The sequence below is a fragment of the Oryctolagus cuniculus genome, chromosome 6 (assembly GCF_964237555.1).
Source record: "Oryctolagus cuniculus chromosome 6, mOryCun1.1, whole genome shotgun sequence".
Lineage (NCBI taxonomy): Eukaryota > Metazoa > Chordata > Mammalia > Lagomorpha > Leporidae > Oryctolagus > Oryctolagus cuniculus.
Genome location: NC_091437.1, coordinates 88,696,406 through 88,840,584, shown reverse-complemented (window position 1 = coordinate 88,840,584; position 144,179 = coordinate 88,696,406). Strand labels below are relative to the sequence as shown.

Below are 144,179 nucleotides of genomic sequence, written 5' to 3'. Positions count from 1 at the left end.
TTTTTCTTTATCATCCATGTAATAAACAAACTTCAGGTTAGATGATACAAACCAAAACTTAGATTAGATGATTCAGGTTTTCAGTTTATGGAGAAAATACACAACATAAACAGGATAAGAATTAGTATTCATGCTATTGGTATTATAGAATGTGTCATTATGTCCCAAGAACTAAGTGCTACACAATGTGTACTTTATTTTCAAAAACACATTTTCTTTCACTTGTTAAAAGTCCTATGAATCATTGCAGAGAAAGGACTTCAAGCATCTTGGCTCCGATGCTTCTATAAATATAATATGATGCTTTGTATTTTGGTTCCCTATTATTAAGAGGCTATGAGCCAATGTCCTTAGCCTTGTGTTCAGCATGCTATGTTGGCAAAATGTCCTAATAAATTTTACCTTTTGTTAGATTGATTTTAAGAAATGGCTTGTTTGGAACAAAAGTAAAAATTCTTTCAAGCCCTTAAGCAGGGCATTGAAAAATCTCAAGGAATACATTCTTGTATTCTAGTCAACGTATTCCCATAAGAAGGTAAGCATTTTGCTGATTATCCAAATTCACTGAGAGTGTACAACCATATAGAGCATCCTGGAGACAGGGGATCTTCATGCTCTAGTCATGGCAGTTATCTTCCCAATCCCAACAAGAAGAAGAGAATCTTACTGAGGATCTCAGATGCTGGTCCTTGAAATCAGCAAAAACTAAGCTCACTGCACAAGTTATGTAATTTCATTTTTTGAATCTAAAAATAAAGAGGAAGGTAAAAAAATACAGTCTGAGTTTTTTTAAAAAAAAAAACTTCATAATGGCAGAAACATTTGAATTTCTTAACTGGCACACAGAGAGAAGAGGAAAGTAAGATGGGTAGAGATTTAAATTCAATTCCTTTCTTCTATTGTGTAAGACTACAGCATCAACAACTGGCAATTCAGAGAAGAGATACATCATTATACTTATTTATAGCATTAACTACTTCACATTCATCCATATAAGTGAAACTGTAAAAAAATAATAAAGGGAGTGTGTGGTTCTTTCATTAGCTTGTCTGTAACACTGGATTGGTCCATAAATTAATGTGTATAAGAGGATGGGGGGAAAAAAGAATTCAATGCTCTGCCATTGTAATTACAGCTCTTTAGATATCAAAAGACACAAAGAAAGATTCCTTTTGAAAAGCCTACCAACTCTCTTGGCAAGATACTATTAATTACTTGCATAAATCTGCAGTTTGTACACCCAGAGCTACGGGTAACATTATTGCATTATCTGAGCTTTTAACAGTCCCCAATGGTCTCAGCGTGTGTTTCTTTAAATTCTTGTTTACCAAGTGATCTCTGTGTAAACCTCAGCTTCCCACTCAGAGGGAATGAACAGAGCTGTGGGATAACAGGTAGCTTTGAACCCCTCACGTTGCCTAAGACTTGTACAATTCATTTAGAGAAACTATAGTGTGTGAATTATTAAATTAAGATGGAGATCGCCATGAGCAGTAATAATATTGCAATCTTATTTAAAAATAAGACATATAGCTTCCATAAACAAACTGTTTATAAACAAACCACAGGGGCAAATGGAAATTATAAAGTAGGCCTCTAATGTAAATTAATAGGTAAAACCCAAGAGAAAATACATCTAGAGAAGTAGTTATAGCTTAGGAAGCATTTGCTTCTAAATTTCTAGCTTTATACATACGCTTCATCAACATTTCTCCTTTGCATCTCCATTGCATGGGAAAGTTAATAGAATTAAAATTTGGCCCATAGCTCTGTATTTTCATAATAAACACAGACTCTAGGGAACATCCTCCAATCTGCTTAAGAGGAGAGAAGGGGAGTGTGTTGCTTGATAAAATGAAAACCTAAATTCAAAGCAGCAAATGTGTCTCCTGCTGTGTCCAAGTGCCAATTTTCAGTGTTATCCATGCACAAGCATCTTTCACAAAATTTTTAGAAAAGAAAATAGATTTAGGACTAAACTGAATTAGTCCACACTATCCATTTGGGAAGAGAGAAGCAGACAAAGCAGTCAGCAGGTCAAAATCTCACCTGCCCAAGGAACCTCATGTCAAGGACAAGGTGTGAGGTGCTCTTCCTTGGGGTCTACTCAGTGCAAAGCCAAAGCTTAAGCCAACCTCCAGTCTATGAGTGTCAAAGATTCAGGTTTTGATCCTGGAGGTAACTCCACTCTTACAGCCATTAAACCTGATGTGACACCATTTAATAACACAGATTTTTATATTCCTCTTAATTAGCCACAAGCCAATTAATTAAAAGACTTGACCAAAAGCCAATTTCTATTGACATCATGAAGCTTGATCATATAACAAGGTATAACAGCAACTTTATATTCAACAGAAAAAGGAGCAACAGAGAGATTGGCTCCCCAAAATGAAGGGTTTATCTCAGAGTGGCTAGGGATTGCAATTCAAGATATGGATGTCATGGCTGACTATAGGTGTATCCAAGAGGCAAAGGAAGGCAAGGGTTTTTGAAAGCAAAATAAGAAAGATTATAAAATAAGTTGTTTTAATATAATTATTCTCTATTAAAGAATTAATAACAGAGGACAGCATTGCAGTGCAGCAAGTCAAGCCATCACCTGCAATACTGGCATCCCATATTAATGCTAGTTCAAGTACCAGTTGCTCCACTTCTGGTCCAACTCCTTGCTAATGTATGTGAGCAAACAGTGGAAGATGACCCAAGTGCTTGGGCCCCAGCAAATTACATGGGAGAGCCAGAGTGAGTTCCTGGCTCCTGGCTTCAGTTTGATCCTTCCCTGGCCAATGGGGCCATTTGGGTAGTAAACCAGTAGATGGAAAAACTCTCTCTCTCTCTCTCTCTCGCTCTCGCTCTCGCTCTCGCTCTCTCTCATCTCTCTTTCTCTCTCTCCTTCTATGTGTGTGTGTGTGTATCACTTTGCCTTTCAAATAAATATTTTTTAAAATGTTTAAAAAAAGAATTAATAACAAGGGTGGCATCAGGCCACTAGTGAAATCAATAGTTGCTAGGCTGCTATCCTTGTAGAGTAATTTTTGTGTAAGGTTTCATGACCTTTGTGCAAGACTTATTTTTTAAGAGTCCTTGTAATTGTTCTTACCATAAGCATCTTTGCACAGGCATGAAAGCTCCTACTTCATGGCCTCTCAAGTACATTTTTTAGGATTTAACATAAGTGGCTCTATTTTGATATTGGTAACTTTCACAGCTTCTCAATCTGTTATGCCTCTAATCACAAAGATGAGTATTTTGAGATTTAGAGGAATGGGAACAATAAAAAGTATTCAAGTGTTCAAAGGTATTTCAAGATGTTAATGGGAAATGCTTATTATGAAAAAACTGCATGAATTTCAAAATTTATTGCTGTTGTGGCCATCTGGGGAGTGAACCAGCAGATGGAAGATTCTCTCTCTCTCTCTTTTTCTCTCTCACTGTCTCTTGCTCTCGTTCTTGCTCTCACTCTTGTGCTCTCCCTCACTCTGTCTTTAAAATAATCTTTTTAAAAAATAATAAAGAAATTATAAATTAATGAATATTTATTTTTCTTGAAGCTCACTTTTTTGCCATGCTAGCCATGAGCTAGCTAGGTAAATATAAAAACAACAGAATAAATAAAAGCCAAATGCAAAAATAAATTTCTTATGTGAAAGATGCTTTAAAAAATGTCAGATAGGAGGCGTAGGAGTGATGAATATGTCACTTTCTTTCTAAAAACATTCCAGAGGCTTCCTTACATTGCCCTCATCATGAAATCCAAACACTGGCATTAAGGTTCTGTCCCAGGCTCTCTCTCCAACCTTCTCGCCCGCCTTTCTCCTCACCACTCATACCTAGATCATCAGACTTCTTTCACTTGGAATAGGTAATTGATTATCATTTCCCTCATTGGAATGTACTTGTCTGTCTAGTTCTCTATTTCACTCGTGGTGACTAGTACAGAGTCAGATGTACAGTTGGTGCTCAATAAACATAGACTGGGGGCCGGCGCTGAGGCATACTGGGTAAAACCGCCACCTGCAGTCCCAGAATCCCATATGGGCGCCAGTTCAAGACCCGTCTGCTCCACTTCCAATTCAGTTCTCTGCTATGGCCTGGGAAAGCAATGGAGGATGGCCCAAGTTCTTCGGCCCCTGCACCTGCATGGGAGACTCCAAGGAAGCTCCTGGCTCCTGGCTTCAGATCGGCACAGCTCCTGCCATTGTAGCCAACTGGGGAGTGAACCAGCAGATGGAAGACCTCTTTCTTACTCTGCCTCTCCTTCTCTCTGTTTGTAACTCTGACTTTCAAATAAATAAATAAATAAATCTTTTAAAAATAAATATAGACTGAATACTCAAAAATGAAAAATTTATAAAAAATTTAGAAATTTCCAAGCATTTAAAATATGATTATGATGTTAGGTGTTTCTTCTCCTTGTTTCTTAATGCCTTTGTAATTTGATTCTTACAGCTTCTAAGAGACAGATTTATGGCATAAAAACACACATGCCATGTCATACAATGACATCTGGATGAACCAGGATAATTAAAAATGCACTACTTTAATCATCTCTCACCTATCTCCTATACTAATCTGTCTCAGTATTTTTTTCTTTTAAGATTTATTTATTTATTTATTAAAAGGCAGAGTGACAGTGAGAGAGGGAGAGACAGAAAGAGAGAGAGAGAGAGAGATCTTCCACCACTAATTCGCTCTCATTATAGCCACAACACTCAAGTCTAGACTAGGTTGAAGCCAGGAGACAAGAATTCTACCTTGGTTTCCCACATAGGTGGTAGGAGCCCAAGTACTGAGCCATTTTCCACTGCCTAATCAGGCATATTAGTAAGAAGTTAGCTGAGAAGCAAAGGAGCTAAGACAAACTGATGCTCAGATATGGGATGCCAGTGTTGCTAGCTGTGGCTTAACCCACTGCACCACAATGCTGGCCCCATCTCAACATTCTTTTTTGTTTGTTTGTTTTGTACTTTCTTTTTCTTTAACTTTTATTTAGCAAATATAAATTTCCAAAGTACAGCTTATGGATTACAATGACTCCCCCCCCCTTAACTTCTCTCCCACTCACACCCCTCCCATCTCCCAATACCTCTCCCATTCCATTCACATCAAGATTCATTTTCAATTCTTTATATACAGAAGATCAGTTTAGTATATATTAAGTAAAGATTTCAACAGTTTGCACCCACGTAGAAACACAAAGTGAAACATACTGTTTGAGTACTAGTTATAGCATTAATTCACATTGAACAACACATTAAGGACAGAGATCCTACATGAGGAGTAAGTGTACAGTGACTCCTGTTGTTGACTTAACAAATTGACACTCTTGTTTATGGCATCAGTAATCTCCCTAGGCTCTTGTCATGAGTTGCCAAGGCTATGGAAGCCTCTTGTGTTTGCCAACTCCGATCTTATTTAGACAAGGTCACAGTCAAAGTGGAAGTTCTCTCCTCCATTCAGAGAAAGGTACCTCCTTCTTTGATGGCCCGTTCTTTCCGCTGGGATCTCACTCACAGAGATCTTTCATTTAGGTTTGTTTTTTTGTTTGTTTGTTTGTTTTACCAGTGTGTCTTGGCTTCCCATGCCTAAAATACTCTCATGGGCTTTTCAGCCAGATCCAAATCCCTTAAGGGCTGATTCTGAGGCCAGAGTGCTGTTTAGGACATCTGCCATTCTATGAGTCTTCTGTGAATCCCGCTTCCCATGTTGAATCGTTCTCTCCTTTATAATTCTATCAGTTAGTATTAGCAGACACTAGTCTTGTTTATGTGATCCCTTTGACTCTTAATCCTATAATTATGATCAATTGTGAACTAAAATTGATCACTTGGACTAGTGAGATTGCATTGGCACATGCCACCTTGATGGGATTGAATTGGAATCCCCTGGCATGTTTCTAACTCTACCATTTGGGGTAAGTCTGATTAAGCATGTCCCAAACTGTACATCTCCTCCCTCTCTTTTTTCCACTCATATTTACCAGGGATCCCTTTTCAGTTAAATTTAAACACCTAAGAATAATTATGTTTCATTAAAGAGTTCAACCAATAGCTTGAAGTAGAACAAAAAATACTAAAAGGGATAAAGTATTAAGTTGTTCATCAACAGTCAGGGCAAGGGCTGATCAACTCACTATTTCTCATAGTGTCCATTTCACTTCAACAAGTTTCCTTTTTGGTGCTTGGTTAGTTGTCACCGGTCAGGGAGAACATATGATATTTGTCCCTTTGGGACTGGCTTATTTCACTCAGCATGATATTTTCCAGATTCCTCCATTTTGTTGCAAATGTTGTACTTTCTTTTTTTTAACTTTTATTTAGTAAATATAATTTTCCAAAGTATAGTTTATGGATTATAATGGCTTTTTCCCCCCATAACTTTCCTCCCACCCGCATCCCTCCCATCTCCTACTCCCTCTCCCATTCCATTCATATCAAGATTCATTTTCAATTATCTTTATATACAGAAGATTGATTTAGTATATATTAAGTAAAGATTTCATCTCAACATTCTTAACTCTTATTAAAGAAAAAGAGAGCTATTTCTTGTCCAGTAAATAAAAACTTCATGAACCATTCAACTCTATGTTAACCTACCCCTTGGCTGCAGGGCAGGGTGTTTTCAAGTCATCCAGTAGGAACAGAGGTGTGTGATGGCAGATATGATGTCACTCATCCCTCTCCAACCATAATTTGAATTTCTGCCAAAGGCTCTTTCCAGGAAGCACAGCAGAGTTCTCCAGGTATTATCAAACAGAAAGCATGGGCCAGCCAAGTCTTGAACTCTGATTCAGGCTTGGTTCTTTCACAGTGGTTCCCACTCATCCCTCACCTTCAGAGGGGGACAAGCAGCCCATTGACAAATCTCCCCAGTGCTTCTCCATTTCAGGATATGATATTATCTCACTTATGTTATGTACATTTATGGGAATGTGGTGCGTGGGGAAAAAGTTTAACTACTTCAGCTCACTGGAGATGCTACATAAAATAAAATATTTTAATGGCCATGTCATGTGATCAAGTATAATATTATTTATAATCCATTTATTTTTAAAAAATAAAAAGAACCAGCCGGCGCCGCGACTCACTAGGCTAATCCTCCACCTTGCGGCGCCGGCACACTGGGTTCTAGTCCCGGTCAGGGCACCAGATTCTGGCCCGGTTGCCCCTCTTCCAGGCAAGCTCTCTGCTGTGGCCAGGGAGTGCAGTGGAGGATGGCCCAAGTGCTTGGGCCCTGCACCCCATGGGAGACCAGGATAAGTACCTGGCTCCTGCCATCGGCTCAGCACGGTGCGCTGGCCGCAGGGCGCCGGCCACGGCGGCCATTGGAGGGTGAACCAACGGCAAAGGAAGACCTTTCTCTCTGTCTCTCTCTCTCACTATCCACTCTGCCTGTAAAAAAAATTTTTTTTAAATAAAAATAAAAAGAACCCTCATATTATCTTAACCTAAGCACTTTATTTATCACCTATTCAGGTCCTGAAAATGGAGTGCAGTGTGTGTGTGTGTGTGTGTGTGTGTATGTCTGTGTGAGTGTGTGTGTGTGTCAAAGTCTCTACACTAAGGAAATTTACATCCCAACTTGGGGATACAAACAATAAGTAAATAAGTAAGTATTTCCCAAAAAACGGTAAGTGCTAAAGAGATCAGGAAAACAAAATAGATGAGATGAACGAGACTGAGATGAAGGCAGGGGGTAGATCACATGGGGTGGGAGCCCAGGAAGGCCTTTATGTTATGGTGATCCTGAGCTCAATGAGGGAGCATTCTGTGCAAATGGCATTGGAAATGAAACATCTAGACATAAGAACAGGAAGTGCAACTGTGATTACATGGAAGCATGCCAAATTAACTATATTCTCTTATCTTCTCTATTCTTTATATATAGATATAAAGAATATATATAAAATCATATAAAATTATATATTTATATTATATAAAATTATATAAAATATATAATATATATAAATTCTTTATATATATATATATTTGTGGGGTTTTATTTATGTGAAAGGTAGAGAGAAAGAGAGAGAGAGACAGAGAGACCTTCCATCCATTGGTTCACTCTAATGCCTGCAACATCTAAGGCAGGACAAGCCAAGTCAGGAGACAGGTCAATCCAGTTCTCCCACATAGACAGAAGTTACACAAGTACTTGAGCCATCACCACTGCCTCTCAGCATGTGCACTGGCAGGAAGCTGGGTTAGAAGCAGAAGTGAGACTTAACCACAACTCCACAAGTAGCTGCTAAACTTCTTTGATACAACTTTCAGCTCTATTTTCTGTATCTGTGATGCTCTAGCATCTGGAGTTTTGATGATCCTAGTGAAATTGTTCTCCTAGGTTTAGCTAACTGATAGACACAGCAAACAGCTCAGACCAGGAACAAATCTTTCACATGGAAACCAGTCAATAAAAAGTGCATACCCCAGCCACCTCTTTCATTTCATTCTTACACTGAGGGCCCATACTGCCATGTCTTAATCACCCCAGGACCAGGTATCAGACAACTAGAGACAGTTCCTAAACCCTAAAGCCAATGGAAATCATTCAAGGAGCTTATCCCAAGTCTGATTACCCTACTGCCCTTGCTTTTCCCTACAGAAATTACAATAAATGTCTTTTGCCAAGCTTCTCCCTAACCCCTTTTTCCTCTTGAATGACACTGGCACTTCTCTCTGTGGCTCTGCATGTTGTTCTGTACCTCCAAGGAACAGTCAGTAAAAATTTCTTCCTTCAGAACAGTTGTTTTTGTGTCTATGTTGCATACTATACCTGAATAAAACAAGTCCCTGGTAAAATGTAAAGCATGCCTAGTGTGTTCATGGGGAAATATGGGTGGAGCAGAGAGAGAAGGAGATGAAACAAGAGAGGGAAACAAGGGGCTCCTTGCAAGGCCTTAGAGACAATTACAAGGAATAGCTGTCAATCTGAGTGCAATAAAGGACCACTGAAGGAATCAGACCAGAAGAATAACATGACCCAACTTTCATTTCAACAAGAGCAATCTGGCTGTTACGTTGATAATAGACTAAAGGGTGACAATGAAAAAAGCAGAGAAATTACTTGAGTATCTACTACAATAATCTAGGCAAGAAATGGCCTGGACCAGGATGATAGGAGGAAAAGTAGCATGAAATGGTTAAGTTCTGAATATAAGTCTTGTGACAGCAAAGTCAGTATTATTTGCTAATGGACTAATGTGCGGATGTGGAGGAGAAAGAGGGATAAAAAGAGGGGTCATGGATGACTGCAACAGTTTTTGAATGAAACTGTAAAGATGTGGTTACAATTTACTTAGAGGGCAAAAACTGCAGGAGGTGCATACTTGAAGTGGAGACTGGTTTGAAAATCAGGAATTCAGTTTGGAGATGTTAACTTTGAAACACTTATTTGACATCACTAATTTTATGATTATCTGTACTAAACGGGAGTAGGTAGATATGTATCCTGAAGGCTGATGAAGCAACTTCTGTTTTGGAGAGGCTTGTGTGGAAATGAACCAAGGGTGGTGTCTAGCCAACACCAGCTAAGAACTGAAGGCCTTAGTTCCAAAGGAACTTCAACCTGGAAAAAAGAAAAGGAAAGGAAAGGAAAGGAAAGGAAAGGAAAGGAAAGGAAAGGAAAGGAAAGGAAAGGAAAGGAAAGGAAAGGAAAGGAAAGGAAAGGAAAGGAAAGGAAAGGAAAGGAAAGGAAAGGAAAGGAAAACATTTGGGCTTAGATGCACATCCATCCCCAGTCAAGCCTTCACATGAAAACTTAGTTTCTGCTGACTTCTTTATTACAACCTCATGAGAAATCCTTAGAAGGCCCACCTATGTTGTGTCCAGATTCCTGACCCAAAGAAACTAAAAGATAATAAATCTTCATTGCTTTTAAGATGTTCATTTTGGAGATAATTGGTTATGCAGCAAAAAATAGCCAACACAGGTAATTAGCATGAATACAGATAAAAAAACAAGCCAAGCCTTGTTTCACAACACTGTCTGGAAGTCAGAAGATAAAGAGGGACATGCAGAAGAGACTGAGAGAACTTGTTCAGTGAAAGGGGGAGGCAAGAGACTGCAGGACAAAGGGTTGAACAAGGCCAACAAGATAATTAACTGGCCAAATGCTACTGATGGGCCACAGAAGATATCTGAGAATCCATTGTTGGAGTTAGAAATGATGAAGTTTATTAAAACAATAACATGTGACCTGACATATAGCCTAGTGGTTAAGATTCCAGTTAAGGCACCCATGTCCCATATTGGAGTACCTTGATTTCGGTCCACTCTCCAGCTCCTGACTCCAGCTTCCTGCTAAAACAGACCCTGGGATGGAGTTCCTGGCCCCTGACTTCAGACTGGCCCAGCTCCAGCTGCTATGACCATTTAAGGAGTGAACCAGCAGATGGAAGATCTACTTTCCTCTCTGTCTCTCCCTCTCTTTTCTGTCACTCTTCCTTTCAAATAAATAAAATCTTTTTTTTAAAAAAAAGCTTAGTAACGAGATACACAGCAGACTCATAGAATGGCAGATGTCCTAAACAGCACTCTGGCCTCAGAATCAGCCCTTAAGGCATGTGGATCCGGCTGAAAAGCCCATGAGAGTATTTCAGGCATGGAAAGCCAAGACACTCTGGCAAAAAAAAAAAAAAAAAAAAAAAAAAAAATGACCTATATGAAAGATCTCTATGAGTGAGATCCCAGTGGAAAGAACAGGTCATTAAAGAAGGAGGTACCTTTCTCTGAAGGGAGGAGAGAACTTCCACTCTGACTACGACCTTGCCTAAATATGATCAGAGTCGGTGAACTCAAAAGGCTTCCATAGCCTTGGCAGCTCATGACAAGAGCCTAGGGTGATTACTGAGGCCATAAACAAGAGTGTCAATTTGTTAAGTCAACAACAGGAGTCACTGTGCACTTACTTCTCATGTAGGATCTCTGTCCTTAATGTGCTGTACATTGTGATTTAATGCTATAACTAGTACTCAAACAGTATGTTTCACTTTGTGTTTCTACGTGGGTGCAAACTGTTGAAATCTTTACTTAATATATGCTAAACTGATCTCCTGTATATAAAGAGAATTGAAAATGAATCTTGATGTCAATGGAAGGGGAGAGGGAGCGGGAAAGGGGAGGGTTGCGGGTGGGAGGGAAGTTATGGGGGGGGAGCCATTGTAATCCATAAGCTGTACTTTGGAAATTCATATTCATTAAATAAAAGTTGGAAAAAAAGCTTAGTAAATAAAGCCAATAAGAAAATGTTAATTAGAACATATGCCAATTGATCACACTATTTTAAAGAATGTTTACAAGGCTCTTTTGACATACAATCACTTATTTCACAGCATTTCCAGAAATTGCTAATTAACTTACCTACTCATTACTTTTGCTTTCTTCTTTTTTTCCTTCTTTTGCATTTCTTTCAAATATAAACTCCAGGAGGTTAGGGATCTTGCCTGACTTGCTTATGTCTGTATATCTGGGCACATGGTAGTCCCTGGGAACCATTACAGAGCAATATACATTTATTGAACAAATAGATATTTGAACTGAACCTTGAAGAAGGTAAGTGGAGGCAGGAAAAGCAGAGAGAAATTTATGGCCACGGGCCTGGAAGCATACCATACTCATGAGCTTGAGGATGGAGAGAGACAATAAGTCTGGAAAGAGGATGATTGAGAGTCATGGGAAACAAGTGTGCATAGTAGAGAAGCAAGGGTGCACGGTCCTTGAGTGATGGGCAAAGAGCTCTGGCCTCTGCTCTGCAAGCTTAGGGGGACTGTTGGGAACATAATAAACACAACCAGACCTTAAATTTAGAAAGTACTTGGACATGAGCAAGGATGAAAGTTGAGAATGAGACAAGAAGCAGGAAGATTTATTAGAAAGTTTTGATTCATTAAAAAAAATTAAGAGTATGCCACCTGTGTATTTGAGCTACATCAATGATCAAGACATTTGTTCTCAAGGAAATAACAGGCTGGTAGGGAGACAGATACATAAACAGGCCATGGCAGCAGTGTGGTGAGTGTAATAAATGGAATAAATACAGAATAAGGGTGGTGGAAACAGAGAGGTTCTGTGCTTAGTTGTAGCTGCAAGTGACATCTACCCTACCTAATGCCATAGATGAGAACAGCATCAATAATACAGGGGGGTTGTCCCAGGAAGAGGAAGAATTAGTGCCCAGGGACAGCAAGATTGTGGTCCCAGAGGGAAAACAGTACTCAATAGGAACAGAAGGCAAGAAGGCATGGGTGAGCATTTGGCACAAAGATTAAATCACTTCTTGGGATGCTCACATCCTATATCAGAGTTCCTGGTTTGGACCCCAGCTCTGCTAATACAGCTCCCTCCTAATGCCCATCCTGGGAGGCAGCAGGTAATGGCTCAAGTGCCTGGGTCTCTGCCACCCATATGGGAGGCAGTTGTAATGCAGAAAGGGTGCTCCAGGCCTGATCAGGCCTGGGGATACATTTGAATTCTTTGATATTGTGGCTGCTGTCTAACAATCTGTGTACAGATATGGATGCCATCCCCCAAAAAGAGGTATCTCTTGAGAAGCCCCCAAGGCCCAAGAGGTAGCTGGGCAGAAGAAAAGGGTCAAGAAAAGTGACAAAGGTGCTGTGTGAGAACAGGGCTATGGACTAGATAAAGTGACACAGAATGCAGTGTTTCTCCTCTAGGCAACAGTCCAGGTTGGATTCATTTATTTTCCATATTTTTGGTATTGTACATTTTGGAGAGGCACAGTGTGACACTTCAGTACAAATCAGGGTAGCCAGCATTTCCATTTCTTTGAGTTTTTTTAAATTTATTTGTTTGAAATGCTGAGTTACACAGAGGGAAGAGGAGAGAAGGAGAGAGGGAGAGAGGGAGAGAAAGAATCTTCCACTCATTGGTTTATTCCCCAAATGGCAGTGGCAGCTGGGGCTGGACCAGGCCAGAGCCAGGAGCTTGGAACGCCATTCGCTCTCCCACGTGAGTGGCAGGGACCCAAAAACTTGTGTCATCTTCTGCTTCTTTCCCAGGCCCATAGGCAATGAGCTAGATTGGCTCACTGGCCAGTTAAAAAGTCAAGACTTGAACCAGCACCCATATGGGGTGCCGGCGTCACAGGCAGAACTTAACCCACTGCACCACAATGCCAGCCCCTCCTTGAGCTTTTTAAAAATTTGTAGCACATAGTAATTATACACATTTCTGGGGTACAGAGTGATGTTTCAATACATCAAACCAATTTGTCATGATTGAATCAGGGTGATTAACACTGCCATCTCCTTATCACTACTTTATGTTTGGAGTCTTCAAGCTTCCTCTACCAGTTCTTCACATAATACATTGACAAACTATTATGAACTATAGTAACCCCACTGTACCGTAGAACATCAGAACTTATTCCTTCCATTTAACTGTATTTTGGCCATTATCCAACCTCACACTATCCCTCCTCCCCCAACAATCCCAACCTTCAATTCTCTAGTAATAACTATTTCACATTCAGATCAACGCTTTCAACTTCCACATATGAGGAAGAATTTGAGGTATTTTTCCTACTTACTTTACTTAACATAATGTTCCCTAGTTCCATCCATTTTTCTGCAAATGTCCAGATTTAATTACTTTTTGTGGCTGAATAGGTTTTACTGTGTGTGAACATGTTTGTGTGTATGGCATTTTCTTTATCCATTCATCTGTCAGTAGGAATTTACGTTGATTCTGTATCTTGAGTATTGTTAATAGTGCATCAATAAACATGGAAGTATAAGTATCTCTTTTATAATGATGATTTAATTTCTCTTGGATATATATATGCTCAGAAGTAGGAGAGCTGGATAATATAGTAGATTAGTAGATCTAGTTTTAGTTTTTTAAGGACTAAACTTTGCAAACAGTTCATCTGACAAAGGGTTAATATCTAAAATATATAAGGAACTGAAAACTTCAATAAAAACAGTTAATAAGCAAAAGATATGAATAGTTACTTCTCAAAAGAAGAAATTAAATGAGGCAGACATTTGACCTAGAGGTTAAGATGCTGCTTGAGATGCCTACATTCCACATTGAAGTGAGTGAATTTGAAACATGGCTCATCATCCAATTCCATGTCCAGCTAATACATGTACTGGGAGGCAGCAGGTGATGGCTCAAGTGGTTGGACCACTGCCACTCACATGGAAACCTAGCTTGGTTTTCCAGCTTCCAGCTTCAGGTAAGTCAGCCCTGGCCACTTAAGGCATTTAGGGAGTGAACCCACAGATGGGAGCTCCTTGCTCTCTCTTTCTCCCTCTCCCTCTCTTTACTTAAAAAAAAAAAAAAAGAAATTCAAATGGTCAACAAATTTATGAAAAAATAATGCCATTAGTCATCAAGGAAATGTAAACTGAGACACAAGAAATATCATGTCATCCTAGTGAGAATTGCTATTATTAAAGAGACAGATACAGAAAAAAAAGGAAACTTTTTTCCTCATTTTCAGCCTCTGTTCAAAGCACCTCCCAAAAGTGAGAGGTCAGAGCTCCTGTCATTAGAGATTCTATCACAAGGGATCAGAATATGTGGGATTCTCTACTTACTAAGAGGCGACTCTTAGTCCAAACTACAGCATTCACTTTCTGGAGCAGTTTACATAGTTTGAGCAAACTCGTGGTCCTAAAACAAAAACACTTTTGCAGATTTAAAAATTGTTCTTGGGGCTGGCACTGTGGCATAGCAGGTAGAACATCTGCCTGCAGTGCTGGTATCCCATATGGGTGCCGGTTCTAGTCCCAGCTGCTTCACTTCTGATCCAGCTCTCTGTTATGCCCAGGAAAAGCAGTAGAAGATTGCCCAAATCTTTGGGCGCTTGCACCCACATGGGAGACCTGGAAGAACCTCCTGATGCCTGGCTTCAGATCAGCGCAGCTCCGACCATTGCAGCCATTTGAGGAGTGAAACAGCAGATGAAAGACTTTTCTCTCTCTCTCTCTGCCCCTGCCTCTCTGTAACTCTGCCTTTCAAATAAATAAATAAATCTTTAAAAAATTAAAAATTGGTCTTAAAAATGAAAGAAGGAAATATGAGTGTGGTTTGCTTATGTTTTGTTCTCTACAAAAGCAAGAAAATTTTTTGAAAGTCAGAAATACAGAGAAAGAGGAGAGAGAGAGAGAGAGAGAGAGAGAGAGAGAGAGAGAGAACTCTTCCATCTGCTGGTTTACTCCTCAAATGGTTGCAATGGCCAGGACTGGGCCAGGCCAAAGGCAGGAGCCAGGAGCTACTTCCAGATCCCTCACATGGGTGCAGGGGCCCAAGTACATGGGCCATCTTTTGCTGCTTTCCCAGGTGCATTAGCAAGGACTGGATCCAAGGTGGAGCAGCCAGAACTTGAACCAACACGCATATGGGATGCCAACACTACGGGCAGAGGCTTAACCTTCTACGCCATAGCCACGGCCCCCAGGCAAAGAAATTTTTTAAAGTGTAAACATTTTCAAATGTTTAAGATATTAAGCATTTTGTATACCTAATACTACTTTGGCACTCTTTTATGAATATATTTATACAATTACACACTTTGCTTGTATTATTAGCAAACATTAATATTTGCATATAAAACACAAAAAGATGGGTTCAGATCAGATATGAAGTCAAAAATTAAGCAAAAATTAAAAATTCTGGTCAAGAAGAGCAGCAGAGAGATGAAAAAACTTTGGTAATCCTTAATGAAAATTTTGGAGAAAAAAGATTTTGTAATACTAAAGAGACAACCAATAAAAATCTTGTTTCATCCTTCTGAGTAATCTGGGAGCAGCAAAGAATGCCATTCACTTTAACCATCTTTAAAAAATGATCTTAGAATATTGCCATCTGTTGGCTTATGACAGATACAGCACCCAACGATGCAGATAATGAAGCAAAAATAAAGAAAATTAAAGGGACAGATGTTGAAAACTCACACTCATTTGCCTTAGCATTTCACATCTGTTCTCCCCAAAGTCTTCTCAGTCACACAAATCTAATTCTAAAGTTCAGTATCTTGAAATGTTGTGTTACACAGCAAGCAGCGCACCCATGACTCACTCAAGATGTTGTGTGTTTGCTCATCAATATCAAGAGTCTTCTGTCCACGGGGCTGGCATTGTGGCATAGAAGATTAAGCCACTGCCTGTAGCACCTGAATCCCATATGGACACCAGTTTGAGTCCTGGCTACTCCACTTCTGATCCAGCTCCTTGCTAATGCACCTAGGGAAGCAGAGGAAAATGGCCCAAGTCTTTGTGCCCCTGTAACCATGTGAGAGACCCAGAAGAAGCTCCTGGATCCTGGCTTTGGATTAGTGGAGGAGTAAACCAATAGATGGAAGACTTCTCTCTCTGTCTCTGTCTGTCTGTCCCTCTCTCTCTCTCTGTACATTGCCTTTCAAATAAATAAAATAAATTTTAAAAAGTCTTCTACGGCCCAGCACTGTGGCATAGTGGGTAAAGCCACCACCTCCAGTGCCGGCATTCCGCAGGGACACTGGTTCAAATCCCGGCTGCTCCACATCCAATCCAGCTCTATGCTATGGCCTAGGAAAGCAGTAGAAGATGGCCCAAGTCCTTGGGCTCCTGGCTCCTGGCTTTGGAGTGATGCAGTTCCAGCCATTGTGGCCAACTGGAAAGTGAATCAGTGGATGGAAGACCACTCTCTCTCTCTCTCTCTGCCTCTCCTTCTCTCTCTGTGTAACTTTCAAATAAATAAATAAATCTTTTAAAAAAAAAGTCTTCTGTCCAAACCTCAGTTTCTGCTAAAAAAGAATAATACATGAAGGTATACATAGGTGTATACTATACTGAATTTATTTATCCATGCTTTTAAAATATCATCTCACTGACATTTAAGGCAACAGCAATAAAAAACCACAAATAGTCATCTGCTTGTTCTATGCACCATTGTAAGATCATTCATGTTTCTGAGTGGCAGAGGGATGAAAAGTAGTAGTAGGAATATTAATAATTCATACACAGTTTTTTAAAAAATATTTATTTTATTTATTTGGGAGGCAGAGTTACAGAGAAGCAGAGGCATACAGAGAGAGAGAGAGAGAGAAAGAGAGAGAGAATGTCTTCCAACTGTTGGTTCACTTCCCAAGAGGCCACAATAGCCAGAGCTGGGTCAATCCAAAGCCAGGACCCAGGAGCTTTATCCCGGTCTCCCACATGGATGCAGGGACCCAGGGACTTAGGCCTCCTTCTACTGCTTTCCCAGGCCATGGAAGAGAGGTGGATTGAAAGTGAAGCAGCTGGGACTCGAACTGGTGACCATATAGAATGCTGGCACTGCAGGCAGCGACTTTGCTCACTATGCCACAGGACCAACCCCATTCCTACATAGTTTTGAAAACTGTTCATTTTAACTTTGGGCTGCAGAATTCTTTTTTAAATATTTTTTATTTATATAAGGTGAACAAATTTCATGTATTTCATATATACAGATTTAGGAGCATAGTGATACTTCCCACCCTACCCTCCTACAAGCCCACACTCCTAACCTCCATCCTCCTTCCTTTCTTAATTCTTTTAATTTTTACAGTGACTTTTTTTAAATTTTTTAATCATAAGCTTAACCACTAAGTAATGAATTCAACAAGTAGTAAGAAGAAAAAAACAGTTACTCAACAGTAGAGAGAAGGGTTACAAACAACAATCAAGTCTCGAAATGTCAATTTTGCTCATATACATTACATTTTTTGTAGTCTACTAGTTACCACAGATCAGGGAAAACATTTTATTTTTGGCTTTTGGGGACTGACTTATTCCACTAAGTATAGTGATTTTCAGCTGCATCCATTTTATTGCAAAAGACAGGATTTCATTCTTTTTTATGGCTGAGCAGTAGTCCATAGTGTATAGATACCGCATTTTCTTTATCCAGTCACTGGTTGATGGACATCTGAGTTGATTCCATTTCTTAGCTATTAAGAATTGAGCTGCAGTAAACAAGAGGGTACAGATAACTCTTTCTTATGCTAATTTCATTTCATTTGGGTAATTTCCCAGGAGTGGGATCGCTGGGTCACATGGTAGATCTATTTTCATATGTCTGAAGAATCTCCATGCTGTCTTCCACAATGGCTGTACTAGTTTACCTTCCCACCAACAGTGTATTAGTGTATCTTTTGGGAAAACTGAAGATTTTATCCAGAGGAAGCCAAATAAAACCATTGTGCTATATATGCTGTTTTTATTGTTTGTCTTTTTTTGTAATTTATTGGAGTATTAAGCTGAGATGATGCAAGTAAGTGTGTTTGGAATTTGTTCCAATTTCATTGCTTGGATTACCACTTTGATAAAAATCAGCATCAAATATTCTTAATTTTCAAATACTGTGGCCTTTTCCATTGAAGACAACTGAATTTTGCTCATTTTGTAAATCACATTAGATAATATATTGCTCTTTGAATATTGTTTCTTAGTGGCTCATTTCAGCCCTTGTTTTCAGGGGTATTCAGATGGCTGAAGGGCGGTGTGACTTTACCAATTTTTTCCTACTGTTTGCTTCTTGTCAAATTGAACAGCAATATAGAATTCTGTTATTACCATAAATGTAGGTTGTGTTTCATGTAAGGAAACTTAGTGGGAGAGTAACAGAATGCCTGGAGACCCTGTCAATGATCTCCTGAGGTAGTGAGCTATTATGTGATACAATAGTAAATGTGTCATCAACTGTCATCAACTGTACAATGTACTCCCCCTTCTTCCTTTATTGGTTAAAATTGTAGGCCTGTTTCTTTTCCCTACAACCTTCATAACAAATTTTATGATTCCTTTGTACCTAAGGACCTTGTTCTTTAATAAATATTGCTATTTTTGGCCTATTTCTAGAATGACCCAATGCACATGTGTACCAGTATAGTTAATGTGTTATATTACACTTAAAAATTCTGTTGATTGGGGGCCGGTGCTGTGGCGCAGTAGGTAATCCTCTGCCTGCAGCACCGGCATCCCATATGGGCACCAGTTCTAGTCCCAGGTGCTCCTCTTCCAGTCCAGTTCTCTGCTATGGCCTGGGAAAGCAGCAGAAGATGGCCCAAGTCCTTGGGCCCCTGCACCTGCATGGGAGACCTGAAAGAAGCTCCTGGCTCCTGGCTTCAGATCGGTGCAGTTCCAGCCATTGTGGCCATTGGGGAGTGAGCCAGCAGACAGAAGACCTTTCTCTCTGTCTTTCCCTCTCACTGTCTATAACTCTACCTCTCAAATAAATAAATAAAAAATCTTTTTAAAAAAATCTGTTGGATTACTAATAGTTTTATAGAGCCAGTACTATGGCGTGGCGGGTAAAGCCGCCGCCTGCAGTGCTGGTGTCCCATGTGGGCGACAGTTCGGGACCCGGCTGCTCCACTTCTGATCCAGCTCTCTGCTGTGGCCTGGGAGGGCAGTGAAAGATGGCCCAAATCCTTGGGCCCCTACACCCGCATGGTAGACCCGGAGGAGGCTCCTGGCTCCTGGCTTCTGATCGGCTCAGCTCTGGCCATTGCTGACAATTGGGGAGAGAACCAGCAGATGGAAGACCTCTCTCTCTCTCTCTCTCTCTCTCTCTCTCTGCCTCTCCATCTCTCTGTGTTACTCTGACTTTCAAATAAATAAATAAATCTTTAAAAAATAGTTTTATGATTTTATATATTTAAGTGGACCATTTGATTATCATTTGTGACAGAATAATGAGAAGTTAAGTAATTGATGAGCTCTGAATGGAAATAAAATGTTCAGGTATTCAGACACTGAATTTGGAGTGAAGGAGATTTTTGCTTTCATTCATGTATTTTTTCAGAGAAAGCTAGACAAAAGTAGACTGTTGCATAAAAAATCAAAATATTATTAAATATTTCCATCACTATTTTGCAATTTACCTATTTATAGGCTTCAAAAATAAATGTTTTATTAAAATTTTTTAAAAGCATATGAGAAGTATGAGAATAGAATAGAGATCACCTGAGCTTGCAAAGGGGAAGAAGAATGTGGATGGAGAAAGATTGTATAACACATACGAAAAAGTGGTTAGATAGGGGAATTAATTTAGTTCTAATGTTTTTATTTCTTTCTCTCTTTTTACATTTATTTATTTGAAATTCAGGGTTAGAGAGAGAGAGAGAGAAATATTCCAACTGCTGGTTCACTAGCCAGTGGTCACAACAGCCAGGTCTGACCCAGGCAAAAGCCAGGAGCCAGGAGTTTCATCTTTTTCTCCCACATGGGTGCAGGCGCCCAAGCACTTGGGCCATCTTCTGCTGCTTTCCCAGATGCATTAACAGGGAGCTGGATTGGAAGCAGAGTAGCTGAGAATTGAACCGGTGCTCATATGGGATGCCAGCACCACCTGCTAAGCCACAGCACCGGCCCCTAGTTCTAATGTTCCGTATAGCACAGTAAGGTAATTATAATCTACAGCAACTTACTATACATTTCAAAATACCAGAGAAGAATTTAAAGGTTCTCAACCCATAGAAATGATAACATTTGAGGAAGTGGAAACGTTAATTATCCTCATTCAGTCATTATATATTAAACACAGATATCAAATTATAAAACTGCCCTTCCAAATAGGTACACATATTATGTCAATTAAAAACTAAAAAATTTTAAAAGATGCAGCACAGAACTTGGGCCAGAGCACATTTATTCTTCACAATAAGGCTTTAAGGTAGAAGCTACTGAGCCCATTACACAGGTGATGAAACTGAGACTCAGGAATTTTTGATAACAACTGCACAGCCAGGAACTCAGAGAGCTTCAAAAACAAGGCCAAGTCTGGCTAGCTCTGAAGGCTAAAGCTGTGCTCTTTCTGCTAATACTGTTCTGTTCCATAGAAATCAGCCCTCCCCCTCCTCCTCTCCCTCCCCCTCTCCCTCCCCTTCTCCTTCTCGCTCTCTTTCTCTTTGTATGGATGATGCACCTGCCTGACCATTGGCCAGCACCAGCAGCAAGAGTTTCTTCTCCTTTGTTAATAGAAGCTGTGGCTATTGGAGGGAGCACTTGACTATCGTGTTCCAAGCACCGGTGATACTCTTTGCAACAGCAGCTTTGATGTACAAATCAGATGCAGCTATTTGCTAGTGAGATTAAAAACTGTTCTACTCCGTCTCCTCCTCAGCCCCTTAGGATACAGGATGCCACAAGCAGAGAAGCATCAGTGTTTTACCTGGAAGGTCCACAGAAGAGGATTACAACTTGAGGGTCTGTTGTTTCCATTTTTAAAGGTAAAAATATATGATTGAAGATTTGTTTTTTGTTTTCCTGGAGGAAAAATGTGCCCTCAAAAACAATGGACGAAGAGTTGGGTATATAATGACTGTGATAGCTCACATTTCAGACTTTACCCTGTCTTCACCACACAACAGGGAAATAAAATTCTCTAGACTATCAAATGTGACAAGTCTGCACTGACAGTTAATCCTTTTTATTTCTTGTCATTAAATGCGCTGTGCCTCAGTATAATATGTAATAATTGTCCATGAAATGGATGCCTTTAGACTGACTTGCTTGCAGTGAAGGGGAAATAATAGAAATTTGTGATGTGGAGATATTAGTGGTGATGAGGAGGAAGAAGAGAATGGGATAATACTTTTGAAATGACTTCTTTTGAAGAGCTAAAGGCAGACTATAAAGCAACCTTGACCACAATCAGTGAACAAGAAATCTCCATTCATTGTTTAAATAAGCCCCTGAAACATTATAATTTATCCTCATTCTTTAGGATTTCTATTAGCAGCATGAGTCACAACATGGATTAGGAGACTGACATTATAAACATTCCTCCTCGTTCCCATTTGCACATGGAGACAGGCTAGGGTGAGAAGCTCCCTGCAATGTCCCTTTCTCTGATAGCACCATCCTCTCGCCCACAGTGCTGGGCCCAGCCTCTAGAATTTGAGTTACAGCTTTATAACATTTTCAACCAGTATTCATATGAGGCTATAGTATCCCAGGTTCTGGAAAAGGCATGTGAAGGATACAACTGCCAGAGAGCTTACAGTCAAGGAACTGGCCTGTCCGATACAGTACACTATGTACAACAGCAGGCTTATGCATGTGCTTAAGGGATGCCTAACCCAATCACAGATGAACAAAGAAGGATTCGGAAAAGAAATGCTATGTAAAGTGAGACCTGAAGGATGAATAGGTGATATCCAAGCAAAGAGGGAGTCCAAAGAAAGGATATCTCAGGCAGTGGCAACACGTACACATGCATGAAGCTGAGATAGACAGTAGTTGAGTGTATTTTTCCAATGGTGAGTGATTCAGAATGCCTGGAGGGAAGAGCAGGAGGGGATAAGGGAGAGGTAAAGCCTGAGAGCTAATTAGATGGCAAATGAAAAACTAAGGACTTGGAAGCCTTGGTAAGGGGTTTGGTTTTTGGTCTAAGAGTGGTGGGAAGCTATTTAATGGTTTCAGGCATTGGAGTCACATAAGCAGATTAATGGTCAAGAAAATATTCTGCACCTGAGAAGAATAGCGTAGAGGTAAAGACAAGAAGTAATTACAATTAGAAGATACGAGGGTCAGCGTTGTGGCGTGAGTTAATCTTTGTTTGAGATACTGGCATCCTATACTGAGCCCTGCTTTGAGTCCCAGATGTTCTGCTTGCAATCGAGCTCCCTGCTAATGTGCCTGGGAAGGCAGTGGAAGATGGTCCAAGTGCTTAGACCCCTGCCATCCATGTGAGGGGCCTCTATGGAGTTCTTGGCTCTCTTGGATTCATTCTCTTTCTCTCTCTCTCTCTCTCTCCCTCTCTCTCTCTCGTCATTCTGCCTTAAAATAAATAAATAAATAAATAAATAAATAAATCCTTCTTAAAAAGAAGGAAAAAATCTGTGCAAAAAAATAAGGACATTCTAAGACACACAGATCCGAAGTCAGGAGCCAGGAGCTTCTTCTGGGTCTCTCACACAGGTACGGGGGCCCAAGGACTTGGGCCATCTTCTACTGCTTTACCAGGCCATAGCAAAGAGCTGGATGGGAAGAGGAGCAGCTGGGACTAGAACCGGCAGCCATATGGGATGCCAGTGCTGCAGGCGGAGGATTAACCTACTACGCCACAGCGCCGCACCTCCAATATGAATTTGTAACCAGGGAGTGCTGAGTAGTATACTTGTGGGACCAATGGAGCATTTTAGTAGAGAAGTTCAGTTGACAGCTGCCTAGACAAATGGGCTCAAAAGTAGAATTTAGAAACCAATATTATTGTGCAGCAGGTCAAGCCGTTGCTTGGGATGCTGGCATCACAGGTCAGCGAGCTGATTCAAGTTCCAGCTTCTCCACTTCCATTCTAGCTTCCTGCTAATGCAACTGGCAAGACAGTAGAAGTCAGCTCAAGTACTTGGGCCTCTACCACCCATTTGGGAAAGCTGGATGGAATTTTTAGGCCAGTGCCGCGGCTTAATAGGCTAATCCTCTGCCTCGTGGCGCCGGCACCCCAGGTTCTAGTCCCGGTCGGGGTGCCGGATTCTGTCCTGGTTGCCCCTCTTCCAGGCCAGCTCTCTACTGTGGCCCAGGAGTGCAGTGGAAATGGCCCAAGTGCTTGGGCCCTCCACCCCATGGGAGACCAGGAGAAGCACCTGGCTCCTGGCTTTGGATCAGCGTGTGCACCGGCCGCGGTGGCCATTGGAGGGTGAACCAAGGGCAAAAAGGAAGACCTTTCTCTCTGTCTCTCTCTCTCTCACTGTCCACTCTGCCTGTCAAAAAAAAAAAAAAAAAAAAAAAAAAAAAAAAAAAAAAAAAGCTGGATGGAGTACCTTGCTCCTGGCTTCAGCCTGGTCTAGACCTGAATGTTGTAGCCATTTGGGGGACTGAACCAGTAGATGGAAGAGTCTTTCTTTCTCTCTCTTTCTCTCTCTCTCTCTTCTTTCTTCCTTTTAAATAAATTAATCTTTAAAAAAAACTGGAATTTAGGGTGGAAATATGGGGCTAGGAGTCATTAGCCTATAAAAAGTAACAAACCCATGAATGTAAATAAAATCATTCAAATGATGTGGAATGAAAAGATGAGACAGCATAAAATAGAACCTCAGAGAAAAGAAATATTTAATGTAATGTACAAATAAGAAAGATGAGCTGGAAAGGAGATGAAAGATTAGCCAGGAAATGTGAAAAACCAAGTGAGTGCAGTATCAAATGAAGAAATGCTTTTCAAAAGGGTTCATCAACAGTCAGGTATTGGAGAGAAAGTGAAAAAAAACAGGACTCAAAGCTGTCCTTGTGTTTTCAAAGTAAGACCACCTGTTACCTGAGTAAAAGTTATTTCCCAGACATACAAGGATGCTTCTGAAGGACAAGTTTATTTTGGTGCAAAAAATTTTGGACTCCATACATGCAAGCAGTTTTCCAAAAGATTCTGAAAATGTGTATTTTAAAAAATGTTCTGCACCAAAACAAACATCTTTTAATCCCATTTTACACAAACTTTTTGAAGTACTCTTATAATCAATGATTCCATCAAAAGGGTGAGATGAAGAACACGGATGGGGTAGAAAAAAGCATAGTTTTACAGTTATAATTCTGATTTTTGCACTGGTTGTGCAACTTTGGGAAAGTTGGCTAATTTCTCTGGGACACAGTGTCATTATTCATAAAATAATGAAAGATAATTATGATTAAAATAATTATAAGCCAAAGATAAACTTCATCTTTTACAGAGCTCTTGATAAGTATTCATATGGGTTGTTACGAATGGCAAACTCACCGAGTACCTTTCAGGGATTACCAGGAAATGTTTTGAAATCCTTTTCACATAGGTCTCACCAAGTTTCTTTTAAGGGAAAAAAAAGGGAGAGATGACTAGTGGGAGTGGGGAGGGAAGTATTATGGCACAGTGGGTTAAGCCAGAGGCTGGCACTCCATATGAGATGAGTCCCAAATACTCCACTTCTAGCCCAGCTCCCTGCTAATATGCCTGGGAAAGCAGAGGAAGAGGGTTCAAGTTCCAGGGCTCCTGCCACCCACATGGGAGACTTGAATGAAATTCTTGGCTCATTATCTTCAGCCTCGTCCACCTCTGGATATTGTGGCCATTTGCAGAGTGAAGCAGCTAATGGAAGATCTCTTTCTCTTTCAGACTCTCCCTTTCCCTATTACTTTACCTTCCAAATAAATAAAAACAAATATTTAATTTAAAAAAAAGAGATGGGGGTGAAGGTTTGACATAGCAGTTAAGACAAGTGCAACACATATTGGACAGGCTGGTTTGGATAGGTTCAAGTCCTGACTCCACTGATGATTCCAGTTTCCCGCTAATGCTCACTCTGGCAAGCAGCAGGTGAGGCGGGACCTGGGTTAGTTCCCAGTCCGATATTAGCTATTGCTTTTGGGGAATGTACCAGTGGATGGGAGTCTCTCTCTCTCTCTCTCTCTCTCTCTCACACACACACACACACACACACACACATTCACAATTCTCTCTTTGAAATAACTAATGTTTAAAAAGAAGACATGATGACAAAGACTTTGGGATTGTGGAATGTAAATGACCTTGCTTGTAAAATTGCCATGAACCCTTGGGCAGCAGCGAAGGGAAGAGGGAGTAATGGACAGTGTGGTGTGTCAAATGGATGCCCCCTGCAGGACTGAAGTACCCACATTTCAATGCAAAGAACTTTGATGATAGACAGCATTCATTATCCCTCTGTAGAATTGTCTCTGGTCACAGAATCATGTGGTGGTCACTGCATCCAGTGACTGGCCAGGGTGGTTGAAATGTCTCAGGGCCACCCCACTCCAGAACTGCCTCTTAGTTCACCTGTCACTGTCCAGTCCTGTTTCCTTCTCACCATGATAGGTGTCCATCCTACCATCAAGAGGAAACCTCCTGCACCCAAATTTCTATCCCAAGGTCTGTTTCCAAGAAAACCACAAACAAGACACCAACATTTGAAAAGTCAATGCTGGGTGAGAAATAAATATAGACAGACAGGAATGAGGAGTGGGTCAGCTCCAACTCTGTCCCCAATATTCAGCGGCATCCAGAAGGAGAACTTCTGAGAGACATTTTCAACAACTCCCAGGACCACTCCTGGGAGACTTAAAAGCTGAAAAACCCAGCAACCTTTTGGAGAACTTAACATAAAATTTGTAAACTGAAAGAGAGTGTCTTCCCACAGCCTGGCCATTGTTGGAGCCACATATCTGAACAGTCAGAGTGGCACTGGCCATTGTTGGAGCCACACATCTGACAATCACCCAGGGCCAGAAAGGAAAAGTGCAGGAAGAGCAGGTGAGGTCAGGAAATAAGGGGAGCATGGCTGACACCTGTGCCTTCTACCTGGCCCCAATACTAAGTAGTTTTCCTGTTCAACTACACTCATCTATGGCAGATGAGAAAAGAGGCAGTCTACAAAGACTCCTCTACTTATGATGGGATTACATTCAAATTAACCCATCATACATTGAAATACATCTAAGGCACCTAACCCAAGGAAATCTATAGCCTGGTTTGCTTTATACCTGCACAGAACATTTACATTAGCCTACAGTTGGGCAAAATCATCTAACACAAAGCATATTTTATAATAAAATACTGAGTATCTCATGTCATCTGTTGAGTACTGGAAGTAAAAAACACAGTGGGTGCATGGTATGCTTTCTCACCACTCTGAATCAGGGGCCATCTGTAGAGTAATATTTCCATGACATGAACATGAACTCACAGTAAAGACAGCCTGTTTCTACTTGTAGATTCATTTCTTGAAAACCAGTCTATTGTCTTAAAGTGTTGAAAAATAATTTACTTTTCACTTCAGTGAAAAATGATTTTTCAAGTCTTCTTTCCCCTCTCTCATTTTTCTACCCTTCAGCAGCTTGTCTATTCAAATTTTCACCTCTTAAACCCAACTCACTTCTTTGTCTTTCCTATCCCTTCATGCTTGCCATATCATGGTCCTTTTTCCCAACCGGTGACTCACTAACCTCACAAATAAACCTCAGTACACCCTCTCAAGCATCTGCTGCGTGTGGAGGTATCTGTAACACCCCCACAAAAGTCCTAGCTGTTTACCACCCTTGACATGGGTCCCTTCCTCGTGCAGCAGGGACAGCTCCTTGGTTTTCATTGCTTTCCTAGTAAAGATATTTAGAGGCTGACTTTATTTCAGGGCATCGCCCCTGCCTTTAGTGTTTAATATATCCTTTCTTTGATGGAATGAAAGTAAGAGTAAATGATAGTCAGTGGGAGGCAGAGATTTCTGCTTGCTTTTTTTTAAAGATTTTATTTATTTATTTATTTATTTGAGAGGTAGAATTGCAGACAGAGAGAGGAAGAGACAGAGAGGAAAGTCTTCCATCCTCTGGTTCACTCCGCAAATGGCCTGAGCTGGACAAATCTGAAGCCAGGAGTCAGGAGCTTCTTCTAGGTCTCCCATGTGGGTGCAGGCACCCAAGGACTTTAGTCATCTTCTACTGCTTTTTCTGGCCATGAAAGAGAGCTAGATCAGAAGAGGAGCAGCAGGGACACAAACCGGCACCCATACAGGATGCCAGCACCGCAGTCGGAGGCTTAGCCTACTATGCCACCATGCCAGCCCATTTGCCTGCTTTTTAATGTATTTGACCAAGTAAAATGTTTGCAACCCAATGTCAGCTCTCAAAACTTTCCTTAAACTTTACACATTTACCGAGTCCAAAAGCCTAGCGATCACTGTGTTAGGGCAATATACAGAGAAAGAATACAGATCAGGAAGAAGTCCATGCAACACATGGACTGCTATGCTCCTGGAAGAATTTGAGAAGAGATTAGAAAGAAAGGAAAAGAGCAACAGGGTTTAGTCACACAGCAGATGAGGTGCAAGTGCTATTTACATACAAGGATGCATCAGAAAGTATATGGGAAAATGGAATTGAAAGATAAATTTATTTTGGTGTACAAAGCTTTTGAAATCCATGCAGTTTTTTTGTAATATATATTTTCCATGAAGTTTTTGAAATCCTTTACTACACATGGATTTTAAAAATATTTTACTTTGAAATAAATTTATCTTTCACTCCCATTTTCTCCAAGCTTTTTGAAGTCTTCCCAAACATGATCATACAGAGACATTATCATCTCAATGTTACTGATAATAAAACTGAGTTTCATAGAGGCCAAGGTCTACAGCCATACCATTCTGAACACACCCAATCTATTCTGATCTCAGAAGTTAAGTAGGGGGAGGTTTGGTCACAACTTGGGTAGGAGAGAGACTAAGGAAGCTGCTCAAGGCCATTCAGCAGGGAATTGGCATCAATGAAGACAGTGGAATCAGCTCCCCCAGCAGCCTTGACTAGGGGTGGTTTTTAGATACTGAGTAAGGGTTGGGTCCTAGGACACAGTGCAGAGGACTCCCAAACAAGAGGAAAGTCTGCCCCATCCTGTACACATAGACATGCAGAAATTTCTAAGGCAAAAACAGGGGAAAGGCCTCAGAGATAGAGCCAAACAAATAAAGGATCACTATCTTTCACCTCACTTATCACCAGTCATGGCAGGATCATGCACATCTATATGGAGGGTTACATGGACATTTAATTCCCTCTCTACCAAATGTTTCTGCTGTGATCTCAACCACAGAATTTTGCTTCAAGAAACTGGTAGCTTCTTTTTCTCTTTCTTATTAATTGAGCTCACTCTACCCCCACATCCTGACAGCATAATTAACGCTAGCCTGGGAGAAAAATTGCTCGGCACTAAAAAGTAAGTATTATACACAGATACTTTTAGATCTTGTGTGGCTGAGGCTGGATCGGTACACAGAGTGTGAAGTCAAGAGAAGCAAAGAACAAAAGAAAAGGAACACTAATGAATTCTCAAATGTGCTAGAAACCTGTCCTAGACTTGACACTAGATATAGTTAAGTGATTTTTAATTTTTTTACATTGTAATTTTAAAAATGAATATAATCCAAGAATGCTGTCTATCATTTTATGAAACCTCACTAATGGTTACACGTGAGGGATATATTAACTCCCACCAAAGGGATTCCCCTAGGAATCTGTTTTCTTAGAGGCTGGGACAAAGGTGATCTTCCATAAAATTCTACATGAACTTTCCTGCATGTATTTCTTTTTCTTTTTTTTCCTCCCAATTTTTTCAATATATTGTTTGAAAGGCAGAGAGACAGACAGGAAGAGAGCTTCCTTCCTTTACAGTGACTGGGCCTGGGGCCAAAGGGACCTGGGAACTGAATCCAGGAATCCCACGTGAGTGGGAGAAATCCAGCTACCTATGCCATCACTGTTGTGTCCAAGGCTCCACATTAGCATAAAGCTGGAGTCAGGAGCCAAAGCCAGGTATGGAACACATGTACTCCAATTTGGGAATGAGGCAACTTTTTTAAAAATTAATTATTTGAAAGGCTGAGTGAAAGAAAGAAAGAAAGAAAGAGAGAGAGAGAGATGTCTCCCACCTGCTGGTTCACTCCCCAAATGACTGCATCAGCCAGGACTAGGTCAAGCCAAAGCCAGGAGCCTACAACTCCATCCAGGTCTCCTATGTGGGTTGCAGGAGCACAAGTACTTGGGCCATCTTGCACTTCTTTCCCAGGTGGGTTGTTAGGGAACTGGATCAGAACCAGAGCAGCTTAGACTTGAGCCAGCACTCCCATATAGAATAAAAAGAAGTAGCTTAATTCACTGAGCCACAATGCAGGCCTCAAGCATCTTAACCACCAGGATGAAAACCCACCCACTTGCACATATCTGTAACTGTGCTGTTCATATTGTCAAGAGGACCATAATGCACTATCATAAGGCTTTGGAGCTAGAAAAAGACATCATTTAACCCAATAGATTACTTTAAAAGGCAAGAAAAGCAGCATATTACAGTCCAACAACTAGTCAGAGAAAATAGGATGGAAACCCAGCCCTGTGCATATTGAGCCAATCCCTATTCCGTCTCATCACTGGGCACTTGTGGAACTCATGAGACCTCAAGACAGTCATACTACACTATCATCTTTCAGGATGTCTGGTGAGGTTCAATAACAATAAAATGCTTTCCTTCATAAGCCATCAGTTTCATTAAATACAACATTTTCCCCCAAACAATCACCTAGGAAAGTAAGAAAAAGTATTTCCTGAGTTATATTCTGATATCTTTCTGAATTATATGTAAATCAGACTACTAGTATTTAGTTGTAAAAGGGAATAGTGTACATGAAAACACTTTATCAACTATTCAGAACTCACCTATTGTGTTATATTGTTATTAACTTTATTATTACTTCTTTTTTTTTTTTAAGATCCAATTTTTTGAAAGCCAGAGTTGGGCTGGCGCCGCGGCTCACTAGACTAATCCTCCACCTTGCGGCGCTGGCACACTGGGTTCTAGTCCCGGTCGGGGCACCGGATTCTGTCCCAGTTGCCCCTCTTCCAGGCCAGCTCTCTGCTGTGGCCCGGGAGTGCAGTGGAGGATGGCCCAAGTGCTTGGGCCCTGCACCCCATGGGAGACCAGGAGAAGCACCTGGCTCCTGCCATCAGATTAGCGTGGTGCAACAGCCATAGTGCACCGGCCGCGGCGGCCATTGGAGGGTGAACCAACGGCAAAGGAAGACCTTTCTCTCTGTCTCTCTCTCTCTCACTGTCCACTCTGCCTGTCAAAAAAAAAAAGCCAGAGTTACAGAGAGAGAGGCAAAGAGAGAGAAATCTTCCATCAGCTGGTACACTCCCCAAATGGCCAAAACAGCCAGAGCTGGAGCCAGGAGCCAGGAGCTTCTTCCAGGTCTGCCATGTGGGTGCAGGGGCCCAGGGACTTGGGCCATCTTCCACTGCTTTCCCAGGCCATAGAAGAGAGCTGGATCAGAAGTAGAGCAGCCAGGACTCGAACTAGCACCCACATGGGATGTCAGCACTGCGGGCAGCAGTGCTGGCCCCTGCTACTGTATTTGAATTTGGTGTTGAAACACATGGTAAAAGAAACACTAATTGAAAGTAACTGGCAGTGAAGATTCTAAATCAGACACTGTGTTCTTAAAATGTGCTATTATTAAATCTGCATTCTAACTCAATGTTACTAACAGAGTACAACCAAACATGACTTTGGCTTGTCCTACTACAAGATAAGAAACAGTTGTACTTGAAACTATACATTGGCATGCTATGACTAATGGGCTAGATTTCTTAAAAAAGAATTTACCCTGTTAATTACTGTAAACATGTCTATACATTAAAACCTCATTAATCCAAGTTTCCAGTAATTCAGAATTTAAGCTCATTTTCTCTATGTCAAAATGAAATATGCCTCTCCCTCAAAATAATGTAAAGGTGTATTTCAGCAGGGCACCAGCAGAATTAATGACATGTTAAGTATCTGGTCTTTGGAAGCAAAGGCTTTCAAAATCCTACACTGCTGCCATCTGGTGGCCAAATGTGAGTCTCCACTTTTTTTTAAGTTTTAACTATTGATATACAATTGAAGTCTAATAGTTTGTGCACGCTGTTGCAAACTTAAGTACACGGCCAAAAGGAAATTCAAATAGATGATTAATTACTTATAAAATATATCTTTATATTAATAATATGACTAAATCAATTCTTCACTTTAATGTACTCTGCAGCATGTTTATAATTACTGTATAAAACAAAACGCCCACCTAATGAATACAGCCCAAAACAATGAAGAAGAGCCCTTGTTAAGCATCCTTCATTTTATTCTTTTGGCCTAATACAGAGTTCAAGAGTTAAAATGCTTTGGAGTTTCACTGCCATAGGTCTAGACCACATGAGGCACTACTATGTACTAGCTAAATAACTTCCAGAGAACAACCTAATTGTTGTGTACTTCATTCTCTGGTATGAAAAATGGGGTTAATAACACTTACTTCTCAGATTTGTTGTGATGCTTAGCTGTAGATGTGTGTAAAGGATCTGACAGTCAGGAAAGCTACAATTAATGGTATCAGTAACCAGTGTTTCTGTCCTGCAGAATGACACAGATTAGATGCAACAAGAATAGGCAGGCAGTTAATTTCTGCACCTAAGTTTTCAGTTACCTTCTAACCAATGCACAATATCTTCTCATGTAAATGTTTAGGAAGAGTTTCCTTTTTTGTGAATGATTTGTATTTATATAAAAAGAACAGATTTCATGTATTTCATATACATAGTTTTAACCTATAATGATAATTTCCACCTACCCTTCCCCCATCCCTGCCTCCTCCTTCCTTGTTTTCTTTTTCCTTTTAATTTTTGCAATAATGTATTTTCAATTTACTTTATAGTCACAAACTTAATCCTCCACAAAATAAAGGCTTCAATAAATAGAAAGCAAAATGACCACTGTTCCTCAGGAGTATATACAAAGGCTATAAACAATAATCCAATCTCAAGAAGTCAATTTCACTCATATACATTACATTTTTGTACTCTATATTAGCTACCACTAATCAAAGAAAACATACCATATTTGTCTGTTGTGTCTGGCTTATTTCAATAAACATGATGTTCTCCAGTTGCATCCATTTTGTTGCAAAATGGAATTTAATTCTTTTTTATGGCTGAGTAGTACTCCTTAGTGTATATATATCACATTTTCTTTATCCAGTCATCAGCTGAAGGACATCTGGGTTGGTTCCATATCTTAGCTTTTGTGAATTGAGTTGCTATAAACATGGGGGTACAAATAACCCTTTCAAATGCCAATTTCATTTTCTTTGGATAAATTTCCAGGAGTGGGATGGCTGGGTCATATAATAGATCAATTTTCAGATTTTTGAGTAATCTCCATACTGTCATCCATAAGGGTTGTTTACATTCCCATCAACAGTGTCAAGGGGCAAATTTTTTTCTTACTATTTTCTTGATAGCCAAGAACATAAGAAACCCACACTCAAAACATAGAGAGATTGGGAAATATTCACTGAATCCAAACTATACTTTTCAACAACTTCTTTTTTTTAGAGAGAGACATTTATTTTATTTATTTGAAAAGCAGAGTTACAGAGAAAGAGAAGGGGGTGGGAGAGAGAGAGAAAGAGAGACACAGAAAGAGATAGAGAATCTTCCATCCACTGGTCCACACTCCGAATGGCCACAATAGCCAGAGCTGGGCCAGGCTGAAGCCAGGGGCTAGGAGCTTCTTCAGGATCTCCCATGTGGGTGTAGGGATTCAAGCACTTAGGCCATCATCTGCTACTTTCCCAGACACATCAGCAGGGAGCTGGACTGGAAGTGGAGCAACTGGGACTTGAACCAATGTCCACTTGGGATGCTAACATTGCAGGCAGAGCTTAACCAACTTGCCACAACACTAGCCCCTCAACTACTTCAAAAAGCAAAGTTCCATGCCCAGGGATATTCCTTCCATTAACCTAGAAACAGTGACAGAGTTAAGTGGGGAACTGATTCTGACAAGTCCCTACCTGCCAAGCTTTATAAAATAGAGGAGGGTGTCATCTGGACAGACAGTTGCTACCTTCGGTTACACCCTAAAAGATGTAATTTGTTACCCAAGAACTAATGTTGACTCTTCAGTAATTGTTTCATGCACTCTGGTTTTGCAATGTACTTGATTCAGAAGCGGAACTTCAATGGTTACTTCTGTATCAGAGTTTTCAGAGCAGCAAAGCTTCATTGGAAGCTTCGTGTGGGGCAGGTATTTGGCCTAGCAATTCAGATCAGAATGCTTGATTTCAATTCCTGGCTCTAGCTTCCGACTGCAGTTTTTTGATAATGCAGACCCTGGGAGAAAGCAGATGATGGCTGATGTAATTTTGTTCCTATAAATCGCATGGCTTCACTCTAGCCACTGCAAGGATTTGGGGAGTGAACTAGTGGATGGGAGCACCTTTGCACACACTCGCTCTCTCTCTCTCCCCTGCCCCCCTTCCTCCCTTGAAAGAAGGAAATGAAGAGAAATAAGGAGGGAAGGAAGGAAGGAAGGAAGGAAGGAAGGAAGGAAGGAAGGAAAGAAGGAAAGGGGGGAGGGAAGAAGAGAGGGAGGGAGGGGCAGGGAAGGAAGGAAGAAGGAGGAAGGGAGGAGGAGGAAGGGAGGGAGGGAGAGAGGGAGGAAAGAATGAAGGAAGGAAAGAGAGAGGGAAGGTGGGAGACACACACACAAACAGAGGGAGAGAGAGAAAGAGAGGCTTTCATGTTACTGATGCTACACATTCCAAGGTACTGCATAACCCCACCCAGGATGGCCTTCCTGGTCAGATTTAACCTTCCAAATCTGCAGTCAATGACATTTATTATGTACTACATGCATCCTAGTATCAACTACTTGCTAGATGATAAACCTTGGTTAAAAGTAGATAAACAAGTTCATAATTCCTACTTTCAAGGAACACAATGTCTAGCTGGGAGAATCCAACAGCAACAAGAGAAATAATTCAAAATCACACAAGTAAAATGCAGAGAACAGTACATGGTTCTTTGCAATATGGAGAAAGACAAGCTCAGAGTACACTGACATGACTAACCTGTGAGTGCCTGTTACTCACCAGAAACATGATGATCAAGTACTCAGTACACTCTGCCATATAGCCCTTAGTCTACATTTGGCTCTCAAATATGTTTAGTAACTAAGTCACTTCAAGAATTTTTTATTGGCCGGCGCCGCGGCTCACTAAACTAATCCTCCACCTTGCGGCGCCAGCACACCGGGTTCTAGTCCCGGTCGGGGCACCGGATTCTGTCCCGGTTGCCCCTCTTCCAGGCCAGCTCTCTGCTGTGGACAGGGAGTGCAGTGGAGGATGGCCCAAGTGCTTGGGCCCTGCACCCCATGGGAGACCAGGAAAAGCACCTGGCTCCTGCCATCGGATCAGCGCGGTGCACCAGCTGTAGCACACCGGCCGCGGCGGCCATTGGAGGGTGAACCAACGGCAAAGGAAGACCTTTCTCTCTGTCTCTCTCTCTCTCTCACTGTCCACTCTGCCGGTCAAAAAAATAAAAAATAAAAGAATTTTTATTGATCACCAATTACCATGTACGTGGAGCCTCTGCAACAACTCAGTATTATAGTCTTGTACCAGTGGCATACAAACAGAAATGGGTTTATGAAATTGAGTTAATAAGCTTGAAAACAAACCAGACAGGAATTAATACAGAATTCAGGTTTGTAATAATCAAGCCTTAGACATGACAGTCTAGACAGGAAATAATAAATATTAACAATCTGACCAAGATTATGAGGCAGCAAATTATTGGGACAGATATCATTGATTTATTATCATCATCCAAAGAACAGTTCCAGAGCAATAGAAAATAATGTAAATCAAATTCCAGAAAAGACGGAATCAATTGTTAATCACTAAGGTGATCTATATCTTGGTATCTCAAAAATTATTTGAAAATACAACAAAGAAATTAATTTTGTCTATATCAGAAAGAAAGACTTGATACCTGGCTATCAATATACATTCTTAAGAGCCTGTGCCATGTCAGACCACACCATGTCTTTTGACAGAACTGAATAAGTACATGAAAATATCAGAGCAATGATGAGCTATGTAGACATGAACATGATTAAAACCCATACATATTCTGTAGGTGTCCAGATAAAGGAGTCTAAGTTGACATAGCAATTAAATCATTAGTTTCTACTTAGATAAATAACATTCCCATTGTCTATTATGTTTATTCTTGAGCTCTGATGGCAACATGGGGATTTTTTATGTGTCTTAACTTCATAAATTTAAAAACTTTCTCAGAGCCCCTGAGCTCTGACAACAATGAAATGCATTAAAGAAAAGATATAGTGGAGATGTAGAGGTCCACTGAGCAAGGAAACTATGGAAACCTCTAGAGGTAGTACAGAGAATCCAGAAAAGCCACCAAAAAGCAGATTCACTATCTTGGGTGACCATCATTTTGCCATACCCTGCAGAACACCACTAAGTCATATAAACACTTGCAGGTTGTTTCAGCCTGTCCTATCCTTACTTCTACCCACTGAAATCATATTTTCCCCTCTGGTTACTATGAGCATTCTAATGTGAGTTTTACTAGGGGAGGTTTGCATGTTTTGTCAATTGCTATATCCCTAGTGCTGGGAAGAGTGCTCAAGAAATATGTGAGTGAATGATAACTATGATCAATCTACCTTCTTCAATGGTCTACCTGCTGGATACACTGATGAATATTTATAAATCAATAGTTTCCTCTGTGGTAAAGATAAGTACTTGCAACTGGGAAAATATTCCATTCACAAAAGTAATAAAAACTATAAAGGCATGGCAACACAACAATCACAGCACATGCATGAATAACAGTGTAAATCCTATTGGAGGACAGAAAACAAAACTGGAATAAATGTGAGCATGTACCATTGTTGGGAGGAAAGACAATAATAAAAATGTCGGTTCTCCCAAAGGTAATATGTAAGCCAAAGCAATTCTAATTAGTATCCCAAAAGTTCTTTTATTCCAGTACAATTAGCTTGGATTTTATACAGAATAATAAATATCCAGAATAGTCTAAGAAATATTATTAAAACTCTATTGATGGTCAAAGATGGACTATAAAGCCACTACAATAAAATGAATATGGTATTGACATGAAGATAGATTAAAGATGATAAATTAGTGTAATAAAATAAAAAATCCAGAAATGGATCCTAGTGTATGTGTGGCAAAAGAATATATTAATTTAGTGAGAAATAAACTGATGATTTAAAAAAAAAAAGTACTGGCGTAGCACTGCAGAGGGACTCTGCAGTATATACAAAACAAACTCCAAGTGTGTACAAGATTTAATTGTAAAAGTAAATAAAATTAAAATGTTTTAAAATGTGAAACTGCCCGCCGGCGCCGCGGCTCACTAGGCTAATCCTCTGCCTTGCGGCGCCGGCACACCGGGTTCTAGTCCCGGTCGGGGCGCTGGATTCTGTCCCGGTTGCCCCTCTTCCAGGCCAGCTCTCTGCTGTGGCCAGGGAGTGCAGTGGAGGATGGCCCAAGTGCTTGGGCCCTGCACCCCATGGGAGACCAGAATAAGTACCTGGCTCCTGCCATCAGATCAGTGCAGTGCGCCGGCCGTGGCGGCCATTGGAGGGTGAACCAATGGCAAAGGAAGACCTTTCTCTCTGTCTCTCTCTCTCACTGTCCACTCTGCCTGTCAAAAAAAAAAAAAAAAAAAGTGAAACTGCATATACAACTTAAGTAGAAATGAAAATGTACTGGGGGCCAATGTTGTGGCACAGTAGGATAAGCCACAGCCTGTGATGCCAGCATCCCATCTGAACACCAGTTTGAGTCTCAGTTGTTCTGTTTCCAATCCAGCTCCCTGCTAATGCACTTAGGAAAGCAGCAGAAAATGTTTTAAGTACTTGAGCCCTTGCCACCCATGCAGAAGACCCAGATGGACTTTCAGGCTCCTGGATTTGGCCTGGCCCAGCCCTGGCCATTGCAGCCATTAGGGGAGTGAAACAGCAGATGAAAGATAGATCTCTCTCTCTGTCACTCTGCCTTTCAAATAAATAAAACCAATCTTTTTTGTTTTAAAAAAAGGACAATGGATGAACCAAGTGACAAAATCGAAAAACTTGAAGAAACAAATAATTGGGAAGGAGGTATGAAGGAGGAAAATATTAGATTATATAATTTTTTAATTTGAGTGAAAGTATCATAAACAAAAATCAATAGATAAAACAGGTAAACTACCTTCAAGGGGAGATCCTTAGAAGACAATGAAGAGGATATCATCTATCATAAATGAAAAGCTACTACAAAATAATGTCTAATAACAAAGGCAAAGGACATAAATTTGACCAAAAAGCTGGTCAAACCCATGAAAAGACATTCAAATTCACTAGTAGTCAAGTAAATGAAAAAAAGCAACAATGAAATATCATATTTATCACATTTGACAGAAATTAAAGCAAAATAAATAACTAGTACTGGCAAGAATATGGGGGGAAGAGAATTTCCTGCACTACTTGGTGAAATGTCAGTTTCATATTCTTTCTGGAAAACAGCATGCTTTTACAATTTAATCATCACACATTTATCTCCTTTGACCTAGCAATTCTGGTCACATAGGAATATATTATATATTTTTCAGATAAAAATAAAACATCCAAAAATACCTACAAGTAAATCTATTGTAACATTGATAACAATAGTTAATAACTATCCTCACATGAATGCCCATCAATTTGGGGGATAGCTGAATATATTAAGATTAATTTACATGATGAAACAATGAGTTGGAATTTTATCACATACTCGGAAATATTTCCTCGAAATTTTCTTAAGTGAGAAAGAAAAGTAGGAATATAATTCCAGAAACAATTACCTGTATTTCTATATGTGTGCACACATGAGTGTCTACATATAGCTTGCTTCTAATTATAAAGCATGAAGATAAATGGATTCATAAATGTTAAGGCCTGCCTGATATGTAGAAGAGCAAAGGTGAGGGAAAAGAGGAAAAGAGAGTGGCAGGAAAGGGAACCTGGGAGAAAGACATTACAGCCCTAAAGTGATTATGATAAAATTTTATCCAAGCACTTATGTAAAAGTGTTTATTCATAAATGTGCATGTATCCGTATGTGTGCACATACAAAAACATTTTTGAAAGGAAAAAGAGAGGAAAGGAGAAAGTCAAGAAATGGAGGGATACAGAAAGAGACACAGAGAATTTGGCATTGACAATCAGCCTTGTCAAACTTCCATTAACAAATAATGGTTTCATTTGCTAGTGACATAAGAATAAACACTAACAGCTTTCAACATTAAGTGATACTGAAATTCAGTTCAAAATATGAGAGGGATGAGCAATGTGCTGCAGCGGGTTAAACTGCCACATGCAACACCAGCATCCATATCAGAGTTCTGGTTTGAGTTCTGGCTTCTCCACTTTCAGTCTAGCTTCTTGCTAATGCACTTAAAAGGCAGCACATAATGGCTCCTTGAGTCCCTGCTACCCACGTAGGAGAGCAAGGCAGGGTTACTTGCTCCAGGTTTCAGCCTGTCCCAGCCCTGGCTGTTGTGGACATTTTGGGTTTAACCAACAGACGTATGGGTGATCCTGTGTCTGGCTGAGAGAATGCCTGCCTAGCCCATGCAGGAGGTTAGGAGGGCATGGCACACCATGCCTCCTGGGATGGCATGACTGCTGGCAGGCGGCAGGAGCCCCAGGCACATTTCCCCTACCCTTGATCCCTGTTGAAGGGCCTTGCAATTGCCAATCAGGTCAACAGCTCCCGGGTGTGGCTCAGGCCCATTAGGAACACCTGGGAAGCTATCATGGGCTATGTGACCTTCAAGCTTATTGGAGAACCATAGTGGGGCCAATATCAGCTTTATCCTATAGAATTAGTATTGTCCTGAATTAGCTATGCCCTCTCTGCCTGTCCTTTAAAAAGTGTGCTTGATTGTTAATAAATGGACATGTTCACCAAAACTTGTCTCTGGTGCTTCTTGTTGAAGAACACTGTGGCCCCACCATCCCGATAGTGCACGGGCCTCACAGGACAAACCCACACAGATGGAAGGCCTCTCTAGCTCTCCCTATCATTTTGCTTTTCAAATAAATAAGCAAATAAGATATAAGAAATAAGATATAAGAAAACATTTTTAGTTTTTAAAATTTTTCTTTCTTTTATCTTCTCTCCATATCTCATCCAGCTTTTAGAAGCAGAAACCATTCGACAGATAACGATGGTGGATAAGGAATATTGCTAGGGATAAACACAAGAAAAAGAAATGCAGTCTCGGGGGAGAATTGGATAGAAAGCCGCACTGGAAATCCTACAAGAGGAAGAGGAATGCCATAGACCTGTGTGGAGGGTGTGGATATGCAGCACAAACATGAACACAAGCTCAACTGCAGCAGCCGAGAGGCGAAGCAGAAGCTTGGAGATGGAGGAGATACAGCTGGAGAGAGAGCGTGGCATGAGTCAGAACTGGAGCCCTGGGGGCTAGTGGCTGTTGGCAGTGCCTGCGGACCCAGTGGAAGTAAAGGGGGCATGCTTATCTCACCCCAGCTTCCCCAAAACTGTGCCCACTGCCCAGCTGAGAAAGGGTGGGCGCCATTTTGGGTGTGGCAGGAGCTGCGGGAAGCCTTTGTGCACTCGCACGGCTGCTGGCTGGGATAGGATGTTATCTTCTCAGCAGTACTGGTGGCAGTGGCAGGGAGAGAGCACCATTCGGCCTGTGGCTCTTGTGTGCACTGTGATTCAGAGATTGTAGTGCAGGGAACAAGTCACCGTCCTCACTGACTTTAATCCTGGTTGGGAGGTGGTTGAGCAACCACGTAGGACAGTAAGGTGCCTGCAGCCTTTCAGGATCAAGATGCCTAGGAAGGGCTGCCTCAGGGAATTTCTGCCTCTCTGTTGACTGGACAGGCTGGCAGGACAGAATGAAATCTCTGCACCCAGCAACGCTGGGCGCCTTGGGTGCTGAGACTGTGGGAACTCGGTGGTTACATGAGAGTTCAGCTACTGAGAGTTCAGGCTGTAGCTGAGGGTCTGGGCAATCACTAGGTGCAGCTTTACACACTCAGAGCTTCTTGGTTGCCTATGGCAGGTCATTGCAGCAGGAATCACACTCACAATGAAGACTGTACAGATCATTCCTGCTATTCACAAGTGGAGATGAAGAGTGTTGAACACACTGGGAACTAACACTCAGGCATTGATATCTACCAAGCCCAACTTGGGTGTTACCCTGGATATTTGCCCCACTATGGAGCACTGACAAGAGCTCCCTGGCCACACCCACCACACAACTCTTGATATTCACTGAAAGTACAGACATTCCACTAAGCCATAGAGGCATAGTCAATAGATAAAAGCCATCAGAGGAAAAAAAAAAAAATCAGCTCATCAAATGTCTAGAAACAAATGCAGGAATCCAATAAACAGGCCAGCGCCGCAGCTTACATGGCTAATTCTCTGCCTGCAGCGCCGGCACCCCAGGTTCTAGTCCCGGTTGAGGCGCCAGGTTCTGTCCCAGTTGCTCCTCTTCCAGTCCAGCTCTCTGCTGTTGCCCGGGAAGGCAGTGGAGGACAGCCCAAATGCTTGGGCCCTGCACCCGCATGGGAGACCAGGAGGAAGCACCTGGCTCCTGGCTTCAGATAGGTGCAGCGTGCTGGCCATAGTGTCCATTTGGGGGATGAACCAACGGAAAAAAGGAAGACCTTTCTCTCTGTCTCTGTCTCTCTCACTGTCTAACTCTGCCTGTCAAAAAAGAAAAGAAAAAGAAATCCAATAAACGAGAATAAAGAAGACATAATGACAACCCTAAAAGAACTCAACATTTCAATAGTAGAATGTGAAGATGAAAAGATTGAGGAAATGCCAAAAATGAAATTTAAAAATGAATCATAGGATTACTCAAAAAAATCAGAAGCAAAACCACAAACTAAAGAAAACCATACATGACATGAAGGACAAGTTTTCCTATAAAATTGAGATTTTATAGAGAAATCAAAAGGAAGTATTAGAAATGAAGAATTTAATAGATCAAATAAAAAATGCAGTGGAAAGTCTTAAGAGCAGACTAGGTGAAGCAGAAGAAAGAGTATCTGAACCAGGAGACAAATTCTTAGAAACCCTACAGTCAGTCCAAAAATAAAAAAGGAGAAAATAGAAAACCTAAAAAAAGTGTTGGAAATTTATGGGATATTATCAAACAACCCAAAATAAGGGTCTTAGGAGTTCCTGAAGATGTAGAAAGAGAGAATAGACTAGAGGTCCTAGTTAGTAAAATAATTAACAAAAACTTACCCAATATAGAGAAAGAAAGTGATGTCCCAGAACAGGAATCACATAGAACTAATAGACATGACCAGAAAAAATCTTCACCATGACACATTGTAGTCAAGCTTTCCATAGTTAATAAAAAAGAAAATGGGCGGAGCCAAGATGGCGGAATAGTGAGGGCGCGCACCGATAGTCCGGGAAAATTTAGTTTAATAAAAGGGGAGTTACGGTAGCCGCAGAAAATAGAACCAAAAAAAAAAATTGCAGGGGAAACCCTTCTGGATGCAGCAGCCGTGAATCGGAGGACCTACTGGGAGAACAAGGTCGCCCACCGCGCGGAAGCCAAGTCGCGGGACCGAGCCACAGAAGCCCCAGGGTCAGCGCGCCAGTGCTCCAAGGGGAGTGCATGCCACACAGACAACAGCGGGGAGACTTAGGACGCTCAGGGCTCCGAGTCCACACATCGGCGCTGGAAGGGGAGGTGAGCTCAATAACCCGAGACATTGGTGGGGAAACGGGGGTCAGAATCTAGAGGGGGGCCGGAAAGTGCAGCAAACTCACTACCGGAAAGAAGGAAAAAAAAAAAAAAGCTTCGGGGTTTCTCTTCCCCCTAACCTTGCAAAGGTTACAAGGCTGCAAGGCATGAAGAATTCCCAAGAGACAAAGAGCAGGCCTCCTCTCTGGATTTACATATCAATGGGGGAGAGTTAAGGAACTGAGTCACTACAATTCAGTAGCCTAGGCAACCCAGTGGGAGTCCAGAGGAGCCAAAGACTGGAAGCTAAATACCATCAATTCTGCACAGCCCTGCCCTGCAGTGTTACTCACCCCCTGAATAAATAAAATAAATAAATAAATAAAAAGAGAGAGATTTACCACGCATAACCTGAGGGTGTCACCTTTGCACACCCTTAACCAGGAAGAACCAGGCAGAGCTCTCAGGCCGCACCCATCTCAAGCCTCCAAGGCTCCTCCAACAGCAGGCAGTCCACTTAACACGGACACAGTATAAAAAAAAAATAAAAAAAAAAAAAAACGCACAGTGACTCAAGAAGAATTAACTATGCCGAGTAACAAACACAGAAATAGAGGGAGCAAGATCAACGATGACACTATGATGCCTCCAAATAAGCAAAACACCCCAAGCCAAGAGTATGAAGATGATGAGATAGAAGAAATGCAAGATACGGATTTCAAAAAATTTATGATAAGAACATTTAGAAGTTTTCAAAAGCAAATCCTTGAACTACAGAAATCCTTAATGGACAAGATTGAAAATCTCTCTCGTGAAAATGAAATTTTAAGGAAGAGTCAAAATGAAACTCAGAAACTAGTAGAACAGGAAAGTGTAATAGTGAAGAGAAATCAAAATGAAATGAAGGGCTCAATAGATCAAATGACAAACACATTAGAAAGCCTTAAAAACAGAATGGGTGAAGCAGAAGAGAGAATATCGGACTTAGAAGATAGAGCACAGGAAAACATACAGTCAAACCAAAGAAAAGAAGAGGAAATTAGAAACCTAAAAAATATTGTTGGGAATCTACAGGATACTATTAAAAAAACCAACATTTGAGTTCTAGGAGTTCCTGAAGGCATGGAGAGAGAGAAAGGATTGGAAGGCCTTTTTAGTGAGATACTAGCAGAGAACTTTCCAGGTTTGGAGAAGGACAGAGATATCCTAGTACAGGAAGCTCATAGAACCCCCAATAAACATGACCAAAAGAGATCCTCACCACGACACGTGGTAATTAAACTTACCACAGTGAAACATAAAGAAAAGATCCTAAAATGTGCAAGAGAGAAACGTCAGATTACTCTCAGAGGATCTCCAATCAGACTCACAGCTGACTTCTCATCAGAAACCCTACAAGCTAGGAGGGAATGGCGAGACATAGCACAGGTGCTAAGAGAGAAAAATTGCCAGCCCAGAATATTATATCCTGCCAAGCTCTCATTTGTGAATGAAGGTGAAATAAAGACCTTTCATAGCAAACAGAAATTGAAAGACTTTGTGGCCACTCGTCCGGCCCTGCAAAAGATACTTAAAGATGTGCTACACTCAGAAACACAGAAACACGGCCATCAATATGAAAGAAGGGAAAGGAAGAACACCTACCAGTAAAAGAACATGGGAAGCTCAAAGCATATACTAGAAAATATTTCTGGGAAAATGGCAGGGCAAAGTCACTACGTATCAATAGTCACATTGAACATTAATGGTCTGAATTCTTCAGTTAAAAGACACCGTTTGGCTGACTGGCTCACAGAACACAACCCAACTATTTGTTGCCTACAAGAAACACATCTCTCTAACAAAGAGGCATGCAGACTGAAAGTGAAAGGTTGGAAAAAGATATTCCATGCCAACAGAAACCAAAAAAAGCAGGTGTAGCCATATTAATATCAGACAAAATAAACTTTAATACAAAAACTATTAAGAGAGACAAAGAGGGACACTATATAATGATTAAGGGTTCAATTCAACAGGAAGATGTAACTATTATAAATGTATATGCACCTAATTACAGGGCACCGGTCTATTTAAAAGATATGTTAAGGGACTTAAAGGGAGATTTAGATTCCAATACAATAGTACTGGGGGACTTCAATACTCCACTCTCAGAAATAGACAGATCATCCGGACAGAAGATCAACAAGGAAACAGCAGATTTAATTGACACTATTGCCCAAATGGATCTAACAGATATCTACAGAACTTTCAACCCTACATCTACAGACTTCACATTCTTCTCAGCAGCGCATGGAACCTTCTCTAGGATTGATCACATACTAGGCCATAAAGCAAGTCTCAGCAAATTTAAAAGAATTAGAATCATACCATGCAGCTTCTCAGACCACAGCGGGATGAAGCTGGAAATTAGCAACTCAGGAAACCCCAGAAAGTATGCAAACACATGGAGACTGAACAACATGCTCCTGAATGAACACTGGGTCATTCAAGAAATCAAAAGAGAAATCAAAAACTTTCTGGAAGTAAATGAAGACAACAACACAACATATCAAAACTTATGGGATACAGCAAAAGCAGTATTGAGAGGCAAATTTATAGCAATAGGTGCCTATACCAAGAAATTGGAAAGGTACCAAATAAATGAGCTTTCAGCGCACCTCAAGGACCTAGAAAAACTGCAGCAAACCAAACCCAAATCTAGTAGGAGAAGAGAAATAATTAAAACCAGAGAAGAAATTAACAGGATTGAATCCAAAAAAGCATTACAAAAAATCAGCCAAGCGAGAAGCTGGTTTTTTGAAAAAATAAACAAAATTGACACCCCATTGGCCCAACTAACTAAAAAAAGAAGAGAAAAGACCCAAATCAATAAAATCAGAGATGAAAAAGGAAACGTAACAACAGACACCACAGAAATAAAAAGAATCATCAGAAATTACTACAAGGACCTGTATGCCAGCAAACAGGAAAACCTATCAGAAATGGATAGATTCCTGGACACATGCAGTCTACCAAAATTGAACCATGAAGACATCGAAAACCTAAATAGACCCATAACTGAAACAGAAATTGAAACAGTAATGAAGGCCCTCCCAACAAAGAAAAGCCCAGGACCAGATGGATTCACTGCTGAATTCTACCAGACATTTAAAGAAGAACTAATCCCATTTCTTCTCAAACTATTCAGAACAATCGAAGAAGAGGGAATCCTCCCAAATTCTTTCTATGAAGCCAGCATCACCTTAATCCCTAAGCCAGAGAAAGATGCAGCACTGAAAGAAAATTACAGACTAATATCCCTGATGAACATAGATGCAAAAATCCTCAATAAAATTCTGGCCAATAGAATACAACAACACATCAGAAAGATCATCCACCCAGACCAAGTGGGATTCATCCCTGGTATGCAGGGATGGTTCAACATTCGCAAATCAATCAATGTGATTCACCACATTAACAGACTGCAGAAGAAAAACCATATGGTTATCTCAATTGATGCAGAGAAAGCATTTGATAAAATTCAACACCCTTTCATGATGAAAACTCTAAGCAAATTGGGTATAGAAGGAACATTCCTCAATATAATCAAAGCAATTTATAAAAAACCCACAGCCAGCATCCTATTGAATGGGGAAAAGTTGGAAGCATTTCCACTGAAATCTGGCACCAGGCAGGGATGCCCACTCTCACCACTGCTATTTAACATAGTTCTGGAAGTTTTAGCCAGAGCCATCAGACAAGAAAAAGAAATCAAAGGAATACAAATCAAGAAGGAAGAAGTCAAACTATCCCTCTTTGCAGACGATATGATTCTGTACTTAGAGGATCCAAAGAACTCTACTAAGAGACTATTGGAACTCATAGAGGAGTTTGGCAAAGTGGCAGGATATAAAATCAATGCACAAAAATCAACAGCCTTTGTATACACAAGCAATGCCATGACTGAGAAAGAACTGCTAAGATCAATCCCATTCACAATAGCTACAAAAACAATCAAATACCTTGGAATAAACTTAACCAAGGACGTTAAAGATCTCTACGATGAAAATTACAAAACCTTAAAGAAAGAAATAGAAGAGGATACCAAGAAATGGAAAAATCTTCCATGCTCATGGATTGGAAGAATCAACATCATCAAAATGTCCATTCTCCCAAAAGCAATTTATAGATTCAATGCAATCCCAATCAAGATACCAAAGACATTCTTCCCAGATCTAGAAAAAATGATGCTGAAATTCATATGGAGGCACAAGAGACCTCGAATAGCTAAAGCAATCTTGTACAACAAAAACAAAGCCGGAGGCATCACAATACCAGATTTCAGGACATACTACAGGGCAGTTGTAATCAAAACAGCATGGTACTGGTACAGAAACAGATGGATAGACCAATGGAACAGAATTGAAACACCAGAAATCAACCCAAACATCTACAGCCAACTTATATTTGATCAAGGATCTAAAACTAATTCCTGGAGCAAGGACAGTCTATTCAATAAATGGTGCTGGGATAATTGGATTTCCACATGCAGAAGCATGAAGCAAGACCCCTACCTTACACCTTACACAAAAATCCACTCAACGTGGATTAAAGACCTAAATCTACGTCCTGACACCATTAAGTTATTAGAGAACATTGGAGAAACCCTTCAAGATATTGGCACAGGCAAAGAATTTCTGGAAAAGACCCGGGAGGCACAGACAGTCAAAGCCAAAATCAACTATTGGGATTGCATCAAATTGAGAAGTTTCTGTACTGCAAAAGAAACAGTCAGGAGAGTGAAGAGACAACCGACAGAATGGGAAAAAATATTTGCAAACTATGCAACAGATAAAGGGTTAATAACCAGAATCTACAAAGAGATCAAGAAACTCCACAAAAACAAAACCAACAACCCACTTAAGAGATGGGCCAAGGACTTCAATAGACATTTTTCAAAAGAGGAAATCCAAATGGCCAACAGGCACATGAAAAAATGTTCAAGGTCACTAGCAATCAGGGAAATGCAAATCAAAAGCACAATGAGGTTTCACCTCACCCCGGTTAGAATGGCTCACATACAGAAATCTACCAACAACAGATGCTGGCGAGGATGTGGGGGAAAAGGGACACTAACCCACTGTTGGTGGGAATGCAAACTCGTCAAGCCACTATGGAAATCAGTCTGGAGATTCCTCAGAAACCTGAAGATAACCCTACCGTTCGACCCAGCCATCCCACTCCTTGGAATTTACCCAAAGGAGTTTAAATTGATAAACAAAAAAGCGGTCTGCACCCTAATGTTTATTGCAGCACAATTAGCAATAGCCAAGACCTGGAACCAACCTAAATGCCCATCAACGGTAGACTGGATAAAGAAATTATGGGATATGTATTCTTTAGAATACTATACCGCAGTAAGAAACAACGAAATCCAGTCATTTGCAACAAAATGGAGGAATCTGGAACACATCATGCTGAGTGAAGTAAGCCAGTCCCAAAGGGACAAATACCATATGTTCTCCCTGATCGGTGACAACTGACTGAACACCAAAAAGAAAACCTCCTGAAGTGAAATGGACACTATGAGAAATGGTGACTTGATCAGCATAGCCCTGACTGCTAATGGACAACTTAATACATTATCCCTCATAGTATTTTTTTTTTGTCTGTTCTACTTAATATGACTGGTTTAATTCTGTAATTATCACACAGTTATTCTTAAGTGTTGAAAATTAACTGAAATGTGATCCCTGTTAAACATAAGAGTGGGAATAAGAGAGGGAAGAGATGTATAATTTGGGGCATGCTCGGGCTGACTTGCCCCAATTGGTAGAGTTGGAAACATACCAGGGGATTCCAGTTCAATCCCATCAAGGTGGCATGTGCCAATGCCATCTCACTATTCCAAGTGATCAATTTCAGTTCACAATTGATCATAATGAAAGGACTAAGAGTCAAAGGGAGCACATAAACAAGTCTAGTATCTGCTAACACTAACCGATAGAATAAATAAAGGGGAGAGTGATCCAACATGGGAAGTGAGATACTCAGCAGACTCATAGAATGGCGGATGTCCTAAATAGCACTCTGGCCTCAGAATCAGCCCTAAAGGCACTCGGATCTGGCTGAAAAGCCCATGAGAGTATTTCAGGCATGGAAAGCCAAGACACTCTGGCAAAAAGATCTCTGCGAGTGAGATCCCAGTGGAAAGAACAGGTCTTCAAAGAGGGAGGTGCCTTTCTCTGAAGGGAGGAGAGAACCTCCACTTTGACTATGACCGTGTCTAAACAAGATAAGAGTCGGAGAACTCAAGGGGCTTCCATAGCCTTGGAAACTCATGACTGGTGCATAGGGAGATTACTGATGCCATAAACAGGAGTGTCAATTGGTAAAGTCAACAACAGGAGTCACTGTGCACTTACTCCTCATGTAGGATCTCTGTCCTTAATGTGCTGTACACTGAGGCTTAATGCTATAACGAGTACTCAAACAGTATATTTCACTTTGTGTTTCTATGGGGGTGCAAACGATTGAAATCTTTACTTAATGTACACTAAACTGATCTTCTGTGAAAAAAAAAAAAAAAAGAAATTATCAATTCCCAACTTGACTCTCACTGGGATTAAACATGACAAGAGGTCTGATCTGATTTCATCATCATTTAAAAAAAAATCATCTATTATTTTTCACTTTATGTTTCTGTGTGGGAGCAAACTGTTGAAATCCTTACTTAAGGTATACTAAGCTGATCTTCTGTATATTAAGATAATCGAAAATGAATCTTGATGTGAATGGAAGGGGAGAGGGAGTGGGAAAGGGGAGGGTTGTGGGTGGGAGGGACGGTATGGGGGGGGAAGCCATTGTAACCCATGAGTCGTACTTTGGAAATTTATATTCATTAAATAAAAGATAAAAAAAAATAAAATAAAATAAAAAAGAAAAGATTCTAAAATGTGCATGAGAGAAATGCCAGATTACTTTCAGAGCATCTCCAATTAGACTCGCAGCTGACTTCTCATCAGAAACCCTACGAGCTAGAAGCAAATGGCAAGATATATTACAAGTACTAAAGAAAAAAACTATCAACCTAGAACACTGTACCCTGAAAAGCTCTCATTTATTAATGAAAGTGAAATAAAGACCTTCAATAACACACTCAGGAATTTCTAGATCATATTCAAACACATGGAGACTGAACAATATGTTCCTGAATGAAGAGTGGGTCATAGGAGAAATCAAAAAATTCTGGAAACAAATGAAGATGACAGAACATCATATCAAAACTTATGGGATACAGCAAAAGCAGTGTTAAGAGGGAAATTTATACCAATTGGTGCTGAAGAAATTGGAAAGGTAGCAAATAAACGAGCTATCAATGCATCTCAAGGCACTAGAAAAACAACAACATACCAAACACAAACACAAAATTAGTAGAAGGAGAAATAAAGCAGAAATCAAAAGCAATACAAAAGATCAATGAAATGAAGAGCTGGTTTTTAAAAAAATAAACAAAAATGACATAGCATTGGCCCAACTAATCAAAAATAAAAGAGGGAGAAGATGCAAATCAATTAAATCAGAGATGAAAAAGGAACTGTAACAACAGATATCTCAGAAATAAAAAGATTCATCAGGAATTGCTACAAGAGATGTATGCCAACAAATTGGGAAACCTAAAGGAAATGGGTAGATTCCTAGACATATACAATCTACCAAAATTGATACAAGAAGACATAGAAAATCTAAACAGATCCATAACCAAGACAGAAATTGAATCGTAATAAAGACCCTCCCAACAAAAAAAGCCCAGGACAGGACAGCTTCTCAGCTGAATTCTACCAGACATTTAAAGATGAACTAATTCCAATTCTTCTCAAGCTATTCAAAACAATTGAAAGGGAGGATATCCTTCCAAACTCCTTCTATGAAACCAGCATCACCTTGATTCCTAAGCCAGAAAAAGATACAACAGAGAAAGAGAAGTGTAGGCCAATTTCCCTGATGAACATAAATGCAAAAAACCTCAACAATATATTGGCTAATCAAATCCAACAACACATGAGAAAGATCATTCATCTGAACCAAGTGGGATTTCCCTGGTATGCAGGGATAATTCAACATTAACAAATCAATCAATGCAAATATTACATCCCAAACTGAACAACAAAAACAATATTATTATCTCAATAGTTGCAGACAAAGCATTTGATAAAATACAATATCCTTTCATCATGAAAACCTTAAGCAAATTGTGTATAAACGGAACATTTCTCAACACAATCAAGGAAAATTATAACAAACCCATGGCCAACAATCTATTGAATGAGAAAAAGCTGAAAGCATCCCCCTCTAAGATCCAGAACCGGACAAGAATGCCACTCTCACCACAGCTATTTAATATAGTCCTGGACATTTTAGCCAGATCCATTAGGCAAGAAAAAGGAATCAAAGAGATACAAATTGAAAAGGAGGAAATCAAATTATCCTTATTTGCAGATGACACGATTCTTTATATAGAAGATCCAAAATACTCCCCTGAGAGACTGTTGGAACTCATAAAAGAGTTTGGTAACGTGGCATAATATAAATTCAACATAGAAAAATCACTAGCCTTTGTATAGACAATGCCATGGCTGAGAAAGAACTTTGAAGATAAGTCTCATTCACAATAGCTACCAAAAAATTTACCAAGATGTCAAAGATCTCTACAATGAAAATTACAAAACACCAAAGAAAGAAGTAGAAGGCATTAAAAATGGAAAAAGCTTCCATGTTCATGAATTAGAAGAATCAATATTGTCAAAATGTCCATACTACCAAAAGCAATTTATAGATTCAATGAGATCCAAATCAAAATACCAATGACATTCTTCACAGGTCTAGAGAAAACTATGCTGAAATTCATAAGGTAACACAAGAAACCCCAAATAACTAAAGAAATCTTATACAACAAAAACAAAGCCAGAAGAATCACAATACCTGATTTCAAGACATACTACAGAGCAGTTATAATAAAAGCAGCCTAATACTAGCACAAAATCAAATGGATAGACCAATGGAACAGAATGGAACTCCAAAAATCAATCCATGCATCTACAACCAACTTGTCTTTGATGAAGGAGCTAAAATCAATCCCTGTAGCAAGGGCAGTCTCTTTAACCAATGGTGCTGGGGAAACTGTATCTCCACATGCAGAATTACCAAACTGGACTCATACCTTACCATACCTTACACTTACACAAAAATCCACTCAAAATGGATCAAATACCTAAATTTATCACCTGATATCATCAAATTACTAGAGAATACAGGGGAAACTCTGCAAGACATTGGCATAGCCCAAGACTTCTTGGAAAAGATCCCAGAAGCACAGGCAACCAAAGCCAAAATTGACTAATAGGATTACATCAAGCTGAGAAGCTTCTGCTCTACAAAAGAAACACCCAGCAATGTGAAGAGGCCACCAACAGAATGGAAGAAAATATTTGCAAACTACATAACCGATAAAGTCTTAACATCTAAAATCTATGAAGAACTCAAGAAATTCAACATGAACAACAACAACAAAAAAATCCAGTTAAGCAACGGTCAAAGGACTTGAACAGGAATTTTTCAAGAGAGGAAATTCAAATGGCCGACATACACTTGAGTAAATGCTCAGGATCACTAGCCATCAGGGAAATGCAAATCAAAACCATAATGAGTTTCACCTCACTCCAGTTAGAATGGCTCTCATACAGAAATGAACAAATGACAAATGCTGGTGAGCATGTGGGGAAAAAAGTACCCTGCTCCACTATTGGTGGAAATGTAAACTGATGCAGCCACTGTGGAAGACAATATGGAGATGCCTCAGAAATCTGAATATAGACCTACCATATGATCTAGCCATCCCACTCCTGGGAATTTACCTAAACCAAATTAAATCAGTATACAAAAGAGTTATCTGGGCCGGCGCCGTGGCTCACTAGGCTAATCCTCCACCTTGTGGCGCCAGCACACCGGGTTCTAGTCCCGGTCGGGGCACCGGATTCTGTCCCAGTTGCCCCTCTTCCAGGCCAGCTCTCTGCTGTGGCCAGGGAGTGCAGTGGAGGATGGCCCAAGTCCTTGGGCCCTGCACCCCATGGGAGATCAGGATAAGTACCTGGCTCCTGCCATCAGATCAGCGAAGTGCGGTGGCCACATCGCGCTGGCCGTGGCGGCCATTGGAGGGTGAACCAGTGGCCAAGGAAGACTTTTCTCTCTGTCTCTCTTTCTCACTGTCCACTCTGCCTGTCAAAAAATAAAAAAAAAAGAGTTATCTGTACCCTCATGTTCATTGCAGCACAATTCACAATAGCTAAGATATGAAATCAACCCAGATATCCATCAACTGTTGACTGGATAAAGAAATTACAGGATATGTACACTATGGAGTATTACTCAGCTATAAAAAAAATGAAACCTCATCTTTTGCAACAAGATGGACACAACTATAAGCCATTATACTTAGGGAAATAAGCCAGTCCCCAAAAGACAGATATATATTTTTCCCTGATCTGAGGTAACTAATAGAGTACCTGAAATGTAATGTATTGGGGTGAAAAAGACGTTTTGAGGTTGATGATTATTTACTGCCCTTGTCTCTTCCATAGAGGAACAGTATTTTGTTTGTTTGGTTTGGTTTGATCTTCATACTATTTGTTGAACTCTTTTACTAGTGTCAGGTTAACTGTACAATCATTAAGTAAACTGAAAATAGATCTTGGTAAAAATGAAGAGTGGGAATGTGAGAGGGAGGAGGAGGAAGGGTTGAAGCATGGGTGGGAAGTAGGAGGAAGTGTCACTATGTTCCTAAATCTGTATATATGAAATACATGAAATGTGTGTAACTTAAATAATTTTTTAAAAAGCAGAAACAATCTATAATTCATTTTGAATGTCATCTCTATGGCTCTGAATTTTGTATAACTGCATAGAAACTTTTTAAACTATCATATCTACCCACTGGTTTCCCAGGTATTTTGTCTCCTGTGTGAAGTCTAAAATAATCTATTAGGTGAGAAGCTTCTCCTAAAAAGAAAACTGTACAATGCCAGGAAAAGCCGGCCTTTGCAAAACAAAAGCTTTGATAGCTTCTAGATTACAAAAGACTAGAGGCTATGTTTTCAACACAGAAGAAACACATTCTAAAAACATCTTAATAAATCTCAGTAATTGTTAGAACACCATGAAGACAAGCAGAAAACAAAGAAGGATATCAATTTCTCAAAAGATCAAGGTCAATGGGATTGGCTTCAGTAAGCATTCAACAATTTATAATGAAATCAAACTTGTCACCAAATAATCTCAGGAAAGTAATTATAATGGACATACTTTGATGCTTTGGGTTAGCATGAGATGTCATCAGAGAATTAAGAGTGATGATGATGTTATAGGCTTAGAGAACAATGAATGAGGAATACAAACACAGCAGAAAGAGGTTTAATAAAATTGGTACCTCTGTAGAGTAAAATTCATATAAAATTGGAATTCCTCTGAGTATCATTCAAATACTCTACAACCTTTAAAACTGTATATTCAGCCTTCATGTAGTCATGTATTTAGCCTATGTCTTCTCTTCTACCCATTCTACTTTAGAAAGAAAAGAGGACTGACCCTAAAACTCCTAATTACAAACACTCCCAGCTTTGTTTTGTTGAGCCCCTATTCTGTAAGAAGCATCAATAACATCTCACATAAGCTTAACTGCAATCTTATGAAACACATTTATTTGGCCATTTTAAGATGAGGAGAATGAGGCTTGGAGAGGTACAATGCATATGATTAAGGTCAAATAGCTAGAAAGTGGCAGGGCTGGGATGGTCCTCCACAGCTAACTACAAAACCTATGCTTTTTTTCATTTTACTATTATTTATCTCATGGTAAGTCCATCCTGTCCTAGTGGTGACTTAACACTGAGAACACATGATAGCCACAGTCAGCTAGCTCGGAGTCTCTGACTCAGTATTATACATTGAAAGCCATTGTTGTTAATTCATTCAGTGTCCACTGAATGGGTCAGAAGACACAGCTGCCCATATCCACCAGCCTAACCTTCCTTATTTATTTATCTAGTCGGGGGACACCCAGCCCACCTGACCCAACCAGGGCATAGGAGGACACCCAGTCCACCTGCCCCAACCAAGGCATACCCCTCCCTCAGCTTCTGCCATCATCATCCCAGACTTTTAGGATTCCTAAGCAAGTGACCTGAAGAAAGCAGTTATGACTCAACCCCATATCCTCTTCTAGGGAGTAACATACACATGTCAAACTCCTAAACTCAAGAAATCTCACAGGAAGATATTAAAGACTAATGTGTGGTTTAATAAGGCTGCAGAATCATCCCTGAGAACATCACAGATTGAGCACTTAGAGGCTCTGTGGCCTACGGGTCTCTAGTCCAACACTTTCACTTCACAGCTCAGAAGATAGGGTTCAAAGAGGTGCCATTATGCTAGGACCTTCCAGATCCAGCCTCTGCCTTTCTTCTCAGTCCCATGCCCTTCTGTCACTTATCGAGTCTCAATTATATAGCCCTCCAAGTACAGCAGTTAAGTTAAATGGAAAAAATTGTTCAGTACCTAAGACACCTTTTATGAGGTACCACATCACAGTGAGTAGGACTGATGCCCAATCTGTCTGGACCCTGGCTCCAGAATCCTACTCATGCAAACCCTTGGGGACAGTGTTGATTGCCTCTAGTAATTAGGTTCCTGCCACCCTCATCAAAGATATGAATTAAGTTCCCTGATCCCAAATTTTAAGAGACTCAACCTAGGTCACTCTGGGCATTTGGGGAGTGAACCAGTGGGTGGCAGTGCTCCTCTCTCTCTCTCTCTCTCTCTCTCTCTCTTTCTGTGTGTGTGTTTCTGCCTTTTGAGTGAATAAATTTAAAATTTTTTTTTAAGATTTATTACTTATTTGAAAGAGCAACAGAGAATGGGAAAGACACACACACACACACACACACACACACACACAGAGAGAGAGAGAGAGAGAGAGAGAGAATATGAATGAGATAATATGAATGAGAGAGATCTTCCATTTACTGCTTCACTCCCCAAATGGTCCCAACAGCCCATTCTGAGCCAGGCCAAAGCCAGAAGCCAGGAATTCCATCCTGGCCTCCCATGTGGATAGCAATGGCCCAAGCACTTGAGCCATCATCTGCTGCCTTCCCAGGAACATTAAGAAGCTGAACTGGAAGCAAACAGCCAGGACTTGAATGGGTGCTCCAGTACAGACGGCTGACGTCACAAGCAGCAGCTCAACCCACTGCACCTCAGTACCATCCACAATAAAAAAAATTAATGGTGACTTTCGTGGTACATGAGTTTTATCTCAGTTTCTTACAAAAAGAAAAATTGCTTAACGTTTTTTTGCATCTCTGTTTTCCTCATTTTCAATATGGGGACAATTCAACCTTCAATCATTTGACACATTTTCACACACCACCAAGAACCCTCTAACCAATTGTATAGGGTCATTATGAGGATCAAATCATTAGAATTGATTAATGAGGATTAAATTCTAAGTAAAATTCTTAATTTCCTGAGTGATAAATAGTAAATTCCCCATAAAGATATGTGTTCACTGGAATTGTTTCCTTATCATACCTCTACTTCATGGCATCCACTACCCTATTAGCTGGAAACGCCCTTCCCCAAGCTAATTCAGACTTCAGGACTCAAGCTATCAGCCTCTCCCACACAGCTTTTGCCCTCTTTTCCAGGAACAATTGTTGGCTTCATCCTCTTCCCATGGGATATTTTGATATTCATGCAGCTACAGAAACATTCATGTTGTATCATTATACTTCGTTTCATAACCACCTATCCTCTCTTCCTCAGACACTGAGTTCCCTAAAGGCAGATGGGAATGATATACTATCCACAGGAGTCATTCCTACTCTCAGCACAACAGCAAGGTGAAATTGTGGTACAGACTCTGCATATCAGTATCCTGAAGAAATGGATGTCTTGCCTAAGCTTATAATCAGTAGGTCACAGAACCTGAGGTTTGCATTTCCTTAATTCCCTGTTCAAGATACTTTTCTGTTCAATTGCTGCCTCCCTGAGTCATTGGGTAAGGCAGCACGCTACCCTGATGTCAAGATACTACAGAGTAGGCTCTGCTTCTCAAAACCTAGATCAGACTGGGTCCAGTCATGAGATATGTACTACACAACGATTTGAACAGGGAAAGTTTGGTGGACGTTGTGGCACAGAGCATTGAGCTGACACATTCCAGGTCAGAGTTACAGTTTAAGTCCTGGCACCTCTGTTCCCAATCCAACATCCTGCTAACAAATCATAGGTTTTAAATGCTTGGACCCGTGCCACACATATGGGAGACAAGATGGAGTCCCAGGCTCCTGGCTTAGGCTGGTGCAATTTGGCTGTTGTGAGCATTTGGGGAGTGAGCCAGAGGATGGAGATCTCTCTCTGTCTTTCTCTCTCCCTCTCTCTCCCTCTCTCTCCCTCTTTCCCTCTTCCTCTCCCTCTCCCTCTAACTCTGCATTTCAAACAAATACATATTTTAAAATCCAAAGCTCTGATTTAAGTGCAACTTTAATATGTAATTAAACTCTATATGGTATCCTAGAACTAATCAAGAGTCCTCCCAGGAAGGGCAAATATGGAAAGGGGTTCAGGTTCAGGCCTCATCAGAGAAGATGCAGTTACAGTCCACTAGATGGCAGCAAAGTTTGCTGGTCCACAGGGCACATAGGCAGCAACTCTGGTTCAGGCAAGCCTTGCAGACACATGGACATGCAGAGGAATTGGAGGAAGTTGGTGTAGACAAGAGGTCTGCAGCAAGCAGTGTCAGTACTGGAACAGCTTGTGGAGACAAGGCTGGGATGGAGGAAGCCAATGGGCAGAGGGATTTGGGGAGCAGTGCAAGCAGGAAGGGCTAGAGTACACAGTGTCTATGATCATGTCTCCTGGCCTGGGTTGCAAGACCAATGAGGGCCTGTGACTGCTGTAATGTGACACTGAAGTCCTCTCCATTACACTGATGACAGACACTGCAGCCCCACAGCCAACATGAAAAGCCCCTTTCTCCTGCAGTGTCCTTGTGGTGCCCTTAATAAGAAGGTGTAACAATGCTCATTGTCAGGAGGAAATGTGTAAAGGCAGTTTGTTCATTATTGCAGACATAGAAAGATAAATTTGCAGCTGACAGGCAATAAATTTATAACTGGCACAAAGTCCACATGGAAATCTAAGGGTGCAATAACTGCTTATACTGACTCTGTTAAAGTCAGTTAAAATGCCAATCAAAAGAGAACAATAGGAGTAGGCACTTAGCCTAACAGCTAAGACACTGGTTAAGATCTCCATGTCCCAAATTGGAGTACCTGGGTCTGTAACCCAGCTCCAGCTCTTGATTCCAGTTTCTTGCTAAAACAGACCTTAAGAGGCAACAAACTGATTGCTCAAGTAATTGGGTTCCTGCCACCCACCTGGGAGACTTGGATTGAGTTTCTGGCTTCTGGCTTCTGCCTTCAGCCCAGCCCAGCCCTGGCTATTGTGGGCAGTGAACCAAAATGAGAATTCTCTCTTTAGCTCTCATTCTCACTCTCCCCCCTCTTTCCCTCTCAAATAAATAAAAAAGTGAAAAACAAAATTTAACCGAAGAATAATGAGATAATATAGGCAAACATGTAAAACAAAATGGACATTCAATTGATATTTTTACCCAATCAGCTTAGTATTGTTATAAACATTTGTGGTATTAGCTATCAATTTCTATGTAACAAATCATCCCCAAACTTAGTGGGTTAACATAACATGCATTGTAGTTTCTGTGTATCAGGAATCATGGCCCCGTCTCACTAAGTCCTCTGTGTTGAGTCTCTCACAAGGTTTTAATCAAGATGTGGTCCAGGGCCACAATTTCATCTTAAAGCTCAACTAGGGGAGGATTTGTTTCAAAGCTCACAGAGATGATTGCTTACAGGATTGAGTTTATCAAGAGCTATTGGGTTGAGAGCCTCAGTTCCTAGTTGGTGGCTGCCGGGAGGTTACCTCACAACTCCTTGTCACATGAGCCTCTCCAGTTTGTCTTGTCAAAGCAAGAACATGAGAAGAGCCAAAGAAGAGTACAGGCGGATGTCACCAACTTCCAGAATCTAAATCTATTACCTTCGCCACATTCCACTCCATTCACAAGGAAATTGATTTTCCACTCTGTATTTATTTCTGACTAATGTAATTGACTGCAAAGCACCTGTTATCACCATGAAAGAATGTTTATTAAGCATTATGCTCGCCACTATAAACATCTATAAGGACCTTACTTCCTAGCAATTTACATTCTAAAACATTCAACCTTTGAAAAACTATTTACTATTCATTATTCAAAGGCAGAGTTACAGAGAAAGAAAGGGAGAGAGAGAAGGGGGCAGGAGGGAGGGAGAGGAGAGACAGAGAGACGGAGATCTTCTATCCATTGGTTCATTCGCCTAAATAGTCTCATTTTGGTTCCTGGCTAGATGCCAGGAATTCTATCCAGGTCAGGCTGAAGCTAGATGCCAGGAATTCTATCCAGGTCTCCCACATGGGTGGCAGGGGTCCAGGTACTTTTCGCCATGTTCTGTTGCCTACCCAGACTCATTAGCAGGAAACTGGATCAGAAGCAGAGCAGCTGGGACTCCAACCAGTGCTCCAATGTAGGATGCCAGCATCACAGGAGGTGGCTTAACCTGCTGCGCCACAATGCCAACTCCAAGAGTTAAACTCGATGTAGCTAAACACATATATGGCAGCAGGGCAGGAATTATATATTCCACTTTCTTATCTTCCCCCAGCACCCTTCAAGGGTCAATAGGTATTCACAAATGGAAAAGTAAGCAAATGTTAATTCAAAAACTATTTGTTAAATGCTGTTATGGGCCAGAAACTATACTAGGCACTGGAAATACAATAGTATGTAAGACAAGAAACACTCTCCCCTAACAAGACTTGTTGATCACTGGAGAGCAAGACAATTATGTAAACAAATAAATAATTGCAGAGTGTGAGAAACACTACAAAGAAAATCAATGTGGATATTATATATATTTTATTATATTATATATTACAGCCCCTTTGTGAGAGGCTAACCCATCTATGTAGTCAAGAAATATCTTTTAGAGCAGGTGAGAGTTGACATGAGGTCTAAAGAATGAGAATGAAGTAGACTTCTAATGAATCAGAGAAAGAATATTGCAAGTAGCAGAAAAGGCTGTAAAAAGTCCTTTGTGGCAAAGAGTTTGAGTGAGTAAGAAACAGAAAAGGAAGGCCGGCACCGCGGCTCACTAGGCTAATCCTCCGCCTAGCAGCGCCGGCACACCGGGTTCTAGTCCTGGTCGGGGCGCCAGATTCTGTCCCGGTTGCCCCTCTTCCAGGCCAGCTCTCTGCTGTGGCCAGGGAGTGCAGTGGAGGATGGCCCAGGTGCTTGGGCCCTGCACCCCATGGGAGACCAGGAAAAGCACCTGGCTCCTGGCTCCTGCCATCGGATCAGCGCGGTGCGCAGGGCGCAGCGCGCAGGCCGCGCCGGCCGCGGCGGCCATTGGAGGGTGAACCAACGGCAAAGGAAGACCTTTCTCTCTGTCTCTCTCTCTCACTGTCCACCCTGCCGGTAAAAAAAAAAAAAAAAAAAAAAAAAAAAAAAAAAAAAAAAAAAAAAACAGAAAAGGAGATGATATACCTGGTACACTTTGATGAAAGAGGAGAGACGGTGAAATGAATTGGTCAGAGAGGTAGTCACAGGCCCAATCCTGCCGATCCTCATAGGCCATAGAAAGGGCATTGCATTTAAGAATAGAAGTGCAGGGTTGGCCTTGTGGTGCAGCAGGTTAAGCCATCATCTGCAATGCCTAATATGAGCAATGGTTGAGTCCCAGCTGCTCCACTTCCCATGCTCCCTGCTAATACTCCTGGAAAAGTAGTGGAAATGGCCCAAGTGTTTAGGCCCCTGACACTCACGCAGCGGACCCAGATGAAGGCCCAGGCTCTTGGCTCCAGCCTTGCCCAGCCCCATTCATTGCAGCCACTTGGGGAGTGAACCAGCAGATAAAATTCTCTCTGTGTCTCTCCCTTTCTCTTTCTCTCTGTAATTCTGCCTTTCAAGTCAAATAAATAAATCTTTTAAAAAATAGAAGTGATGGAAATTTATTTGTACTTTTAAAACCTCCCTGGCTGCTGTGTGGTGAATGGGTGGATGCATAGGTTCTAAAGGAAGCAGCAGGACCAATGAGGAAGCTCTCCTTGATGGACGGTGGCCAGACGATAGTGCTCAGCCTAGAACAACAGCAGTGGAGTTGGAAAGAAATGAGTGATGTCAAGAGCTGTGTCTGGCCCGGTGCTGTGGCTCACTAGGCTAATCTTCCGCCTGCGGCACCAGCACCCTGGGTTCTAGTCCCAGTTGGGGCGACAGTCCTGTCCCGGTTGCCCCTCTTCCAGTCCAGCTCTCTGCTGTGGCCCGGGAGTGCAGTGGAGGATGGCCCAAGGACCCTGCACCTGCTTGGGAGACCAGGAGGAAGCACCTGGCTGCTGGCTTCGGATCAGCGCAATGCACCGGCCGCAACGCGCTGGCCGTAGTGAACCAATGGAAAAAGGAAGACCTTTCTCTCTGTCCTTCTCTCTCTCTCACTGTCTAACTCTGCCTGTCCAAAAAAAAAAAAAAAAAAAAAAAAAGAGTTATGTCTGAAAGTTTCAGTGAGAGGGGTGAGGACATTGGAAGAATTAAGGCTGAGTTTCTGGTGAGGGCTGAGCATTTACTGAGAACGAGGGGCCATAGCGTAGAGGGATGGGAGCTCTACTTTAGTTATTTTCATTTTCATATGCCCACTGCTCATTCAAATAGAGACATTAGTAGTTGAATGCTCAAGGGACAAACTGGGCTAGAAATAGCAATTCTAATCAGCAAGTAGGTTACATTTCAGACACTAGGGCAGCTGAGATATACCTGGGAAAAAATCACAGAAGAAAAGGGGGTTCAGAGTGAGCTCTGCATGCTGAAACCTGCTGATAATGGCTAAAAAGGCAGAGAAAGAGTAAGATTCAGCAGTGGACATTATGAAGGAAGAAGACTGGGTAGGTGGAAAATCAGGAATGTAGTGTCAGGGAACCAGGAGGGGAGACCATTTTAAGAAAAAGTAAAGGTGTCAAGAGCTAGTGACCTAAACGCCAATAACTGTCCCTCACAAGACAGAAACCATCCGTTCTGCTGGAGGAAGGTTGAATGGATGGCAGAGACAGAAATAGGATCTGAATAGTGTGTGGAGCAAATGGAGGCAGCAGTCGTCAGGTTTTAGCTGTCCTGCTTGCCTGCTGCTGCTTTGTAGAACCTTCAATAACTACCTCTGCTCACTCTGACTGCCCTGGTGAATGTTTTCACCACTTGTGATGCCGGCTTCCATCAGTTGTTTCCTGAGACCATGTCTATGAGAATTGACAAATTTTTGCCTCTTGGGTTGGGTGTTTGACATGGCAGTTAAGACGCTGCTTAGGACCCCCACATCCCATCTGGGAGTGCCTAGCTTGAGTCCCAGAACCTTTGCTACCAATTCCAGCTTCCTTTAATGTGCATACTGGGAGGCAGCACATGATGAATCAAGTACTTGGGTCTCTGTCACCTATGTGAGAGACCAAAATGGAATTCTAGGCTGCTGGCTTCAGCCTGGCCCAGCCCTGGGGTTGCAAGCATTTGGAGAGTAAATTCGTGTATAGATTTCTTTCTATCTCTCTGCCTTTAAAATAAAATGAAAATAGAAGTTAAAGGGAAGGGTAAATCAAGGGTAAGAAAGTAGACACCAGGGGCTGATGTCATGGCACAGTAGGTTAATCCTCCGCCTGCGGTGCCAGCATCCCATGTGGGCACCGGTTCAAGTCCCAGCTTTACCTCTTCCAATCCAGCTCTCTGCTGTGGCCTGGAAAAGCAGTGGAGGATGATCCAAGTGCTTGGGCCCCTGTACGCACATGGGAGACCAGGAAGAAGCTTCTGGCTCCTGTCTCCTGGCTTTGGATCAGTGCAGCTCCAGCCACTGCGGCCATTTGGAGAGTGAATCAACAGAAAGACCTTTCTCTCTGTCTCTCCCTCTCACTGTCTGTAACTCTACCTCTCAAATAAATAAATACAATCTTAAAAAAAAAAAAAGAAAGTAGACACCAGTGAGGACAACAGGTCTAAGAAGGATTGAGAAGTCAAAGGGAGCTTTGCCTTAATAGCATTGCCTTATCTTTATGAATATCACACTCAGCAAGGAATTTGTAAACAGTAAATGGAGGTTGATAAATATTTGTGAAAGAGCTTGTTTATTTATTCAGGGTATATTTATTATGTACCTTAGTGTGTGCAAATCATTGGTGATATTCTAAAAATCAAAAACATGAACAAATACAGGTTCAGCCACCTGACTGCTACCAGTATCTTTGGGACCAACACATCACGACATGTTCTAGAACAGAGGTAGTTTTGTGAACTCAAATGAAGGACAGCTATTCTGCCTGACGAGGTAGGAGGGCAGGTGTCACTGGCAACGATGAGCCTAAATGTGAAAAAATGGTGCTGGCACTGTGGCCTATTGGGCTAAGCCTCCACCTGCAGCTCCAGAATTCCATATGGTGGCCAGTTCAAGTCCCAGCTGCTCCTCTCCTGATCCAGCTCTCTTCTATGGCCTGGGAAAGTAGTGGAAGATGGTCCAAGTGCTTGGGCCCCTGCACCCACATGGCAGACCAGGAAGAAGCTCCTGGCTCCTGGCTCAGCTCCAGCTGTTGCAGCCATCTGGGGAGTGAACCAGTGGATTGACTACCCTTCTCCCCTTCTCTCTGTAATTCTAAATAAATAAAATCTTTTTAAAATTATTTATTTATTTATTTGAAAGTCAGAGTTACACAGAGGAGAGCAAGAGAGAAAGAGAGAGATAGGTCTTCCATCCACTGGTTCACTCCCCCAATTGACTACCATGGCCAGAGCTGTGCCAATTGGAAGCCAGGAGCTAGGAGTTACTTCTGGGTCTCCCACGTGGGTGCCAGAGCCCATCTTCTACTGCTTTCCCAGGTCATAGCAGAGAGCTGAGTTGGAAGTGGAGCAGCCGGGACTTGAACCGGTGCCCATGTGAGATGCCAGCACTGCAGGCGGTGGCTTTACCCGCTTCGCCACAGCGCTGGCCCCAATAAAATTTAAAAAAAAATAATAAAAATTAAAAACGAAGCAATTATAGAGCTCATATTCTATACGAGGCACTACTGAAAACACTGAAGATATGCACTATTTATTCCTGAAAACTGTGCAAAGTAGGTGTTTCTATCATTCTCATTTTACAGATAATGCAACAGAGACACATAAGTTGAAGCTAACTTGACAAGATCACACTTCCATTAGGCAGTGGAACCAGGGCTCAAGGTCAAATGGTTGGAGTCAGGGCTCTTAACCACATTTTGTGGTTCACAAAATGTGACTGTAGACCATCAGCATGAGCAGAATCTGAGAACTTTTTAAAAATTCAGATTTTGGGTCCCACCTTAGGCCTCCAAAGTCAGAAATTGTAGGAAACAGCCAAGCAGATATCTGTTTTATTAACTCTTCCAAGTCATTATGATGCACACGAAGGTTTGAGAAACCCTGCATTCCACTAAACTGCCTCTGAAAGATAAGCAAGTGGGCAGATAAACACAAGTGGGTACATGTTCAGGAAGAAGAGCACCATGTGCGAAGACAGAGGCATGAAAGAACATGATGGCACTATGGATTGGCAGGTGGTTCTGTGAACTAAACGCCCCTCTCACATCATTGCACACCTTCAGTGTACAACTCTTACTCCAGCCACTGCTGTAGGACTAATTCCTTGTAGGCACTGACGTGCTTGGAACAGTAAAATATTACAGCCCGTTCTTCCCAAGCCTCTCACTTTCGGCACTTGCGGCTTCTTAGACACCTTATGGTGGGAGGGTCATGGGAGCCAGCTGGAGACTCACATGCTCCACTTGGCCACGGAGGAGATGTTAACAACACTGGGACCGCCTCTCAGCAGTAGAGTGGGCATGTTGAAGGGTGAGGAATAAATGCTTCTTCCTTTTCATTCTATACACAGATAGGTCTGAGCCATATGTCAAAAGAGAGGCCCAGCGAGAAGAGAACACCAACCATAGCTCCAAGGGAAGTCATCATTTAAGGGATACGCCGAAAAAAGAAAGCAACAAAGGCACCTGAGAAAACAGCACCAGAGTGGGATGAGCACACCCAGAAGTCATCATCCTGTGAGCCCAGGGAGACAACATTTCTGACAAGATGTAACCTACAATATCACGGTGGAGTGACTGTAAGCTTAATAAGATCTGAAAAGTATAGGTTGTGATTTAGTAATGCAATAACGCTAACTGGTCACTTGATTGAAAGCAGTGTCAGTTGACCAGGACAGGTGGAACTACACTGCAGGAGACTGAGTATTGAGTAGGGATGGAGGAGGGGGACAAGTTTCAACAGAACATGAACCAGAAGGTGTGAACTGGGGATCTGGGACAGAGGCTGAATAAACTGAGAAGGAAAAAGAACAGAATGGAATACCTGGACATGCACATCCCAGTTGAATTTTCCATTTTAGGCAAATATATCTCATTGTTTTCATGTCAAGTTAGTTTAATAGGGACTTACACAATCCTAAGCACAGGGAAATACTAATGCCCCAGCTGCTTATAACAAATCCTCCCTTGATTCTCCAACTGAGGCCCAAGTGGAGCAGCCTCCATGTCCTTTCCCTACCAGTGCCTTCCTGGTGCAAGCTGGAGCTAGGAGAAGGATGTAGCAAAAGCGGCATTACGAGCTGTGTCAGCCACATTCTGATAAAAAAAAAATTCTGAGAAATTCAAGAATTTTAAGTAAGCTTTGATCTTCCAAATCATTATGAATGTATTTTGATCGTGGCCAGAGTATAAAATATATTCACTTCAACAGGTTTTTCTCTTGATTTATCACTTTTAAATATCTGGCAAGTAGCTTGTAAGCCTGCATTTGTTCTCTTGCCTCAGATCCAGGGAGAGGTTGGGGTGGACCCGCACATCCACACAGGCTTGTCTGGTCCCATGGACTGGCACAGTCTCTTCTCACTACCTTCATGTGCTGGCTTTGCTGCTGCTGTGGCACCTGGAAGAATGCAGGTTCTAGTCCGGCCAGATCCAGAAAATGGTCTGAGAAGGTAAGCAATTATGTGGACTCTGCGCCACTGCAAGTCATTCCCCCACATTCGGTGCCCGTCGTAGCATCCCTCCTTATTTCAGGCTAGAGCTGGAGTTTTTCCAGACTGTCACTTGGATGAGGTCTGCGGAATCCCATTATTTCTCTACTGCGGAGGAACGCGGTGACAAGTTCAGGCAGCTCGTCCTTTCTTCGGCGCCAGGCTACAATATCAGCTTCCATTTCCCCTCCACAGCTGACCCCAGCCTCCTCCAACAGTTCACTCATAAGCAGAAAAAGAAATTTAATTCTCCTTCTCTCCTTCCCTGTGTGTCTGACTTTTGTGAGAACATTCAAGCCTCTCATTTCCCGTATTCTCTGCCTCCTCCTCCGTCGTCCTCTCCTCATTGATTTCCCAAGAAGCTGCCACTGCTGATTTTCCTGGTAAACATGTTGACCATAGGTGGCTTTTCTAAGCATTTTTAAATACACCCTTAAACTTCACTTGCAACTTTGGCAGAAAAGCTTAAACCCATTTACTGGAGTCCAGGGAGATGTGAAAACGCATCTTCAGGGTCATTTGTTTGAAAGATTACACACTAGTACCTACTATGAACCACAGGGGGATTTCAGTTTACTTAGGATTGCCTGCAAACCATTGCTGGGGTTGCACACTCTGAACTTAAATGGCTTTTCCATTTGCTATAAATTCAAGTTTTTCAGAATTGGGGACATGAAGTAGGTTCTTGTCACCATTATTGAAAATTTGGATAAGACTTCGCAACTGCAAAATGATGTATGAAGGTGAGGTAGTGGAGCATTGCTATTCAGAACCCAAGGAGGCTGTCACAGGGGAAGAATCCGTCATCCACTGTGTGTCCTTTGAGAAACCTCCTCATGACATCTCTAATGGAAGCAATCGCAAATGCTTCTCCATGCCTCTTTGAGAAATTATTCCAAAACTCCCAAGCCAGAAAAAAAAATGAAACTGTATAAAAGGCTAATTTAGTACCTAAATTACCTTAACTTACCATTTTCTTCAAATATGGGAAAATGAGCCTACTCCAGTGACACATAGTCATGTCCATTTTCTGAACTTCAGTTTAGGTTACATTTAAGCAAGCAAAATTAAATATAAATTTTGCTGTCCAGTTGCTTGTAATGTTTTAAGAATTTATTTGGATTTAGAGAAAAATTGAACTTTAGTCAGGTGCACAATTTCCATTTTGTCATATCAACTTCCATTAATATAGATCCTGGCCTCACTGTTAAATAACAAACTACTGAAAAAATGTGATGGTCTCAAACCATAAATAAGCAAATAAACACATTACGTAGAAGGATGTATATATCAAGTAAGGGGACAGCATGAAAGAGAGAGAGATCAGCACACAGTGATAAAATTACATTTCCTGATATATTATTTAAAATTATCTACATAGACAGGCATTTTGCACTGCAGTTAAGACATTGCTTGGGACACCCACATCCCATAATGAATTGCCTGAGCTTCAGTTGTGTTGCTGCTTCTTGCTAATATGTATCCTGGGAAGCATCAGATCATGATTCAAGAATTTGGGTCCCTGCCATCCATGTGGGGAACGCATATTGAGATCCAACCTCCTTCTTTGGCATGCCCCAACCCCAGCTATTGTGGGCAATTAGAGAATGAACCAGTGGATGGAAGATCTCTCATCTTCTGTCTCTGTATTTTACTCTTTGCCTTTCAAAATAAAATAAATAGGCAAAGATAATTTAAAATGCTGAATTTATTTATTTAAAAATTATCTCTACATGGTATTTCATGGTCAACAGAGATGCAGGACACCAAAGAGAATCATGTCATCAGGATTGGAAAAGCTTGGGTGTTATTAACCAAGACTTATCTGAAGTGATTCTATGCTAATCACACAAGCGGGCACATGATGTAGAAAATGTGCCTTCCTTTATTTATTAACTGTAGAAGACGCACCAAGCATGGCCAGCCTTAACTTAGTAAATGACATCAGAGGATTCCACTTTCCCTTCTTCAAAGAGAAGCTCCCAACCTGTCTCTTCTTTCTTTATACTCTTTGTATGCTACTAGATACAGAGGACTTCCTTTTTGTGTTCCCATTGCACAAATTGAAACATATATACCTTGTATTCCTATTTATTTAACTTTCTAGCTTTTCATCTGTCAGTCCTCTAAAATGTCTTCTGATGAAGATGATGAATCTGATGAAGAACAGGTGCAAATGATGAAAACAACTTGACAAATTCTAGTGGAACCTAAAGTGTTCATCCCCTATGACCAGGTCATTCTATTCCTACATAGGAACTCTAGAGAAAACTCTTGCACATCTGCATAGTGACAGTGACAACAATGTTGAAAGCAACCTAATTCAAATAGCAAAGTGACATAAACAACCTAAGAATCTATTAAGAAGAAAATGGAGGGGTGGGTGTTTGACATAGTAGTTAAGAGGAGACTTGGGACACTTGAATCCCGTATTGGAGTGCCCAGGTTTGATTCCCAGCTCCACTTCTCATGCAGCTTCCTGAGAATGTACGCCCTGGAAGGCAGCAGATGATGGCTCAAGTGCTTGGAACCCTGCTATCCATGTGAGACTGTGATGGAGTTCCTGGTTCCTGGCTTTGGTCTGGCCTAGCCCTGGCTGTTATGCATATTTCAGATGTAAACCAATAGATGGAAGATCTCTCTCTCTCTCTCTTTCTCTCTCTCTCATTCTCCCCTTCCCTTATCAAATAAATAAAAACTAAGAATCAGTTTAAAAATTTAAAAAGAATAAACTGGATAAAAGCAACTGCAATGCATTCACATAGAAGGATCTTAAAGTTAAAGCAGAAATTAATGGATTACAGTGAGATACAATAGATATATCAACAGGGATGCATCTCACAAACACAAGGCTAGAAAAAAAAAGAAGCAAATTACACAAGAAAATTACAGTGTAATGCTAACTGCATAAAGGCTTACCAATATGAAGAACAATACTAGAGAATAAGAATGACAACCATTAAACTCAGGCTAGTGATCCTCTGCTGGTGATAGCAAGATGTGACCAGGAAAGGGTCCATGCTGATAACATTCTCCTTCTTAAGCCAGTTTGAAAGTACATGACTGTTTATCAAATTCTCCTTCTAAAAGTAATCCTAAGTTACTGGACAGAACTCTGTGCAGCACATATTGCATACATTATGTCAGACATTCAAAACTATGCGAGACAGATACGCTCTTTCAACAGAGAAGAAAATGCCCAGATGATTAATTTGCCCTGATCACATACCCTGTAACAGCAAAGAATGGATTGGAAAAAAAAAAGAATCTGTTTAAAATCAATTGTCACGCACTTCCCACTATAAATCCATCATTTAAAATGATATTTCATTGTGGAGCCAACCCTCCTGCAATTTAAGGCATTACAGCTAACTCCACCCTGACTGTAGGGAAACACACATAATCTAACCTAGCCAATCAGAAAAGTCCATACTCTGATATACAGCAACAGATTTAGGGAAGGGCAGATGGCAAAGCCAGGTCAAGAAAACACAATCCTCAGACCATCAAAAATTACTGAGATCTATATCTGTTCATCAAGTTTACTTAAATCATAAGGGACAGTTAAGTTAGGAGTTTTAAGTTGCTTGGTGTCTAGGAAGGAGTTCTGTGGCTTCTGGAATGTTAACCGGGACAATCATTCTTACTACTTGGGTGAGAACCCACATGAGAGTGAAAACAACATGAAGAAAAAGAAGACAAGTCATGGGGCTGGTGTTGTGGTGCAGTAATACTGAGTGCTGGTTCCAATCCTGACTGCTCTGCTTCCAATCCAGCTCCCTAATAATGCACCTGGAAAAGCAGCAGAAGATGGCATGGATGCTTGGGCACTGGCCACCTATGTGGGAGATCTGGATAGAGTTTTGGGCTCTTGGCTTGGTCCTGACCCAGCCTAGGCCATTGCAGTCATTTTGGGGGTGAATCAGCGGATGAAAGATTCTCTCTCTCTCTTTCAAATTTTTAGATTTAAAAAACAATTTTTGGAAAGGCAAAACTATAGAGATAGAGGGAGAGAGACAGATGGAGAGAAAGAGAGATCATCCATCTACTGGCTCACTCTCCAAATGGTCAAAACAGTTAGGGCTGGGCCAAGGTGAAGCGAGGAGCCAGGAGCAACATCAGAGTCTCCCATATGGGTGGCAGGGGTCCAAGCACTTTGGTCATCTTTCATTGTTTTCCCACTGCTGGCCTAGGGAGCTGGATTGGAAGTTGAACAACCAGGACTTAAACAAGTGCCCATATGGGATGCTGGTATCACAGGTGGTGGCCTAACTTGCTTTGGCACAAAACCAGCCCTAATAAATCTCTTTCTAAAAAAGAAGACAAGTCAGAACTGGTGCTGTCACTCTGCCTTTCAAATAATTTTCTTAAAAATGAAAAAAAAAATAACAAAAAAACTATACATGTTCAATACAGGTGCAATTTTTTTCCCAAATATTTTTTGGTTCATGGGTGGTTGAATCCACAGATGCAGACCCATGGAGATATATATGTGTGTGTATAAATATATACATATATGTGTGTGTATATATATATATACACATATACATATGCATTTATATGTATTCTTTTAAGTTTTATTTATTTATTGGAAAGGCAGAGTTATACAGAGAGAGAGGGAGAGACAGAAGAGAAAGAGATCTTCCATCTGCTGGTTCATTAACCCAGATCACTGCAATGATAGGGACTGGGTCAGGCCAGAAGCCAGGAGCCAGGAGCTTCTCCTAGGTCTCCATGTGGGTGCAAGGACTCAGGGACTTGGGCCATCCTCTCCTGTTTTGGCAGGCACATTAGCAGGGAGCTGGGTTGGAAATGGAGCAGCTAGGACTTGAACCAGCTTGGTGCCCATATGGGATCCTGGTGCTATAGGCCATAGCTTAATCCTCTATGCCACAGCACCAGCCCCTACAACTGTGTTTTGGGCATTGTGTCCCCCTCTAAAAATGTGAGGTCCATAAGGAAGAAAAAAAACTTTTCATTTTATTCACCATGGCAGCTTAAATATTTCCCACAACAAATAGGTGCTTATTACTTATTTGTTGAACAAATAACTAAATAAGCAAACATAGAGCTCCCACTCAACTTCTGCATTCGTGGAAGGAGCTAAATAGCAGAGAAAATCCACACCAACTACCAGTAATAATCTACCCAGTCCTTGATTCTTACATACAACTGGACAGCCAACAGACACCAGACACTATGAAGAAAGCATTTCATAGGCATACTGAGTGAAGAAATCTATCAACAAGTAAAACTTGAAAACAATAAAATTTTGATAAAAGAAAAAAATTTAAGAGACTGGCTTATTTCAGAAGGTTCAAATAATCTAATATAAATTCCAGTTAAAGAGAATGAGTAAAACAAGAATGAGGGATAATCAAAGTAATACAAGATAAAACATTGCAAAGCTAAAAAAAGGCATAAAACCTCATTTTCAAAGTATCTAAAACCATGAATGAAAAAAGGTGCATATGCAGAGGTTGTAGAAATCAGGTTGCAAAGCAAAGAAACCATCCCGTGTAGAAAAAGTAAAATAAACTGTATGAAAAGGAAGAAGTTTCATATTGGCAATGGAACTTTTACCTTTAAAACTAGATTTAGGAAGATAACAGGCAATGGTTCAAAATTCTTAAAGAAAAAATCACTTTCTTTTTTTTTTTTTTATTTTTTTTTATTTATTTTTTTTTTTGACAGGCAGAGTGGACAGTGAGAGAGAGAGACAGAGAGAAAGGTCTTCCTTTGCCGTTGGTTCACCCTCCAATGGCCGCCGCGGCCAGCGTGCTGCGGCCGGCGCACCGCGCTGATCCGATGGCAGGAGCCAGGAGCCAGGTGCTTTTCCTGGTCTCCCATGGGGTGCAGGGCCCAAGGACCTGGGCCATCCTCCACTGCACTTCCGGGCCACAGCAGAGGGCTGGCCTGGAAGAGGGGCAACCGGGACAGAATCCGGCGCCCCAACCGGGACTAGAACCCGGTGTGCCGGCGCCGCTAGGCGGAGGATTAGCCTAGTGAGCCGCGGCGCCGGCCAAGAAAAAATCACTTTCAATCTTCATTCTTCTAAATTACCCACAAATATGATAAAGACATCTATACTGAACAGGTATGGAATTTTTCTTGTCTCTCCTGTTTCATATATGCAGGCATTCAGAAACTTTTCCATGTATTCATCATTTATGAGAAAAGATTTGCATGAAAAAATATCTGCTTGATTATGTCATCCAGCAAATTGGAAAACAATAAGAAAGATAAAACAGCAGAGCCAAGAAATGATGGAATTACACTAGGAGTACAGCAAAAACATAACTCTCAGAAGACAAATGAACAGCAAGATCCGGAAAGCAATCAATCTAAATTAAAACAGGAAGCCAAGGGCTCTGAGGAGAATGTCCTCACGCAGAAAGCAAATTTCATTCAACAGGAAAAACTATTAGGTGGCTTGACGATTTTAGTCATATGGGGAAATTAGGTATTAGCTTTTACGGTCGAAAATAACAACAAAAAAAGATAACCATTGGGTGAAGGAGAAGAGAGGAAATAGATATCAGTACAAGAAAACTGTAGTATCAAATCTAAAATTTTGTATGATTTTTTAACAGATATGTGTGTAAGAAGCAGTAAATACATTTGAACCGGTCATCTGAGACAGAATAAAACTGCTACTAACCTTGACTTTGAATTATAATTTGAATTATGGTCATGAAGCTGGAAAACAAAAGATGTGTGGGTGTGTTGATTCCTCACCCTGCAAAGAGGGAGGCAAGAGAAACTAAGATGATATTTCAAGTATCAGTTACATACATTATCAATGATAAATGAAATCATTATTGCCAAAACAAGATCATACAAAGCTGGGGCAATATAAGTTAATTCCTCCTTTTCATAGTAAGAAGACAATGAATACTATATAAACTAATAAATCAGCTTCTATAATATAAAAGTTTCATATGTAATTTAGAGAGGTAAGCACTGGAAAAGCTAAAAACAACAATGATTAAAGGTGGTTAATTCAGAAGTGGACATTTAGGTAAATGGGTAAGACACCCACACTTCATATTGGAGTATCTGGCTTTGAGTTCCAGCTGTGACTCCTTACTCCAGCTTCCTGCTAGAGCAGGCCCCAGGACAGCTCAAGTGACAGAGTTCCTGCTGCCCACATGGGAGACCTGGAGTGTGATCCCGGCTCTTGGCTTCAGTCAGGCCCAGTCCCAGCACTGTGGGCGTTTGGGAGAGTAAATCAATGGATGAGAGGGCTTTCTCTCTGTTAGATTTCATTAATTTGCAATTATTTTGTTAAGAATTTTTCAGATTTATTCATGAGAGATACTGCCCTCTAGTATCTTATAAAGTCTTTGGTTTTGCTGTTAGTGTAACTATGGCCTTATAAAATAAAATTTGGAAATAGTCCTTCTTTCTCTGTTTTCTGAAAGGAACTTCAACTAGACTGATGCTCTTTTTTGACTCATAAGTGTTAGACATAATTGATCAGTGAAATCACCAGGCATAAAGTATTTTGTGTATATGAATTTTTAAATTAGTATTTGAATTTATTTTACAGCTTTATTCATATTTTGTATTTCTTTATTCATTTTAATAATTTTTATCTTTCAAAGAATTTACCCATTTCACCTAAATTATCAAATTTGTGGGCATAAGTATCGGAATAATATTCCTTTATATTCATTCAATACTTTAGAACCTGTAGTGATTGCTCCTTTCATGCCTGGTTTTGGTTATTTGGACATTGTCTCTTTATTTCCTGATCTGTCAAGGTAGACAGTTATTAATTTTATTTATCTTTAAAAATAATAAGCTTTTGGGTTCTTTGATTTTCATGATTGTTTATTTTTGTCATTGATATCCATTTTTTAATTTAATTTTCCACTTCAAACATATCTTCTTTCCTAATACAAGTGTTTGAAAGTATAAATTTCCCTAAAAGCATTCTTTTAGTTTTTTTTTTTTTTGACAGGCAGAGTGGATAGTGAGAGAGAGAGACAGAGAGAAAGGTCTTCCTTTTGCCGTCGGTTCACCCTCCAATGGCTGCCACAGCTGGCACACTGCAGCCGGCGCACCACGCTGATCCGAAGGCAGGAGCCAGGTTCTTCTCCTGGTCTCCCATGGGGTGCAGGGCCCAAGCACCTGGGCCATCCTCCACTGCACTCCCGGGCCATAGCAGAGAGCTGGCCTGGAAGAGGGGCAACTGGGACAGAATCCGGCGCCCCGACTGGGACTAGAACCCGGTGTGCCGGCACCGCTAGGTGGAGGATTAACCTGTTGAGCAGCGGCGCCGGACTCTTTGTTTCATCCCATTAATTTTAAGACTATGTCTTTCATAACAATCAGCTCAAAGTGTTTTCTAGCTTTCCTTTTAATGTCATCTTTGATTCATAGGTTATCAGAAAAATTTCCAAATAATTTCCAAATATTTGTGAATTTGTCTAGATTTTTTTGTTTGCTAAATGATTGAAATTCCTTCAAATTTGTTGAGACATTGTTATATTATCTATTATGTGACCAATCTTGGTGAATATTCTGTGAGCTCTTGAATATAATGTTGTTGGATATGGCATTTTTTAAGAAACATTTCCAATTTTTATTCACAAAATTATTAACCAAAATTGAAAAAGTACATTCACAAAGTCCCAGATCATTAACAAAACGGCAGGGAAACAACACATTCCAGAGACAGCTGGAGTTCCAAAGAGACACACACCAGGCTAGAAATCTACAGTTCAGCTGTAGCTGTACAAAAGGTTCTGCTCACTCCTGCATTTTCTCAATGAGTTCTTCCTTGTATTTGCCTTTCTCTTTTCCAACCTGTCCATACTTGGCTTTGGTTCAAGAATTTTTTCCCAGTCTTTGTCCAGTTGAGCCTGGTGATAACCACCTTGCTCGGGTGAATGCCCACGTGGACGGTTGCACCGTTCGCCTCTCACGCTGCACCCACTCGATGTAGATGACCTGCACTACCTTGCCGATCTGCTGACCTTTGTAGTGTTCTCGGACCACCTGGACCTCGTCGTCCTTGCGGATGGGCATGGAGCGGAAGTTGTACTTCTGCCGCAGCTCCTTGGACAGCGGGGACGACATGATCTTCCTGCACACGTGCGACGGTGCGTTGAAGTGGCGTTTGGGGTTCTTGCTGCGGTCCGAGGTCACTTCATGGTGACGGTCTCCTTGGTGCCGTGGATATGGCATTTTATAGATCTAGATTAGTTAATTGATGGTGTTGCTTAAATCTTCCATACCCTTACTGACTTTTTCCCTCTTTTCTATCAGTTACAGAGACACAGTAACAACGTTTCTTGTAGGCTTGTCTACTCTTCAGTTTTGTCAGTTACTGCTTTGTTTCTTTTTAGGTTTCCTTTATGGATTGACATGTATCATTAAGAAAATTATCTCTTTATCTCTGATACTAGTCGTCAATCTGAGTCTACTTTGATTGTAATGTAGTCACTTCAGCTTTCTTACACTGAGTGTTTTCATACTATTTTCTCCAATTTTTTAAACCTAACTGTGCATTTACTTAATAAAGGTAAACTAGCCCTACAGCCAAAATTCCTCTACGCCTTCGCTAATGAAGCTTAAAAACAGGTCTCCAAAATAAAATTAAACTGTATGATCCAGGCCTTTTTTCTTGCTGGACTATGGTCATTTTACTTTTTATTGTTGAACTCTGTATTTAGTGGAGCCAATAAACCTTTGACTATATGTAAATAAAAAACATGTTATCTAGGGCTGGCGCCGTGGCTCACTTGGTTAATCCTCCACCTGCGGCTCCAGCATCCATATGGGTGCCGGGTTCTAGTCCCAGTTGCTCCTCTTCCAGTCCAGCTTTCTGCTGTGGCCTGGAAGGGCAGTGGAGGATGGCCCAGGTGCTTGGGCCCTGCACCCACCCAGGAAGAAGCACCTGGCTCCTGGCTTTAGATCGGAACAGCACCAGCTATAGTGGCCATTTGGGGAGTCAACCAATGGAAGGAAAACCTTTGTCTCTCTCTCTCACTGTTTATAACTCCACCCGTCAAATAAATAAAAATAAATAAATAAAAAAAAGTTATCTCAAAAGTAATCAATGAAATATTTTTTAAAAAATCAAACTATTCTCCATGTAACATCTAGCCTGTCAAAACAAAATTCATTTTTTAAAAGACAACAAAAATCAAGAAGTTCACAAACACTTGAGATTTACAATACCCATTTAAAAATTATCAGACATATAAAGGATCAGGAAATATGACCTATAACCAGAAGAAAAGTTGATTCATAAAAACAGACCCAGAGGATCACAGTGATAATGAAATTACTATATAAAGACAAATTCAAGCAGTGATGCTGACTACCTAGCATGTGTAGACTTGACCAACCACGCTGTTCAATTTGGTTTTATCTCAACGTGGATTCATCCCAAGAGTGTTCATATGCGTTATGTGTTCAAAAGCCAGGGCTTCCCCAAACCCAACATCTCACAGATATGTGTCTTTAATAAACCCATCAGTCACCACCCAGGTGCCCAACCAGATAGTTACACTATTAATCACAATCAGGAAAACTAAAATACATTTGGTTCTTAGGAGTATTGTCAGCACTGGTGGCTTACAATGTGGCCTATTTTGCTGACCTGTCCTTGGATCACAATTGATCTTTCAAATTGTCTTAAGTAGATCTAGACAACTGCTACTACCCACCCAGTAGACATTTTTAGTTTTAAATTCAGCTCAACCATGAAGAAATCACTCACTCTGTCAGAGGCTCCAATCAGCACAGTTATCTGTCATAGATACCTGTAGTTCAAAGGGATCCTAGGTTTGCAGGCCCCAAGAATGAGCTGCTCAAATAGTTGATTGCACTTACCCTTTCTCTGCTTCCTGCACAGAGGCCCAACAAATTTTGGCATATTTTCTAATCATTTTACACATTGAGCTCAACAAAATGCCTTAGCATAGCTACTCAAGACTGCTTATGTCCCTCCAAAAGTCATATGTTGAAACCGAATACCCAATGAACTGGTATTTGAAAGCGGAATCTTTGGAAGGTTGATTGGGTCATGAACACAGAGATTACTGTCCTTAGAAAGGAGACCTCAAAGAGTATCTCACTTCTTCCATCATGTGGACACAGCCAGAAGGTACCATCCCTCACCAAGCACCAAATCTGCCAACATCTTCATCTTGGACTTCTCAGCCTCCAGAATCGAGATAAATGTTTATAAATTCCCATTCTATGGTTTCCATTATAGCAGCCCAAATGGACTAAGTCAATATGAAATTGTCTCCAATATTCCATAGTTCAGTGAATTTCTTAACCTTTTTTTGGTAATGGGGGCCATAGGATAAGTACGTTTTACTTCATTGTCTTAAGGGTCAATCTTTGAGCCTCATAACACATTACCCCCAAGAATATGGCTGTTCTTTGTATCTTATCAGGATTACAAAGCTACTCCTAGGGTCTCATGTGAGTTAGTGTATACTCTAAAGTCACGGTCAGTGCTTTGGTTTGAATGTCCCCACCAAAATGCATGTTGAAATTTAATCTCCACTGTGATATATTAAAAAGTGGGACCAGGCATGACTGTAAGAGGTGATCGTGTCAATGAATGGGTTAACTCATTCGTGTATTAATGAATTAGTGCATTAATGGGTTAATGTAGACATTGTTTCACTTTGAAAGCAATTTTCCTCTAGCTTACCCTATCCTACCATGTGATGCCCTGTGCCAATTTGGGACTCTTTGGAGTCTCCACCAGATGAAGCCCATCAATCTTGGACTTCCCAGCCTCCAAAACTTGTAAGAAATAAACTTTTGGGGGCCAGCATTGTGATGTAGCAGGTAAAGCTGTCACCCACAACACTGGCATCCCATAGGGGCACTGGTTCAAGGCGGGATGCTCTACTTCCCATCCAGTTCCCTGCTAATGGCCTAGAAAAAGCAACAGAAGCAGGTTGAAGTGCTTGGACCCTTCTATCCATGTGGGAGACCTGGATGAAGCTTCTGGCTCCTAGCTTCAGCTTGGCTCAGGCCTGGCTATTGCAGCCATGTGGGAAGTGAACCAGTGGATGGAAGATCTCTCTCTTTGTCTCTCCCTCTCTCTAACTCTGACTTCAAATAAATAAATAAATAAGTCTTAAAAAAAGAAGAAGCTTTTTCTTTACAAATCACCCAGTCTGTAGTATTTATTTGTAGCAACAGAAAACAGATTAAGACAGTTATTTTTCTTTCCTAGGGTCTATGGTGGGTAGTTTCTGAGAAGGTCTTCAATAATACCCATCCCTTTGGATGTACAGTCTTGTATTATCCTACCCCTTGAGTAATCTGTTTCTAACCAGTGGAACACTTCAGTTTGAGAGAATATCACTTAACAAGTAGATGATACTGTAATTTCCATCTTTCTTGCAGGCTCTCTCTGGCTTTAAGAAGTAAGTTGCTCTGTAGAGATGCCCACATGGCAGGGAACTGAGGGTGTTCTCCAGCAAACAACCAGCAAGGGACAGAATCCCTCAGTCCTTTTTTGTTTTGTTTGGTTTGGTTTTAAAGATTTATTTTATTTATTTGAAAGACTAACGGAGAAAAGAGGGAAAGACAGAGATCTTCCATCTCCCCAAATGGCTGAAACAACCAGAGGTGAGCCAGGCCGAAACCAGGAGCCTGAAACCACGTCCGGTGTCCTATGCGGGTGGCAGGGGCCCAACTACTTGGGCCGTCTTCCACCACTTTCATTTGCATTAGGTAGGAGCTGGATTGGAAGAGGAGCAGCCAGAACTCAAACAAGTACATGGATATAGGATGCCAGCATTGTGGGTGGCAGTTTAACCCACTGCACTACAACACTGCCATCCAACAATCTTTAAGGCACTAAATCTTGCCACTAATCATATGAGTTTGGAGGAATTTACTTAGATACTTAGACACTCAGAGTTACAAAGAGAGAGAAGGAGAGGGAGAGCGAGAGAGAGGTCTTCCATCTGCTGGTTCACTCCCCAATTAGCTGAAATGGCCGGAGCTGCACCAATCTGAAGCCAGGAGCCAAGAGCTTCTTCTGGGTCTCCCACAGGTGCAGGGGCCCAAGGAGTTGGGCTATCTTCTACTTCTTTCTCAGGCCATAGCAGAGAGCTGGATCAGAAGTAGAGCAGACAGGACTCTAACTGGCACCCATATGGCATGCCAATACTGCAGGTGGGGGCTTTACCTTCTACACCACAGTGCTGGCCCCATGCTATTTTAAGCTGCAAAGTTTGGAGTCATCTGTTACCCAGAAAAAGATAATGTATAGATCTATCTGCATGATGTCATCAACTTAGTGAAACTAAGCTCCTTGAAGAAAAAGAAGTTTAACAGCTTAGCCCACTTGTTAGTGGCAAATAGCTTGAGAATTCACACACCCCTGCTGTAGTTCCATGAATGTATATTAAAGCCCCAACCAGATAAAGCAACTGATCTTGATCTCTGTGCTAAAGGGACCCAAAAAAGGGCACTTTCAATGTCCAAGATGACAGGTGTCCATAGTTTTAATACATAATGTCACAAACAGCCAGTGCTGTCCAATTGAATTTAATGGCAATAACCCACCATAAGCTTCCTGCATCCATTAGCCTTTTCAGCAGCCACATTGAACCATTGTAATGAAGTGCACTTCTCAATACCCCTGCTGACTTTAATTCCAATCATGGTTTTGAATTCCTTTTCTTTTTCTGTAATTTTCTATTGTTTTTGTTAAATAATGTGGATAGAAGTGGAGGCGTAGCAAGTGGATTGATATCACTCTCATCTCTCTACAAGAACTCTTCACAGCTGGGAAACCCTCTTGAAATTATGAGCATTTCTGGTGCAAGTGTGCAAAACATCAATGCCAACTACCCATTCAGCAATGATAGCAACACCAGTGGTGCCTAGGTATGATTTCAACAACCCAACCCAGAGGGTTAGTTACTTCCCTTCTTTGTCAAATCTGGCCAACAGAATGTGTGGTCTTTGACCCTCAAATGAACCTGGAAAGATAATCATGAGAGGGGTAAGCACTGGGCCTAGAAGTTAAGACATTGCTTAGGACACTTGTATCCCATACTAGAAGGCCTGGGTTTTAGTTGCTGCTCCACTTCTGATTCCAGCTTCCTACCAATGTGCATCCTGGAAGGCAAAGATCATGGCTCTAGCAGTTGAGTTGCAGCCACTCATGTGGGAGACCTACATTGAGTTAAGCCTCCTGGCTTCAACTTGGGCTAGCCCAACTATTGTGGGCATGTAGGGAGTAACCAGCAGACGGAAACTCTCCTTCTCCCTCTCTGTCTCTGTCTTTCTGCCTTTTAAATTAAATAAATAAATAATTAAAAATACAACAGCTTTCTTTAAAAAAAAAAAAAAACGAATCATGTGAACACTGATATCCAAAACAGTCATCAATTTGTACCTCTAAACCTTCTTTCCTATCCCATTATACCCTTAGTGGTATATACAATGTACCCAGTCACTTGTATGATCAAAAAGACTTTGCACCACCCCTAATCTATTTTCTCCTTTTAGGCTTCTACTCCATGCAGTGTCAAAAAAGAATCGAACAGATCCTGGGATAATTTCCTCCAGTAGCTGGAGGCTGATCACCAGGGAGGAATCTGTTCTAAAGAAGCAGTGGGGAAGAATCTGTGATGAAGCTCATTAAGCTCCAGCTTGGAATGGTGACTTCCACGTTGAAGTAATTCGTTCAAGTCTCAGCTACTCCATGCTTCCATGCCAGCTTCCAGCTAGTGCACCTGGAAGGTACTAGATGATGTCTGAAGTGCTTGGATTCCTGCTACCCGCATGGGAAACTTGGATGAAGTTCTCGGTTCCTGACTTCAACCTGGCCCAACTCTTGCTGTTGCAGGCATTTGGAGAATGAACCAGCACATGGAAGCTCTCTCTTTCTCTACCTTTCAAATAAATAAATTAAAAAACACTTTCTGTTTCAATTTCTCCAGTGCTAACTCCACCTATCTCTTCTCTGGGAAATTCCTGTGAACCCATATCCATACTGCATTGTCCCTGAGTTCTGGTGGTGGGGGTCTGTTTTGATTGCTAGCCTTGATTTTCTCTCCTATTACAGGGACATTGTTTCATCTGGGAGATGGGAGGGCCAATGTTTACCCTGGGCAATCATCCTAGCCTCTTGTACAGTGACTCTAAGTACCAACACAGCTGGTGGAGTTCTCCACATTGACAGGCAGATTTATCATTACTGCAGTTACCATGTTGTCCATTGTGCAGCTAGTTGGGTGAAGCTAGAGCTGTCCTGGTTCTGCTATCCTTATTCTCTGACATTTCCTGGAATTTCTTCAGGCAAGAGGAAGTCTGTGAGCTGGACTGCTGGAACAGAAATCCACAGCCTTTCTGTGGAGTATGAGTCTGCTCCAGCTGAATGGTCTGCATGACAGCTTGAGGCACTGGCTCATGGGCAATGGCCTGGGTGCTGCCCTTCACCATCTAACTGCACATCCTTCCTTGCTTTCTCATCACACACACAGCCCTGTCAAGTCTCAGAGGTTCTTCTCAGACACAGTTTCTGCAGTACTTCACCTTTCTCTATTGATGCCTCTCAATAGACAGCTAAAATAAACCTGTCTGTACTTTTTGTTTTGCCTGAAAAGTCTGTTAGCCAAGGTGCATTAAAAATTATGACTCTGGGGGCTGGTGCTCTGGTGCAGTGGGTTAAAGTCCTGGCCTGAGGTGCCGGCATCCCATATGGGTGCCGGTTCTAGTCCTGGCTGCTCCACTTCTGATCTAGCTCTCTTCTATGGCCTGGGAAAACAGTGGAAGATGGTGCAAGTCCTTGGGCCCCTGCACCCACGCGAGAGATCTAGAAGAAGGTCCTGGCTCCTGGCTTCAGATCAGCATAGTTCTGACCATTGTGGCCATTTGGGGAACAAACCAACAGAAGGAAGACCTCTCTCTATGTTTCTACCTCTCTGTAGCTCTGTCTTTCAAATAAATAAAATAAATCTTTTTAAAAAATTATGACTCTGCAACTTAACAGCTATGATACTGGGCAAAGGTACTCAATTTCCTTTTGCCATTTTTCTCACTTTGCTAAAAGGAAGACTGATGGAAGACTGTACTGCTTTCAGCCAGGTTGCTGAAAGCAGTACAGTGAACATAGACAAAGAGCTGTAACCACAAATCATTCGATATGTTCTACTTTCCATGTTACCAACTTTTTGTGAAACTTCTGTCTTCGGCAACATGGGTCACCTTGTGTCCAGCCTCTAATGATGATTTACCCTGTGACCTCATGGGCCTTAAGAACAATCTTTTGTGGTCTTTTTTTTTTTTTAAGATTTATTTATTTGAAAGTCAGAGTTAGAGAGAGAGAGAGAAACAGATCTTCCATCCGCTGGTTCATGTCCCAGATCACGGAAATGGCAAGGGCTGGGCCAGACTGAAGCCAGGAGCTTCTTCCTGGTCTCCCATGTGTATGGCAGGGGCCCTAGTTCTTAGGCCATCTTCCACTGCATTAGGAGTGCACATTAGTAGAGAGCTGGATCGGATGTGGAGCAGCCAGAGTCAAACCTGTGCCCACGTGATATGCTAGAGTTGTAGTGGATAGCTTTACCCACTATGGCACAGTGCCGGCCGCTGTGGTCTATTTCAGTTGTTACCCACACCAAAGCCAAACCCACAGGTCATACTTTTTGTTGTAGTAGCAGTCTGCTTCCCAGAAACAATTCCTGTGGTTTCTATTGCTGTGTAACAAACCACAGTAAGACTTAGAGACATAAGAAGCAATCATTTTGTTATCTCACACATTCTGTAGGTTAACTGAGCTCAGCCAGGAAATTCTGCTGGTCTCCCATGAGGCTGCAGTCAGGAGGGAATGAGTCTGATGTCCTTTGCAGGCTTCCATTGGACACTACGCTGGATCAGTCTCTCTGTGTAGTGTCACATGGTCTCTCCAGTGGGGTAGCCAGACTTTGACCTGGCCATTCAGGGCTTCCCAGTTAGCAACACTAGAAGCTGCCACATGTCTTAAGACTTCGAGCCATACGGGCAGCTTCCACAGCATTCTGCTAAATAGTCATGAGTGCTGGTGAGAGTTAGCAAGCATTTGGAAAAGCAGTTAAGATACTAATTAAGACTTCATTCTTGCATCCTCCCATATTGGAGTTCCTGGTTTTTATTCCCAGCTGGTTCTTGATTCCAGTTTCCCACCAGTACAGACTCTAGGGGGCAACAGATGAAGGCTCAAGTGGTTCAGTCCCTGCCACCACATGGGGGAACTGGACTGAGTTCCCAGCTTCAACCTGACTCTGTCCTTGACACCGTAAGCATTTGGGGAGTGAACCAGCACATGGACAGACAATCACCACTTCTCTCTCTCCCTGCCTCCTGTCTCTCTGTGTTTCCTTGCCTCTGTCTCTCAAATTAAAAAGGAATAATAATCATAGGGTAGAGAAAATTCTAGGGGAAGAGGAGCACTACTTCTCAATAAGAGGCATGACAAAGGGACTGGGATCATTTTTCATCCACCCCAAATGGGCTTCTTAGGGATGGACTATAGAAAATACTTGCTGCCAGGTACAGGACTTGGCACATTGACTCGACTGGCAAAGGTTTGGCCATAGTGATCTAAAGGAATCATCTGACCTCTCTGGTGTGTACACTGGGCTCTTGCTAGAACAATGTGTTTCATTAAGAAGAGATTTTGCTGCTGCTATTTTATGTAGACACATTTTCATTGACTCATTTCCTGGGATAACAATCTTAGATACGAAGAAAAATAGAGCCTCAATTTGTTCTCAGTGGGGAAAAGGAAGTAAGGTTTAAGACCGAGATTTAAAACAGAAGATAAAACAACACATCTCTTGTTGCTGATAGAAAGCGGAGTGTCAAAAGAAATGAGAGATAAAACCAAGCACACTTCCGCTCATTGCTTGCTGAAAGGAACTGAAGGATAAAGGCAGCACTGAATTGTTACAGCATCTATTTCTGCAGTGTATTTCACTCACCTACAGGTGTCACCTTTTCACATGATGTCAGAACCAGGTGCCAGAAGCATCTTCCAGACAGGTGAACACTAACAGCAGCATTTCTATTTTTGTGCAACAAGCAAGTGGATCAGCAGTTCTTACCATCTAAATGCTTCTAAAGAAACAGAAGGAACAATTTGATTGCCTCTCATTAAATAAATGATGTACAATCCAATGATTGAAAGTATTACCAGGCTTGGGCAAAGACATAGAATTGCTTATTCATTCATCCATTCTTTAAAAAAGTTGTGTTGACTGGAGTCTGATGCAGAGCAAATAGTGCTTACAATTTAAAAATAAAAGACAATAAAGGGGCAAGATTTTGGCCTAGTGCTTGACACCTGCATCCCACATTGGAGTGTGTAAATTCGATTCCTGGCTGTAGCTCCGTTTCCCACCAACAGACCCTGGGGAGACACTGGTGGCAGCTCAAGTACCTGGATTCCTGACACCCACTTGGTAGATCTGGATTATTTCCCCTGCTTTGACCCAGTCCAGTCCTGGCCAGAGGGGGCATCTGGTGAGTAAACCAACAGATTGGAGTGTTTTCTCTCTCTTCTCTCTGCCTCCCTCCCCTACTTCCTCTTTCTCAAATTAAAAGGGGGTAGGGGGTAGGAGTGCAATTCAGGAGATCTTCCTTCAAAAGGAGGTAAACTCATAAGAGAGTGACACTGTTGGGATTACAGGACCTCTCTCTGATGCAGGCAGGTAATACATTTTCAGTAGCAACAGCAACCTGAACACTCTTCCGAGCTTCAGGCTGTCTGGATAAGACTCACAATGTGGGTAAATGGTACAACTAGAAGCTTTCTCTATAGTTGGATTTGAAGATACCAAAACTTAACTCTGAATTGTCTATCACTCTGCTCTTCGTAATAGGATGCTTGAATGCCACCATTATATCCATCATCTAGGTAAGCCATTAGGGGGCTCTTGGAAACAAGTTAGTAGACTTAATTATTTGAAGCATAGTCAGGGGGCCAGTGCTGTGGCATTGCAGGTAAAGCTGCTGCCTGCAGTGCTGGCATCCCATATGGGCACCAGTTCAAGTCCTGGCTGCTCCACTTCCAATTCAGCTCTCTGCTACGGCCTGGGAAAGCAGTAGAAGATGGCCCAAGTCCTTGGGCCCCTGCACCCATGTGGGAGACCCGGAAGAAGTTCCTGGCTTCTGGCTTCGGATTGGTGCAGCTCCGGCCGTTACGGTCATCTGGGGAGTGAACTAGCAAATGGAAGTCCTCTCCCTCTGCCTCTGCCTTTCTGTAACTCTGTCTTTCAAATAAAATAAATAAATCTTAAAAAAAAAAAAAGCATAGTCAGGATTGTTCATCCAAATAACTTGCTGAGAGCATAGCCTAGAGTAAATGAGACATAGTACATTTGATACAGAAGTCTGGGGAAGGATGTTATGCCTGGTCCTTGACACATTCAGTAAAGGGACAAGTCTATAAGATGGAGGAAATGATCTCCATTCTAACTAATAATATCTGTTACCTCGTTTAGAGCACTCACAGCTGCCTGTCAATCACATTGACACTTGGCATTATTTCACCCTGTCCCTCTCTCCCAACAGTTTTGCAAGAATGAAATCAATATGCCCATTTTCGAGTAAGAAAACTAGAGGAAAGGAGGCTAAATTTCGTTCCCAATATCACAGATGGATAAAGGCTGAGTCATATTTAAACCTAGTTATGCCTGACATCAAAGCTCTAACTAATTCTAGTACATTAAGCTGTCTTGGGGTGAGAGCAGAATTATGATACAGTGGGATCAAAGGAACAAGATCTAAATCATACCAAGGAGAGCAGAAACAGCTTAAGATACACACTTGGAATTAAACTGTATAGGCTCAGGACAGACAGTTCAGGACAAAGAAAGATATAAATCAAAAAGCACAATTTCCTCCTTGTTCCCACACAGCCGGCAAATCTAGCATCACACTTTGGAAGTGACCATTGTTTATGAACGTCTTGTGTGTTCCAGAAATTTTCTCCAGTTACAAAATCCTTCCAAAAACTGCTTTGAAATGTGTGTTAAAATTAAATGTAAGGGCCAGTGTCATGGTGCAGTATGTTAAAATGCTGCCGGCAATGACAGCATCCATATCAATTATTCCCAACTGCTCCACTTCCAATCCAGCTCCCCACTAATATACTGGGAAAGCAGTAGATGCTTGGCCTCTACCAGCCACCTGGGAGACGTGGGTGGAGCTCGTGGCTCCTAGCTTCATCCTTGCCCAGCCTTGGCTTTAGTGGCCATTTGGGGAGTGACTCAGTGGATGGAATCTCTCTCTAGATCTCTAACTCTTCTCTCACTCTCTGTCAATTTGCTTTTGAAGTAAATATTTATTATTTTGAAATAAATATTTACATTTAAAATTTAAATGTAAATCTCAGGCTCCAATTATGTGCTAAATTTTCAAATGTATGGTACAGATCACTATGAGTTTTTTATTTTATTTTATTTTATTGACAGGCAGAGTTAGACAGTGAGAGAGACAGGGACAAAGGTCTTCCTTTTTCCGTTGGTTCACCCTTCAAGTGGCCGCTACGGCTGGCGCATTGCGGCTGATGCGCTGCGCAGATCTGAAGCCAGGAACCATGTGCTTCCTCCTGGTCTCCCATGCAGGTGCAGGGCCCAAGAACCTGAGCCATCCTCCACTGCCCTCCCAGGCCACAGCAGAGAGCTGGACTGGAAGAGGAGCAACCGGGACAGAATCCGGTGCCCCGACCGGGACTAGAACCCGGGGTGCCGGTGCTGCAGGCAGAGGATTAGCCTAGTGAGCCACGGCGCCGGCCACTATGAGTTTTTAAATTGAAGAAAATGCATCTTCCCACAGGAGCATTAATGGTGACTTACAATTTCACTGTACAGAAGTTCCACAATTTTCTCCAGATGAACAAACTGGTTCTTTTTAAATTTGCAAGTAATACTGCAAGAAATATCCTCATGTAGCCCAACTTTTTTCTCTATACCTATGCACAAAAGGAGAAAATTCCTACAAGAGGACTTCAAAGTCCGGCTCAAGAAATAGTGAGTACAGCGGAAACGCAAGAGTTGGTTGCAGGACCAGTGAGGAGACATGAGGGTGGCGGGCAGGATGGGCAATTGCCATTACTTTTCTTATACCTCCCACCTTCACAGGAGTGAAGGGATGGTAATGATTAAGCTGGGGCAGATGCAGGGTGGGGTGAGGGTCATTTTTGTAACCTCTTCCCCCCATTCCATATCCTCTAATATGATGAAGCTTCTCTTGTGTATCAAAAATTAAGATGAGAAAGCCTAAGTCAAAACATTATAGTTTAAAGAAAAACAAAAGCAAAAACTCCACCAGTGCAATGGAAAATATAATCAAATCTAAATAGCTCCCTCTGCTGTCCTTTTGTGTAATTTTTTCTCTCTCTCTCTCTTTTTTTTTTTTTGTATAATGATCCAATTAGGAGCTGTATTAAGTTGGGTAGTATGAAAACACACTTGATGAAATCCTTACCACTTTATCAAAAATTGCAATCATCACTCCCATATTATGAATGACATTTTATGGTCAATTATATATTTATATGTGTGTGTGTGTGTGTGTAGTGTATAGAGAGCAAGTTAAAGTGATTAAATTTCTAAAATTCTGAGTGTTACATATCCTTCATTAACAAGGGAAAATCAATTTCTAAAATTTAGAATTTTTTTTTTTTCAAAACAAAACTTTAATGTTTCACTTGTCCAGACCATTTTGGTCACGTCACAGTTGAAAAGCAAAGGACCTGCGGAGGGTCTAGGAGGATCTACCAGTGACCACAGAGAAGGGAAAAAGCCCCAGCTATATTAGGAAGAATGTGAGTGCTTCACCACGAGGAGTGAGGCTGTTCAGGCGAAAGGCGCTAGGTTGATGGGCATTTTTATTTAATTCTCTGAAGAATTTTGAGTTAGGATATTTCCTATTTCACAAATAAGAAAACAGAGGAACTTGTTTGGTCAGTGAACAAGGAAGGAAGGGCAAACACAAGACATGTTTGTCTTTGAAACGGGAGCTAGGAACCTGGGCTTAAAGTCATGGTTTTCTCACTGACCGTGACCTTGAGAAAGTTACAACCTCCTAACCTGTTTCATTTATACACTGAAAGAGGGGGATAAAGACTTTCCGGGGTCCCCTCCAGCACTCTGGATGATTTCAGGGTGAGTCACATTGTATTCCCCTGCCTTACTGGATCCAGATTAAATGAAAACCCAAGGCAATTTGGGGAAGGGGGAGAATTTGTTGAGGGGCCTAAGAGAAGGGAAGGGACTGGAGAGGGGGCTCCAAAGAACAGAATACTGAAGGGAGTTGGGCGGACATGATCAAGCAGCCAACTTTCCCCTTGGTGAGAAAAATGAAGTCGTGTGGCCTTTTTCCCTCAAGTACTCAGCAACACACACTTTCTTCCTATTTCAGGTATCAACAGTTCCTAGGCTAACTTTTAGTTCCCAAGCAGTGCAGGCTACCACTGCAGTACAACTCCAGTCATTACAATCCCAGAGGGGGCTTGGAGGACAGTCAATGAGAGAGCGATTTTGGCAGTCCTTTAGAAAAAAAGGAGAGGTCAAATAGAAGCTCAGAGCACGGGAAAACCCTGAGGTGAAAATGCACCTGGACAGCTTGTGGAAGACAAGAGAGCTAGTGTGGCTGGGGCAGGAAGAAGGCAGAAGTTCCCATACTTCTGCTGCTAAAATTACAATAGTATCCACATGTACCTACATATTTTCTGTGCTCTTACACACAAAAGGAGACACCCCTAGCAAAGGAATTCAGAGTTGTGTTTTAAGAAATGATGGGTGAGGGCTCTGAGACTCGGTGGGGTCTAGGGTGGATAACAGTGGGAAAGAAGAGTGCTGTTCTGGACACAGAAGAGACACAGCAAAGCAAAATGCAGAAGACGAGTCACTGGTGACTTGACAATTCCCCACTGCTTCTATTTTACCTTTGCTGGAGCTTGATCACTTCATGGATGGGAAGAAATGGGAAGAATGAAAAAGGAAGTAAGAGAATGCCAACTGGAAGAGTTGGGCTAGGATATATAGGAGCACGGAAGAAAACACACATTTTCCTTCTAAGTATCCTCAAAGAAATCACTTTAAAAACAAATCAAGGAGTGGACATTTAAGACAGTGGTTAAGATGCTACTTAAGATGCCCAAATTGCACACTAGAGTACCTGGGTTTGACTCCTGGCTCTGGCTCCTGACCCCATCTTACTGCTAATGCAGACCCTGGAAAGTAGTGGTGATGGCTCAAGTAATCAGATTCCTGCCAGCCATGTGGAAGACCTGGATTGTGTTTGTGGGTCCCAAGGCTCTGGGCCCCAGCTGAGGGTCATTTGGAGAGTGAACCAACAGATGGACACTCAACACTCTGCCTCTCACATAAACATACTAAAAAATTTCAGTGATAATTGAAGGCTGATTCCATCTTTGTAATGAACATGTTCATGGAGATGTGAGTCAGACTTTGTAATGAGATCGGAAAGGAAATACACTACTGCTGTGCTTCACAGGTAGGTGACAGGCTGTGTGTGTTACCCAAAGACAGGGATGCTCGAGAAGTGGGCACTTGTAAAGCAGCAGTTAGGTCATCTGCTGGGATGTCCACATTTCACATGGAAATGCCTAGGCTCAGTTGGGAGCTCTGCTCCCAATTCCAGCTTCCTGTGAATGTGCACCCTGGGAGGAGGGAGCAGGTGATAGTTCTACCACCCAAGTGGGAGTCCGGAATTTAGTTCCTGGTTCCCAGCTTTGTTGCAGGAATTTGGGGGAACTCTGTGTCTGTCTTCCTCTCACAGAACTTCATAATGTCCATTTACATGAATATGTAAACCCTTGAATATGAACACCAAACAGTCCATCATCAAAATGATGTGGAGTCAACAAAATGAGTAAGACTCTTCATTGACACTCTCATATGGGCAATGTTTTCTAAATTCTTACCTGACAAACAATATTGCAACCAAAACGCAGAGATGAAATTCTGCTGCTTTCTATTAAATGAAACTTTAACTGCTTTAACAGTTTTCATTTCTAATGACAAGTATCGCTAAATATGATCCACACAAACAGAACTCTTTGGGTTCCTCAATAATTTGTGGGGAAAATGAATCCTGGGCCGGCACTGCGGCTCAATAGGCTAATCTTCCACCTGCGGCGCCAGGACCCCGGGTTCTAGTCCCGGTCAGGGCGCTGGATTCCGTCCCGGTTGCCCCTCTTCCAGGCCAGCTCTCTGCTGTGGCCCGGGAGTGCAGTGGATGGCCCAAGTGCTTGGGCCCTGCACCCCATGGGAGACCAGGAGAAGCACCTGGCTCCTGCCATCGGATCAGCGCAGTGCGCCGGCCGCAGCGCGTCAGCCACAGCGGCCATTGGAGAGTGAACCAATGGTAAAAGGAAGACCTTTCTCTCTGTCTCTCTCTCTCACTGTCCACTCTGCCAGTGAAAAAATAAATAAAAAAAGAAAAATAAAAAAAAAATGAATCCTGAAGCCAAAGTTTGGGAGTTGCTGCAATCCATTCGGTTAATAAATCTGAGATTATTAGCATATATTATACTGTCAAATTGTTTATATAACAAACTTGGTAATACTGACACTAATAATAAATTGCCTGAAAAATTCACTAAGATGGGACACCTGAGGCAAGTATCAAAACCAGTCACTCTATGGTGGTAGTTTTTGTGTTGGCAGTGTGCGTGTACAACACTCCTGAGCTGCATTTTAAGAACTCCACAATGATAAAGATAACTGAGGTGTACCGTTCACACAGTAACTCTGTGACTTTCTTGTGAATAGAGAAGTTTCCTTGCCAAACTCTCAGCATGAAGTAATAGGGCAGGAGATGGTGTGTGTTCATGTGAATACAATTTTTTTTTAACCAGTGTGTCTTTTTCAAATATAAATCTTCACTGCAAAACTGTCCAAATGTTTTGAGCAATATCTTAAATTTTGAAGTCTGGGTGTCAGGCAGTGCTGTGGTGCAGCAGGTTAAGCCACCACCTGCAGTGCCGACATCCTTTATGGGAGCCAGTTGGAGTCTCTGTTGCTCCACTTCCAATCCAGTACCCCTGATGTGCCCAAAATGCTTGGGCCCCTGTACCCACATGGGAGACCCAGGCCTCAGCCTGGCCCATCCCTGGCTGTTTGCAGCCATTTGGGGGGGAAAAAGCAGAAGGAAGATCTAATTCTGCCTTACAAATAAATAAATCTTCTTAAAAATTAAATAAAATCTGCCTATAAAAATCAACACGGATCCAAGTAAGTGATTTCTACATATACACACTATTGGCAAACATTCCATTTGTTTTTGTTGTTAATGTATGACCTTTCAAGTATTTCCTGGAAAGTATTAGGAAAATAAGACAGAAGAAACCTGGCTGTAAAACCTGGGCTACATAATTCCAAGATGGGTACTTTACATGGCTAACTTCCTCTTCCTCCAACTTGTTTTTTCCTTATTAAAAGGGATTATCAGGGAAAAACACAGGCTCTGAGAAACAAAACATGTGCCCTCCAAGCAAAGAGGAATTACAGCGTTTCCCAAAACTTGCCATCGTTTCAGTCCATTTGTCCTCTCCAGTATTTCATACAGAAAGCACTTCTTACAGCTTAGGTAGGAAATACACAAGAGTTAACATTTTCTACATGAACAGCAATGCATTTTCCTCTTTCTTGTATTTATTTGCAAAAATATTACCATTCATATTCATTAACACATCTATGAACAGTGGTTCAAATCCCACTATCCACTGCCCTTGGGCAGCAAGAAGGAGATCAAATTGATTCCAAAGCAAAGAAATTTTAAAACAAAAACCCATCAAAAAATTCAAAAGAAATACAATGGAAGGAAAAAGAATGTCGAGATTAGCAATCATCTGGAGGAACAGTTCCAGCAGGACAAGCTTCTTGCAATTCTATCTGAAGGAAATCAAGACCCAAAAATGCAATAATTTCCCTGGACCCCGACAACGACCCCCATCTTAGCTGTGTGTTTACTGTTCCTTAAAACAAAATCTTTAATCCTATGATTCAGTAAGGGTACAGGACTCTTTGAATAAAAAATACGTTATTTATGAATTTTCCAATACCTCTGTTCCAAGAGATGCTCTTCTAACATTATCTATGATTTCCCAATGAAGTGAGAACATAAAAAGGGGGCCAGTGGTGTGGCTTAGGTTAAGCCTCTGCCCGCATGTTGGCACCCCATATGGGTGCCAGTTTGAGTCCTGGCTGCTCCATTTCTGATCCAGCTTCCTGCTAATGTGCCTGAGAAAGCAACAGAAGATGGCCCAGGTTCTTAGGCCCCTGCACCCATGAGGGAGACCTGGAAGAAGCTCCTGGATTAGGCCAGGCTCAGCCCGGCCATTTGCAGCCAATTGAGGATTGAACCAGTGGGTGGAAGATCTCTTTTTATGCCTCCCGGATCTCCTTCTCTGTAACTCTTTCAAATAAATAAATCATTTCTAAATACACACACACTTGGAACCTAAGTACAAAACTTGTAGAGTTTTATGATTTTCCTATAGTTTTCAAATCCATTTAATTAAGACAAATCATCATTATCAGGTATTTACCCAAAAAAAGTTTGTACATGTTTAGTAGATGCATCGTTTTTCCGAAGATCTTCAATCAATTGTTGGTTAAATCCATGTGTAGTTGGTACATCCAAAGGGCCAACTGGACTGTGATCATAGCACTGGGTCTCCAGTGGACACGAGTCAGTCAATCCACCAAACACAAGTAGAATAACAAATGATTTATTTGTGGGGACAGTAGCTTTATGTTAGTATGCTATACTATTTGTTAGTTTTCTTTCATTTTTAAATTTTATTTCAAGATAAAATCTTCCTTTTGGCTTTATACTATAACAGAACTACCATCTAATTCTGTGTATACCAACAACCTGATCCTTTGAAACTAGAATTTCAGTAACACTGCTAGTTATAAAGAAGTGTTTACACTTACACATGTAAACAGCACTCAGTATCAAGGGGCATTTGTAAGCATAGCAAAAAGTTCTTTGTCCAACTTTCATCTCCGGCCTCCTTACTTTTCTTATATTGTTTCTTGGTTTTCTTACCATCACTGCTCCTTATTTTGCTTTCTCTTTAGTCTAATCCATCTTTGGTTCTGTCATCTGCTCTAGCATCATAAACACTATATTGCTGTCTTCTACTTATAAAAGGGATGGCTGATGGTCACTGTGAACCAAAAGGTAGCAAAAACAACCATTTAACTGAGCTTTACTCAGGTAGTGACTGTTCTCAGGATCTCAACGATAAACGTACGAACTGAAGCTAATCAACTTTGACTAGAACCTCTAACCTGCAGCTAAGCAGTAAAAATTACACTAAGAAATTATCAACAGCAATCAGAGTTATCAATTTTGTCAGAAACATAGAGGACAATGTTCAACTATATCACTTTTACTACCATATCCTTTTAGTTGACCGAGAAGTTTGGGCTAATTGTTAGGTAATAAACAGTGAACCCAGGGGTTCCACTAAAGGCCTATCAGCTGCCAAAGTCCATGCTCTTGGCCATTCTATTACACAGCAGCCTCAAAAACCAAGGTATTTAAAATGCTTCTTTTTTAAAGTATGCATCATTTTCAAGATCGTTTTATCTCCTACGTCAGGCTTTTCTCTTCAGCCAAATCTCAATGACCATTATTTTCTATCTATACAAAGAAATCCCAGATTTTCTGCCATCATCTAAATCTCCACTTTATTATTTCTTGAATCCTTTTGTTAGAATCACTGCTCATTGTGGCCAGAGTTGTGGCATGGTGGGTAGGGCTGCCGCCTGCAGTGCCGGCACCCCATGTGGGAGCCAGTTTGAGTCCCGGCTGCTCCGCTTCCAGTCCAGCTTTCTGCTGTGGCCTGGGAAAGCAGTGGAGGATGGTCCAGGTCCTTGGACCCCTGCAACTGCAGGGGAGACCGGGAAGTAGTTCTTGGATCCTGGCTTTGGATCAGCCCAGCTCTGGCTGTTGCAGCCATTTGGGGAGTGAACCAGCAGATGGAAGACCTCTCTGCCTTTCAAACAAATAAATAAATAAATCTTAAAAAACACTGCTCCTCTGTACACACAATTAGAATTACTTCAAGCAATAATTCCATTAAAACTCCAGTATCAACTGTCCTGTTGAAAAATGAGGGAAAGTTGCAGAGGGGTGTGAGGAAGGGGGGAGTGCAATCTATGCAGATATAAGTGAAAAGGGAAATGTATTGGCACAGTAACCTACTGGGATAACATGTAACAACAAAACAGATTCATATTCTCCTTTTAAAATACAAGGACAACAACTGACATTGTGATATATCGAGTAAAGTTGCAGCCTGCAATGCCAGCATCTGATATGGGCGCTGGCTGGAGTCCCACCTGTCCCGCTTCTGATTCAGCTCCCTGCTAATGTGCTTGGGAAAGCAGTGTAGGAGGCCCAGCTCGAGCCCCTGTACAATGTGGGAGACCCAGATCAAACTCCTGGCTCCAGGGCTGCAGACCATCCCACACCCAGCCATTGTGGCCATCTGGGGAATTTAAGTGATAGAAGACTTCTAATTCTGCCTTTCAAATAAATAAAATAAAAAGACAAGGATAATTCTCCATTCAAATTAAGGATGTGACTTCCTCAGAGCCCACTACAGAAGGCAGGGAAAACTGCACCTTTACAGTGGAACAATCTGACAAACACTACCTCTGCCAGGTGATCAAGGTCAACATCAACAGTCAAATAATGCTGGGAGTATCCTTCACATGAAATAGCATGCACACACTATTCTTCCCAAAAGCTCATAAGCAGTCCAATCATAAGAAAAACATGAGCCAAATTGCAAAGGACAAGTATCTTACAAAGTACATGATCCATACTCAGTACTATCAAGGTCAGCAAAATCAGGTTCAAGAAATTATCACAGCACAAGTAACCCAGGCATGACAACTGAAAGTATTTAGAAATCTCTGATAGAATCCTGAGCTAGATGAAAGGATATCAGAGAAAACCTCTGAAAATCCAAAAAGTGTGTGTTTCACTTAATTATTTTAATACTGGTTTAATTTGCTAAACTGTTAATAGGAAGTTGGGGGCCAGCACTGTGGCAGTGAGTTAATCTGCTACCTGCAACACTATGCCTGTTAGAGTCCTGGCTTCTTTGCATCACATCCAGCTTCCTGCTAACGCACCTGGGAAAGTATTTGGGCCACATGGGAGATGTGAACAAAGTTCTGGGATTCTGGCTTCATTCTGAACCAAACCTGGCCATTGCAGCCATTTTGAGAGTGAACGATCTCCCCCTTTTTGTAGCTCCTTCAAATGAATAAATCTATATTTTAAAGGGGGGGGGGCTAATACAGTATATACAGAATCTCAGTACTAATTTTTCTATAAAACTATCCTAAAATACAGCCTATTTTTGAAAATAAAAGGCTAATATACAATGATGGAAAGGTAAAAAACCATGACTCCTTTGGTTCACACATTTTCTTTTCTTTAGTAACAGTGTAGAAAAGGTGGACATACTGGATCCTGGATCTGTTTCAACCACTAACATATTATTAGTGATATCCATTACTTACCCCCTGAATTGGTCACTATCACAAGTATTGTTTTTTAAACCTATTGCCTCCAGACATTCACTACTACTACAAAACACTAATTACTTCAATCATAAACTATAAAATTGCAGAGGTACAGGGGCTGGTGCTATGGGGCAGCAGGTTAAAGCCCTGGCTTGAGGTGCCGGCATCCCATATGGGTGCTGCCTCTAGTCCTGGCTGCTCCTCTTCTGATCCAGCTCTCTGCTATGGCCTAGGATAACAGAAGATGGCCCAAGTCCTTGGACTCCTGTACTCACTCCCGGCTCCTGGCTTCGGACTGGTGCAGCTCCAGCTGTTGCGGCCATCTGGGGAGTGAACTGGAAGATTGAAGACCTCTCTCTCTTTCTCTAACTCTCTAAACTCTTTCAAATAAATAAAACTTTTTAAAAAAAATTGCAGAGGTACAAAGAATTTCTTTTTCTTAAGATTTATTTTTATTTATTTGACAGCCAGGGTCACAAGAGAGGGAGAGACAGAAGGACAGAACTTCCACTCGCTGGTTCACTCTCCAAATGGCCCCAATGGCCACGGCTGGGCTAGGCTGAAGCCAGGAGCCAGGAGTTTCCTTCAGATCTCCCATAGAGAGAGATAAGACCATCTCTCTGGCACTTGTGCCATCTCCCATTGCTTTCCCAGGTGCAACAGCAGGGAGCTGAATGGGAAGTGAAGCAGCTGGGTCTCAAATTGGCACCCATATAAGATGCTGGCAATACAGAGGCTTCACTCACTATACCATAATGCCTGTCCCAAGGTGCAAAGAATTTTAGATGCATCCTACTCCAACCTCTTCATTTGATTTCACTACCAAGAAAACTAAAAAGAAAGGAGATGATTTGCTCCATGTTGACTTACAAGTAAGAAATAACCAAAAGTCTGGTCTTTCAACTCCCAATTCAAAGATAATCCCTTTGACAATAATTCCATTCTAATTACAATTGTCTCTTAAAAATACTCAATGTTTAAGAAGGACACTTTGGTATCAAAATCTGTGTTTTCCACAGAGGGGCAAGAGGGATGGCAGGAAGGGGCAGGGTACTTGCCAGTGTTAACTGTGTACTTGATGTCTTCCTTACATGCTAAGTTTTATGAAAACACTTTATTTACATCTAGTATCAATATTTCAGAAGTAGCAAAAACTAAAGAATAAATTCTGAATTTGGTGCACTATTTATAAACAATATTTAAACTGTCTCTACTACATGTAGGTGATACACCTGTTTCTCACTGTTGACTCGAGAAATGAATAAAGAATACATTAATATTGATACAAGAAGTACAATGATTAGTAAGCTAGCAACTGCAGTTGGTCAGTTAATTTCTGACCACATGAGTATTTTAGTTCCTTAGACTGGCATCACTGTATCTAGTATTACTAAGCAAGACGAAGCTGGGCTACCAAGTATAAGGTCCCAACAAAGAATGACTAACAGATATATTTAAAGTACACTGGTAAGAGACAAGTTTCCCCTCAACCTCTAGTGACCAGAAAGGAAGGGAGGAAAATAAGGTGACTTTGGATGATGCCAGTGTAGGGCACCTAGTTGATTCTTAAAAAATCACCCTGGTCACGGTCAGCAATGCTCGATGCAGCATGGTGGTTCTGACAACATGAAACTAAATTCTTTGGTCTTCCCCAGCAAATATCAATGTACCATCCAGCATCACACCACTACTGATCCTATGCACATCTATCAACTGCAGGAGATAATATTCAGACTGTTAGAAAAACATTCCTTGATATCAAGAGTAGGGCAATAGGGTTATCAGACAGCTGGAGCCACTATCCCCTCCTAAAAATAGTCCTTTTTCTTTCTCTTTTATTCCAAGTAAAATACTAGTCAATACACCGATTGGAGTGATTAAGAAAAACTGCTATCTTCTCTTTTTTAAATATCCCAACTTATTTTAGATGGCTAACTTAGAGATGCAAGCATTTGGCAGTATTTAAATACCAAAGAGGATGTCCAATTCTCACATCAGAGGGCCTAGGTTCAAATTCCAGCCTCACTTCCAATTCAGCTTCTTGCTAATCTGCAACCTGGAAGCCTGCAGGAGATGGCTTAATCCCTGGGGTCTCTGTTATTCACATGAAAGACCCAGACTGAGCTGTGGATTCTCTGTTTCTGCCTTGATCCACCGGAGATGTTGCAAGCATCTGAGGAAGTTAATCAACAGATGGAAGATCTCTCTCTGCCTTTTAAACAAATAAAAACAATAAAAAACTGCCAACTAGTACAAATGACATTTGTACTTGAAAATTAAGTCAATCAGGACATCCTTTAATAAAGTAAGTAACAATTTTGTTTTCTGGCAGGCAATCCATCTTTATCAAGATAAATGGAAATAACACAGGTGTGAGTGAACAATTTTTATTGAAACCCTCAAGATTAAAGAGGACCAAATGGTGAGTTTGGGTACCATAACAGGAAATCTCACCTAACTGTACCATCATTCACAGGAATGAACAAACCCAAACACGACAAAATTCAAATTCTCATGTAATTGCTACAAGTGAATGTAAATTAACTAATCAGTTTATCATAACCTTTTAATCATACGAAAAAGGGAATTTACATGGCATAACAAAAGATATGCAAAACTTCATGAAAACACAAATCTCTTAAATTTCTCAAACTTATTTTTAAAGGAAGCAGAATGCACTTGAAATGATTAAATGACTTAAGCTGATCCTTTTTTTATTGCAAACTGTTTTAACATCAGCTTAACCCCCATGCATGGTACTCAAAAAGAACACAGTTTTTGTATTCGAAAGATCACTTAAGTTAAAATGACAAATTAAGTACTAAAATTAGGAAAACGCTGGGTTTCTTTTCAAAGAAATCTTCAAGTACCAATATGTATAGAGAAAGAATACTAATTTTGGTTACATTTTCCCTCTTACTGTGAAATATACAAACTATAATACCTTTCAAAATAAAATACCCATAAAACTTTAATAAGAAACATTGAAACCAGAACTTGGAAAAACATTAAGCAAGAAATTTACTGGGCCAATAATGCTGTGATTTATGATTATTCTAATATTTGATTATAAGTCTCCTCTTGCAGAACCCAGGTCCTATCCCTTTTGGTCCCCACAGTTAGGAAACATTCAGTTGGTTGTGCTCCTGAGACAACCTGTAATAATTTCACTGGGAGAAAAAACATCTTGCAATATGGTGACAGACCAAGAAGGAAGAGAAGGTGGGTACTCTGGAGAAAACTGACGTGCGAAAAACAGAAACTACCAATTGAAAGGAAAAGTGTATGTGTGTGTGTTTTTCCCAAAGGAATGCTGCACCCATTTTACTTAAGATTAGAATCCAGGTTAAAGGCACTGGGATGTACTCCTCACCGTGAATAGACTTTCAGCTACATTTGACATGTCTGAGTCTATTGTAATTGGCCTTGCTGGGTGTTTCCATGACACTTCTTACACAGAAACCTAATGTGAATTGAACAAGTTTGAATCCATTTATAATGCAATTAGTTTTATAAAAATATCCAGAGTAAAGCACCAAGAAAAAGAGAACCTCATGGGGAGGACTCAGATCCCTCCTATAAGGTCACCCTTTTACAGTTGTCTCTAAATAGGACCCCCAGAATGACAACAGTCATCTCGGACATGTCCTACCTATATATAATCTCAGGGATGTAGAACATTGCTGTGGTGACTATACCCAAATGCCAATCCTCACTATAAATCATTAAGAGACACATAAGATTTCATGGCTTACTTGTAAAAAGGTAAAATAGGTGCAATTTTCCTTTAAGAAAATGTTTATTTTACAATATACCAGTAACATTTTGATGTTCCCTTCAGTAAACATTGATAAAACTACACGGGGACTGCCCAAAACTGTGAAGTAGCTATGGTTATCTACAAATACTGTACTTTCATTTCATTTAAATACAGTATTAGTAGATTCTAAGAAAATATTGTACAAAAATTATATAAATGAAAGCCTCAAAGAAATTATGTCACTAGGATTTTGAGCTGAAGTGACCAAAGACCAGAGGAAACAAAAACATTTCTAAACATGATGTAAACACCAACAGAATAATGCAAAACATCAAGGTATTCAAATCTACTGTATTGCTAGTTCCACCTTTAACATATCTTTCTACATAGCTTTCTCCTTTTGAACAGTAATATAAGGGGCAGTACATCACTTTCATAACCTTATGTCATCAAATCAATTAATACAGATGCTTGACACAATTATACAAAATCAATTTGTTTCAAGATATAAAATTAATGTTGATATGTAATTAATGAAAAAAACAAGATGTTAAAAAGATAACTATAAGAATACCCAGATATATGCTGTATTCCCACTTATATAGATCTGATCAATAAAACATCAACACATTCACTTAGATACTGATTTAATCCATGGATCAAGGCCATACTTTCAAAGTATTTTAAGGATGCCAGGACACTGCAAAAGCTGGAGAAAAGAGTTGAGGAACAGTATATGCTTGCTAAACAAGAACTATGTTTATTTAGCTAGTGAATATCTAGAGTAATAAATTTTTACTTCATGATAGCAATCAGGCTCGCAAACACCCAGAAATAGGAATTAAGGGTTTTAAATGTAGTTATAAAGGTCATAAAAAGTCTGATTAGACTGAGGTACATTTACTCAAAATTTTGAGATTCATTAAGTGGTAGCAAACAAAATAATTCCTCAGACAAATGCACATTTTTCAGTATACATATTATTAAGGGAAGGAGGGGAGAAGAATGTGCATTAATTGGTGAAACCCACCAAGCTGCATATCAATATTCTGTTACACCAAACAGTTTGAAGACAAGGGAAATGTTCTAATATAATTTCAGATTATGTTTCATTTGGCTAAAATAGAGCTTAAGGTTGCTTTGCCATATTAAAAGTTTACTACAATAATTTTTCACATAAACATTTAGACTTCAACTTCAGGACTAAATATGGCATGATTATTTTGCTTTTAATCTGTCAAGTAGCTAAAAATCGACAATTTAAAAACTACAACAAAGAAAAAGTTGAAGCAGTGTGACTCTTACATCATTGAACCACTTCTAATGGTTAACTGTTAGTATTTAACAAATTCAAGGAGTTAATGAATCCTTGCATTCATTCAGTCTTCTGTGCCTTAGCTAGGATGCATAATTACAAAAGACAGCAGATACTGGTAAAAGCTTCAGGACAGAAAAGTGCTTGACAAAGTTACAGTTCTCAAGTGTGTTTGGTGAGAGTATAAGGGCAGATGCGCTGATGAAAACCGTTACAAGAGTCAATTTTGTGTTAAAGTGTTCAAAGATGTCACCTTAAGCAGAAAAAAAGCTTTAATAATGTCTTCTTTGACTTATTAGGCATTTCCAGAGTCTACATCATTAGTGTTGTAATTTTAACAGGACATCTTCATACGGTTATTGTTTGTTTCTATTTCTCTCCTGGAAGAAAAAAAAAACACATAAAAATGGTAACAAAATACTATCATTAAAGATTAAACTACATGCACATATAATGTAAATCATGTCCATATAAACTTCTTCCAAAACCAAGTAATTAAAAATGGTTACTATTACCTCTGTATATCATAGTGAATTAATAACAGCATTCTAAATGAAAAACTCCAAACACTAGGATCTATTTTAGGAGAATTTAGGTTCTCTCCACAATCCTAAGATTTTGTTTAAGGTGAGAATATTATAATAATGTCCTTTGAATTCTATCAGTGAGTTTTTGATGGTGAGCTCTTAAATAAATAAATAAATGCCTTTATAACAATTTGAAAACCACTGGCTGAGGGGGAAGGAAAAGTAAAAAGTTTCATTAAATTTTGTTAAATTACATAAATTAAGACTTCAGTAACAAAATACTTCAAATCACAGATTTCTCCCATGTTCTACTCTCACCTTTAGCATATTCTCACTTTTCACATACAGTATTAGATTCAAATATATTTTCTTCCAAGAAAAACCACTTGAACAAAAGTTAATCTGAATGCTTTCCAGTGTTTATCACTAATCAAATATTTGTCCGTTTACTGCCATTTTTGAAAACCAAGCACTAGCACTGTACATGCCCATCAACTGAAAACATCAAGTAGTCTGTATGCATGGTTTGTTGAAACACTGACTGTTGAGTCCTACAGGTCTTAAGTGGAACCTACGGATTTACACGTCTAACTAGCTCACAGGTGATTCTAAACAGTGGTCCACGGATTACACTTTGAAAACTACTAGTATTTAACATATTATAAGACTGCTTTGTTTTTTGCTACTCCTATTTTTGCATTCTACAATAAATATGATATTCTGTCCAAATGGTCAAATTAGATTTCCATTTTCTGACACTAGCATAAATCTGTACTTTAAATTCTAAAGAGAACTTCAAGTTTTTGTTACTACAATCCCTTCTTGTTCATTTTAATACATTCCTGGAACTTAGCTAGCCATACTTCAAAGAAAAAGCTAATAAGAAATGTCCTACCATTTCTAACTACAAATAAAATAATTTAATAAATTTCTAAGTATCAATGAGATATACTGAAATAAAAACAGACATAGCTAGCTATATTAACCACATTTCAAAAAGGATACATAAGAACAAAAATCTAACAGTATTACCAAAGAGGAAAATAAAGACAAAACAAGAATTTGGTGTTATATGAAGATGTAATCTAATTTTATGAAGGTCCTAAAAAGACTTTCCAAGAACCAACTAACATATACACAAAATCTAGTATTCCTCTGAAGGAAACAGGTATGTATGAGAAATCCTGAAGCACACTTTAATTTGTAGATATACAACATATAGATGAAGTGGGCAGAGCAAGAGCACAATACCCATTCTTCCTATAAATGAAAAAAACTAGGTAAGTTCATAAACTCCATTAAAATTTTAAAAAACTACAGGGAAAAAAGTGCAAGTTACTTAAGGAAACTTAGGAAAAGAGGTTTAACGTCAGGGAAATTACCAGTTCTAATAGGGCCAGCCAGCAGGCCCTGTAGTACAGTGGGTTAAACAACTGTCTGCAGTGCTGGCATCCCATATGGAGCTAGTTCAGGTCCCAGCTGCTCAACTTCCAATCTAGCTCCCTGCTAATTTGCCTGGGAAAGCAGTGGAAGATGGTCCAAGTGCTTGGGCCCCTGCTATCCATGGGAGAGACCCAGATGAAGCTCATGGCTCCTCGTTTTGGCCTGGCCCAGCCCTGTCCGTTGCAGGGATTTGGGGGAGTGAACCAGTGGATGGTCTCTTCCTGTGACTCTTTCAAGTAAATATATAAATCTTTTTTAAAAACTGACTATCACGTATTATTTAAATGGAGAGAGCAGCTGCTGCTTCAGTTTGAACTGTAACCAACGACTAAAACACAAATAACATGTATTTCGTAAGTACATCTCTATATAAAATACATTATTTCCAACTCAATCGAAAGGAAAAGCGGAGACTGACGAAAACTTCATTAATCCAAAAGGACAGACAAACAATGGAGGATGGCTTGAAAACTCTAGATGAATTTAAAAACACAAAATAGGACTGTAGAAATAAAAGATTCATCATGACAAGCCACAATAAATGTAGTCTTAGTGAAAACAAAATATCACTAAGAATTTTTAAAATTCCTGTCATAAATGATCTACAAGAAATATAAGGACACAGAAAAATTAATGTTAATGGAAAAGTTTAACAAAAACCAAATGAAAAATCATACAATGGACTTAAATGTAAAACCACTGTTAGAGATCACCACAAAAAGTGACTAAGCACCAGACTAGAAAACAAATCTCAATAAAAGCCAAAGAATCAGTTGTCACACAGATCCCATTTTCTGATATCAATTTTAGAAGCAAAATACAGAACAAGAAAAAAATCTACATCTGGAAATTCTAAAGCACACTTCTAAAAGTCTTCCCAAAAAACCCTATTTACTAGGTCTGTGCTCCCCTAAAACTCCTTAAAATTCACGTGTAGAATTTAAAACACAAACAAGCCAGCACTGTAGCATAGTGGGTGAGGCTGCTGTCTGCAGTGCCAGTATCCCATGGATGGCCCCGTTCGGGTTCTGGCTGCTCTACTTCCGATCCGGCTCTCCACCATGGCCTAGGAAAGCAGTAGAAGATGGCCCAAGTGCCTGGGCCACTGCACCCACATGGGAGACCGGGGGGAAGCTCCTAATTGGAACCAGCAGATAGTGAACCTCTCTCTCTCTCTCTCTGTTGCTCTGCCTTTCATTTCAAATGGATAAATAAATCTTTAAAAAAATTTTTTAAAAAAAGCAATGAGCTCATTATCCAACTGAATATAGAATTAAGAAATGAGTAACTGTAATCCCTCAAAAGAAGAAATTAAAATAGTAACAGGCAGTGAAATAGAAAACAAAAATGAAACGAAGTGAAGCAAACAATAAAAACTAGATGTTGGTATTTGGGGGAGTAATTAGAGAATCTCTGAAATGTTGGATTTAAAAAAAACAATGAAGTACAAATGAAAATCATGACTAATTAGCATTACCATTAAGGTCAATACCATAATAAATCTCAAAAATAAGACAAAATAGACAACTTGAAAAGAGAACTTGAAAGCAGAACCAACAAGACTTCCTGATACATTAGACAAGGGGTAAGACAGACAAGTATCAAGTATGAGTCAGGATTTTATTCCTAAAATGGAAGCCCAGTGGTCCCTTACAGTCTACTAAGATGGAAAAAGTTTGGGGCAGGAAAAGAAATAAGACTTGTATTATGAAGTTTATGAAACAACTAAATTTAGAAATCAAACAGGAAACTGGAGACATGAATCTGGAGGGAAAGAGGAAAAGTCCTGGCTGAGAACTCAAATTTAGATGTTTTCAGTGCATAATAAACATCAATCAGAACTCAAATTTTACAGAAGTCTATGCATCCAATTCTTAAGAACCTTTGATTTAGACCAAAAACTCTACATTAATATTACCAAGATGTAGGATTATACTTTAAAACTGTTAGAAATATCTTAATATGATATCAGTGAGTGCTATTCTGTCCACCACTAGGATAATAACTCAGAAATGAGGGGCTGGCGCTATGGCGTAGTGGGTTAAAGCCCAGGCCTACTGCGCTGGCATCCCATATGAGCACTGGTTTGAGTCCCAGCTGCTCCACTTCCCATCCAGCTCTCTGCTAAAGTGCATGGATGGCAGCCCAAGTCCTTGGGCCCCTGCACCCATATGAGAGACCCAGAAGAAGCTCCTGCCTTCTGGCTTCAGATGGGCCTAGCTCCAGCTGGTGTGGCCATTTGGGGAGTGAACCAGTAGTTGGAAAACCTCTGTATCTCTCTGTCTCTACCCCTCTCTGTAATTCTTTCAAATAAATAAATCTTTAAAAAAAAAAAAAAAAGATTCATAAATGAACATCTGAGGCTGGTGCTATGATGTTGCCTGTGAAGCTGGCATCCCATATGTGCACTGGTTTGATTTCAGGCTGCTCCACTTCTGATCCAGCTCCCTGCTGATATGCCTGGAAAAGCAGTGGAAAACAGCCCAAGTGCTTGGGTCCTTGCACTCATGTGGGTATAGGCTTCACTCTGGCCCAGCTCTAGCCATAACAGCCATTTTGGGGGAGAAACAACAGATGGAAGATCTGTCTCTACTTCCCTCTCCCTGTAATTCTACCTTTCAAATAAAATAATAAATCAAAAGAAATGAACATCTATCAAAGCTATCACTACCTTCTAACACTATTATAAAACAAAATATGTATTACATACTTAGCATCATGGTAACATGTACTAGTAATGATGTTGGAGGTACCATAGCAATAAAGGAAAGGTATACTACATGAAAAGGGCCATGATATCCAGAGAGAACCCACAGCCTATCCTAACCCCTCTCCATAACTGGCACTATGACTTGACAATGCCAGCTGAGATGTGAAGATTATTCAGTCACTGAGGAAAAAACTGGGGGATCACAGGGCTTTCCCTTACTCTGAACTGAGTAAATACAGTGGATATCACCACAGGGTCCTAGAACCAAACCTGACCTATGAAAATGGACTCAACATAAAGGTTACTGTCAATTCACATAAATTGGATGGAAGTTAAACGGATGAGCTAAGATTTTCCCACATGTCCTAAGAGGGACCAACAACTTAACAGGTTAAATGACTGTATTTTCCTTCTAATCATCTGCAGGTTTATCATCATTAGCAATATTTCAGGAACCATATCTGAGCCCAAATGAGCCACAAGGGAAAAAGCAACTGTTTATCTAAGAAGCCACAGCATAGAGAAAGAAAATGAGGATAAGCACTGAGAAAACAAATACAAAACAGAAATGCTGAAGGAGGCAGTGAATACTTGAAAAAGGAAAAAAGGAAAGAAAAAGCCATCAAGCTAACACATGAGATCCAAATGCAGCAAACAAAAAACACTTTATAGCCTAGAAACCTGATTTTCAAATTGAAAATGTCACTAGAGGAACTAATTCATGGTGGATATGCTCAAGTCCTCATTTGTGAAAAATATTAACTCCAAGAATTATCTCATATCACAGAGCAGGGAAGAAAATATGGCAAACCCAAAGAAAAAGCAGAACTGGAGACAGATCCAAGGACAATATCGGCTAGTACTCTTCAAAAATGTAATGGAGACGTGGGCAACATTAGGACATCCACTTCCTATCCCAGCTTCCTGTTAATAGAGGCCATGGGAGGCATTAGGTGATAGCTCAAGTATTTGGGTCCCTACCACATGGAATGAGTTCTCAGCTCCAAGCTGGCATTTGGGTAATGAACTAGCAGGGGTAAGAGGGTGGAGGAGGTGCATGCTCCGTTTACATCTCAAATACATTTTTTAAAATTAAACCTTTCTCTTTGTCTCTCCCTCTCACAGATGTAACTCTATACCTCTCAAATAAACAAATAAAACCTTAAAAACAAAAACACGAAAAAAGCGGCCAGCACTGTGGCACAGTAGGCTAATCCTCCACCTGTGGCACCCATCCCCAACATGGGCACCGGTTCTAGTCCCAGCTGCTCCTCTTCTGATCCAGTTCTCTGCTATGGTCTGAGAAAGCAGGAGATGGCCCAAGTGCTTAGGACCCTGCACCCACATGGAAAACCCAGAGGAGGAAGCTCCTGGCTCCTGGTTTTGGATCGGTCCAGCTCTGGCCATTGCTGCCATTTGGGGAGTTAAACAATGGATGGATGGAAGATCTTTTTGTCTGTCTCTTTCACTGTCTATAACTCTACTTCTCAAATAAATAAAATCTTAAAAAAAAAAAAGACAAAAATGGTAATATTGGGTACAATGTGGTGTCCATACTGGACCTCAAAACAGAAAAGGACATTAGTGGGAAAACTGGGGCAATCTGGAAAAAGTCTATCATTTAGTCACAGCATTATACTTTCTCAGCTCCAGTGAATGAACAAAATTATATATACGTTAGTGTTAGGGAAAACTAAATGATATGGAGAAACTCACTTCACTAACTTTGCAAAATTAATATAAATCTAACATTATTTCAATAAAAGTTTTTTAAATAATCACTAAAAACCAAGAAATGTAACTTGCATATCACACCCAAATACCAAACACTTTAGTGTGGACATGTGAAAAATAAGTGTGCAGTCTAGAGTATTATCTTAATGATTGCCATTTATTAAAGAGAATGAAAGTGTTACCTAAATTCTTAGTAAAAGTAAAAGAAAAAGAATACATCCCACTATATTTTTAAATTTAAAAGGAACACAGTATGTATGTATCAAGGAAATACAAAATTTACAGATGAATGAAGTTAAAATATCTAATCCATTTTCTTCAGGAGAATTAATGAATTACAAAGGAATGAAATCTGCACAGGACTACAAAATTTCATGCTGAAGAGTGGACAGAATAAGAGCTGTACAGATGGATAAAAATGCCAGCTGCTCAAAAGCCTGCACATGTGTCCAGAGCCTTTAAAGTGCTATAATACTGAGATAAGCTTCTAGCAAGCTATGCTGCAACAACATGATGGATCCTTTAGCATAAAGAAAGCACAAGTCAAAGAATGTAAGGGAAACAAACCACTTCTGCACTGTAAAACAATTTCAAAAGCACACAGTCATCAGGGAGAAAGGACAATGATGATTATTTGGGAATGACAAGTTATGCTTTTAGAAATCAACTCCCAATTTTTTTGAAATTTGCATCTCCATTTTAATGAGACTTTCAATCTTGATACTCTCTGCATAATTATAACACACATCTACTTTAAAAGGTGCTAGTACCCAAGTCTATATTCATAAAATAAGAAAGCATTACAGGTTTGACAAAAGAATATAGATGTCTACTATAAATTATTCATTTGTGCCAAATGAAGCTCAAATAAATTCAAAGTATATTATATAAAAGGGAAGGAGTTAAGTTCAAATAAAGTGTGGAATTGTCATAACCTTGTAAGACAGGACAAAATGGTGCAGCAGGCTAAGCGACTGCCTGATACAGGTAATCCACATGGGTCCAGTTCAAGTCCGGCTATTGCATTTCTGATCCAGCACCCTGCTAATGGGCCTGGAAAAGTATAGGGAGACTACTAGAATGCTTGGGCCGCTGGAACCCATGTAGGAGAGCCAGATAGAATTGCAGACTTCCTGGCTCTGGCTCAATCTGGCCCAGTTCAGACCATCTGGGAAGTGAACCAACCAACCAAAGATCTCTGTCTCTCCTCTTCTCTAACTCCGCCTTACAAACAAACAATAATCAATAACACAAAAATGATACATAAATATTAGGGGAAAAAGAACTGCCCAAACTAGAAAATGTCACTGGATATAAGAGTATATAAAAAATTAGCCCCATTTCTATAAACTAGCAGGAAACAATTAGAAACTAATGAAAATGTATTTCCAATGAAATTGATCAAAAAATATAAAATATATAGGGATAAATTTGACAAAAGGTGTACATGAGTTCAACACTGAAAACTCACAAGAGAAAACATCTGTCACCCCAAAAAGACTAAATTCTACAAAGTATGGGTTATTTATCTTTGGTTGGTTACTAATAATCTTTGATGAATGAATGATGGAATACAGTTAAGAAAAGAATATTCAGGGTTCAAATATGTATAATATAGGGTCACTGGAATATAATATGTATGCCATGGAATTCTCAGAAGACCTGGTAACAAAGGATTTAAAAAAAAAAATTAAATTCTTTATTTGAGTTAGAGAGAGAAGGAGAGAAAGATCTTCCATGCCCTGGTTCACTCCCCAAATGGCTGCAGAAGCCAGGAGCCAGCAACTTTATCCGGGTGTTCCACATGGGTGGCCAGGACCCCAAACACTTGGGCCTCGGCTGCCTTTCCCAGGCTGTTGGCAGGGAGCTGGATTGGAAGTGGAGCACCAGGGACTTAATCTTGTACCCATATGGGATGCCAGAATCACTGGCAGTGGCTTTCCCTGCTATGCCACAGTGCCAACAACAAAGGCTCTTAAAACCTATTATAGGGGCTAGTACTGTGGTACACAGGGTTCAACTACAGCTTGTGACACTTCCTGTATCGCAGTGCTGGTTTCAGTCCCCACTGCTCTGCTTCCAAACCAGCTTCCTCCTAATGCGGCTGGCCAGGAAGAGGAAATGTCTGGGAGTTTGGGATCTCGCCACCCACTGTGGGAGACCAGAAAGATGTTCCTAGCTCCTGGCTTTGGTTGGGCCCATATCTGTCTGCTGTGGCCATTTGGGGACAGAAGATGGATAGATAAATCTTAAAAAAAAAAAAAAAAAAATTTACAATTCTATTTTTGGATATCAGATTTTGGATTCTTTGCAATTAAGTGAAAATAATTATATTCTACACTGTCCTTAATAAGTTGAATTATCCACTAATAACTGTTCAAATCCTAGTTCTTTGTAATTTTTCCAATTCTTTCATATTATTTCAAATGCAAGACAGCCTTTACCAATATTGCTTGTCAGATGAGTAAGATACTTCAGTTGAAACATCCATTCAGTTTTCTGCCAAGAAACAGTCAAGTCAATTTTACTCAGAAATTAAGAGTATAATAAAATTAGTAAAGTTTGGTAGAGTTTTTCTACAATGAAAAGATTAACACAGCATCAAGAAAATATTTACTAGATACAGATCACATAATGAACAGAATTTTATGCATACAATCTGTTACCTGTACTAAGAAAATGTAAAAACAGCAAAAGGTTTTACTAGTGTCACATAATTTCACATGTAACTGAAAATAATGCTCATCAGCCGGCGCCGCGGCTCACTAGGCTAATCCTCCACCTTGCGGCACCAGCACACCGGGTTCTAGTCCCGGTCAGGGTGCCGGATTCGGTCCCGGTTGCCCCTCTTCCAGGCCAGCTCTCTGCTGTGGCCAGGGAGTGCAGTGGAGGATGGCCCAAGTGCTTGGGCCCTGCACCCTATGGGAGACCAGGAGAAGCACCTGGCTCCTGCCTTCAGATCAGAGCCGTGTGCCGGCCGCGGCGGCCATTGGAGGATGAACCAATGGCAAAGGAAGACCTTTCTCTCTGTCTCTCTCTGTCCACTCTGCCTCTCAAAAAAAAAAAAAAAAAAAAAAAAAAAAAAAGAAGTAAATAATGCTCTTCTTAAATGGCTTAAATATTTCTAAAATGACACTTAATAGCTTTAATTCAAAGAAACATGTAACTATCCTGCTTAATATTTTGTTTAAAAAGTATTCCTCAATATAACCAGATGCATGTGCTCTGAAGACAAGAATTTTCTTCATGAGTTCTCTCCCTTAGTGTCTGACATAGTAAGCATCTTCAAAAATGTCTGCTGAATAAAGATGCAATCAACTTGTGACTTATGTTTCTAACTTTATCTCTGATTTTCTGTGCTATTCTTCATAACAAGTTGACTTTATTAGGTTATTTGACTATATAGTACCCTCAGCTCTGAATGCCATTCTTAGCTTAACTATGAAATTCTATATACAACTCAACAACCATCTCAAAACTTACCTTGACTGCCTAATGTTCCCAATCAAACTTATATCCACTAGGAATAAAGATGAAATTTATAAAAATTAAGTAAGTTTACAAATAAATAAGTTTACAAATGAGTTTACAAATAAAAATCTGAAGATCTGATAATCATAAATCATAAAAATATTACCCAGAACATTACTAATTCAAGCCAATTACCACACTTTGATAACCACACAATACATCTATGAAATCTTTTGAAGTTGGCAGACAGTTTCTAATATGGTTCCCAACAGTCTCTGCCTTTTGGCATTCATTCCTTTGTATAATCCCCTGCCCTACACTTAATGAATGGCTTGCTTCTAATTAACATAATTCCCCAGAGACTTCTCAGGTCTTTCCTAAGCAAGGTAGTTAGCAGAGGCTGGGGAGAAGGACGGAGAAGAAAGACTAACTAATAGGTATTAAATTACGACTAGACAGGAGAAAATAGTTCCAGCATTCTATTGTACACTAGGGTGACTACACATAATAACAACACATATACACACACATGTGTGTGTGTTAGAAGAAAGGATTTTAAATATTTTCACTATAAAGAAATGATAAATGTTTGAGGAGATCTAGTTACCCTAGCTTGAACATTATACAATCTACACATGCACCAAAATGTTATACTGTATCCCATAAAAAATGTACAATTGTTAATGTACCAATTAAAAGAAAAAAGAAAAAGGAATTCAGCCAAGTGATAGGCTGTCCCATTTGTGATGAAGTTACATATAGAAGGACCCCATGATACCCATTCTATTAGTCAACTTCTCAGCTTACTCCTCAACCACTCTACTGCCCTTAGTTTGCTCACTCTCAGGAACAAGTAGCTAACAAGAACTGAAGCTCTAGGTCCAACAACTCTTGAGGAACTGAATTCAGCCAGCAGATACTTCACCAATGAACTCTTCAAAAGAGACTTCAACCAGCCAGCTTTCACATGAACTACAGCTTTTTGAGAGGACTGAAGAGAGGACTGAAGACTAGGCTAAGCTGTGCCCAGATTCCTAACAGAAAGAAATTGTAAAATGTGTGTTTTAAGCCACTGAGTTTTTGGAAAATGTTGAAGACAGCAAAAGGTATAGACTGAATATTATCTATATGCATGTGACTCCAAGAGCAAGTCCTTGACTACTTAACGTTAGCATAAATCCAGAACTGTCAGGAAATCCTTTTCTAACTTCACCAATACCCATGTGATTACGTTAAAATACCCAAGAGATCTCTATAAATGAAAAAAAGGTTGAAACCACTCCAAGGAACAGGTAAAGTCAGATTGGCTCAATCCACCCTAAAGAAGAATGAGCTTTATCTCAAAGAGCTACAACTCTCTTTTCATGAAACAGTATTACCTTTTCCTGGACATATTTATTTTAAATTAAGAATTTGTCATACTTTAAAATAAAATTAAGAATTCTGTGTTAAATTACATTCTGAACTTACAATACTTCACATTCATATAGTTAAGTACAAGAGTCGTTTTAAAAATGTAAAAGGTAAGTAAAAGGCACTCTGGTGCACAAAAATTTTGAAACATATGCATATAAGGGTCTTCAAAAATTTCATGTTAAATGTGTATTAAGAGAAAAACAATGCATGGATTTCAAAATTTCTTACACCAAAATAAACATCTTTTAATTCCACTTTCCATAACTTAAACACCCTTATATGTTTCTTAGGTCATTATGTATTTGTTGAAGAAAAGGATCAAGAAAAATTATTTTCAATAATGCCTATTCTCAATGACGGCACAGAAGAAACAGCTCCTAAAGACTTGTGATTCACCTGAAAAACTATACATAGATCATTTACTAAAAATTCATTAACACTGAAACATAACACAGTCATTACTAACAATCTGCACAAAAAGCTATTCAGTACCATAAAATGCTAATAATCAAAGCACCTCCTTTCCCAGCTCTGCTTCATAAAGAACATTTAAGAAGTTTAGAATAAAGTATTACTACAATAAAAATTCTCCTTGACTATTTACTGAATTTGTTTCTATTAATCATCAATTCACACAGGAACAGGGAACTACAATCATAGAAAAGTTTACCAAAGAGTAATCAAAAAGACTCCAACCTACATTATTAAGTGTAGAACTGTCAGGGAAGTGCTTATGGTTGTCACATGTAAAAATACTATAAAGTAATTTCTTATAAGCAGCAAAAGATGATCCAAGTCTTTAAGCCCTTGCACCCACACAACAGAATCGGATGAAGCTCCTAGCTCCTGGCTTCAGCTTGGCCCACCCTTGGGCCACTGTGGCCATTTGGGGAGTGAAGCAGCAGAGGGAAGATCTCCTCTGTAACTCTTTCAAATAAATGAGTAAATCTTTATATAATTTTTTAAAAAAGTAATTTCTTAACATGTTAACACAAACCTGTGTACTTTGAGACATATCTAAAATATCTCATTTTAGAATCAAAATTATTCCAAATATAAAAAAAATCTTAGCAGGCACTAAAATTTAGTGTCTGGAAATACACAATAACATATTAATAGCATATATGACTAAAATACATTAAGAGTCTGAAACTAAAACTATTTGGGGCAAGAACTTGTCACAGTGGTTAAGACACTGTGTGGAACACTGGCATTCTAAATCGAAATGCCTGGTTCAAGTCCTTGCTCTGTTTCTAATCCAGTTTCCTGGGAATGCACACCATGGAAATGCAGCAGATGAGGGCTCAAATACCTGAGTCCCTGCCACCCATGTGGGAGATCTGGATTGAATTCTGGGCACTTGGTTTCCACCTGGCCATGATCTGCCTGTGGTGATCATTTGGGGAGTGAGCCAGCAGATGGAAGATGTCTTGTCTGTCTCTGCCCTTCAAATAAACTTTTAAAACTACAAAATAGGAATTTTTATAATTATCTCTTATCTCTGTACAAGTACAGAGCTCCATTTCTTTTTAGGGGAAAAAATAAATGTGATGTTTCAGAAGTTCATCTCAATGTTACAGACAACTGAAAATCACACACAAATAAAAGAGCTTATTAAATTGAAAATACCACCTCTGATTATTTCTTGATCAATAAGGATTTACAAGAAGGAGATTACAGTAGAATATAAATGACTCACATGTAATACAATGGAAAATTTCAAAAAAAGAATTATGTAAAGAGTCAAAACACATTCTACTACTATGTAGATTACTGAATTTATACTGGACAAAACATTCAAAAACACATTAGTGCTTTGCTTTCTTCTTTTATTTTCAATGCAAGCATTCCATCAAGTAATTTCAGCTGAAAAAAAGTTAAGATTTTTATCCTTTATTTTAAATAACTTTGACAAGCTGTCAATATATCATTAAATAGCATACTAATACAAAAACTTCCTAATTTATCAATTCACACTTAATTCCTATTGTTTATAACTTACCACAGTGAATATACTATGTGACACTCCTCTACACCAGTACTAATTTTAGTTCCTGCAATCACTTTGCTTATGACTATATAGTATGCTTAGGGCACACACTACTCCTTGATATATAATTTATTACTTTCAGAAAGATGAGAAAATAAGTTAGTTACCTTCTTCAAGCCTTTCGTGCCACCTCCATCTCCTAATATGCTATTGTAAAAAAGAATTATAATCTTTTGTACTATTGTCTAATTCTGTAAATGGAAAAACCAATAGCATTTATCTTGAATGATCAACTACATAGTATTGCAATTAAATAGTTCTATGACATTTGAACTTCATGAAAGGAAACTGGTTCTTCAAAGCGCTTAATCATTCAACAAATGTTTACTTAAAAAGCATTTTTTCGAGGTGCTAGAGATTCAGCACAGAGCAAAGTAAGTTTGCTCTCAAAGAGCTTACATGCCAATATTAATGAAGTTTACCTAGAATGTTTGTTTTTAGCTCTCTTCATTTAGTCAGGTTTCCCAACCAGGGGCCAATTTCACTTGTCAGGCTTAAAAGGTAACACTGCCAATGAATACACAATGAAAAGTTAAGTCCCTAGAGGTGCTATACATAATAAAGACCTAACTCAAATGCATAGAAAGGGTCCAGTTAGTTGTTTGTTCTTGTATAACAAAAGCTGCTATCAATGTTATTATCTTATATTTTTTATTCTATTGTAATATCCCCCTAATTAACTTTTCCATGAAGGATATGTGGCTAAATTTTTAAAAACCTGAACTTTAGTTTACCCCAAATTTACTGATATAACTTGACATTCATCTTTACTGGCATAATTCTATATTCTACCCCATCCACTGAGATAAGATTCTACAACTGAGTGTCCATGATTACAGATGAGAGAATTCTAACAACTGTCTGATACTCCTTCCATTTTATGTGATCTGTCTATTGGTTATGAATCCTTTCAGACTTTTTTTCTTTTTTAACTTTAAACTTCTCTGCTGTCCACTCATCTGACATCATCTAGCATTTGGCTTTGGAAAATTTTTCTTTATTCTTCCCAATGACTTTTTTTTTTTTTTTTTTTTTTTTTTTTTTGACAGGCAGAGTGGACAGTGAAAGAGAGACAGAGAGAAAGGTTTTCCTTTGCCTTTGGTTCACCCTCCAATGGTCACTGCTACCGGTGCGGCGCGCTGATCCGAAGCCAGGAGCCAGGTGCTTCTCCTGGTCTCCCATAGGGTGCAGGGCCCAAGTCCTTGGGCCATGCTCCACTGCACTCCCTGGCCACAGCAGAGAGCTAGCCTGGAAGAGGGGCAACCGGGACAGAATCCGGCGCCCCGACCAGGACTAGAACCCGGTGTGCCAGTGCCAAAAGGCAGAGGATTAGCCTAGTGAGCCGCGGCGCTGGCCTCCATTGACTGTTTTTTAACATTCTTTTAGAATGCACCAATTTTCTTTGCAACACATCTTTCTCCTTTTATATTTTCATCTCTTATTTTTCCACACTGGAAAATGTTTTTGATTTGATACTCCAGATTATCAGGATCTAATATATAATCATTTATTTTATTAACCAGTTTGCATACAGAATACTGACACTGGTAATCATGCTTCTAATTTCTAAGAAAACTTTTTGTTTTTCTGCTCCTTTTACATAGGAACACTTCCTAACAATGTGAATTACAATTTTATTTTACATTTCAAATTATCACCAGTTCCCTCAATAGTTTTTAATGTGCTAGTCTTGTTTTGTTCACCAAGCTTGAATTTATTCAAATAGGTCAAAACTGTATGTCCAAGTATAAGAATGAAGAACTATAAAAATAACAATTGTCATGGGTTTTTGTCCTTGAGTTTTAAATTTCAAACAATATCCCTCCTTCTAAAAGATGGTTTGACATTTTAAGTTTTATATAACCAGAGCAGATATGTCAGGTTGGCTTGTTCACTAGCAAGACAAGCTGGGGAACTCCCACTGCCAAAACAATCAGGAGAAAAAAAACCACTCAATAAAAAAAAGTGCAGTAATGAGAAGACTGTATTTACTTAAGTGGTGAAGCAGAGGCAGAAAGAAATCTGCCATCTGCTGGTTCAGTCCTCAAATGCTCAAAACAGCTAGGGCTGCACCTGACTGAAGCTGGGAATCAGAAACTTAATTCGGTCTCCCACCTGGGTAGCAGGTACCCTAAATCTTGAGCTATCATCTACCGTATCTCAAGATACACGTTTATCAGAAAGTTGGTATTTGCAGAGGAGCTTGAACTCAGACCCAGACACTGATATATGGCATACAAGCATTTCAAGCAACATTCAACCACTAAATGCCTGACCTAGAAAACCTTTTTAAATCTCAGTCTGTTATCATAAACAAAATCAGGAATTTAAAGAAAAACATGAAGATAGAAGAGTAATGAAAGAAAGTTACAATAACAACAGGCATAAATGCAAAATACTCAACTACAAAATGCAAAAGCATGGTAAGGGGTGGGCACTTAGCACAGCAACTGAGAAGCCAAATCCCGTTATCAGGGGCCTAAGTTCAAGTCCCAGTCCCACTTCTGATTCTAGCTTCCTGTTAGTGTGCACACAGGAAGTACCAGCTGATGGCTCAACTACTTAGGTACCTGCCACAAACACAGAAAGCTGGAATAAGTTTCCTGGCTTCCAGCTTTGCCTGGACCAAACTGGCTGCTGCAGGCATTTGGACAATGAGTCAGTGAATGGATGATCTCTCTTCTTATCAAATAAAAATAAATTTAAAAGGGGGGGGGGGGACACCCTCCCAAACTTGGGGAAGGCAAAAATTTTAAGTCAGATTAGTATAAACCTTCTAATGATATTATTAAAAATTGTCTGACTCATCTAGGTCCTTTACCTGCTAATAGCTTGGATTCACTACCATAGGAGAGAAAAGTAAGTAAAGGATTTTAGATCAACTGCAATAATACTATAAAGAAAATATCCTCATTCTTAGGAGTTATGTGCTGTAGTTTTGTGGGAAAAGAGCCATTTTAAATGGAATTTCTCTAGTGCTTCAAAAATTGAAACAACTGAGGAAGAATATTACAATAGATCAATCTGAATAAAATGTAATTGTACTACATATACCTCCACCAAGTTTTAAATTATTTCAAATAAGATTTAAAAATGACTCACCCAGGGCTGGCACTGTGGCACAGCAGGTTAACACCCTGGCCTGTAGCGCTGGCATCCATATGGGCACGGGTTTGAGAACCAGCTGCTCCATTTCCAATCCAGCTCTCTGCTGTGGCCTGGGAAAGCAGTAGAAGATGGCCCAAGTCCTTGGGCCCCTGTACTCAAGTGGGAGACCCAGAAGAAGCTCCTAGCTTTGGATCGCGCAGCTCTGGCCATTGCAGCCAACTGGGGAGTGAACCATCGGATGGAAGACCTCTCTCTCTCTCTCTCTCTCTGCCTCTCCTCTCTCTGTGTAACTCTGACTTTCATATAAGTAAATAAATCTTTGGAAAAAAAAAATGACTCACCCATGAAGCTAGAGCATGAAGCTATAACTCATTCTATTGTATTTTTATAGCAAGAGTATATTTGGTCATTTTCCTACTGATGGACATTCCATGTCCCCAGGTTTTGCTATTATACACTGTGCTCTTAATAACACCTTTATACATGTTTACTGAGATAGCTAGAAATTTTCTCTTGGGTATGTGTCCCAGAACTGCTGAATTACAATGTATCTGAATCAACTTTGAAGGACAATGCACAACTTGAAATTGTCTAAGATATCTTGCTAATCAAAATTTTTCCCATTATACTGTCACACTTCTTAATTTTACCAAATGAAAGGACACAAAAATATTTTCTCATAGTACTTCTGGATTATTATTTTCCTAGCTTTTAAAATACTTATTTATTTAAAAGGCAGGGAAAAAAATAACAATAATAGAAGAGAGGAAGACATATACCTTCCATGCCCTTAGTTCACTTCCCAGATGCCAGCAACAGCCAGGGGTGGGCCAGGCCAAAGTCAGGAGCCAGAAACTACATCTGCATCTCCCACATGGGTAGCAGGGACCTAAGTATTTAGGACATCATCTGCTGTTTTCTCAGGCTCATTAGCAAGAAGCTGAATGGGATGCGAAGAAGCCTGGACTCAAACAGGCATTCCAACATAGAATGTCAGCATTGCTAGTGGTGGCTTAACCAATGTTTTAAGGTTGGATATCACGTTATATACTCAGTAGCTTTATGCATTTCCTCTTTTATTAAATGTATATCTATCTACCCATATCTTTTATTTATTTTTCTATTGGGTTATTTATCTTAAATTGATAAACAGTAGCAGGAGTCCTTAGCATCTTCTTAATTGTAATCTTTGGCCTGTTTTATTCAAATTTCTTCTGGTCCTTCCAAAAACATGTCTTTTAAAACATTCTTTAAGGCATTTTTTTTTTTTTTGAATTTTTACTTATTTGAGAAATCAAGAAACAGACAGGCATAGACAAAGACTCCCACCGTAGGTTTACTCCCCAAATGCCTGCAACAGCTGGGGCTGGGCCAGGCTGAAGCCAGGGCTGGAGTGAGGAACTCAATCCAAGTTTCCCAAAAGGGTGGCAAGAGGCCAATCACTTCAACTATCACCTGCTGCTTCCCACTGGTCTGTGTTAGCAGGAAACTGGAGTCAGGAGCCAGAGGCAGTTTATCATTCCCAGGCATTTCAATTTGGGATGTGAATGTCTCCAATGGTAAGCCAAACGCCTGCCCCTAACACATTTTTTGATTATCAGTATTTTGTTTACAACCAGGGTGGTTTGTGTCTTATTAAAGAAACCAGCTTTACCCAATTTCTGGAAGATATGCAACTGGAAGAATGTTACCAATACCAAGTAGAAGTTTTGAGAAGTTTCAGTTAGATACAAGAAAGACAGGATCCTATTAAAAAGAGCACAAGTATGATTAAAAGCTACTTTTATTTGAAAAAAAAAAAAAATGCACAGGAAGTAAATGATAGCCTAGAGATTCCTTTGTCTTTTTGTGCCGGAATGGACATACACCCTTCATCAGTGGGATGCCAAGAGTATTTGAAAGCAGTTATGGGGAGAAGCCCAAATTATGCACAAACATAGCAACAAAAAACCCTACAAATTCTGCCTGGACAAGCCTAACAGTATCGGGAAGAAAAATGAGCAAAAATATATGGTACTTCACATACTAACCAGTTAATGAGCAAGGAAAATCAGACCACAAAGTTTGGCAGTGTAAAAGACACTACTCTGGATGCCCATATCCTATATATAACTATCGGTATTCAGGTACCATCTCCATTCCCAATTCCAGCTTCCTGCAAATGCCAACCCTGCGAGGCAACGGGATGGTTCAAAAACTTGGGTCCCTGTCACCCACACAGAGACTCTGATTGAGTTCCTGGCTCCTAGCTACAGCCTGGCCTACCCCTTGCTTGTGGATATTTGGGAAGTAAACCAGCTAACAGAAGATTTGTCTGTTTCCCTGTCTCTGCTTTTCAAATTAATTAATTAAAAAATAGTTTTTGGGCACAGAGGTTTCAAATAACCAAAGGAAAGTCAAATACCTAGCAGAACCCATTACAATTGCTTTCCTCTCTAGCTCTCAACAGGCTAAGTCAGTTAACTATTAGAGAGTCAAATGCAAGCAAACCAATACTGTCAATCAACAACACAAAAACTTTCATGAGTCAAAAAAACAACAAAAGCAAACTAAATACACATAAGTAGTCAAGGGACATGGAATCTAAATTCTCTAAGCAAAGAGAAAAACAAGGATAAGATGCAATGGTATCTCAGGACAAAGATTTAAACTATGTGCTGACATAACTAGAAAATAAAAATAAAAATAAAAATAAAAATAAAAATAAAAATAAAAATTTGGCTTGCAGACAAAAAGGATAAAATAAAAGATAGAAACCCACGCTGCACATGTTCATATTTACAGAGTAAAGAAAAACCTCTTGTGCACACAAACAGAAACAACCATTTACAATGAAAATAAAGGCTGGCCTTTGACTTCTCCATAATATAAAACCATGAAGTCTATAGTATTGTAATGTAAATTTAAAATGTTACCTTAAAAACTAAAAAAAAAAAAAAAAAAAAAAAGAAACGGTAGAAGGAAGGAATGTGGCAGGAAGGGAGTAGAGGAATATCATTTTCTTCCTAGACGTGTATCTACAAATCATATAAAATGTTAAAATTAATTAAAATAAAAATGGAAAAAAAAGTCCACAGTATTTTGGGACCCAAGAATTCTACACTCAGCTATACTGTTCATATCATGGTCAAAGAAAACTTTTTTCTTTTTAATCTGAAAGGTCTTAAAAAATGTACTAAGTTATTCTTCCTGAAAATAGTAATACAGGGGGCCTGTGCTGTGGCACAGCCAGTAAAGCCGCTGCCTGCAGTGCTGGCATCCCATATTGGCACCAGTTCAAGTCCCGCTGCTCCACTTCTGATCCATCTCTCTACTATAGTCTGGGAAAGCAGTAGAAGATGGCCCAAGCCCTTGGGCCCCTGAACCTGCGTGAGAGATCTGCAAGAAGCTCCTGGCTTTGGATTGGCCCAGCTCCGGCCATTGCAGCCATCTGGGGAGTGAACCAGCAGATGGAAGACTCTCTCTCTGCCTCTCCTTCTCTGTGTGTAACTCTTTCAAATAAAATAAATCTAAAAAAAAAGAAAACAGTAAGTTAAGTAAGATTTAAAATAAAGATGTCAGAGATGAGTTAAGCACTGCAAGACTGGCAGTAAATGATGAAACAAAATTAATGAAAAACAATGAAGTTTAAATCACTGTGTGAACATGACTATAATGTCATATTTTAGCTTAACTTTCATAAAAATTCTAATCTTGAAGATATTAAAAAACAGGTGTGAGTGTTTAGCCTAGATTTAAGACATTAAGATGCCTGTGTCCTATATGAGAGTACCTGAGTTTGATCCCCAGCCCCAGCTCCTATATCCTGCTTTGTGCTTATGTAGATCCTGGGAGGAAGAAATGATGGCTCAGGTAACTGGTTTCCTGCCACCTATGTGGGAGATGTGGATTGAGTTCTTGGCTCCAGCTTCAATACAGTCCCAGTCATTAAGCGTGTTTGGAGGGTGACCAGAGGGTGACCAGGAGAAGAGGAGCTCACCTTCTCTGTTTCTCAAACAATTTAAAAAAATACTGAAAATAAAATAGGACTACATTTTCAGACCACGTAGGAAGGAAAGGGGGAAAAAGTGAGAAGACGGGGCCGGCGCCATGGCACAGTAGGTTAATCCTCTGCCTGCTGCACCGGCATCCCATATGGTCTCCGGTTCTAGTCCCGGCTGCCCCTCTTCTAATCTAGCTCTCTACTATGGCCAGGGAAAGTAGAAGGTGGCCCAAGTGCTCGAACCCCTGCACCCACATGGGAGACCAGGAAGAAGCTCCTGGCTCCTGGCTCCTGGCTTCTGATCAGTGCAGCTCCAGCCGCTGCGGCCATCTAGGGAGTGAACCAACGGAATGAAGATCTTTCTCTCTCTCTCCCTCTCACTGTCTGTAACTCTACCTCTCAAATAAATAAATAAAATCTTAAAAAAAAAAAATGAAAAGACATACAAGGTTACTCTCTTCTTAGCTGAGAGAGAAAGAAATGTTGATAAATATTTCCTTGCCACACATATTTTCTCCTGAAGAACCTCATCTCCTTCCATGGAATCAACTGGTTAAGAACAAAAGCCCCCAGGGTCTTGGACTCCTAAATCTCTCTACCACCTAATCTATTTTTCTGCTTATATGTCTCAAACCTCTTAAAATAAATATAATCCAAAACAAAATTATTGCCTGCATCCCATCTTCTACATTCCAAATCATTTCTCCTGTTATTTGTTACAGCAGTAACAAAATGACCATTTACTTAATCTTGAAGCTCAAAAATTCAACCTCTGATCCTATTTTCTTCACTTTACATATTTAAATGGAGGATAATTCAATTATAGTCATCCATCCATTTAAAAGGTTCAGCAGAGGCTTAAACAGTGACTTTCAATACTCCAAAAACAGTCTCTAACAATGCAAAAGCTATTATTAGCATCACAATCACCTGGAGAGCTAGTTAAAAATGTATATGACCTGGGTCATACATTGACACAGTGGTTAAGGCACCACCTGCAGGGCCTGCACTGTAGCATAGTGGGTAAAGCAGTGCCAGCATCCCTTATGGGTGCCAGGTCAAGACCCAGCTGCTCTACTTCAGATGGAGCTCTACTATGGCCTAGGAAAACAGTAAAGGATGGCCAAAGTCCTTGGGCCCCTGTACCTATGTGGCTGACCCAGAAAGGAAGAAGCTCCTGGCTTCAGATCAGCATAGCTACGGCCATTGTGGCCATCTGTGAAGCGAACCAGCAGCTGGAAGACCTCCCTCTCTCTGCCTCTGCCTCTCTAACTCTGCCTTTCAAGCAAATAATCTTAAAAAAAAAAAAAAAAAAGACACCACACGGGATACCCACATCCCATTTTGGAATGCCTAGATTGGATACCAACTCTTCTACTTGCAATCCAGCTTCCTATTAAGACACACCCTGGGGAGGAATCAGAAGATGGTTGCCCAAGGACTTAAGTCCCTGCCTCTCATGTAGAAAGACCTGGATTGAGTTACCAGCTTCTGCCTGCCATAGCCATAGCTCTCACAGCCACTTGTACAGTGAATCAGCAGATGAAAGATCTGCCTGATTTTATAAAAAAAAAATTTTATTTATTTATTTGAAAGGCAGAGTTACAGAGAGAAGGAGAGACCGAGATCTCCCATCAGCTGATTCACTCCTCAAATGGCTGCAACAACCAGGGATGGCCCAAGCTGGAGCCAGGAGCCAGGAACTTCTTCAGGGTCTCCTACATGGGTGGTAGGGAACCAGATCAGAAGTGGAGGAGCCAGGACAGGAACTGGCACCTATATGAGATGCTAGCATGGCAGGTGGCAGCTTAACCTGCTATGCCATGACACAGCCCCATCTTTCAAATAAAACAAGTAAGTTTTAAAAACCTGTTTTAAATGCATACTATCAGGTCCCTCATCAAATGTATCAACCCCAATGTGCATTTTCAAGAAACACCTCAATAGTTATTCAGGCAACTAAGTTTTAAAACTGTTGCTCAAAGATCAATATATCAGCATCATTCACCAATGAATATTAGTTAAAGCAGTTCCTTTTGCTGCACACAAGAAGCCAGATATCTGTCTACACACAAAAATAAATCAGACATTTTACATACAGCTAAAGTTAAACTAAGTTTCTGCTTTAACTTAATTTCTACAGAGAAGTTTTCCACTGGAGCTTTCCATTGTTAACGAATGTTATTCATTGGATGGAGGGGCTTCTAAGCATATCTGCTTCTTCTCAAAAGTCTAAAAGCACTGTGTTTGAAAAAATCTGCCAGTTGCCTAGTCAGGTCCATTCTCTTTTTTCCACCTAAAAACAGGACCCCAATTTTACGCTTAGTATGGAACAGAAAAACATTGCCCAGCCTGCCGTACTCTATGTGGCCCTGTGATCCAGTTCTGACTAATATGATGTAAGCAGGAACAGCATGTGTAATTGCAGGGAAGTCTCCCTGAGTCTCACAAAAGGTAAATGACAGAATTAGAAATCAAATCCCTCAGTCTAAGTCTAAAAGCCTATGTCTTCCCAACTCTTAAGTCATCTTCCTAAAATCAAAGCCTCACTCACTATATTTTGTACACTCACTGTAATTGTACAAAAACAAGTCAGGAGTTTTATATTTAAAAAATCTATTTTATTTCTCATTACTGCAAAATGAACAACAGTCAAACATTCATTTGTAAGCTGATTGTTTCAAACTCCAAACACATTTTCTCATAAAGTGTTTAAAACCAGTGAGAGTCCTTGGCCAGTTCAAATGTCAGTTTAACTGCAAAGCCTAATTGTTTCAGCTCTGATAAAACACCAAGACTCAGTGACCTTTATCACCTAAAGCATGAAGACTAGGTAGGAAGCAATTCATTGGAAAGGCTACCCTTGGCAAGGAAAAAATAAATAATTCAGTTGGGGCACAGTCACTTCAAAAGTATTTGTAATTCTGTTTCTTAACCTAAATGGTAAGTATCCTTCAGAATAAAATTCTTAAACTGAAAGGTAATGTTAAGAGGTATCACAGAACACATCTGTACACAGCCCACCCCAACAGAAAGATCCCACACACAAAAATTACTGTATTCTTACCCTACGCATGGCTTCCTCCTCTTCTTGACGCTTTTCATAATGTGCAAAGTCATCAAAGATTGAGGTGGTATGCTTGAAAGTAGCAATTATTTTAAGCACTTGCTTAGCTTTTTCTAGGGGTACCTCTTGAGTGTCCCTTGAATTGGTAACTGGTTTGTTGTCATTATTTTCTAGGCGAATATGCCGTAATTGGTTATTGGGAACATCTTTGACAAAGATCCATTTAACTTCAAATTTGCCCTTCCACTTATCCTGAGACCAGACACCAGCATATGCATTATAGTCCACAACAGACTTCATTTCAGCCACTCCACAAAAATGTCCACTGCCATTCACACTGAAGAGTAAATAGAGTGGGCCTTTCCCATTCAGGGAACGGTAAGCTGCATCCAAACGCTTATTACCATGCTCAGTACTACACCAGATAGAGTACTTAATGGAACGATGTATGTCATCCTCGGAGTAGCTTTTAATTATAAACACACGTCCATTCTTCAGGTTCCAATCAAAGTCTTTGGGATTATAGTTGTTTATGGCCTTTAGCTTTTCTAGCACTGGATGCACTTCTACACTAGAAGGTGAAGCGCTGACAGGTACAACACCTAAACCAAAGTTTTCACTGCCCGCTCCATTGTTCTGGTTGAAGCCTGCTCCCCTGTTCCGAGGAGCTACCCAGCGATTCTGCAGCTGTTGCTGTTGAGGCTGCACTTGGTGAGGCTGGGCCTGTGGTTGAGGTCCTTGTTGCTGCTGTGGTTGTGGTGGCTGAGGCTGCTGTTGAGGCAGTTGGCTTTGCACCAATGGTGGTGGTTGAATTAATGGCTGAGGCTGCTGGATTATAGTTTGAGGAGGCAGAACTGGTTGGGTTGGTGGAGCCTTTACCACTGACCCCTTTTCATCCCAAGTTCCAATATTCATGTTGTGTTTTATAGGAGGTGGTGGCACAGCAGAACCCCCAATTCCCACATTGCCCTTGGGTTTCAGTTTCGGTTGAGGTTTGGCAGGCTTTCTGGCAATGGCAGCCCAGGAGGTTGGTTTCGGTGCTGCACTGCTAACAGGGGGCACACTATTGGTTGCAATGCTAGTCATACCACTGCTGCTCAATGCTGTACCTACAGTTTTTGTCACTGCAGCCGTCAGGTCACCACCAATTTTCAGTCCAGTCATTCCTTGTTCAATACTGCTAATGCCAGGCACCTTACTCAAAGTATCATTGCCAAATCCAGCCTGTCCATCAGTAATAGCTCTCCCAAGAGAACTAGGTGGATAGCCATAACTGCTACTATAAGCAGAACTTTGTGTTGATTGTCCCTGAGATCCACTTGTCCCCCATGTAGAGAAATCAGCATTACCAGGAAAAAAGTTAAATCCATGTTGACCAAGAAATGGAGGGGTATTTCCTAATGCCCCAGGTTGACTAAACACACCATCTGGTATATAATGATGTTCTCCATTACTCATTTGTCCATAGGTTGTCAGATATGGCATAGGCTGGTCTCCAGCTGTGGACCACGCTGCTTCCCCAAGAGAATATGGAAATCCGATGGATGGAGCATAGTAACTAGGCATGTATGGATCTGACATTGGTGGATAGCTGTTGCTCTGTAAAACAAAAGACTGCAATCAGTAGTGAAATAACCTCTTAACAGGAGGTGGAAAAAAAGTCATCAGATTAAAATCAAATAGTTTTAAAAATGAAGATGTACCTGTTATGGCTAAAGGAAATGAAATCTTCAAACCTAATCTTACTAAGAGAAAAATTTTCTAAGTATTCATATTTTCAAGTATTTTTTATAACATTACTTGCAGGTCTCAGATGCAAGGGGGTAAGGATAGGATGGGGATTGTTTCTGTAGAAGTGCTAGGTCCTCTAGCACAAATCCCATGATTTGTACAAAAAGCTGATTAACTTTGCAGACACAAAATTATTCCCAGATATCAATATTTAAAGCAACTGATGTATTTAAAAATTTACATGCAAGAATAAACCTAGGAGCTATGTCAAGCAAGAGATGAATAAGAGAGAATCACTTATTTTTTGAAAGAGTTACAGAGAGAAAGGAAGAGACAGAGATCTTTCATCAGCTGGCTCACTTCCAAGATGTCCATAAAGGCCCACGAGGCCAGGCCAAAGCCAGGAGCCAAGAGTTTCATCAGGGTCTCTCATATGGGTGGCAGATGCCCAAGCACTTGGGCCATCTTCTACTGCCTTTCCCAGACCATTATAAGCAGGAAGCTGGATTGGAATTGAAGCAGCCAGGACATGAACCAGTGCCAATAAAGGGATGCCAGCAACACAGAAGGTGGCCTAATCTGCTATACCACAATGCCAGCCTCAAGATAAATTTTTTTAATTATTATTTATCTGTATGATGAAATCCAGTCCACTGTATATTTTCATCAGGAAAACAAAAACGGTAAAATATTCACATTCTAAGCAAAGAAAATTCAAGATTATGCCTACAGCATGACTAAAATGCTTTTGCTTTGCTTTGCCTTGTTCATTTTGAAAAGGAAGTAAAACAAAATCTTTATCATGGTTTTTTTTTTTGTTTTTTTTTTTTGTTTTTTTTTGACAGGCAGAGTGGACAGTGAGAGAGAGAGACAGAGAGAAAGGTCTTCCTTTGCCGTTGGTTCACCCTCCAATGGCCGCCGCAGCTGGTGCACTGCGCTGATCTGAAGGCAGGAGCTAGGTGCTTCTCCTGGTCTCCCATGGGGTGCAGGGCCCAAGCACCTGGGCCATCCTCCACTGCACTCCCTGGCCACAGCAGAGAGCTGGCCTGGAAGAGGGGCAACCGGGACAGAATCCAGCGCCCCAACCGGGACTAGAACCCGGTGTGCCGGCGCCGCTAGGCAGAGGATTAGCCTAGTGAGCCGCGGCGCCGGCCTTTTATCATGGTTTCTAATGATGAGGTATAACAGATGCTCTTTTTCATTACATTCTAATATTTTCCAAATTTTACACAGTAAGTTTATCACTTTTTAAAGTTTACAAATAGTGAGCTTATGTAATCTTCCAGAATTATTTCAATTTAACAAATATTCAATTGAATAACAATAAGTTATCATGAATTTAAGATTTGCCAGAATTCAAGGCACCAAATTCTTCTAAAGAAAAAAATTCACATCTGTTACTAGCCAATGTAAACTGGCTGATATTTTAGGGATTTCCATTGAAAATGGGTTTCTTATGCCAAAAACTTGGGTAAGATTTTTCATCTTTGATTCAGATTTAAAATTAAAGCTTTGGACACAGCTTTATAATCTATAGAAATATGCAAGGTAAAAAAAATAGCTAATATCTAATCAGGACAACTGGGATTTCCTTCTGAGAGTCAATATCATAAAGGCTTAATATTGATTTAATTTATAAGCATTCTTACTCTACATTCCCTAAAGTTCATTTTTCCTGCTTTTACAGTCTTACGACTATACTGTGCCTTATTGTTCCATTCAAGAAAAGCATATGAATATAAACCTATGATAGTAGCATAACAGATACTACATGGAACATGTTTAAATTATTTTTTAAAGCTTTTTTAAAAAGATTTATTTATTTATTTGAAAGGCAGAGTTACAGAAAGGCAGAGGCAGAGAGAAAGGTCTTCCATCCACTGGTTCACTTCCCAGATGGCTGCAATGGTCAGAGCGGCACCAATCCAGAAACCAGGAGTCAGAGATCCTTCTGGGTCTCCCATGCGAATGCAGGGGCCCAAGCACTTGGGCCCTCTTCTACTGCTTTCCCAGCCCATAGCAGAAAGCTGGATCAGAAGTGGAGCAGCAAGAACTCGAACCAGTGCCCATAAGGGATGTTGATACTGCAGGCGGTAGCTTTACAGGCTAAGCTACAGTGCAGACCACTGACTTATCATTTAAAACTGAGATGCTTGCCCAAGAGTCTGGGCCCCTGCCACTCACATAGGAGACTCGATAAGGCTCCTGGCTTCAGCCTGGCCCAGCCCTGGCCGTTCAGGCCATCTAAGAAATCAATAAGCAGATGGAAGATTTCTGTCTCTCCCTCCAACTCTTTCAAATAAACAAACAAAACTGAGATGTTTTACTACTACTACTGAGTTACCTGTGACACATCTTATAACTTAAAAACTTAATTTTCTGTCTTTTGAAATGTTTCTCTGATATAACTAAAGAACCCAATAGAAGTTGCATTTAAATTAGTAATTCTGACAAATATTTACTGGATATTGCTAATAAAGATGGAATAAAAAAAAAAAACCAAAAACCCATATGCCTTTCTGTACTGTTTAAAGAAAAAGCAGGGGCTGGTGCTGTGGTTCAACTGCCACCTGCAGTGCTGGCATACCATATGAGCACCAGTGTGAGTCCTGGCTGCTCAACTTCCAATCCAGCTCTCTGCTATGGTCTGGGAAAGCAGAAGATGGGCCAAGTCCTTGGGTCCCTGCACCCATGTGGGAGACCCAAAAGGAAGAAGCTCCTAGCTCCTGGCTTTGGGTAGACGCAGGTCTGGCTGTTGCGGCCATTGGGGAAGTGAACCAGTAGATGGAAGACAGTTCTCTCTCTGCCTCTATCTCTGTAACTCTGCCTTTTAAATACATAAATAAGTCCTTAAAAAATACATAAATAAAATACAGAAGTCTTTTAAAAAAAAAAAAAGCAAATCACGAAACAATTTTCCAAATACATTTGACGTTGCATATTTTACTGTATTTAGAATTGGAAATCCGTGCTACTACTTAATAATTTAGTTCAATATATATATGGGAAACATTATCTATAACTGAAACACATTCAAAGAAGATCCATAGTATTACTGTGAACATGTTTTGAACCAGCACAATAGAAGGTAGCATCACTGCAGAAATAATGGCTCCTCCATTTAAATACCCTTACCAAGAGAAGCCTGAGGAAAGTTCAAAATATACCAATGGTTGTTTTTTGTTTGTTCTAAATTTTTTTTAAAAGGCAGAGCTAGTGAGAGAGATAGAGACACAGTGAGATCTTGCATTTGCTAATTCAAACCCCAAATGGCCCCAACAGCCGGGCCAGAGCCAGGCCAGAGCTGGGCCAGGCCAAACCCAAGTGCCAGGAGCTTCTTTTGGGTCTCCCACATGAATGGCAAGGGCCTAAGCACTTGGGCCATCTTCTACTGCTTTCCCAGGCTATCAGCAGGAACCTGGATGGGAAGTACAGCAGCTGGGATGCTAACGCCCACATGGGATCCCTGCAGCACAGGCAGCAGCTTCACCCGCTACACCACAGCACGGGTCCCAGTGGTTTTCAAAGAAGAAATTCTTGAAGAAATTAATAAGTCAACTTTTAGAATCCATGAAGATGAAACATATACATGTTATCTGATCACTAAATGTTTAACAGTATTCTGTACTTCATATTGACAAGAAAACTATTTTGATATAAAACTCTAAAATGATTAGAAGATTCTTAAAAATTGTCTTCATCCTCTTCTGAAAGGTTACTTAAATGTAACCTTTTATTTAGAATTTTATAATACCTCAACCACTTACCGAATGCCTACACTATGGAAAAGACTATAATAAACTCATTTTATTATTTTTTTTTTTTTTTGGACAGGCAGAGTTAGACAGAGACAGAGACAGAAAGGTCTTCCTTCTGTTGGTTCACCCCCTAAATGGCCACTCCAGCCAGAGCTATGCCAATCCGAAGTCAGGAGCCAGGCGCCTCCTCCCGGTCTCCCACACAAAGTGCCATCCTCCACTGCCTTCCCGGGCCACAGCAGAGAGCTGGACTGGAAGAGGAGCAACCAGAACAGAACCAGCACCCCAAATGGGACTAGAACCCAGGGTGCCGGCGCCGCAGGTGGAGGATTAGCCTAGTGAGCTGCGTCACCGGCCAAGAAACTCATTTTAAAAGAAAATCTAGTTAAATGGAAAAGTCAAATCAGAAAGTGTGTTTCACATACAGAAGAGTAGGACAGCCAGGCTGGATACAAGGAAATTGATTCAAAGTTTTAATTTTGAATATTAGTAGTGAAATCTGAACCTAGTAAGTCTTAATCTGCATGTAGAAGTGGAAAAGCAGACCTAGTAGGAAACAGAAAGTTCATTATTTATAATAAAAGCTTTTATAAAACTATACTTACATAGTATCAAATGCTTTCATTTTACCATGACAAATGCTGAATTCTACAATAGAGTTGTACAATAAGTTCATAATTTGTCTATACTCATTGTATTATTCAGTAGCAAACAAACTAAAGGGCCAGAGAATAAAAAGTATCAAGAGCTTCCTTAAAACAAACAAACCCTGGAGTACAATTTACCAATGCAGTTTTAATGATTATCTGGGCTAATTCCTTAACAACAAAAACAACAAAATCCACAAACCTATATTACTACTGAGGCACAAATTTTGGTCAATTCTGTTACCTCTTGGGTCAGAGTAAAAACAAATCTTCTCAGGGTATGCAGGTCATGATTTTTATTACTTCACCAGTAAACTATTAATTTTGTCAAAATAATAGTTTGGCTTACTTTAAAATGTACCCCATTAGTTACAACTGACTAAAGCAGTTTTGGCTAATAAAATCAAGATTCCCTGCTGTCCCAATCTAATTAGAGATATCCAAAGTGTTACTACCAATTAGAATCCTTGACAGTATATTGCATAAATGATCTTCCTTCTCTGTGATACAAATTTAACCATTTATTTGCCTGTAAACAACTGATATGTTTTCTTAGCTTTACTGAACTCATTTAAGCAGCCTTTTAGAAGTCAAGGCTTTGGTTTTGGTTCTAGTTAAGAACAGAGTTGTAGGAAACTAATTTTGAATTCACAGAACTATTACTGTAACTTCTGTATTAACTGTATCTTTCGCTACATGAGAAATATTTTAATTGCTAGTGCAGCAGACTATCAATCTGAGAAATGTTCTCACTAGTGACTAACAACAAGATTTCTATTCACTGATGCAGACAGTAATTCAGAACTTACTTTTATCTCTAACATGGTCATAATGACAGATATAATCAGCTAGTGATTTAATCCATTAAACCAGTGTGTTCATAATACAGAAATTGTTCAGTAATTAAGTTTACTATAGTCTTCAGAGAAAAACTAATATTATGTAAGGTAATTTATAGAAGCAGAGTGTAGAACTGTATTCACAAAGGCTGGGATTGAAAGTAGTTGGAGGATGAAGGTCAAATGGTACAAAATGTCACACAGGAAGATTATGCTGGTTTTTGTTTACACTTGGTGAATATAGTTATTAACAAGGCATTCTGACAGTTTAAAATTTCAAATGCTGGGGGCCAGCACGGTGGCATAGTAGGTTAAGTTGCCAACAATGCTGGTAACCCATGTGGGCAACAGTCTATATCCCGATTTCTCCACAGTTCCCTGTTAAGGTCAGGGAAAGCAGCAGCAGCAGATGGCCCAACTAGTTGAGTTGCTGCAACCTCGTGGGAGACCCAAAAAGGCTCCTGGCTCCTGACTTCAGTCTGGCCCAGTCACAGGTGTTGTGGCCATTTGGGGAGTAAACCAATGGATGGAAGTATCTCTCTCCTTCTCTAACTCTACCTTTTAAAAAAAATTCAAATGTTGATGACGATAAATTTCAAATGTTCTCACTAAAAGGAAAATCTTAAATATTTGAGGTAAATATATTAATGAGTTTAATTATTCCATATTATATTCATGAATCATAACATTATTTTGTACCCCATAAACTTATGTAATTAGAAGCTGACAAGTTAAAACCAAAAAAGTAAAATAGATTAACCTGTACCTGGAGGTAATTACAAAATTAAACTCAACAAAATTTACAGGGGTTGGCGCTGTGGTACAGCAGGTTAAAGCCCTGGCCCATAGCGCTGGCATCCCATATGGATGCTGGTTCGAGTCCCGGCTGCTCCACTTTCTATCAAGCTCTCTGCTAATGTACCTGGGAAAGCAGCAGAGGAACGTCCAAGTCCTTGGAACCCTGCACCCACGTGAAAGACCTGGAAGAAGCTCCTGGTTGGCTTCAGAAAGGCTCAGCTCCAGCCCTTGCGGCCATTTGGGGAGTGAACCAGTAGATGTAAGACCTCTCTTCCTGTCTCTCCATCTCTCTGTAATTCTTTCAAATAAATAAAGTAAATGTTTAAAAAAAGATATACCTTACTGTTGGTATTATATATCTGACTGTTGGTATACATAACAAGTATCTGCCAAATCTCATCAATTTTACAATCAGATTTTGTGCAATAAATGTAAATTTTACTTTGAAACAAAAACAAAGTATAAACAAATACTTAACAATACTCACTGAGTATTAAGGGGTAAGTATACCAAGCCTGTCACTTTGAAATGCATAAAGAAAAATAAATTAATGAAGCACAAAGATGGAGAAATCAGTATGTAAAAGAATACATGATACATGTTATTGCCAAAACCTAGGTAGCAGGTATATGTACTCATTATAAAATTCTGTTTCTTCACATTTGAAAATTTTCATAATAAACTGCTAAAAGGCAGGAGGGGGTTAATGATACAATCCTAAGATACCTCAAATAGTCAACAAATTAACTAAACTTATTTTGCTTCTGTAAAATGTAAATTAATTACCAGGACATGGCATAATTTCCAACCTAGTCCAGACTTAGGAGTATAATGTCCATGTGATGTAGGTTTCAAGGATATAGGTTTAATTTTTTTCTTTGAAAAGCAGAGCAACAGAGATCTTTAATCCACTCGTTCATTCCCCAAATGCCTCCAATACCAAGCCAGGGCTAGGCCAGGACAAAGACCAGGTTTTGGCCAAGAACTCCATCCAGGTCTCCTAAATGGGTGGCAGGGACTCAAATACATGGACCATCATTTAGTGCCTTCCCAACAGCATGGGCAGGAAGCTGGATGAGAAGCACAGGAGTTGGGATCAAAGTAGCCCTCCAATATGGGATGTGAATGTGTCAAGCAGTGGTCTATCCCATCAAACCACAATGCCTTTCCCATGTGCTCAATTCTTTACTCTCCCACTTTCTCTACCATTGATCTCATGAGATCATTTTTTTTCTAATCCTGTCATTTATTGATAAAATAAGGACAGTGTCTTCTACTCTATTCAACTACAAAGATTTTTTAAAAACCGCTTTAGGAAAATTAGACAATGACTTAAAACATTTAACGAAAATAGTTAAGGCATTATTCATTAGTAACAGCACTTACGCACAGAAAAATACTTATTTTCCATTGAGAAACTTGTACTTCAAACCCCTGAACTGACTTCTGAATCAACCACAAAAAGTTAAGTGAGGTTCAGGAATACTTTTAATGTTTATGTGTATTTCCATCTATTTGTTTCCTTCTACAAAAGTATAAATTATACTCTAGATACATCTAAGTATGGCAACGTCATAAGTAAAAACTGGAGCCATTTTAAGGGCATTCATGTGCTAAATGTTATCTACTGTTGGGAAGCTGCAGTAATTCTTTAACACTGACAATGACACAATCAGACACGGATTTTAGTGAGGCTGCTGAGTGGCAGTATAGAATTACTGGCTAAGAAATCATTCCAATAGGCAAAGAAGATAATTTTTAAGATTTATTTATTTGAAAGACAGAGTTACAGAAAGGCAGAGGCAGACAGAGAGAGGTCTTCTATCCATTAGCCTACTCCACAAATGGCTACAACGGCTGGAGCTGGCCCAACCTGCAGGAGCCAGGAGTTTCCTCTGGGTCTCCCATGCGGATAAGAGGCCCAAACACTTGGTCCATGCTCTACTACTTTCCCAGGCCATAGCAGAGAGCTGAATCAGAAGTGGAGCAGCTGGAACCCAAACCAGTACCAAAACTAGTATGGGATGCCTTTACCCACTATGCCATAGCACCAGCCCAAAAGATGAAAATCTTAAAGAGCAGTAATGGATGGGACAGAAATTGACAAACCTCAAATATTTTATTTTTTTCAATTCTTTATTCTTCTGTAATAATCATGGCTAGGGATTTATTTCCCCATATATGCAAGCAGACTAGATAAAACTTCAGTTTTCAAATTTATTCTTCAAATTTACATGCACCAATTACATGGTATCTTTGACAATACCAAATAAAACCTAAATTCTCCATTCAACTTAATGGTGAAATCAGTCTGAAGAACTATACATAATTTTAAGATCTGAAGGACTGAAACTAAGTTTTAAAAATTTGTGTTAAAAAGTATTCCCTAAGAAATTAAAGTTAAGCCTGGGGTGCCTGTATCTGATTTTTAGTGTGGGCCTTTTCCCTAGCTTCTTTACTTCCCACCCAACTTCCTGCTAATGTGCTTGGGAAGGCAATAAAGGCACAAGTACTTGCGTCCTTATTGTGCCTAGTGCAGCCGTTTGAGGAATCAGCCAGTGGGTGGAAGATCTGTCATTCTGCCTTCAAATAAATAGATTTTTTTTTTTTTTGACAGGCAGAGTGGACAGTGAGAGAGAGAGACAGAGAGAAAGGTCTTCCTTTTGCCATTGGTTCACCCTCCAATGGCTGCCGCGGCCGGCGCACCGCACTGATCCGATGGCAGGAGCCAGGTATTTATCCTGGTCTCCCATGGGGTACAGGGCCCAAGTCCTTGGGCCGTCCTCCACTGCACTCCCTGGCCACAGCAGAGAGCTGGCCTGGAAGAGAGGCAACCGGGACAGAATCCGGCGCCTCGACCGGGACTAGAACTTGGTGTGCTGTCGCCGCAAGGCAGAGGATTAGCCTAGTGAGCCGCGGCGCCGGCCTTATTATTTCCAGTTTTAATGTATAGATTAAATGAAATTGTAGTGCCAATTTAGATACAAATATATAAAACAACTTGTCATTGGTCAAAAATATTCAACACCTTTTCTATCAAAAAAGATTCATTTAGGGACTGGAGCTGTGGCGTACTAGGCTAAGCCTATGCCTGCGGCACCAGCATCCCATATGGGCGCTGATTTGTGTCCCTGCTGCTCCATGGAATGTCCAAAAATCCTTGATAAAAACTTTCCTTGCAGCAAAAATGCTTTTAAGTCCTCCTGACAAACAATGAAGAACTTTAAAATATCAGTTACCAAGTAAAACAGGTTTCTTTTGGTAACAATTCCCAAATTATCTTTTACAGTCTACTAAAATTCTTTAAAAACAGATTTGCATCATATTCTCATAATATAAATTCATTTTAGATTCTAGCATATAAACTCTGAGATCAAGTGGCAAAAAGAAAAAAAAGTTCATTTATTTATTCCAATAATTTCCCTAATTTATCTGATCAGAGGTACATTAGAATTCAAAAAAGAATTGAGAAATATCGTCACAAGGATGTTGACAGATATCTCGGTATGAGCCAGGATATAATAAAAGTTATTATTTTATTTTTAACTTATTTTAAAGATTAATTTTATTTATTTGAAAGGCAGAGTTTCAGAGAGGGAGTAAGACAGAGATCTTCCATCTGCTGGTTCTCTCCCTAATTGCCAAGCCTAGATCCAGGAGGTTCATCCAGGTCTCCCACATGGGTACAGGGGCCCAAGGATTTACAATATTCTCAGCTGCTTTCCCAGGCACAGTACCATTGAGCTGGATTGGAAGTGGAACAGCCAAGAATGGAAGCAAGACCCATATGGAATATAACTGAGGTAGGCTGAGACTTAACCCATGACATCACAACAACGGCCCCTACTTTTTCTTTTAAAACCTGCACAACAGTTCCTGCTTTACAGTGATACAGTCTTCAAAAATTCATGAAAAGAATGAATTATGAAAAAAAACACACACAAGGATTTAGAATTTTTTGCACCAAAGTAAATCTATCTTTAATTCCACTTTCCAAGAACTTTTTGAAGTACCCTCACATTCTTTCACAACATTCATGTGGAAAAGTGAATCTGTTATTTGAGTTCATCAAGTTAGATGACATAAATGTGAAGTTAAATTTTTCATTCTTTTAAGAGTAGCCTATCCTTCATAGATCCATCAACTGCTATTCCTTCTCATTTACTTATTCTCTGCTAAGGTATACATGCTAGGAATGTGGCTCAGCAGATAAGAGAACACAGTTAGGGAGAAAGACCAAGAGGTATATCAGGCTGAAGACAATCATCACCCTTCAATAGTCCTTAAAAGTAAACAGATAGTCCACAAACTGGAAAGGAGTTTTTCTTTAAATTTTTTTTCTCTAATTGAACTGTCAAGATCTGTAGTGTGGTAGTATTTGGTTCCTTATTCCTTCATAATTTTAAAAACGTAGGTTCAGGGACTGGCGCAGTGGGTTAAAACCCCAGCCTAGAGTGCTGGCATCCCATATCAGCGCTGGTTCAAGTACCGGCTACCCCACTTCTGATCCAGCTAGCTGCTAATGTGCCTAGGAAAGCAGTGGAGGATGGCCTAAATCCTTGGGCCCCTGTACCCACATGAGAGACCCATCAGAAGCTCCTGGCTTCAGACCAGCTCAGCTCCAGCTGTTGCGGCTATCTAGGGAATGAACCAACAGATATAAGACCTCTCTGTTTCTACCTCTCTAACTCTTTAAAATAAATAAAACACATCTTTAAATAAAATGTAGATTCAAATTTCAGAAACAACTTTTCATTTTTTTAAAGCAAAACAATAAGAAGCTTCATTCCAGAACGCTCTCTCTAAAAAAACTGAATAGTGAAAACTAATTTTTAAAATTCATTTTCTAGGAGTAACACATTTTAACATCGTTAAATTTGTACTACTGTTTATTGTTTTCAAATGTTTAAATTATTTCTGTATGCAAATACTCAAAAGTAAATGACTTGATAATGAAATTCCCAATGTCCAAAAAGTAGATGTTTTTAAAAAGTGCCTAATTATATGCCCTAGTATCACAAGTTACATTAAAACTTAGCTGTCTATAATTATCAACAAAATTCAAATTGGAATGCCATCTGAAAAAGAAAATACATTTAACCAAAAATTACACCACTCTACATACATATATTTCTACCTAAGCAAGCCTTCTAATTTGTTTGTTATGAAGATATCACAGTGACATCAGAATTTAAGTTTTCCAATATTCAAAAAAAAAACTGATCATAATATATACAGATAATGCCCATCTTTATCCCTTTGTATTTCATAAAGTACTTTCAGCTACTTATCAAATAGAACTCTCAATGTCATAAATCCGAAAACGCTATTTACTACAACACAAGCACACTAGATGCATTAATTCATGTTATGGTTAGTCTCATTCAATTGAAGTATCTACTTGAAAAATCAATTAACACTAACAGAAGTTTAATCCCCTAAAATCTGAAGTCAGAAGACTTACCTGATTTGTCTGGCTACTTAAGTATGGCTCAAAATCATCATCATTTACAGCATCTTTTTGATGAATCGAACCGTTTTGGACTGAAACTAAAAAACATGTTTGTATTAGAAATGGTGTAATTATGAAACTCAGTCTAACCCAATTAATACTTAAGATTATCCAAGCCAACTCGGAAAAAGTAATTCTGAGTTTTTTAAGTAGTCTCTTAAGATAAACTTTACTTTGGACACATTTATGTGCCACGAAAATCTTAGAAATCTTGTGATATTTAAATCCAAGATTACATAAACACAAATCATACACTTCTCCTTATCAAAAACCCAAAGTAGAAATCCCAATTTCCATGCTGTTGTGAGTAGCTGCAGTAAAATGTTGGAAAGCGTTCCTTGATGCTACATTGGAAACTACATCTATTTCAAGGAACTTTATAGACAAATGTTTAAATGTTCTCTACCAGGGCCAGTGCTGTGGCGTAGCAGGTAAAGCCGTTGCCTGCAGTGCCAGCATCTCATATGGGCACTGGTTAGAGTCCTGGCTGCTCCACTTCCAATCCAGCTTTCTGCTGTGGCCTGGGAAAGCAGGAGAGGATGGCCCAATGCCTTGAGCCCCTGCACCTGCGTGGGAGACTAAGAAGCTCCTGGCTTCAGATCCTCACAGCTCCGGCCTTTGCAGCCATCTGGGGAGTGAACCAGCGGATGGAAGACCCCTCTCTCTGCCTCAGCCTCTCTGTAACTCTGCCTTTCAAATAAAATAAATAAATCTTTAAAAAACAAGTTCCCTACCTTTCTTTAAACCTAGTCAGATGAAAGTAAATAAAAAGGAAAGGAACTGTTTTTGATCTAAAATTACAAATGTCTTGAATGTCTGCAGTTTAAAAAGTGGCTAAAAGAACTTGACCAGCATCGCAGTGAATGCACTTATAATTATGAAAAACCTAATTAAGTGCTTTAGTTAAAAAAAAAAAATGAAGATTTTCACTTGAAAGGAGAAATAAAACAAAGTCACCAAAAATAACCACAATTACACCTGGCACAATGAATCAAGGAATTTAGAAAGCCTCATCTGTTCACAGGTCATTTCCATTAACTCCATAAAGCTGTCATTCTCTGCACACTGTCTCAGAGCAGTTTTAAGCAGTCTCCAAAAGTAAAAAGGTCCTGGATTTAAATCCAAAGTCCACCACTGAGGATATGAATGATCTCCTCTTAGGGACTTAATCTCTTACTCTCTGATTACTTCTCTATTCAATGAGGTTATTAGTAATATATATGTAAGCTCATCCTAGTATTAAATATTATTGCATTAAACATTAGAGATTCATACAAATCTAAAAATGACTTCAGAACTATATAAATACGACACGTTACTAGGCTAAAACTCAATGTGGTATCACTATGTAAATATAGCATTATATACTTTGTTACATTAAATATTACAAGATTCATACAGGTCTAAAAATGACTCTAGAACTATTTAGAGACAGATATGTTACTGGACTAAAACTTGATATGGTGGCAATACATAGTATGCTATCAAGTGAGATGAAAAAATTTCATCTCTTAGAAACAAAAAGAACTCAGTATCTAAAGATTTAATGCTCAAAAATATAATATCACAAAACACTATAAATTAAAGTTGGTGTTCCTCTAAACTATCATTTATACCTAACTTCCATGAGTTTAGATCAACTAAAATGTAATATTATGAGTTAACAGTTGCTTGGGAGCAAAAATATGTAAAAACCTTAGTTCTTTTCCATACAGTGAGTAGCAATGAACATTGTAAAGTACTCAAAGTAGACCTCTTACCATACTCCTGCCTCTCAGATGCCAAGAGCAACCTGAAGGTCAACTTGACCCTGGCTTCAGTGAAGTGGTTTAACTATTTGTTAAGGACTATATCAGAACTAGGGTTGAGCTAAATACATTCTGCAGAATTTAAATACATAATAGTCACCAGAAACTAACTACTGAGGGTGTCTTAGGTTATTTTTATTATAAAGCCTGCCATGCTAGCTTTCCTTCACCAATGGCTTTAACATTCCTTTATCAAAGGTAGTTTTCCATCATCTATTATTTCTTGAAAAAAATTCTTCACTACCAAACTTTAATACATATTAATTTTGAATCATTTCAAAACTGCACATTTTATGTCCATTAGATTCTCAGAAATGTAATCCATATTGACAGTAAATTTATTCAAATACATCACTGTGCTACTATTACTTCTTGTTCTATTCTTTCCTTCCTAATTCTAAAAGGCTGAGCCTGAGAAAGACTCAGTTTTCTCATATACTTATTAAATGCAGTATGTAGTTGTTCTAGCCTTTGAGTTTCAGAAGCATACCTGTTGTCTTCAAGAAATTCAAATGTCTTAGAGACTTAGTTTTGAAACACTACTTAATGACAATCTGATGTCTTGGAGATTGAAAGCTACTAAATAGTAATGCAATCCAAGCCAGTTCCATAGTCTGTAAAATTCTTCAGGGGAAAAAAGAACGGATGACTTACATGATTCTTCGCCTGTTTCCTCTGCTCTATGAAGCAGAGTCAAATCAAGATAGAACATGGGCCTTAGGAGTCAGGTGATTCTTTGCTCTGGTCCTGACTACATCAAGTTAGGAAAGTCAACAGATCTGTGCATCATGTTTCCCCACCTACAAAAACAGCGACAATACCATATACCCTCTATCTCCTTAAAGGAATGTTTTGAGGATTAATAATAAAATGAAGCCTAAAATAATGACAGTAAAAGTGCTTTGAAATCATTTCTGGGAAGGAGAGGGAGAGGAAATAACAGAACACTGCCAAAATATAAGGCATTTCCCACTACTTTCCTGAAACACTGAAACTTAGCCATATCTGCTTTTAAATGTATAAAATGATGCACATGTCCCTCTTTCAGAAGGGAAAGAGGGAAAAGAGGAGGGAAAAGATAACTTCTTTTCCATATAATCTGCCCATCTATAAGACTAAGGGATAGTAGAAGAGGGACAGTAAAGCCTAGTGCTACAAGTATGTCATCTGGAGTGATCACACGTAAAGGCACAGCACACTTTAGTCCAGCAAGCAAAAATTCTACTTGTTAATACATAAATAAATATAGTAATCAGAAGTCAGCATTAAATCATAGATTAATAAGGTAAGTAGCATCCTTAAAATTTTACTATTCTTTGGTACCACCCTAGCAAAGAATAAAGAAGAGTTCTGATATCTAATATTGGGATAAACTATTAATTAGAAAAAGATTTAAAATTACTGAACAAGTAAATCTAGAATTATTATTTATATGACAAAAGCATTTCTACCTTAACAAAGAAACTGATAACGAATTTCCTTTAGCTCCTTTAGTGCACTAAGACATTAAGGATGTACAGAGAAACACTTAGCAGAAAATCAAAGACTTTAAAGCCAAGTGTTGGGCCAATGCTGTCAACTGAAAATTCAGAAAAAAAAAAAAAAGCATCTCTGAAATTACACTAAGCCAACTAAAAGGATTATGCATTCAAAACTTTAAATGACATGAACTTCTCATAGATATCTATTTTTCATAAACTTGCTATGTTCCAAACTCAAGATTTACTCGTATTGTTAGAACACTGAAGTTCTAGTTCAAAAGTAAAAGTAACTTTGTTTCTTGGTTGATAAAAGTAAGCATAACAATCACAATGCAATTTTACTAGCTTGAAAATGAAGTCAGCTAGACAAGCAAGTTTTTATCAAAAACAGACACGGCAATCTGTATCAGTGATGCCTTTGCCTTGTAACATATGTGTATTTGTGCAGCATGTGCCAGCAGCAACCATTTCAAAGCAATTTAAATGATTATCAATACTTTTAGTCCAGCAGTGTTTTTCCCCCTACCAACACTCCATGCAAGTCTTCCCAACAGCTTAAAAACAGACTGAGGAAGGTGAAAAGAAATTCAGCAAATATAATGGCTCCTGAAGCAGTAGACTATGTTAATTAATTATACAATCTTTATATGCAGCAGGATTTATGGTTAGTTATCACTTTTACTTTACAGAGGGAAAATTCTGACAATAAGGATTAATGTGTCCAAGTTCACTTAGTAAATAAGTAGCCACAGAAGTATTAGAACTCATGACTCCAAGGAATCCCAATCCATCAAACCTATCCTTGGATAAATTATGCACTGAACAGTATCGTGGGAAAAAAAAAACTGCTTGGAATAAAGAGCTAATCAAATAAATATACTTCGCATGTCCAAATATACCTAATAGAAGTGATACTGATAATTTTTTTAAAAAATCAAGAAAATGTATATACTATTGCTCAACATATAATGTACTTTACAGTTAACATAATATTAAAGATGTTATTAGCACATATCTAAGTGAAATGACCATGTCATTAATCAAATTTACAATAATATACTACTGGTTTACAATGCTATAAGATGCTCTATTCTGTTTTATCAAACAAATTAAGTACTTCATAGAACTTGTGTACTTACCTTAAAGCAGGTAACACAAAACACTTAGTATTTCAAATAGCCTTGCAAAGTGCCACCTCCCCATTGATCTAGGATAAAATAATTTACGCTAGGCAATAATGACCACAGATTTCACATTATCTCCAAGTCTACATACTTCCTAATGGGCAGACTAGCAAAAAAGGAAATTATTGGATCATTCTTTTGAACTTTACAAAACTTTAAAAATTTCACTTAAAATAAACCAACAATATCCAATTCAGAGGTATATATGCTTAACACAGAAAATAATTCTAAAAATAAAATAAAATTCTAAAAATAAGAATTCTATATATTTATACAGTTCAAGAAAACATATTTAGTCAAAAGTAATAAATTTAGTATCTTACAGAGTGCCAAATATCTGGTACATACAAATTCTTATATAAAGTGTACTACAACAGACAGGAAATTAATCTGTGCATACAGAACCTATTACTTTTCAAATTAATCAAATTTGCAATAATAAATAAAACCGTAAGAAGAATTTACAGAGCACCAATAATGACACTGAACTTACATCTAGATGGCCATTACAGATTTTTTATTCTAAGTTATACTTTGTTACTGAAATAACAGGAAGCACCATTCCATCTAGAGTAATTTCAAGAGCTGTTAGTTATAAATATATAATTGACTGTAATGCTATTTATACTGGCTGTATCCCAAGAAAACAGTTACTGTTCTATACTTACTAATGTCACATGACCAGTATGATCTTTCAGTCAGCTGACTACATCGTTCAATATTAATAAATACAAGAGTTTTTTTTAACACTCTACTTCCAATAGTACTTTCACTAAGGAGTAAATCACATCATCCTTGTAGAAACCTTACAAATTGCTTCCTCTCAGCCCTCAGTAAAACAGTAGGAGTTATACCTTGCAGTCAGGACTACAATACAGCAAGATGACACTCCTGTTCAGTTGTGACCTCTCCCATCTGCCTCCCTACAACTCACTTCGACACTGAATCCCTGATTAACAACAATTTTCATGAATGCAACACAGAATACCATGTGAGTTTCATGTTCCAAAGTATTCCTGACATGTCAAATCAAAAATGTCCACTTGCAAAACATACTTGTCCACAAACACATGCAGAAATTTTTGTGGCAGCAGTTACATAACACGGATAAACTGGAAAGCTAAAGCAATATCACCACATTCACGATAATTGCTGCATAACTGGAATACCACTAAGAAAACTGTCTCTAATACCGCTTTGGTTCCCATAAAACTGGCTTCAAAGCAGGGAACTACCGAAGTTTTTTTCTGGATAGCACGCGACTTAGCTGTTATGTTTCTCTAATCTTACACTAAAAAAAAAAAAAAAAGAAAGAAAGAAAAAAACCACACACACACAAAATAGAGCAAAAATAAACCAAAATCCTCCTCACACTGTAACGTCAAGGCAGCACTGAGAAATAAATAAATAAATAAATAAATAAAAGCCAAGCTCACCTTTATTTCCTTGCCCTTTAGGTCTCTGTGTAGCATAACGAAAAGGTGTGGTAAAGAGAAGGAAAAGAAAAAGGAGGGAAAGTCTGTTAATCAACGGCATTAACAAAGACAAGCTATTTTAAACAGTCCGCGTAGGAGTAAAACCCACCATATCCTGCACAGCCACCAATTTCCCAACCACCCCCAGTCTTGAAGCCTCCCACCCGCTACTCGGAGTCCGTCGCCCAGAGCTCGCCTGGGCTCAGCCCCACGTCTGCCGCCCTCGGGATGCCTCCTAAAGCCCTACCAGCAGTCCTTCCTCCCACCCAGCGCGGCCTCGCGCCCGCCCCGGCCGCAGGCTCCCGGGCCCGGGGCGCCCCGGCCCGGACCGCAGCAACTTGCGCCCGGGGCACCGTTATGGGGCCGGCAGCGGCGGCGACGGGGAGGAGCCCAAGCCCCACGCGAGGGTGGAGCTCCAGGGCTCGGGCCTTCGCCGAGCCTGGGGCCTCTGCTCTCCCTCACCTGATCCACGCTAGTGGCTGACATTCTTCACCGCAACCCGAGAGGAGCCGCCGCCGCCGCCGCCGCCGCCTGGGCCTCTCCCCGTGCACTCACAGCAGTTGGCTGCCGCCCTCGGCCTAGTGATTGTTCCAGCCGCCGCCGCTGCCGCCGCTCGCTGAAAAGCCAAAAGGAGGGCCTCGCGCTCGGGAGTCGGCGGAAAGGACCCGTCTTTCCCGCTTGCACGCTCCTCTTCTCCGTCTCGCTCTCCGCTTCTCGGGTCCACAATGGCGGACAGGCTCCCTGGTCTCACTTCCGCTCCGAGCCTCCCTGACCTTCCGCTCTCCACTCTGACGTCCGCGCTCACCTCGCTCTTCCTCCCCCACCCTCCCGCCACGGGCCTCGGCTCCGCCTCCGCTGCGCCACGTCATCGGAGACCGGACCTCCCCCTCCCACCTCCCGCAGCCGGCCCCCGGGCGCATGCGCCGCCAAGGGACGCGCCAGTTCGGTTGCCGGCGGGGACTGCAGGGTCCCGAGCGACCGATTTTCCCGTTGTCCTCGGAAGCGGTGAGCGGATCCAAGGCGGCGGCGAGGGGGCGGGAATGCCGGCCGCAGCTGGATTCCATCGCACTCCTGGCGGGAGGAGGGTCGGGGCGGGAGGCGGTGGCTGGTGGGGACTTTCGAGACCGGCTGCAGGCGTGGGAGCTCGCGGCGTGGACGGAGGCTCCGACACCGCTGGAGCCGTCCCCGGCGAACAGGCCGCGGCGTCTGGGAGCTCCTCCAGGCGTCGTGGGCGGCGGGGTGACTCAGCCGCCCTCGGGACAGAGTGCTGGGCGGTATCCACGAGCCAGCTCGTGCAGCGGGGGTGGCTGGGCTAGGCCTGTGTCACCCACTCAGGTAAAAGTGCACGGGGGGTGTGCTTGGCTGGTGTTGGTTTTCTCTAGACCCCGGGAACGTCAGGGCTTTGCCACCCGGTTGTTGGACTTGGCGATTTGACTTTGCTCCCTTTTGCTCACGTTCAGTTAACTTTTATGAATGAATA

At 40.3% G+C, this 144,179-nt stretch overlaps 1 protein-coding gene and 1 pseudogene across 17 annotated transcripts; both read right to left on the bottom strand.

Annotated features, from left to right (window-relative positions):
- Positions 1 to 73,879: 73,879 nt before the first annotated feature.
- On the bottom strand, positions 73,880 to 74,630 carry LOC138849919 (large ribosomal subunit protein uL24 pseudogene; annotated as a pseudogene).
- A 22,626-nt stretch (positions 74,631 to 97,256) lies between these two features.
- On the bottom strand, positions 97,257 to 143,532 carry YTHDF3 (YTH N6-methyladenosine RNA binding protein F3). Of its 17 annotated transcripts, none has more exons than XM_070075092.1 (7): positions 143,162 to 143,463; positions 142,661 to 142,685; positions 141,180 to 141,247; positions 139,214 to 139,359; positions 136,704 to 136,789; positions 123,467 to 125,065; positions 97,257 to 100,338 (listed from the first exon to the last, which is right to left on the bottom strand). In XM_070075092.1, exons 4-7 carry the CDS (start codon positions 139,269 to 139,271, stop codon positions 100,315 to 100,317), a joined length of 1,767 nt encoding a protein of 588 aa, XP_069931193.1. In that variant the 5' UTR covers positions 139,272 to 139,359; positions 141,180 to 141,247; positions 142,661 to 142,685; positions 143,162 to 143,463; the 3' UTR covers positions 97,257 to 100,314. The 17 variants fall into 17 exon arrangements, with proteins under 17 accessions (XP_069931193.1, XP_017196827.1, XP_069931192.1 ...); XM_017341338.3 differs by having other exon boundaries at positions 123,467 to 125,080; positions 143,162 to 143,280; XM_070075091.1 differs by lacking the exon at positions 143,162 to 143,463 and adding an exon at positions 142,947 to 143,004 and having other exon boundaries at positions 123,467 to 125,080.
- Positions 143,533 to 144,179: the final 647 nt, after the last annotated feature.

What these genes read in the sequence shown, in the direction of transcription:
- YTHDF3 (XM_017341339.3), bottom strand. Translation starts at nt 139,271, where the DNA reads ATGTTCTATCTTGATTTGACTCTGCTTCATAGAGCAGAGGAAACAGGC. An exon ending in GGAAACAGGCGAAGAATCAT is followed by an intron (nt 136,790 to 139,213) that starts GTAAGTCATCCG and finishes CATGTTTTTTAG; the next exon opens with TTTCAGTCCAAAACGGTTCG. An exon ending in AGGAGGAAGCCATGCGTAGG is followed by an intron (nt 100,339 to 123,466) that starts GTAAGAATACAG and finishes TTTTTCTTCCAG; the next exon opens with GAGAGAAATAGAAACAAACA.